At 34.3% G+C, this 129217-nt stretch overlaps 1 pseudogene across 1 annotated transcript; it reads right to left on the bottom strand.

Annotated features, from left to right (window-relative positions):
- Positions 1-37257: 37257 nt before the first annotated feature.
- LOC143245287 (arrestin homolog) lies at positions 37258-107014 on the bottom strand (annotated as a pseudogene). The gene is made up of 4 exons (XR_013025557.1): positions 106833-107014; positions 71308-71542; positions 56743-56940; positions 37258-38393 (listed from the first exon to the last, which is right to left on the bottom strand). The product of XR_013025557.1 is annotated as an arrestin homolog (transcript).
- Positions 107015-129217: the final 22203 nt, after the last annotated feature.

The following is a 129217-nucleotide window of genomic DNA, read 5'->3' as shown; positions in this document are numbered from 1 at the left end:
TTATAAACTAAATAATAATTTGATCTAAGTAAGAGTTTTTGTTCTTGATTTGTAAAATATTTTTACGTAAGCGAAAGAAAAAAGAATATTATTTATGTATTTTACGTATTTGAATTACGGAAAATCTGTTATTAACACTAAAACAGCTTTTGTGAAGTTTAAATTCGCAGGCCTGTGCTAATACTAATTAGTTAATGTTATATTTTTACATCGTAAAATTCAGTGTTTAAGGCAGAAATAAATCCAAACTATACGTAAGCTACATGAACTGGTTGTTTGTATCACTTTAGAACAACAAGCAGGTTTAAAAAAATATTGCTAGTAAAATTTACACGACTCTAACGAAAACAAATATATCATTTATTAGTTATTCCTATCAATAGGATTTATACACTAAGTAATATTTAAGAATAGGCACGGCATGGCCAAGCGTGTTAAGGCGTGCGACTCGTAATCTGAGGGTCGCGGGTTCGCATCCCGGTCGCGCCAAACATGCTCGCCCTTTAAGCCGTGGGGCGTTATAATGTGACGGTCAATCCCACTACTCGTGGGTAAAAGAGTAGCCCAATAGTTGGCGGTGGGGGGTGATGAGTAGCTGCCTTCCCTCTAGCCTTACACTGCTAAGTTAGGGACGGCTAGCACAGATAGCCCTCGAGTAGCTTCGTGCGAAATTCCAAAACAAACAAACAAACAATATTTAAGAAAAACAAAAATACACTGAGTACAAATTATAAAGTAATACAATACGTTTGAACATATGAAAATACGAACAGTGATCTAAACTGGTTCTGAACTGAGCTAATGAACTGAAAACTGCGACAACAAATAAACGTCAAGATAGATCTTGGAATGTAATTAAAAACAAAGTAACTCTGATTCATTCTAGACATTGTTAGCTCATAAACTGTGCACATAATGGCTGTCTGAAAATTTGAACATGTCTTTCTATCAAGAACCGTTAGGATCTAGTCATTAGTTAATGGAGTGCTCCAGGAAACAATCTCTGAAGGGAATATTAACAGTATTCTAAAGTTCCGGTATCTAGTGCTTGTTATGTGAGGAGTCACGAAAATCTATTTTAAGAAACAAGTGGAAGCCAATGAGTGAGCTGTAACATACTTACATTATTGTGTTTATAACATCGATTAATTAAGATGTTGGCAAATCATTTAGCGTCTTCAACTTATATGACAAAGTAACACGTCGCTTCTCAACCAAAAAACGTATTAGTTTTATGGTGCTAATAATGACACTGCAATACGACAATACTTAACCGACTGGGAAATACGCTAGCCTTATATTGTTAATATGATAATACAATATATCTTTGCTCAACCAATGAAAGAACTTGTTGGTTTTAGTGTTAATAAGAGGAAGTAATACACCACTGTCCATTCAACTGGAAATATCATGGTGTTAATATGACAATACAATGTTGTCTACCGAACTAAAAATCCATATTATTTAATAACTACCAACAAAAAGAAACATTCTAATGGCGTTAAAATATCTAAGTTGAAAAAATAGGATACTCATAGACCATGTTTACTGCTTAGAACATGTAACTCAACAACACAAAACACTATTTACTGCTTAGAACATCACGATAACTTAACAACACAAAACACTATTTACTGCTTAGAACATCACGATAACTTAACAACACGAAACGCTATTTACTGCTTAGAACATCATGGTAACTTAACAACACGAAACGCTATTTACTGCTTAGAACATCACGGTAACTTAACAACACAAAACACTATTTACTGCTTAGAACATTACGATAACTTAATAACAAGAAACTATTTACTGCTTAGAATTTCACGATAACTTAACAACACGAAACGCTATTTACTGCTTAGAACATCACGATAACTTAACAACACAAAACACTATTTACTGCTTAGAACATCACGATAACTTAACAACACTAAACGCTATTTACTGCTTAGAACATCACGATAACTTAACAACACAAAACACTAGTTACTGCTTAGAACATCACGATAACTTAATAACAAGAAACTATTTACTGCTTAGAACATCACGGTAACTTAACAACACAAAACACTATTTACTGCTTAGAACATCACGATAACATAACAACACGAAACGCTATTTACTGCTTAGAACGTCACGATAACTTAATAACAAGAAACTATTTACTGCTTAGAACATCACGATAACTTAATAACAAGAAACTATTTACTGCTTAGAACATCACGATAACTTAACAACACGAAACGCTATTTACTGCTTAGAACATCAAGGTAACTTAACAACACGAAACGCTATTTACTGCTTAGAACATCACGGTAACTTAACAACACAAAACACTATTTACTGCTTAGAACATCACGGTAACTTAACAACACGAAACGCTATTTACTGCTTAGAACATCACGGTAACTTAACAACATGAAACGCTATTTACTGCTTAGAACATGTAACTTAACAACACAAAACACTATTTACTGCTTAGAACATCACGATAACTTAACAACACGAAACGCTATTTACTGCTTAGAACATCACGGTAACTTAACAACACAAAACACTATTTACTGCTTAGAACATTACGATAACTTAATAACAAGAAACTATTTACTGCTTACAACATCACGATAACTTAACAACACGAAACGCTATTTACTGCTTAGAACATCACGGTAACTTAACAACACGAAACGCTATTTACTGCTTAGAACATCACGGTAACTTAACAACACGAAACGCTATTTACTGCTTAGAACATGTAACTCAACAACACAAAACACTATTTACTGCTTAGAACATCACGATAACTTAACAACACGAAACGCTATTTACTGCTTAGAACATCACGATAACTTAACAACACTAAACGCTATTTACTGCTTAGAACATCACGATAACTTAACAACACAAAACACTAGTTACTGCTTAGAACATCACGATAACTTAACAACACAAAACACTATTTACTGCTTAGAACATCACGATAACTTAACAACACGAAACGCTATTTACTGCTTAGAACGTCACGATAACTTAATAACAAGGAACTATTTACTGCTTAGAACATCACGATAACTTAATAACAAGAAACTATTTACTGCTTAGAACATCACGATAACTTAACAACACGAAACGCTATTTACTGCTTAGAACATCAAGGTAACTTAACAACACGAAACGCTATTTACTGCTTAGAACATCACGGTAACTTAACAACACAAAACACTATTTACTGCTTAGAACATCACGGTAACTTAACAACACGAAACGCTATTTACTGCTTAGAACATCACGGTAACTTAACAACACGAAACGCTATTTACTGCTTAGAACATGTAACTCAACAACACAAAACACTATTTACTGCTTAGAACATCACGATAACTTAACAACACGAAACGCTATTTACTGCTTAGAACATCACGGTAACTTAACAACACAAAACACTATTTACTGCTTAGAACATTACGATAACTTAATAACAAGAAACTATTTACTGCTTAGAATTTCACGATAACTTAACAACACGAAACGCTATTTACTGCTTAGAACATCACGATAACTTAACAACACAAAACACTATTTACTGCTTAGAACATCACGATAACTTAACAACACTAAACGCTATTTACTGCTTAGAACATCACGATAACTTAACAACACAAAACACTAGTTACTGCTTAGAACATCACGATAACTTAATAACAAGAAACTATTTACTGCTTAGAACATCACGGTAACTTAACAACACAAAACACTATTTACTGCTTAGAACATCACGATAACATAACAACACGAAACGCTATTTACTGCTTAGAACGATCACGATAACTTAATAACAAGAAACTATTTACTGCTTAGAACATCACGATAACTTAATAACAAGAAACTATTTACTGCTTAGAACATCACGATAACTTAATAACAAAAAACTATTTACTGCTTAGAACATCACGATAACTTAATAACAAGAAACTATTTACTGCTTAGAACATCACGATAACTTAACAACACGAAACGCTATTTACTGCTTAGAACATCACGATAACTTAATAACAAGAAACTATTTACTGCTTAGAACATCACGATAACTTAATAACAAGAAACTATTTACTGCTTAGAATGTCACGATAACTTAACAACACAAAACGCTATTTACTGCTTAGAACATGTAAATCAACAACACAAAACACTATTTACTGCTTAGAACATCACGATAACTTAACAACACGAAACGCTATTTACTGCTTAGAACATCACGATAACTTAACAACACAAAACACTATTTACTGCTTAGAACATCACGATAACTTAACAACACTAAACGCTATTTATTGCTTAGAATATCACGGTAACTTAACAACACAAAACACTATTTGCTGCTTAGAACATCACGATAACTTAATAACAAGAAACTATTTACTGCTTAGAATATCACGATAACTTAACAACACGAAACGCTATTTACTGCTTAGAACATCACCGTTACTTAACAACACAAAACACTATTTACTGCTTAGAACATTACGATAACTTAATGACAAGAAACTATTTACTGCTTACAACATCACGATAACTTAATAACAAGAAACTATTTACTGCTTAGAACATCACGATAACTTAATAACAAGAAACTATTTACTGCTTAGAACGTCACGATAACTTAATAACAAGAAACTATTTACTGCTTAGAACATCACGATAACTTAATAACAAAAAACTATTTACTGCTTAGAACATCACGATAACTTAATAACAAGAAACTATTTACTGCTTAGAACATCACGATAACTTAACAACACGAAACGCTATTTACTGCTTAGAACATCACGATAACTTAATAACAAGAAACTATTTACTGCTTAGAACATCACGATAACTTAATAACAAGAAACTATTTACTGCTTAGAATGTCACGATAACTTAACAACACAAAACGCTATTTACTGCTTAGAACATGTAAATCAACAACACAAAACACTATTTACTGCTTAGAACATCACGATAACTTAACAACACGAAACGCTATTTACTGCTTAGAACATCACGATAACTTAACAACACAAAACACTATTTACTGCTTAGAACATCACGATAACTTAACAACACTAAACGCTATTTATTGCTTAGAATATCACGGTAACTTAACAACACAAAACACTATTTGCTGCTTAGAACATCACGATAACTTAATAACAAGAAACTATTTACTGCTTAGAATATCACGATAACTTAACAACACGAAACGCTATTTACTGCTTAGAACATCACCGTTACTTAACAACACAAAACACTATTTACTGCTTAGAACATTACGATAACTTAATGACAAGAAACTATTTACTGCTTACAACATCACGATAACTTAATAACAAGAAACTATTTACTGCTTAGAACATCACGATAACTTAATAACAAGAAACTATTTACTGCTTAGAACATCACGATAACTTAACAACACAAAACGCTATTTACTGCTTAGAACATGTAAATCAACAACACAAAACACTATTTACTGCTTAGAACATCACGATAACTTAATAACAAGAAACTATTTACTGCTTAGAACATCACGGTAACTTAACAACACAAAACACTATTTACTGCTTAGAACATCACGATAACTTAACAACACGAAACGCTATTTACTGCTTAGAACGTCACGATAACTTAATAACAAGAAACTATTTACTGCTTAGAACATCACGATAACTTAATAACAAGAAACTATTTGCCGCTTAGAACATCACGATAACTTAATAACAAGAAACTATTTACTGCTTAGAACATCACGACAACTTAACAACACGAAACGCTATTTACTGCTTAGAACATCACGATAACTTAATAACAAGAAACTATTTACTGCTTAGAACATCACGATAACTTAATAACAAGAAACTATTTACTGCTTAGAACATCCCGATAACTTAACAACACGAAACGCTATTTACTGCTTAGAACATCACGATAACTTAATAACAAGAAACTATTTACTGCTTAGAACATCACGATAACTTAATAACAAGAAACTATTTACTGCTTAGAATGTCACGATAACTTAACAACACAAAACGCTATTTACTGCTTAGAACATGTAAATCAACAACACAAAACACTATTTACTGCTTAGAACATCACGATAACTTAATAACAAGAAACTATTTACTGCTTAGAATGTCACGATAACTTAACAACACAAAACGCTATTTACTGCTTAGAACATGTAAATCAACAACACGAAACGCTATTTACTGCTTAGAACATCACGATAACTTAACAACACAAAACACTATTTACTGCTTAGAACATCACGATAACTTAACAACACTAAACGCTATTTATTGCTTAGAATATCACGGTAACTTAACAACACAAAACACTATTTACTGCTTAGAACATCACGATAACTTAATAACAAGAAACTATTTACTGCTTAGAACATCACGATAACTTAACAACACGAAACGCTATTTACTGCTTAGAACATCACGATAACTTAACAACACGAAACGCTATTTACTGCTTAGAACATCAGGATAACTTAATAACAAGAAACTATTTACTGCTTAGAACATCACGATAACTTAACATGAAACACTAATGGGCTAACTTCAAAATTATCGACAGGTATTTCTGCTTGTAATATTGTGGTTCTAAGAACTTACAGATTTCTAAGGCGTTTCGTTAGATACTAAAGCATATGGAACATTAAATCTAAGAGTATGTCTAATTGTTTATTACTGGAAACAATCATTTCTTAAGGGTAATTATTTACAGCTGTATAAAACACACTTAATCTGAAAGGTAGGAATTATTATGAACGGTGTTATATTTTTTAATTATGTGGTAATTAAATTCCTTAATATTTTCTACCATAGTTTCCGTATTCTAAAGTGCCCTAATCCAATCACAGTCTCATAAAAAGTTGAGACTCGAAATGGCTTAGTCTGAAAGATTATAACGCTTAAAACCCCTTATCAAACGAACTAACTAAAAGTCTATGTTCACTCAAAATTAAACCCCAGCTTAGGCTTAGATGAAGTAGTTTAATTTTTCAACCTGAAGAAAATACGCGCCAGCATCTTGAAGTATTGGCTGTCTATTGAGGCTTAACACAGTTGAGTATTCGCATGACCAAGTAGGCGGTTGTTAGAGGAACACTGTTGTTACTTGAAGTATGTCACGGAGGTAATAGTTTTCAAACCTGTATAAACTTATCACTTCTAGTATATTCACACGTATAGACAATATGCGATAGTTATAGAACATGGATTCTGCGCGGGCCTGGCATGGCCTAGTGCGTTAAGGCGTGCGCTTCGTAATCTGAGGGTCGCGGGTTCGCATCCCCGTCGCACCAAACAAGTTCAGCCGTGGAGGCGTTATGAAGTGACGGTCAATCCCACTATTCGTTGGTAAAAGAGTAACCCAAGAGTTAGCGGTGGATGGTGATGACTAGCTGCCTTCCCTCTAGTCTTACACTGCTAAATTAGGGACGGCTAGCACAGATAGCCCTCGAGTAGCTTTGTGCGAAATTCCAAAAACAACAAAAAAACAACAACAAAGGATTCTGCGCAGTAGTGTCAAAATGCACTGAAGAAAATAAAAGAGGTGTAGACATTAATAGAAAAATAAAACACCAAATAACAACAAATAAAATAGGGCATAGAGTGCTGTTATATAGTTCATTCAAGAGATTTTTAACTCTCTTTACCCATCAGTACTTGTCAGGTGGTTAGGGTGCTCGACTCGTGATCTGTAGGTCGCTGATTTGAATCGCCGTCACATGCTCGTCCTTTCACTCGTGAGGACGTTATAATATGACGGTTAATTCCCCTATTCGTCGGCAAAAGAGTAGCCCCAGAGTCTTCTGTGAGTGGTGATGACTAGCTGCCTTCCCTTTAGACTTACGTTGCTAAATCAGGAACGGCTGGCGCAGATAGCTTTCGTGTAGTTTTGTGCGAAATTCAAAAAAACAAACAAACCATCAGTAGTTTGAATGTGCAATTTTTTAAAGCAAATCCTGCACATTATTTTACATTAAGTGTTTCTAAAAGAAAAGTGAAAATTAAAGTTGTGATTTGATATAATTTTAGCAAATATACTGGGAAGGCAGAAGCAATTTTGTCATTTTTAACCTGCGTCTTTATCTGCTGATCTTCTTTCTATCATATCTAGCTAGTCACACTAGAAGCTTAAAAATAGTAAGAAAGTTATAAGAAAAATCTATCCACAGTTTCACTGGATAAATATCTTTATTACAGTGAAGAGTCTGTAGTTTACGTAGAGCTAAGAACAGACACAGTATATAATCTATAATTTACCTAGAAGTATGTACAGACACAGTATATAATCTATAGTTTACCTAGAAGTAAGTACAGACACAGTATATAATCTATAGTTTACCTAGAAGTAAGTACAGACACAGTAAAGAATCCGTAATTTACTTAGCGGTAAGAGCAGGCACAGTAGAAAATATATAGTTTACTTAGAGCTAAGAGCAGGCACAGTAGAGAATCTATAGTTTACTTTGAGCTAAGTGCAGACACAGTAAATAATCTACAGTTTACTTAGAGCTAAGTACAGACACAGTAAATAATATACAGTTTACTTAGAGCTAAGAGCATGCACAGTAAATAATCTATAGTTTACTTAGAGCTAAGTACAGACACAGTAAATAATCTACAGTTTACTTAGAGCTAAGTACAGACACAGTAAATAATCTACAGTTTACTTAGAGCTAAGTACAGACACAGTAAATAATCTACAGTTTACTTAGAGCTAAGTACAGATACAGTAAATAATCTACAGTTTACTTAGAGCTAAGTACATACACAGTAAATAATCTACAGTTTACTTAGAGCTAAGTACAGACACAGTAAATAATCAACAGTTTACTTAGAGCTAAGTACAGACACAGTAAATAATCTACAGTTTATTTAGAGCTGAGGACAGATTTCATGCTCTGAAAGGGCTACATGCTGCTTATAAGTATAAATGTTCTTGATGTGGAAGGTGTTAAGTAAGTTCAGCAGTCAGAACATTTATAAGGTTCTGGGTGAAACGTTAGTACACATCTGACATTAAGATAATGCGAAATAGATCAAGTGAGGTAATTAGTCGAATTGAAGAGTCTTTATATATTAAACTACTACAACCAAGTCTGAACACGTCTCAGTGGATTTCTCAGTTAACTCCCAACACGTGTCATCACCATGGTGAAACCAGGTTCTGTAAATTTTTCTTTTTTCTTCATTTTCACTTATCCGATTTTTTTGCATATTGACAAATTTTATGTTTAAACTCTTTTACCAGTTATCATATCACACTGATGATTTATTCAGTTCTTTTACCAGTTATTATATCACACTGATGATTTATTCAGTTCTTTTACCAGTTATCATATCACACTGATGATTTATTCAGTTCTTTTACCAGTTATCATATCACACTGATGAGTTATTCAGTTCTTTTACCAGTTATCATATTACACTGATGATTTATTCAGTTCTTTTACCAGTTATCATATCACACCGGTGATTTATTCAGTTATTTTACCAGTTATCATATCACACTGATGATTTATTCAGTTCGTTTACCAGTTATCATATCACACTGATGATTTATTCAGTTCTTTTACCAGTTATCATATCACACTGATGATTTATTCAGTTCGTTTACCAGTTATCATATCACACTGATGAGTTATTCAGTTATTTTACCAGTTATCATATCACACTGATGATTTATTCAGTTCGTTTACCAGTTATCATATCACACTGATGATTTATTCAGTTCTTTTACCAGTTATCATATCACACTGATGATTTATTCAGTTCGTTTACCAGTTATCATATCACACTGATGATTTATTCAGTTCGTTTACCAGTTATCATATCACACTGATGATTTATTCAGTTCTTTTACCAGTTATCATATCACACTGATGATTTATTCAGTTCTATTACCAGTTATCATATCACACTGATGATTTATTCAGTTCTTTTACCAGTTATCATATCACACTGATGATTTATTCAGTTCGTTTACCAGTTATCATATCACACTGATGATTTATTCAGTTCTTTTACCAGTTATCATATCACACTGATGATTTATTCAGTTCTTTTACCAGTTATCATATCACACTGATGATTTATTCAGTTCTTTTACCAGTTATCATATCACACTGATGATTTATTCAGTTCTTTTACCAGTTATCATATCACACTGATGATTTATTCTGTTCGTTTACCAGTTATCATATCACACTGATGATTTATTCAGTTCTTTTACCAGTTATCATATCACACTGATGATTTATTCAGTTCTTTTACCAGTTATCATATCACACTGATGATTTATTCAGTTCTTTTACCAGTTATCATATCACACTGATGATTTATTCAGTTCGTTTACCAGTTATCATATCACACTGATGATTTATTCTGTTCTTTTACCAGTTATCATATCACACTGATGATTTATTCTGTTCGTTTACCAGTTATCATATCACACTGATGATTTATTCAGTTCGTTTACCAGTTATCATATCACACTGATGATTTATTCAGTTCTATTACCAGTTATCATATCACACTGATGATTTATTCAGTTCGTTTACCAGTTATCATATCACACTGATGATTTATTCAGTTCTTTTACCAGTTATCATATCACACTGATGATTTATTCAGTTCGTTTACCAGTTATCATATCACACTGATGATTTATTCAGTTCTTTTACCAGTTATCATATCACACTGATGATTTATTCAGTTCGTTTACCAGTTATCATATCACACTGATGATTTATTCAGTTCTTTTACCAGTTATCATATCACACTGATGATTTATTCAGTTCGTTTACCAGTTATCATATCACACTGATGATTTATTCAGTTCTTTTACCAGTTATCATATCACACTGATGATTTATTCAGTTCGTTTACCAGTTATCATATCACACTGATGATTTATTCAGTTCTTTTACCAGTTATCATATCACACTGATGATTTATTCAGTTCGTTTACCAGTTATCATATCACACTGATGATTTATTCAGTTCTTTTACCAGTTATCATATCACACTGATGATTTATTCAGTTCTTTTACCAGTTATCATATCACACTGATGAGTTATTCAGTTCTATTACCAGTTATCATATCACACTGATGATTTATTCAGTTCGTTTACCAGTTATTATATCACACTGATGATTTATTCAGTTCGTTTACCAGTTATTATATCACACTGATGATTTATTCAGTTCTTTTACCAGTTATCATATCACACTGATGATTTATTCAGTTCTTTTACCAGTTATCATATCACACTGATGATTTATTCAGTTCGTTTTACCAGTTATCATATCACACTGATGATTTATTCAGTTCTATTACCAGTTATCATATCACACTGATGATTTATTCAGTTCGTTTACCAGTTATCATATCACACTGATGATTTATTCAGTTCTTTTACCAGTTATCATATCACACTGATGATTTATTCAGTTCTTTTACCAGTTATCATATCACACTGATGATTTATTCAGTTCTATTACCAGTTATCATATCACACTGATGATTTATTCAGTTCTTTTACCAGTTATCATATCACACTGATGATTTATTCAGTTCTTTTACCAGTTATCATATCACACTGATGATTTATTCTGTTCTTTTACCAGTTATCATATCACACTGATGATTTATTCAGTTCTTTTACCAGTTATCATATCACACTGATGATTTATTCAGTTCTTTTACCAGTTATCATATCACACTGATGATTTATTCAGTTCTTTTACCAGTTATCATATCACACTGATGATTTATTCAGTTAATTTACCAGTTATCATATCACACTGATGATTTATTCAGTTAATTTACCAGTTATCATATCACACTGATGATTTATTCAGTTTTTTACCAGTTATCATATTACACTGATGATTTATTCAGTTCTTTTACCAGTTATCATATCACACTGATGATTTATTCAGTTCTTTTACCAGTTATCATATCACACTGATGATTTATTCTGTTCGTTTACCAGTTATCATATCACACTGATGATTTATTCAGTTCGTTTACCAGTTATCATATCACACTGATGATTTATTCAGTTCTATTACCAGTTATCATATCACACTGATGATTTATTCAGTTCTTTTACCAGTTATCATATCACACTGATGATTTATTCAGTTCTTTTACCAGTTATCATATCACACTGATGATTTATTCTGTTCGTTTACCAGTTATCATATCACACTGATGATTTATTCAGTTCGTTTACCAGTTATCATATCACACTGATGATTTATTCAGTTCTATTACCAGTTATCATATCACACTGATGATTTATTCAGTTCGTTTACCAGTTATTATATCACACTGATGATTTATTCAGTTCGTTTACCAGTTATTATATCACACTGATGATTTATTCAGTTCTTTTACCAGTTATCATATCACACTGATGATTTATTCAGTTCTTTTACCAGTTATCATATCACACTGATGATTTATTCAGTTCTTTTACCAGTTATCATATCACACTGATGATTTATTCAGTTCTTTTACCAGTTATCACATCACACTGATGATTTATTCAGTTCTTTTACCAGTTATCATATCACACTGATGATTTATTCAGTTCTTTTACCAGTTATCATATCACACTGATGATTTATTCAGTTAATTTACCAGTTATCATATCACACTGATGATTTATTCAGTTCTTTTACCAGTTATCATATCACACTGATGATTTATTCAGTTCTTTTACCAGTTATCATATCACACTGATGATTTATTCAGTTCTTTTACCAGTTATCATATCACACTGATGATTTATTCAGTTCTTTTACCAGTTATCATATCACACTGATGATTTATTCTGTTCGTTTACCAGTTATCATATCACACTGATGATTTATTCAGTTCGTTTACCAGTTATCATATCACACTGATGATTTATTCAGTTCTATTACCAGTTATCATATCACACTGATGATTTATTCAGTTCGTTTACCAGTTATTATATCACACTGATGATTTATTCAGTTCGTTTACCAGTTATCATATCACACTGATGATTTATTCAGTTCTTTTACCAGTTATCATATCACACTGATGATTTATTCAGTTCGTTTACCAGTTATCATATCACACTGATGATTTATTCAGTTCTATTACCAGTTATCATATCACACTGATGATTTATTCAGTTCGTTTACCAGTTATCATATCACACTGATGATTTATTCAGTTAATTTACCAGTTATCATATCACACTGATGATTTATTCAGTTCTTTTACCAGTTATCATATCACACTGATGATTTATTCAGTTCTTTTACCAGTTATCATATCACACTGATGATTTATTCAGTTCTTTTACCAGTTATCATATCACACTGATGATTTATTCAGTTCTTTTACCAGTTATCATATCACACTGATGATTTATTCTGTTCGTTTACCAGTTATCATATCACACTGATGATTTATTCAGTTCGTTTACCAGTTATCATATCACACTGATGATTTATTCAGTTCTATTACCAGTTATCATATCACACTGATGATTTATTCAGTTCGTTTACCAGTTATCATATCACACTGATGATTTATTCAGTTCGTTTACCAGTTATTATATCACACTGATGATTTATTCAGTTCTTTTACCAGTTATCATATCACACTGATGATTTATTCAGTTCTTTTACCAGTTATCATATCACACTGATGATTTATTCAGTTCTTTTACCAGTTATCATATCACACTGATGATTTATTCAGTTCTTTTACCAGTTATCATATCACACTGATGATTTATTCTGTTCGTTTACCAGTTATCATATCACACTGATGATTTATTCAGTTCGTTTACCAGTTATCATATCACACTGATGATTTATTCAGTTCTTTTACCAGTTATCATATCACACTGATGATTTATTCAGTTAATTTACCAGTTATCATATCACACTGATGATTTATTCAGTTCTTTTACCAGTTATCATATCACACTGATGATTTATTCAGTTCGTTTACCAGTTATCATATCACACTGATGATTTATTCAGTTCTTTTACCAGTTATCATATCACACTGATGATTTATTCAGTTCTTTTACCAGTTATCATATCACACTGATGATTTATTCAGTTCTTTTACCAGTTATCATATCACACTGATGATTTATTCAGTTCGTTTACCAGTTATCATATCACACTGATGATTTATTCAGTTCTTTTACCAGTTATCATATCACACTGATGATTTATTCTGTTCGTTTACCAGTTATCATATCACACTGATGATTTATTCAGTTCGTTTACCAGTTATCATATCACACTGATGATTTATTCAGTTCTATTACCAGTTATCATATCACACTGATGATTTATTCAGTTCGTTTACCAGTTATCATATCACACTGATGATTTATTCAGTTCTTTTACCAGTTATCATATCACACTGATGATTTATTCAGTTCGTTTACCAGTTATCATATCACACTGATGATTTATTCAGTTCTTTTACCAGTTATCATATCACACTGATGATTTATTCAGTTCGTTTACCAGTTATCATATCACACTGATGATTTATTCAGTTCTTTTACCAGTTATCATATCACACTGATGATTTATTCAGTTCGTTTACCAGTTATCATATCACACTGATGATTTATTCAGTTCTTTTACCAGTTATCATATCACACTGATGATTTATTCAGTTCGTTTACCAGTTATCATATCACACTGATGATTTATTCAGTTCTTTTACCAGTTATCATATCACACTGATGATTTATTCAGTTCGTTTACCAGTTATCATATCACACTGATGATTTATTCAGTTCTTTTACCAGTTATCATATCACACTGATGATTTATTCAGTTCTTTTACCAGTTATCATATCACACTGATGATTTATTCAGTTCTATTACCAGTTATCATATCACACTGATGATTTATTCAGTTCTTTTACCAGTTATCATATCACACTGATGATTTATTCAGTTCTTTTACCAGTTATCATATCACACTGATGATTTATTCAGTTAATTTACCAGTTATCATATCACACTGATGATTTATTCAGTTAATTTACCAGTTATCATATCACACTGATGATTTATTCAGTTTTTTACCAGTTATCATATTACACTGATGATTTATTCAGTTCTTTTACCAGTTATCATATCACACTGATGATTTATTCAGTTCTTTTACCAGTTATCATATCACACTGATGATTTATTCAGTTCGTTTACCAGTTATCATATCACACTGATGATTTATTCAGTTCGTTTACCAGTTATCATATCACACTGATGATTTATTCAGTTCTATTACCAGTTATCATATCACACTGATGATTTATTCAGTTCTTTTACCAGTTATCATATCACACTGATGATTTATTCAGTTCTTTTACCAGTTATCATATCACACTGATGATTTATTCTGTTCGTTTACCAGTTATCATATCACACTGATGATTTATTCAGTTCGTTTACCAGTTATCATATCACACTGATGATTTATTCAGTTCTATTACCAGTTATCATATCACACTGATGATTTATTCAGTTCGTTTACCAGTTATCATATCACACTGATGATTTATTCAGTTCGTTTACCAGTTATCATATCACACTGATGATTTATTCAGTTCTTTTACCAGTTATCATATCACACTGATGATTTATTCAGTTTTTTACCAGTTATCATATTACAATGATGATTTATTCAGTTCGTTTACCAGTTATCATATCACACTGATGATTTATTCAGTTCTTTTACCAGTTATCATATCACACTGATGATTTATTCAGTTCTATTTCCAGTTATCATATCACACTGATGATTTATTCAGTTCTTTTACCAGTTATCATATCACACTGATGATTTATTCAGTTCGTTTACCAGTTATCATATCACACTGATGATTTATTCAGTTCTTTTACCAGTTATCATATCACACTGATGATTTATTCAGTTCTTTTACCAGTTATCATATCACACTGATGATTTATTCAGTTCGTTTACCAGTTATCATATCACACTGATGATTTATTCAGTTCTTTTACCAGTTATCATATCACACTGATGATTTATTCAGTTCTTTTACCAGTTATCATATCACACTGATGATTTATTCAGTTCGTTTACCAGTTATCATATCACACTGATGATTTATTCAGTTCTTTTACCAGTTATCATATCACACTGATGATTTATTCAGTTCTTTTACCAGTTATCATATCACACTGATGATTTATTCAGTTCTTTTACCAGTTATCATATCACACTGATGATTTATTCAGTTCTTTTACCAGTTATCATATCACACTGATGATTTATTCAGTTAATTTACCAGTTATCATATCACACTGATGATTTATTCAGTTCTTTTACCAGTTATCATATCACACTGATGATTTATTCAGTTCTTTTACCAGTTATCATATCACACTGATGATTTATTCAGTTAATTTACCAGTTATCATATCCCACTGATGATTTATTCAGTTAATTTACCAGTTATCATATCACACTGATGATTTATTCAGTTTTTTACCAGTTATCATATTACACTGATGATTTATTCAGTTCGTTTACCAGTTATCATATCACACTGATGATTTATTCAGTTCTTTTACCAGTTATCATATCACACTGATGATTTATTCAGTTCTATTTCCAGTTATCATATCACACTGATGATTTATTCAGTTCTTTTACCAGTTATCATATCACACTGATGATTTATTCAGTTCTTTTACCAGTTATCATATCACACTGATGATTTATTCAGTTCGTTTACCAGTTATCATATCACACTGATGATTTATTCAGTTCTTTTACCAGTTATCATATCACACTGATGATTTATTCAGTTCTTTTACCAGTTATCATATCACACTGATGATTTATTCAGTTCTTTTACCAGTTATCATATCACACTGATGATTTATTCTGTTCGTTTACCAGTTATCATATCACACTGATGATTTATTCAGTTCGTTTACCAGTTATCATATCACACTGATGATTTATTCAGTTCTATTACCAGTTATCATATCACACTGATGATTTATTCAGTTCGTTTACCAGTTATTATATCACACTGATGATTTATTCAGTTCGTTTACCAGTTATTATATCACACTGATGATTTATTCAGTTCTTTTACCAGTTATCATATCACACTGATGATTTATTCAGTTCTTTTACCAGTTATCATATCACACTGATGATTTATTCAGTTCTTTTACCAGTTATCATATCACACTGATGATTTATTCAGTTCTTTTACCAGTTATCATATCACACTGATGATTTATTCTGTTCGTTTACCAGTTATCATATCACACTGATGATTTATTCAGTTCGTTTACCAGTTATCATATCACACTGATGATTTATTCAGTTCTTTTACCAGTTATCATATCACACTGATGATTTATTCAGTTAATTTACCAGTTATCATATCAGAGTGATGATTTATTCAGTTCTTTTACCAGTTATCATATCACACTGATGATTTATTCAGTTCGTTTACCAGTTATCATATCACACTGATGATTTATTCAGTTCTTTTACCAGTTATTATATCACACTGATGATTTATTCAGTTCTTTTACCAGTTATCATATCACACTGATGATTTATTCAGTTCTTTTACCAGTTATCATATCACACTGATGATTTATTCAGTTCGTTTACCAGTTATCATATCACACTGATGATTTATTCTGTTCTTTTACCAGTTATCATATCACACTGATGATTTATTCTGTTCGTTTACCAGTTATCATATCACACTGATGATTTATTCAGTTCGTTTACCAGTTATCATATCACACTGATGATTTATTCAGTTCTATTACCAGTTATCATATCACACTGATGATTTATTCAGTTCGTTTACCAGTTATCATATCACACTGATGATTTATTCAGTTCTTTTACCAGTTATCATATCACACTGATGATTTATTCAGTTCGTTTACCAGTTATCATATCACACTGATGATTTATTCAGTTCTTTTACCAGTTATCATATCACACTGATGATTTATTCAGTTCGTTTACCAGTTATCATATCACACTGATGATTTATTCAGTTCTTTTACCAGTTATCATATCACACTGATGATTTATTCAGTTCGTTTACCAGTTATCATATCACACTGATGATTTATTCAGTTCTTTTACCAGTTATCATATCACACTGATGATTTATTCAGTTCGTTTACCAGTTATCATATCACACTGATGATTTATTCAGTTCTTTTACCAGTTATCATATCACACTGATGATTTATTCAGTTCGTTTACCAGTTATCATATCACACTGATGATTTATTCAGTTCTTTTACCAGTTATCATATCACACTGATGATTTATTCAGTTCTTTTACCAGTTATCATATCACACTGATGATTTATTCAGTTCTATTACCAGTTATCATATCACACTGATGATTTATTCAGTTCTTTTACCAGTTATCATATCACACTGATGATTTATTCAGTTCTTTTACCAGTTATCATATCACACTGATGATTTATTCAGTTAATTTACCAGTTATCATATCACACTGATGATTTATTCAGTTAATTTACCAGTTATCATATCACACTGATGATTTATTCAGTTTTTTTACCAGTTATCATATTACACTGATGATTTATTCAGTTCTTTTACCAGTTATCATATCACACTGATGATTTATTCAGTTCTTTTACCAGTTATCATATCACACTGATGATTTATTCTGTTCGTTTACCAGTTATCATATCACACTGATGATTTATTCAGTTCGTTTACCAGTTATCATATCACACTGATGATTTATTCAGTTCTATTACCAGTTATCATATCACACTGATGATTTATTCAGTTCTTTTACCAGTTATCATATCACACTGATGATTTATTCAGTTCTTTTACCAGTTATCATATCACACTGATGATTTATTCTGTTCGTTTACCAGTTATCATATCACACTGATGATTTATTCAGTTCGTTTACCAGTTATCATATCACACTGATGAGTTATTCAGTTCTATTACCAGTTATCATATCACACTGATGATTTATTCAGTTCGTTTACCAGTTATTATATCACACTGATGATTTATTCAGTTCGTTTACCAGTTATCATATCACACTGATGATTTATTCAGTTCTTTTACCAGTTATCATATCACACTGATGATTTATTCAGTTTTTTACCAGTTATCATATTACAATGATGATTTATTCAGTTCGTTTACCAGTTATCATATCACACTGATGATTTATTCAGTTCTTTTACCAGTTATCATATCACACTGATGATTTATTCAGTTCTATTTCCAGTTATCATATCACACTGATGATTTATTCAGTTCTTTTACCAGTTATCATATCACACTGATGATTTATTCAGTTCGTTTACCAGTTATCATATCACACTGATGATTTATTCAGTTCTTTTACCAGTTATCATATCACACTGATGATTTATTCAGTTCTTTTACCAGTTATCATATCACACTGATGATTTATTCAGTTCGTTTACCAGTTATCATATCACACTGATGATTTATTCAGTTCTTTTACCAGTTATCATATCACACTGATGATTTATTCAGTTCTTTTACCAGTTATCATATCACACTGATGATTTATTCAGTTCGTTTACCAGTTATCATATCACACTGATGATTTATTCAGTTCTTTTACCAGTTATCATATCACACTGATGATTTATTCAGTTCTTTTACCAGTTATCACATCACACTGATGATTTATTCAGTTCTTTTACCAGTTATCATATCACACTGATGATTTATTCAGTTCTTTTACCAGTTATCATATCACACTGATGATTTATTCAGTTAATTTACCAGTTATCATATCACACTGATGATTTATTCAGTTCTTTTACCAGTTATCATATCACACTGATGATTTATTCAGTTCTTTTACCAGTTATCATATCACACTGATGATTTATTCAGTTAATTTACCAGTTATCATATCCCACTGATGATTTATTCAGTTAATTTACCAGTTATCATATCACACTGATGATTTATTCAGTTTTTACCAGTTATCATATTACACTGATGATTTATTCAGTTCGTTTACCAGTTATCATATCACACTGATGATTTATTCAGTTCTTTTACCAGTTATCATATCACACTGATGATTTATTCAGTTCTATTTCCAGTTATCATATCACACTGATGATTTATTCAGTTCTTTTACCAGTTATCATATCACACTGATGATTTATTCAGTTCTTTTACCAGTTATCATATCACACTGATGATTTATTCAGTTCGTTTACCAGTTATCATATCACACTGATGATTTATTCAGTTCTTTTACCAGTTATCATATCACACTGATGATTTATTCAGTTCTTTTACCAGTTATCATATCACACTGATGATTTATTCAGTTCGTTTACCAGTTATCATATCACACTGATGATTTATTCAGTTCTTTTACCAGTTATCATATCACACTGATGATTTATTCAGTTCTTTTACCAGTTATCATATCACACTGATGATTTATTCAGTTAATTTACCAGTTATCATATCACACTGATGATTTATTCAGTTCTTTTACCAGTTATCATATCAGAGTGATGAGTTATTTTATTAATCTTCTGAAAGTGACACATTTTTCCATGTTTTCACACCTATAGGTTCCAAGACATATTTTTTACATTTATAAAACTTCATTTCCATGAAGAAAACAAATTTTTCTATCGTGATATTCAAAACATTGCTGCCAACAAACAACCCTGTTCGGATCAATCCAGTCTATGTTAGTAGCACACATGTTTTGGGAATGTTTTTGCTTCTACAAAACACTGTTTGACGAGCAGTTGAAGAAATTCCCAGGGGACACTTATATGATCTTATTGTGGGGAACAGTTAGACTCTTTTGAATAATGCACTTTAAATTCACGTCAAAATGGTTTTCTTTTTGCATTTTAGAAGACCTTATCTCACGAACGCTTGCTGGAAATAAATGATTGCAGTTATATGTATGTGGATTTATATACATACGCATGAATATATCATTAAACTAGGACTATAGTGTTCGTTTATATATATATTGCAAATTGTCTGTTTGTCTGCCGAGTTCTATTTAACTTGAACCGTTAATCGTAGAAAGAAAATCAAAACACTTCGAGTGTACATTACAGAAATTTTTGTTTTTGCAATTCCTGAAACTTAAAATCAGTATCAACATTCATCTGTCGGTTTTTATGTGCTGAATCTGAGGAAAAAACCTTATTCAGAACGAAACTGTTTCTTTCTGTGAGTGAATTCCGAGCATCAACAAAAGAGGTTTTTCTCAAACGACTGATTGAAAGAAATATTTGAAAAACAGAGTAGGAGAGAAAAACAGCATATAAAGCGAGAGCATGAGTGAGTGTATGTGTATTTTATGTTGTTATATTAGTTTGTTATAGCCAAAAACAAGCCGAAAAAAATACATTTAAAAATTAGTGTGGGATATAAAATGTATCCTAGGTTTAGGAGGTGACTGAAAATGTAGGACCCACATTGCGGTAGGGATACACCGTCTATCAGTCGTAAACTCCATTAGCTAGTCTTACATGAAGAAAAATCAAGTAAAGGATTTGTTTGTTTGTTTGTTTTGAATTTCGCGCAAAGCTACACAAGGACTATCTGCTAATTTAGCAGTGTAAGACTAGAGGGAAGGCTGCTAGTCCTCACTACCCACTGCAAACTCTTGGGCTACTCTTTTACCAACAAATAGTGGGATTGACCATCACTTTATAACGCCCCCACGGCTGAAAGGGCGAGCATGTTTGGCGCAACTGGGAGCGAAATATGTGACGTAAATAAGAACTAAACGTTCAGTGTTCTGAAAGAACCACACTGGTGTTTATCGATGAAACACCTAATCTTCTTCAGATCTTCTCGTTAGGATGACCAAGTTCATAAGCAGTCCGTTTTCTTTATCTTTTTATTTATTTAGTTCAATAGTCGATACTATGTTCGATTTTGTTTTCGCCAGAAATAAAATAGAAAATATAATTAATTACATAAATATAATGATTCATTGTTCCAACAAAAAATTACCACCGCATCCAAATAACATTTTATATCCCTTAAAAACACTAAACAAATTAAAAACAAACATGTTAACAACCATTAATCGCTGACCTGTTTGTTTGTTTTTAATTTCACGCAAAGCTACTAGATGGCTATTTGCGCTAGCCGTCCCTAATTTAGCAGTGTAAGACTAGAGGAAAGGTAGCTAGACATCACCACCCATCGCCAACTTTTGGGCTACTCTTTTACCAACGAAAAGTGGGATTGACCGCACATTATAACGTCCCCACGGCTGGGAGGGCGAGCATGTTTGGCGCGACTCGGGCGCGAACCCGCGACCCTCAGATTACGAAGCACACGCCTTAACGCGCTAGGCCATGCCAGGCCCTCCGAGTGAATAGATCTAATATGTTTGATTAGCTAATTTGTTCTGCTTTACATAGGTTAAAAAGTACAGTACAAAACGTTAAAAATAAATATGTGGAAAAGCTGTCGTATTTGAGCAAAATAAAACTTACAGAAAGACATAATAATAAAAAACAATCGATATGAATTGAAAAAAAACTTGTTTTATGTTTTTAAATTTCGCGAAGAAATACAAGAGATCTAGGCTAGCCATCCTTAATGTAAGACTAGAGGGAAGGCAGCTAGTCATCACCATCCACCGCCAACTCTTGGGCTACTCTTTTACCATCGAACCATGGGATTGACCGTAACATTATAACACCCCCACGGCTGAAAGGGCGAGCATTTTTGGTGCAACGAGGATTCGAACCCGCAACCCTCAGATTACGAGAGCCTTAACCACCTGGTTATGCAGTGTCTTTCACCCTGTGACTGGAACCAAGTTCTTAAACTGTAATTATTTTTATATTCATGTAACTTTGGATATTATAATGTTTACACTCAATAGAATAATGTTAATTAACAGATATTGTTAAATTTCAAATCAGTAGTGCCACAATGACAACGGTATCTGTTATTAACATGCAGTATGCGATTAAGTTATCAGATATATTAAATCATCGTCTCAAAATATCAGTCTTAAGTAGATATTTTAACATTAATATAATACCAGTAGTATCATTTAATAAAATCCTACACATTCTATACAACTGTTAGGGTCATTGCAATAATACCTTTATAAACTATCTCACCAGTCTTTTTAAGAATCTCAGAATGATGTTTATTTTTATAAACAGGTTTGTTTGTTTTTCAGTGCAAAGCTACACAATTGGCTGTCTGCGCTATGTCCTCTTTGGGAAATTGAACCTCGAATTTTAGGGTCGCAGATCAGCAAACCTATTGCTGCTTCACCGGGGAAAGTAACAAAAGGAAGACTGTCAAGGATTAAATATTCTTACATACCGTCGCCATGACAACAGAAGTCGACGAACTTGGAAACAGTAATTATTCATAGTGCAAACTAAACACTTTAGGCGGAGCCACTGTACATATTTGATTAAATTCACTCACCTTGGAGTTTTCAAAATTAAAAAAATAAGAAAAAGGACGTTAGTAAATTCTGTTTTTATTCGTTGTGTGTCTTTCAACAGCACGAGACTGATTATTTGTGTGCAACACGTGTCAGTGCGCTGGAAAATGTAAGGATCATTAAAAACTGTTCAGACTGCTTCCTGGCCTGGCATGGCCTAGCGCGTTAAGGCGTGCGCTTCGTAATCTGAGGGTCGCGGGTTCGCGCCCGAGTCGCGCCAAACATGCTCGCCCTCCCAGCCGTGGGGACGTTATAATGTGACGGTCAATCCCACTATTCGTTAGTAAAAGAGTAGCCCAAGAGTTGGCGGTGGGTGGTGATGACTAGCTGCCTTCCCTCTAGTCTTACACTGCTAAATTAGGGACGGCTAGCACAGATAGCCCTCGAGTAGCTTTGTGCGAAATTCCAAAAAACCAAACCAAACCAGACTGCTTCCATTGAGGGAAATCAACCCCCTGATTTCAGCGTTATCAATTCGTAGACTTACCGCTGTCTCAGCGGGGGACTTTAACGTGTTACATGTAAGAAAATATATTCTACAAAAGAAATTATTGTTATATTGTTATTATAAATGTAAAAAGTTAAAACACATTACTTCAGAGAAGGAGTTCCTAGCATTCTGGTGCGATTAATATAAACAGAATTTGGGTAAAGAATCATTTACGTCTGTATAAAATTAATACAAGAAATAATATATTAAAACACTAAAATCTTCATTATATTTTTTTCCTGAAGCTCAAAAATAGCCAATCGCTTTGAAGGTTTGTTTCTTCTTGGTGACTTAAGGACCATAATGGTTATTTTAGCGGGCTGCGTATCGTAAGGTTCAAGTTATTTATATTTATACACCGGCCACCCGCTAGTACAGCGGTATGTCTCCGGATTTACAACGATAAAATCAGGGTTTCGATTCCCCTCGTTGGGCTGAGCAGATAGCCCTTTGTGGCTTTGCTATACGAAAAACACACACATTTATATAGATCCTATAGATCGCAGTAGACACATTATAATAAGGACAGACAATCTTTAATCCTACTTTTATATTAAACGAAACTCAAAGCTGCTCACCAGCTACTCCATAACTCAAAATTAGAGGCGGCTATGCTTGAGCCTTGTGGGTCTCTATCCTGGCCGTTTAGTTCATGTGTCTCGTAAGTTGTTTTCTGGTTGTTCTGGTGATGGTACGTTAAGAGTTACATACGTTGTTTTTAAATAATATATTTTTCTATCCAATTTTAGCAGTTTTCTCACTTTTCAAAATTGGTTTTGAGGTTCAAAAATCATTGTCGTCTTATGTTTGTCATTATTTCAATAGTTACTTTGCTGGTAAATTTTCGGAGAAACTGTTACTATTTTAAGGGTGGTTAAGGCGGTCGACTCGAAATCCAAGGGACGCAGGTTCGAATCCCTCTCACACCAAACACGCTCTCCCTTTCAGCCGTGAGGGCGTTATAATGTGACGGTTAATCCCGCTATTCGATGGTAAAAGAGTTGGCGGCGTGTAGTGATGATTGGTTGCCTTCCTTCTGGTCTTACATTCTAAATTAGGGACGACTAGCACAGGTAGCCCTCGTGTAGCTTTGCGCGAAATTCAAAAACCAAACCAGATTTTAATAATGTGATTTATTTCATTTACGATATGCGCCCTATGTTTCTCTGGCATGGATTAATGTACGATTTATCATGGTGATAGATTCATAACAGAAGTACTTTGTTGCCATAGCAACACAGTGATTATTAAAGTCTCCTGTTGCTATGGAAAATCGTAAGTACACCGATCTTTTGTCAGAAAGATGAGCAAACCATCTTAACTTTGTATTCAAATAGCATTCCATTAGCATACGGCGTCCCTTGAACGAGTCGATGTTCGATCCAAACAGTCTGTGTTCATTATAGATATGGATTTCACGAATGAACAATATCCGTGTATGCCTACAGCAATAAACAATATATGGAAAGAATGGCCCAAAACATTAGCTGTGGACGATTGAGATTTCTGTACGAATGGATAGTGTTCAAACGAAGGTTAAATCTAACATATTGCCAGAATGAAATGTGAAGCTTGAACGCTAACAAAAGTGGTTGAATAAATAGCAAGAAAGACAAAACAAAATATTCAATGTATAACGAACTGGTAACATGTCGAGAAAAACAAACGTGTTATACATATAGAGCTTGACAGTGTATCGCAATACCCTGTCCGTTGGGTCAATGGTAAGTTTATTTACTTACTAAACTAAAATCCTGGATACAGCAGTGTAAGTATTGCAGACAGCCTATTGTGCCGATTTACGTCGAAACAAATTGAGGTTTAATGCGCATCAAGAAACTAGTTCCGTTTTCTAAGTACATTTTTGTACTATCATCAAAAACACATAGTAAATCCGTCTTTCATCTTTAACCCTAAACGGCGACCATCTTCAACTGATACTACTATCTACAACATTCTCACTGTTTGAGGGTTAAATGATTGTCTATTGCTTAAAAACAGATACAAAATCATATATTCTAACAATGGTTTAACAGTGACTTCATTCGACACAAATACATTTTATAACAATACTTTATATTTGTGTTTTGCATGTTCCATATTTTGTCAGAACTTTACAAGAAAGCCCTCCGCTAGTATAGCGGTAAGTTTACAGACTTACAACCCTACAGACTGGGGTTCGATTCCCCTCGGTGCCCTCGGTGGTCTCGGCAGATAGTCTGATGTGGCTTTGCTGTAAGAAAAACACACACTTTACAATATTTCGTGTTAGTTTGATGGCACGTGAAATTCTGAATTTTAACAATGTATAAAATCCGATAAATTCTAACAGTATTTACAACTTTAATGAGTTTTTATGACGTATAAAAGTGAAGAATTTTAATAATATATATAGTTCGAATAACTTCTAAAAATGTCTTCATATTTAATGAGTTTTCTGACATGTAAAAGTGATGTTTCATTAATTATAATAACCTCTAACAGTGCCTGCAGATCTGATAACTTTCATGACATGTAAACGTCTGACGAGTATATAAGTGAAATGTTTTATTTTCAACAGCTGAGTTTTAAGGAAAGACTTTTGTGTGCATATTATGAAAGCGCAACAGTACTATACATTTCTAACTACAGTCAACGAGGAAAAATGAATTTGATGACATGCAAAACCCGGATGAGTTTTAATCATGTACAGAAGTCTGATAGCTTCTCACAATTTTTATACATGTTTATGAGTTGATGAAATGTAAAAGGCTAATAAGGTTTAATAATATCCACAGGTTTGTTTGTTTCAGATTTTCGCAAAAAACAACAACATACAAGGAACTATCCACGTATATTAGTCCCTAATTTGGGTCAATAGAATAGAAGAAAAGCAGCAAATCAACATTCTAAGATAAATATTCTTTGATCGAATAGCGAAAATTGATTGTCACTCTTATAACGCACTCACTTTATGAAAATCTTATAATATATGATATGGATAACCTTTACAAGACATATTTAACCTTTAGAAGACATATTTAACCTTTACAAGACATATTCCTCTTGATTAACGCAACATGAGTTTTGTGGTTGAATTTTTAAGACAGAGTTTAATATAAAGAGAAGAAAATCGTGTAAATTATAGTGTCAGTAGTGAGAACCTTGTAGTGAGAACCTTGTAGTGAGAACCTTGCAGTGAGAACCTTGCAGTGAGAATCTTGTAGTGAGAACCTTGCAGTGAGAACCTTGTAGTGAAAACCTTGCAGTGAGAACCTTGTAAATTGATAGAAAATATTTAATAGCCTCATATAATCTGCATTTATGTCCAATTATGATTGGAGAGCATTAACATGAAAAATTTATTTCTTATGAGAGAAATATAGTAGTCCAGTGAAAGTTGAAATAACTTTGTTTATTTTCTACCTTCAAACTACGCACAACCAGAAAGTGGAATATTCCAAGCTGACATCCTTGGGTATTTTTAATTAATGACTGACTGCCGTGGTAACTTCTCCCCACTTCAGGGGTAATTCTATAGAGACAAAAGGTCATATCTCAGCGACTATAGTCCATAAGATGCCCATTTATATGTTTTTGAGTTCAAAATATCTAGTGATGGAATTCTGGAGTGGTGATTTGTACTCTGATGACAAGTCTGACGAAATAAAAAAAAACTGAACGACATTTATTACATGGATCTCTTAGAAAGCGCTCGATGCTTTGTCATAAAACGTTACATTTTTGTAACGTATGTGGTAAGTAAATTAAACTGTTATCAAACTCTAAGATTAACACTTCGACCATACTACTCCAAATGTGTAAAACTTCAATAGCAGTATACTCCACGTGGCGTATATACCGCCCACAAAAATAGGACATAATGTGCTTAGAAAAGTTTATAAAATTCCTTTAGTTCTCTTAATCGGAAGTATGTTGTAGATTTATTTGAGTAAGATCATTGGCACAGTCTTGTTGACCTTTACAAACAAAAAAAAATTGTACATGGCAGCAGATCTGAATAGCATAAACATTTTGATTAAGCACACTTTTCTGAAGCAGGAAGTATGTCAGGTTGCACAAGCACAGTATGCATTCTGGAGCAGGTAGTATGCCAGGTTGCACAAGTACAGTATGAATTTTGGAGCAGGTAGTATGTCAGGTTGCACAAGCACAGTATGAATTTTGGAGCAGGTAGTATGTCAGGTTGCACAAGCACAGTATGAATTCTGGAGTAGGTAGTATGCCAGGTTGCACAAGTACAGTATGAATTCTGGAGCAGGTAGTATGTCAGGTTGCACAAGTACAATATGAATTCTGAAGCAGGAAGTATTCCAGGTTGCACAAGTACAGTATGAATTTTGGAGCAGGTAGTATGTCAGGTTGCACAAGCACAGTATGCATTCTGGAGTAGGTAGTATGCCAGGTTGCACAAGTACAGTATAAATTCTGGAGCAGGTAGTATGTCAGGTTGCACAAATACAGTATGAATTCTGGAGCAAGTAGTATGTCAGGTTCCACAAGTACAGTATGAATTTTGGAGCAGGTAGTATGTCAGGTTGCACAAGCACAGTATGAATTCTGGAGCAGGTAGTATGCCAGGTTGCACAAGTACAGTATGAATTTTGGAGCAGGTAGTATGTCAGGTTGCACAAGCGCAGTATGCATTCTGGAGCAGGTAGTATGTCACGTTGCACAAGCGCAGTATGCATTCTGGAGCAGGTAGTATGTCAGATTGCACAAGCACAGTATGAATTCTGGAGCAGGTAGTATGCCAGGTTGCACAAGTACAGTATGAATTTTGGAGCAGGTAGTATGTCAGGTTGCACAAGCACAGTATGCATTCTGGAGCAAGTAGTATGCCAGGTTGCACAAGCACAGTATGAATTCTGGAGCAGGTAGTATGTCAGGTTGCACAAGGACAGTATGAAATTTGGAGCAGGTAGTATGTCAGGTTGCACAAGCACAGTATGAATTCTGGAGCAGGTAGTATGCCAGGTTGCACAAGCTACAGTATGAATTCTGGAGCAGGTAGTATGTCAGGTTGCACAAGTACAGTATGAATTTTGGAGCAGGTAGTATGTCAGGTTGCACAAGCACAGTATGAATTCTGAAGCAGGAAGTATGCCAGGTTGCACAAGTACAGTATGAATTTTGGAGCAGGTAGTATGTCAGGTTGCACAAGCACAGTATGCATTCTGGAGCAAGTAGTATGCCAGGTTGCACAAGTACAGTATGAATTCTGGAGCAGGTAGTATGTCAGGTTGCACAAGTACACTATGGATTCTAAAGCAGGTGGTATGTTAGGTTGCACAAGTAAAGTATGGATTCTGGAGCAGGTAGTATGTCAGGTTGCACAAGCACAGTATGAATTCTGGAGCAGGTAGTATGTCAGGTTGCACAAGTACAGTATGAATTTTGGAGCAGGTAGTATGTCAGGTTGCACAAGCACAGTATGAATTTTGGAGCAGGTAGTATGTCAGGTCAGGTGCACAAGCACAGTATGAATTCTGGAGCAGGTAGTATGTCAGGTTGCACAAGCACAGTATGAATTCTGAAGCAGGAAGTATTCAGGTTGCACAAGTACAGTATGAATTTTGGGAGCAGGTAGTATGTCAGGTTGCACAAGCACAGTATGAATTCTGGAGTAGGTAGTATGCCAGGTTGCACAAGTACAGTATGAATTCTGGAGCAGGTAGTATGTCAGGTTGCACAAGTACAGTATGCATTCTGGAGCAGGTAGTATGTCAGGTTGCACAAGTACAGTATGAATTCTAGAGTAGGTAGTATGCCAGGTTGCACAAGTACAGTATGAATTCTGGAGCAGGTAGTATGTCAGGTTGCACAAGTACAGTATGAATTCTGGAGCAGGTAGTATGTCAGGTTGCACAAGTACAGTATGAATTTTGGAGCAGGTAGTATGTCAGGTTGCACAAGCACAGTATGCATTCTGGAGCAAGTAGTATGCCAGGTTGCACAAGCACAGTATGAATTCTGGAGTAGGTGGTATGTCAGGTTGCACAAGGACTGTATGAAATTTGGAGCAGGTAGTATGTCAGGTTGCACAAGCACAGTATGAATTCTGGAGCAGGTAGTATGCCAGGTTGCACAAGTACAGTATGAATTCTGGAGCAGGTAGTATGCCAGGTTGCACAAGTACATTATGAATTTTGGAGCAGGTAGTATGTAAGGTTGCACAAGCACAGTATGCATTCTGGAGAAGGTAGTATGCCAGGTTGCACAAGTACAGTATGAATTCTGGAGCAGGTAGTATGTCAGGTTGCACAAGTACAGTATGAATTTTGGAGCAGGTAGTATGTCAGGTTGCACAAGTACAGTATGAATTCTGGAGCAGGTAGTATGTCAGATAGAAACATTAAAGGATGTTTTGTCTTATTAACCAGATCTTTCAACCATCGGATTAATGTAGGTTCAGTTTGTGAAGTAGAGGCTTCCAATGTGTGTTTTCATGTATATAGAGCGCTGTCATTACCTTCATGTGAAATGTTCATTAGTGTGAACCAATTTCATGAGTTTCGGTGTCAAAACAGTTGTAGTCTTTCCGGTGTCATTCCTTCAAGGTTCAGAACGCATACTGGTAATTGGTATTGCACTAGTATGTCCATAACTTGTAGCCACGAGCCGTGTAAACTCACCAGTTCCACTGTTTCCTAGATTGTTCAGGGTGGGTCTTGCTTGCAGCATTATGACACATCTAACTTTATGAACACTCTAGAACGAGCCACAGAATCGCATCCAAACAATGCGTACACTGCCAAGAGTTCTCCCACGTTAATTTGGTGTAATTCAGCAGTTGTTCTAATATCAATGCATTGCTTCTCTTTTGTTATACTTCTATTTGCTATAGGCCATGTAAGATACCTCTCTTGACGAAAGTGGACCAGAAGAACAAACACATCTGTGTTATCTGAAATGACCTTAATGTTAGCTCCAATGGCACTCTGTTCCACAACAACAGATAATGGTCAGATCTGCTTTCTCTTGTGTGTTTCTCGTATCTTTTCGACCCACAGTAACATCGTGACATATTTAAATATAAATCAGATTTTTACCAGCTACGACCGGTTTGTGTTGAGTTATCTGTAGGTGTTCCTTCAGGTAAAAAAAAACAACTCTTGTTTTCCGTGTTTCACAAATGTTATTTTAACCATCATGTCTGTTCACATCTCGTTTCATGTTTCCGGAACATGTCGTGTAACAAGGTCTCCTTTCATGAAACACTCCAAGATGTCTGGGGTCCGCGATACTATCGACCGTAGATAGTAAAGGCCATGAGGAACATAGTTAGGTTGGTGTAGTAATAAAATGTAAAACTTCATAAGTTCTACAGCTCCTAAGACTCCTTTTTTACAGCTTCACAAAGTAACATCAGGAGTACTATTGATTTGATTATTATTAGAGCTTTGTGATTTCACTGTCTTCTGCTCTTCGGTTCACTTCAACCATTGCATCAATTGAATTGCCAATTTCGTGCACGATGTCACAAAGTAGTTCTTCCAGTTCCATTCTCAAAGCTCGAAAATTTTGTGGGAATTTCTTTCCAGTGAACAAGTGACTAACACAATCATATGCCCATTCTATAACATCTGACGGTCCAGCATTTTTCATTAAAGTTCCTGTGCACTCAGTGAAGTTCGTGATGAAATCTGTGCTTTCTTACGGATGTACAAAATGATTGAATCTATGTGGTGTTCACTGTCTCGCTTGCCAGATTTTAGTATCTCAGTATTTTGTTTGACATTATCTTACATTCGCATCTGCTTCGAACATAGCTGTAAACATCTTTAAACAGAGTGTTTGTTTTGGAATTTCGCACAAAGCTACTCGAGGGCTATCTGTGCTAGCCGTCCCTAATTTAGCAGTGTAAGACTAGAGGGAAGGCAGCTAGTCATCACCACCCACCGCCAACTCTTGGGCTACTATTTTACCAACGAATAGTGGGATTGACCGTCACATTATACACCCCCACGGCTGGGAGGGCGAGCATGCTTAGCGCGACGCGGGCACGAACCCGCGACTCTCGGATTACGAGTCGCACGCCTTACGCGCTTGGCCATGCCAGGCCCTTAAACAGAGTGTTTGGATTGAATGCTTCCATATCAGTCGGGCCCAGCACGGCCAGGTGGTCAGGGCGTTCGATTCGTAATCCAAGAGTCGCGGGTTCGAGTCCTCGTCACACCAAACATGCTCGTTCTTTCAGCCGCAGGGGCGTTATAATGTTTCGGTCAGTCGCATTCATTATTCATTGGTAAAAGAGTAGCCTAAGAGTTGGTGGTGAGTGGTGATGACTAGTTGCCTTCACTCTGGCCTTACAGTGCTAAATTAGGGACGGCTAGTGCAGATAGTCCTGGTGTAGCTATGAGCGAAATCCAGAAAGCAAACAAACAAATCATATCATTTAGCGGTGTGTGTGTATACTCATGAGGCTGTCTGTCTTGTGTGTTCTGAGTGTTTAATGACATTTTTGTTGACTTATCATGTATGCCGTGTAAAAACAACAGTTTGTAACTCCATATACCAAATGAAATTCAGTTGTTTTTTTATTATTTAGTATTTTGTTTCAGTGCGGAAAAAATCATAATAGTTTTGTCAGAGTTGCCATAAAGTATAAAACACGTCTTCAGTTAATAAAGGCCCAGTATGGCTAGGTGGTTAGGGCACACGACTAGTAATCCGAGGGTTGCGGGTTCTATTCCCTGTCACACCAAATATGCTCGCCTTTTCAGCCGTTGAGATGTTATAATGTAACGGTCAATCCTACTGTTCATTTTTCGAAGAGTAGCCCAAGAGTTGGCGGTAGGTGGTAATGACAAGCTGCTTTCCCCCTAGTCTTACACTGCTAAATTAGGGACGGCTATCGCAGATAACTCTCGCGTAGCTTTGCGAGAAATTCAAACCAAACCAGTCAGTACAACGATAGCACCAGTAGATTTGTTGTGCCCTCAAACCTGTAAATGAGCAGTTTATTTAAGAAGTTCAGTTATGCCGAATTATAAATTTATTTCGATATTGAAAATACATAAAATAGTAGATGTTTTTGTAATAATACTTTATTTCAGCTCACTAATAAGTTTAAATACATTCGCGTCAACAAACAACACTAAAAGAACAAACACTTGAACACAAACGTTCAGATACGTATACGTATACATATACGTAAGAGTACATCATTTTGAGTATTAAAGGTCACCATTCTTAACACATAATACCAGTTTAAGAACAACATACGAGCAAGAAGAGACTAAACGTTTTCGCTTTATTCAAGTATTTACGATGTGTATAGACGAGAATATAACACTCCACACAAACATATGATATGATTCTTCGAGAGTCGTACATAATCACAAGAGGATCGCGTCACATTCAACGGTAGGTGGAGTTATGTTACTTAAAAACTCCGACTCTAAGAAATTGAAGTGAGTTATTTGAAAGATTGAGAGCACAGAGGGGGCTGCTCCCCCATCAAGCTCAGAAGGGGGTTTCAGATGGCAATTATTGTGAGACATTTATTGTCAGGCCAGATAAACACATATACCTAAACAGCGTCATGGCATATAGTCTCTTCTAAGAGTACTGGGGGGTCCACGTAAGGTCAGTTTACCTTAATTCACTCCCCCTCATCGAGACGCCCTTTGTTAAATGACACTTCCGCAACGTCAGCTGTTTATCATATGAATTAATTTAACGTTGTATGACGTAGTTTTATGTCATCAAACTCGATGTCGGTGATTGGCTGATGAGGCAGATTTAAAGCGAATTTTCAAGAAACACTGAACGTCACGAAACTTCCTAGAATTCGGTAACTTTAAGACTGATCTCTAAAAATATGTTTCTTCAACAATGTGAATAATTCATGCTAGAAAAACGTTTTAGCAAAGTATGAGAGACGAACGAGCGACTTATCGGTTCAGATGACAGGCTTAAAACGGAAGAGAATTTGTAAGTATAGATGAATATAGTTCAGTTTGTTGATATAAATAAACAAATACATTCATACCTGTTATGTTCAGAAATAATTTAACGCTATGAGCAAGAGCGATGAAACTTATTCATGGCCACTAGATAGCGTAATTTTGTTGTTATTATGACCAGTCGTGGTCTTATAACTTGTGTAATGTTGAGAAGTAATACGATGCTCTGCTGAAAAGAGTGGAAACTTTCTTTTGACCATTTATGTGTGTGTTTGAGTGCTCAGATGCGGCCTAATATATTCTGATCTCATAAAAAAAAAAAAACAGCATCCGAACTTCCTTCTTAGAGAGAATTCTGGAAACAGAATTACGACAAATGGAAATAGATAAAAATTCTTTAAATTGACTGAATAATAAAACAGTCGGAAACTGATCCGATCTCTAAGTGTATTGCTTTGAAAAACACAATTCTATTATTAGGAGTAAACTTCAAAAGATACGGAGGTGGAGCCCTGCTTTGCTGCTGAGAAACTCGTTTTTGGATCTTTTGAAACCTGTCCTCTGCTGGTATAACAGTACACCTGCGGATTTACAACGCTAAAATCAGGGGTTCGATTCCCTTCGGTGGACACAGGAGATAGCCTGATGTGGCTTTGCCAGAATAAAAAAACAACAACAAACTTTTGAAACGTGTGTGTAACCTATTGACAAATTATTTCTTCATGGCTATTATTCTATAAAGATAATTATATATATGTTGAAATTGAAGAAACTTTAAAGTTATACCGGACATAGGGCCAAGCGTGCGACTCGTAATCTGAGGGTCACGGGTTCGCATCCCCCTCGCGCCAAACATACTCGCCCTTTCAGCCGTGGGGGCATTATAGCGTGACGGTCAATCCTATTACTCATTAGTAAAAGAGTAGCCCGAGAGTTGGCGTTGGGTGGTGATGACTAGCTGCGTTCCCTTTAGTTTTACACTACTAAATTAGGGACGGCTAGCGCAGATATCCCTCAAGTAGCTTTGCGCGAAATATAAAAAAACACTTCAATAACAAAAAATGACTTATTGTTCTTGAAAAGTCCGTATGTGTTTGTTTGTTTTAATTTTTTGTCTGGACAACATTGTAAAATGTTTTGATATTCAAGCATGTCTAATAAGTGTGCAAAATAGATCTGGTATAGCTACAATTTCTTTCTTACTGTCTTCTAGCTTGAGGTTTTCACTAATTATTTTAAACAATGTACAATGTAATTAAACGGAATGTTAAAACAGTTCAGTTTTAAGACTTTTTACTAAAACTTTGGTTTAAAAATTATGAAATATATGAACGAAATGCACAGTAGTAGTTATTACTGAACAGTTCAACTAATGCAGTTGAATTGATTTAAACAGAACTATCAGACTTTGAATGTGATAAGGAAGCATAGAAACAGTTGTGACTGCGCGAGTATATGGTGAACACGTAAACGAACGAAGTGAACATGCCATATGTGTCAGCTTTGTCGTCTTTGTGATCCATTGTCTTCGTGCACTGTGCTTGTGATGCATATCAACTGCGATATAAAGCGTAGAAGAAGTCAGTTTTTAAATCAGCAATAAAAATACAGACGCGGCCGTATTAGAGCAAACTTTTTTCGTGGCGCCAAGTCTAAAATTATCACTCAAGATAGTAGCAGACACAAACTATATACTTCTAAAGATTGAGTAGAGGAAAATGTTAAATCGTCTTGTGTTTAAGACACGAGTTATATACGAGTGTTTTTTTCTCAAGGTACAAGGAAACTATAATCGATAATATTGATACACAGATCAACCAACATTTACGGTGTACAACCAAGAAAACAGTGTCAAGTTAAGCCAGTTTTAATGTCTGATTTTAAAACTTAATATTCCAACGAATACCTCTTAAATAATAATCAATATACTCAATGAAACAATAGATTTTTTTTTAAAGTTTTGATCACATATTTTTGAGTGGAATGTTTTCATATTTCATAACAAAAATAGAAGAACAACTTCAGTAACCAAGAGATTGTTTAGATTACTTTCTTTAAAGTAAAAAAAAAACAACTCAAAAATTACTCATTTAAACTAAAGTTAAACTTCAGCAAACCAACAGAAATAATTTTATAAAAAAATCAGCCTTCATGGTGAACCTATAGAATTAAAACCAATAAATGTGATTTGAATCGCTGTACTCTTTGTCAATTATCTCTCACTTTTATTTTAAAAGAAATATAAAATAATACATATATACATTCTGACAGAAGAGTAAAAACTAAAGTCCCCTACTGGTACAGCGGTAAATCTACAGATTTACAACGCTAAAATCAGCGGTTCGATTCCAGTCGGTGAACTCAGCAGATAGCCCCGTGTGGTTTTGCTATAAGAAACACACAAAAACTTAAAGAAATAAAATTCACCACAATTCTTTTCTTGCGCAGCAAAATTAGTTGTGAACAAACATTTCGTATCCATCTAGATGGTTATTCTGTTTCATAAAATCAACATATTTATACAAACATCTCGTATTTCGAAACAGGTAACGTAATGTCAAGCCACGACTCCAGTGTTCTCAGACAATCTGAGTTACAGCCTAATTTAACTTGGGAACGCTCACAAAATTACTATCTTCTTGATATTTTTACATTTGAAATCTAGATTTTTAATTGAATCCCTTAACAAATTGTTTAAAGTGCTTTTCTCATGACTTGTGACCGTGAGTGAATCGCGTGGTAACAAAAACTGCAATTTTTAACTGTTGTGTTCGACTTTTATTTTGAGATAAAAACCTTAGATCATAACGTACCTGACAACAGTTATTTCATTAAAACACTTCGATAACAAAGCGGTTTCATTAACGTTTCGAATGTAACGGGAAAAAATTGGCATTTTTGAAATTGGACGTATATCTTGAACGAGATAATTTTGACTTTTGGAGCTTTAGTGGTTACAGAGAAGTATTTATAAATTACAAAATTAATTCATTGGTTTAAAAATATGATATATATATTTATGTACTTTGTGTATAAGCGGGTATAGTTTGGAATAAGAGAATGTAGGTATGGCTATACACGTGTATGTGGGTGTGTATTTATGTACTTGTTGGTGTCTTTCTTACGTCAGGACGTCTTCCGCTGCAGCCTGAACAGATTTTGAATATTATAGAAACTAAAAAAAACAAACCTTGTCGAATTTTTTATAACAATTTCAAAGCTAAATATGAAGGTTGGTTGGTTATCTGTATATGTATATATTGATGGAATATAAAGTAGTTTTTAATTTCAGTTTCTGAGAATGTACATTTGTAACCAAAATCTCTCATCAATTTCACATACTTGTTAAGCTGTTAGGCACAGCCTGTCTTTTGAGCTCTGCGACAGATATCTAGTTTCCCATCTAGATAGAATAAACATTGAAGGAACGACTTCGACACGTGGAGTCAAGAAGTGAAAAAACGAGATTCTGCGAAATTCAAAGCCCTGATTTCTGAAGAGAACGTGTAGGATACAACTGAGTCATCAGAACTAGAATCTTGCTAAGCCTCGTATTCGCTTCTAACTCATTATGGTATGCAACAAGGCAGCTGAACGTATCTTTTTTGGTTTTGGTTTTGTTTTCAATTTCAGCTTCGAAGGCTCGCGAATTTTGCGATTTGCTCTGCAATCATCGGGTCTGCTTCAATAATATCAATGCTCACTGTTTTTTGTTGGCTTGTCTGGGTCGCCTCATAACCATTTCTAGCCTGGTCATCCAGTGGTCGAGACTTAAGTATCTTAAAGGTAATCGCACAACGATGGATCGATCAATACATCCTAAAACGATCTTAGCCTTCACTTCGTATGAAACTACCACACCATAAGGGTTTTTTTCCCTTGGGCCAGTAGTACTGGTTGTTGAGGCCAAAATTGGGATGTCCTCTTGAAGGCCACTTTCCACCGCTAAAGCAACAGGATACTTGAGATAGCTCATTAATTTGATAGCAAAATCACGTGATATACTGGCACCAGCTGGTATTGGATGTTTCTTGTCGGTCTCTGCGTTTCCCACGAGGTTTTTGAAATGTCCGTTAGTAAACATGCAAACCAGAACATGCTGAACGACGTATAGTTTGATCTTCTGGACTGTCTTGATACTGTTGTTATTTAAGGTTACGTGAACTCGCAACGTGTCTCCATGCTGGTAAATTTCACGGTCCAACTTCACTTCGACATCAAGCCTCCCAGGACTGAAAGCAAAATTTTTTCTCACCGAAGCTGTTGGATGTGTCATTGGATTAAACGCTTGAGTTGGAGTGTAGTGTATACAACGTAAACCCATTCTAATTGAACTTCTCTTGTGACTTCTGTCATCTAGTCGTTCACCTGGAAACACCAAGAACAGATAAGGATCATATTTATTAATCAAAAGAGCAGAAAACGAATTTAAAGTGAAGAACAAACAAACTGAACCAACCAAGACATTACGTGGTACATGCTAATGTATGTTTCCTTTCTTCTTACAAGACTCGTAAATCACACATGGTCTCTTTCTTTCGAAACGAACTAACAATGAGTCTTAATAAATATTTCATTTACTAATATACTGACTTAAAATAATTCTTCAAGATAAACTTGCGTTGCAGAAGATATCTTTAACGGTTTGTTTGTTTTTGTTTTTAAATTTCGCGCAAAGCTACTCGAGGGCTATCTGCGCTAGCCGTCTCTAATTTAGCAGTGTAAGACTAGAGGGAAGGCAGCTAGTCATCATCACCCACCGCCAACTCTTGAGCTACTTTTTTTTTTACCAACAAATAGTGGGATTGACCGTAACATTATAATGTCCCCACGACTGATAGGGCGAGCATGTTTGGTATGACGGGGATTCGAACCCGCGACCCTCGAATTACGAGTCGAGTGCCTTTCCAACTGGCCATGCCAAGGCATCTTTAACGAACGGACAATTAACAACCAACTTTTATATTTTTTTTCAGAAGTAACATTCATGAAAACGGATGGGATTCCAATAAGAATTTTGTGTTATAGAAATGATACACAAGCACCATATACATCATAAAAAAAGTAGTTTTTCTATACATTATTAGAAAACTAAACCAGTTCTTTTCTAATAAGTTTTATATCAACAGTTTAAAATATGAGAGGAGATATTTCTTCCGTGAAACTATAGTTTTTTGTTTAAATCTTTCAAACATTTTCTGTGTTAGTTCGTAAATTTTGATAATGGTAGCCATGGATAACGCAGAATTATAACCCAATAGCTATGACAGTAAAACAAGAATAAACACTTGTCAGTGGATGTCACATCAGCCAGCATAAGTAGGTCTGTATTATTAACTCCACTTTTCAGCGACTAATACGATGTGGCATTTTAAAAATTCATGTCTCCAATTTAAACACTGAATCGAGAAGTCAAAGCTACACAAGCATCAGAATGTTATAAAGTGAAACATTTTCTGTTTTTAGGTCAACTGAAGAAAACTCAAGATGTGGATGAATTTCTATCCATTCCAAACTTCAATAAATAACCTCAAAATAGACTGAATTCATGATGTTCTAATGAAAGGAAATGGAAGAAGGAAATTCCAAAGAATTCGTAATATCTGTTGTCACAAAACTGATAAAACTTTGTAAACTGAAACCATAGTCAGAAGAACTGATGAATACTTTTAAAGGATTGATGGATGTTTCCTTCTCTTTGTATCGACTGTCAGTCAGATGTAAAGGAAGAGACCCCGAATGGCAACAGAAATCACGTAATTTCAATTGACGAAGACTTAATAATGTAATTATTAAGAAAGGAGATTCGTTTTTGCCCGTTGAATAAAGACGTTATTAGAATCAACTGAGCAAAATGCAGCAAGTGATTGAGTTTGATATTAAGTGAAATACGAATATTAATAATAATATTCAGTTTACCCTATGACAGCCTTGAAACTCGGAGTGTATATATATATATATATATACAAGTTGTTTAAGAAAATCACTTCATAAATACGTCAGATTTATTGTACTTGGGTTTATATTAAAGATGAAAGATATCAAATTAATTTAGTTTGAATAATCATATCTACATTACAAAAACGATATTAGGAAATCCGACCGAACGTTGGTAAAATACAGTCAAATTAATGATGATAATAATAATCCACTTCCCGACTAAAATTGTAGAGTTTTGAAAATGCTTTTAGTGTTGTTGACAAAATAATTAATTGAAAGGTAAAACAAAATTACAAAGAATTAATCGCTCTGTTTTTTTTGTAAAAACTGTTTTATAAAAAAAAACAATTTCCCTATCTTTACAATTGTTATTTTAAAAGCTAAGCGGATTTCTAAAGCATTGATGCTATGAAGGCTTGTCATAGTTTAGCTAATTGGAAGAACTTGAGTAAGCTTTACAGAACTCTAACAGCGAATACACAAATGTATGCATTCCTCTCGTTTACATGAGGTTTAGTACAGGATACTAAAAGCTTTAGCTTTTCATCATAGAAGGAGTCATTCATTAACTGCTAGGCTTAGCATGGTAAGGTGGTTAGAGTGCTCGCCTCGTAATCTGAGTGTCGTGGGCTTGAATCCCTGTCATACCAAACATGCTCGCCCTTTTAGTCGTGAGACATTATAATGTGACGGTCAATCCCACTATTCCTTGGTATAAGAGTATTCCAAGAATTGGCGGTGGGTGGTGATGATTAGCTGCCTTCCCTCTTGTCTTATACTACTAGGGACGACTAGCGCAGATAACTTTCGTGTAGCCTTGCGTGAAACAAAAACAAAAAAAACAACAAACAAACATTAACTGCTTCGCTTCCCATCAAACATCTCGAAATCTGCTCGTGTTCGACGTGTAGGCTTAAGACTGAAACTTACACAGGAAATTTCAAATTAGAACAGTGTAAATATTTGAGTATTTACTGTAAATTATTAGATTACTTTGTAATTTTTTACATTTTAGTTAATTATATTTTTTAGAAATGAATACAAACAGATTTTTGGATACTGTTGTCGAATAACATGTCTTAATGTAAACTTAATGGATTTGAAAACTGTTTATATTTTACTATGGAAAATGAAAACAAAGAAAATGGAAATACATAAAATTTTCAAGTCTTTCCCGTTCTTTAACCGAGAGTAACCTGGTGGTTAGCGTGTGCGGCTGCGGATCGGAGGGTCTAAACTTCAGCTGTGGTCGAGCTATAAAACTAGCAGACAATCAAGTTGCTTGTTTTAAAAAGTTGGTCAGAGCTCTTACGATAAACAAGTGCTACTGACTGGCTAACTTCTTTTTAGCTAGTAGTTCTAAAGTTTTGATGGCTATGTCAAAATCCTAGGGGCTTACTTAGCCCACGTGCCTCCTTCAAGTAGAAACCTTTAATTATTATTATTCAGTCATCGTTTGCATGTGTTCTTCTGAGAACAGTTACATCATCTTAATTTATTTTGTTTGTCGTGATTCGATTTTATGCCATGACGTCATTTTGTAAGCAGAACCAAATTTATTACGTTAAGAAAAACAATCAAAGAGCATGAATATTGTAGTTTAGTTCAGTCAAATATGTGTTATCTGTGCTTTTCTCGTCAAAGATATAGAAACTCGAATTTAATCAATAAATCTTATAGGGAAGGAGTAATTCTCACTAACTGATTCGTTACGTATTCTGAAACCAGTCGATGGTTTTAGCCCTAGTCTCGTAAATACTTCTAGACCAGAGAAAACTGTGATGTATGTGTTTTGTTACAGTAGAAGGAAACTGGTTATTAGTAGAATGGTAATATTGTTTGTTTGTAACCTTTCTAACCCATTTCACATCTTCTTGAACAAGTAATTTCCCTTGTAGTTGTCGGTTTCGCGTTCGTGATTTGAAACCTGTGTTTTTTCTTGTTTTTTTTAATTTTGTGCAAAGCTACTCGAGGGCTATCTGCGCTAGCACTTCCTAATTTAGCCGTGGGGGCATTACAATATGACGGTCAATCCCACTATTAGTTGGTAAAAGAGTAGCCCAAAGAGTTGGCGGTGAATGGTGATGACTAGCTGCCTTCCCTCTAGTCTTACACTGCTAAATTAAAGACGGCTAGCGTAGATAGCCCTCGTGTAGCTTTGCGAGAAATTAATTCAAAACCAACCAAACCAATCATTTACACACACATACATTAACATGTATTTGGAAATAAACCAACGCTGTTTTCCAAAAATGTCAATAAGTGGGGAAAGAAAATGTGTAAATATTTGTTCCCAAAACATTTTTGGACTCGGAACTGTAACTGAGTGAAGTATGAACAACATCTGAGCAAACCCAATATCTTTATTACCGGTATTAGGTAACAAATTAAAGCTGTTCCAAACTTCTAATGTACACAATACGAACGTTTCAACAAGTTATAGCTCGAGTCTTTTTGGGTAATTTCGTGTAACGTTTATTTCTTCTAGCAGAATCACGATTAATGAGATATATTTAACTACCTTTTCACCATATTAAAAATATTAATCCACAACGAATTCCAGTACTCCAGCTGGTTAATTACCCAAATAAAAAATAACTTAGTTGGACAAATTAAGCAGGGAGCATGCGGATGTCCAATTATCAAAGGTCATTGTAAGCTTACGTTACATAATATATGTAATATTTCATATCCGGAAGAAATTATTAATTTTTAGCAAAATATTCATTCGACGTGAATCGAAGTTCAACAATTGGCAACGTGTTTGTACAGTAAGAAACCAGTTAATTCTTGGACGGTTTCGGATTGTATATTTTCTAATTTAAGTAAGATCTACTGAACGTGGTAAAGCATTAGGTACAGAAGTTGTATAGTTCAAACATTTTATAAAGTAAATAAAAAACATAATTAAAGAATGAAATGAATTGAAAGACAAGAAAACAAATAATGTTTCGCTGTACCAGCGAAAGACTGATATAATGCATTAATTGTAACAATGTTATAGAACTTAATCGGAACAGACATAACTCTATACAAGCTGTGCTATTATCTAAAGATGGGACCTCATTTACAATAGGCCCAGCATGACCAAGCGTGTTAAGGCTAATCCGAGGGTCGCAGTTTCGAATCCCGGTCGCACCCAACATGCTCTTTTAACCGTAGAGGCGTTATAATGTGACGGTCAATCCCACTATTCGTTGGTAAAAGAGCAACCCAAGAGTTGGCGGTGAGTGGTGATAACTAGCTGCCTTCACTTTAGTCTTACACTGCTAAATTAGGGACGGCTAGCGCAGATAGCCCTCGAGTAGCTAGCTTTGCACGAAATTCAAAAACAAAACAAACAAAATCATTTACAAAAAATAAACTTCTATTGAGAGTTCAACATTGGATTATCCCGATGACATGATTTTGAAGTTCGTTATCAAGACAGGATGTTAGTGTTTTCAATATGTGAGCGAATTGTGGAACCTAGTGGGTTTGAGAGTTTTTTTTTACCAGTTTTACTTTATACATCCGTATGTTTGCAGATGTAATTGGTGTACAACTTTGTAAATGTAAATAGAATTACAGCGACCACATGTGTATTTATATACGATCCCGGAAAACACAGCTGTAGGTCTGAATATATTTTGTGTTTTGAAAGGTGATTTAAATATAATTTGTAGTTTATTTTCTGGATAAAAATGTTCAACTATTCTTAAACATTTTGACTTTACTTTGAAACTTTGCTTACCTTGAAAGGAGCATCAATAGTGATGGAGATTCAAATTTGTGAGGAAGGAACTTGTATGTTAGTGTATGGGATAGCTGTTATTTATTAGAATGTTATACGAGTTGGTGATTTTGATATGAAGAAAGAGAGGTAGTTAGAACAGATGTTATGTGCTCTATTTTGAGAAGATTGAATTTAAGATTAGGCTTAATGGAATTCGGAATAAAGCTGTCGAGTCGAGTATGTAAGCCTGTATATATATATATTTTTTGCGATAAACAGATTTTAGTGAATGGCTTATATAATATGTTTGTTTGAATATCAAGAAAAGACAAATGTTCAGCTTTTTTCTTCATTTGAGAAGTAAAATTAATTTTATAGTGTTTTGAATTTAAATAGTCCAATAATTGTTTGATGTAATTAAAACTTTGAGAAAATGTAAGCATGTTATCAACATATCTTCTATATGGCTCCCGGTATGGCCAGGTGGTCAAGTCGCTCCACTCGTAATCTGCGTGTCGCGAGTTCGAATCCCTGTCACACCAAAAATGCTCGCCCTCCCAGCCGTGGGGGCGTTATAAAGCACGATCAATCCCACTATTCATTGGTAAAAGAGTAACCCAAGAGTTGGCGGTAGGTGGTGATGACTAGCTGCCTTCACTCTAATCTTACACTGCTAAATTAGGGACGGCTAGCGCAGATAGCCCTCGTGTGGCTTTGCGCGAAACTCAAAACAAATCATATCAAAATTCTATATAGAGTCGACTTAAATTCACCAGGATAGGTGTCTAACCAGACACGCTTATAGCAACAAAGGAGTGGGTTAGCGAGACTCGGTCTTAAAGGTGATCCCGTTACTACATCAAATAATTAAACATATAGCAGACTGTTCATGACAAAGTGGTTATCCAGGAGGACAAGTTTGAGTAATACTTCAAACTGCTGGTGATTTAAGCTTGTGTATGTTTCATATTAGTCAGAGAAAAGATTATTTAAGATTGTATTCTCAAGACGGCTGGTATAGGTATTAACACTTTAATTAAAACAAAGTACAGACCAACATTTCAACCTGAAGATTTATACTTCAAGGGGGTTTGGCCCGGCATGGCGAGGTGGGTTAAAGCTTTCGACTCGTAATCCGAGGGTCGCGGGTTTGAATCCCCATCGCACCAAACGTGCTCGCCCTTTAAGCCGTGGGGGCGTTATAACGTGACGGTCAATCCCACTATTCGTCGGTAAAAGAGTAGCCCAAGAGTTGGAGGTGGGTGGTGATGACTAGTTGCCTTCCCTCTAGACTTACACTGCTAAATTAGGGACGGCTAGCGCAGATGGTCCTTGAGTAGCTTTGTGCGAAATTCAAAACAAACAAACTATCAAGTGGGTATTGCCCCAACGCTAGTACAGCGGTATATCCACGGTTATCCAAGGCTAAAATCAGGGGTTCGATTCCTCTCGGTGGGCTCAGCAGATAGTCCGATGTGGTTTTTCTATAAGAAAACACACACTCAAGTGGGTTTCTCGTCATCCCGAATTTATTTAAGATTAGTTAAATTGTTTCCATACGTATTCCTGGATTGTATATAAATACACATGTTGTGGCTGTAATGCAACTTTCTCTCACAAAACTATGCGCCAATTACACCTGCGAACATGTGGAAGTATCAAGTAGAACTGGTAAAAACTGTGAAATCCACCAGACTCCACGATTCGCACACATGGTGAAAACACTAACTACCCCATCTTGATTATGAATTTCAAACTCATCTCATCTGAATCATCAAACATTGAACTTTTAATTAAAGTATCATTTAGTATTAGCTCAGGTAATTAGCGTAAGTAATGATGCTTTCAGCAGCTGTACTGATTGCGCTGCGGTGATTACAAGAAACGGTTAATCTGGATTCCATGGTGTTACTATAAAGAACACCGTTAACACAGAGTTAGATAGAAAAAATACCACCGTATATTTTAATAAACCCGGTTGGTTCTGTGAAGTACATGTTTGTCTCGAATAACATGATTGCTAACCTAAGGTTAATGCCACTTTCTTACTTGCAGTGGCTTGTTGGTATGTATCGACAAACATTCACAATATCTAATCAAAAACACCTTAGGTGTGTAAAAAGTGAGCTAGCTATAGCAATGATAATAATTTTATGGCAAATATTTATTCATTAATTAGCTAGGCCTTGTGTTTTGTTTTACCAATTATCATGCCCCACGTCAGCTAATTAATGAATGAATATTACTTCTAAAGATTATTATTAGTCCTACGTATAGCTACCAATTTGTCCGCCAACTTTGATTTCTTTCTCTTAAGTTGCACTCTAAACATTTTTTTTTGCAGTCGCATTTTTTTCACATTTAAATTGTTTTCGATTAGATGGATATATTCTGAACGGTTAAGTCGTTTTGAGAGCACAGAAGATACGAAAATAAAGGGATTATATAAAGACGTAATTATTTTGTTCAATCGTATTTACGGTCTGACTGACTGCCCTTTATTAACTGCTTTGAGAGGTTGGTATAAAATGGGAATGAAGAAATCGATACCATTGTCATGGTACTTAATAACGTACAGTAAATCATAGCAACAAAATTAACATAATAGTGCTATCCAGAACTGAAATCACTGAATGAATGGGGCCTAGGGGAATTCAAGGGTTAGAAATTGCCCTATCGGTTGTTCATTGTTAGTTTTATAGTCGTCCGACAGCGTATACGTAACAAATGACATATCAGATAACGTGAGGCAGTTTGTGGGAACAGTGCGTGTGTGTTTTTATATAGCAAAGCCAAATCTGGCAATTTGCTCAGTTTATCGAGCCCCTGATTGTAGTGTTGTAAATCCGTAGATTTACCGCTGTAGCGGCGGGGCACTTGTGGGAAGAAGTGTAAACAAACGTGCATTTAATAATGTGCAAATGTGTTGTGCAGAGTTCATGTAGCTCTGAGTGTTGTGCAGAGTTCATGTTGTCTCAGAGTGTTGTGCAAAGTTCATGTTGTCTCAGAGTGTTGTGCAAAGTTCATGTTGTTTCAGAATGTTGTGCAGAGTTCATGTTGTCTCAGAATGTTGTGCAGAGTTCATGTTGTCTCAGAATGTTGTGCAAAGTTCATGTTGTCTCAGAGTGTTGTGCAGAGTTCATGTTGTCTCAGAGTGTTGTGCAAAGTTCATGTTGTCTCAGAGTGTTGTGCAGAGTTCATGTTGTTTCAGAGTGTTGTGCAGAGTTCATGTTGTTTCAGAGTGTTGTGCAAAGTTCATGTTGTCTCAGAATGTTGTGCAGAGTTCATGTTGTTTCAGAGTGTTGTGCAAAGTTCATGTTGTCTCAGAATGTTGTGCAAAGTTCATGTTGTCTCAGAGTGTTGTGCAGAGTTCATGTTGTCTCAGAGTGTTGTGCAGAGTTTACGTTGTCTCAGAGTGTTGTGCAGAGTTTACGTTGTCTCAGAGTGTTGTGCAGAGTTTACGTTGTCTCAGAGTGTTGTGCAGAGTTTATGTTGTCTCAGAGTGTTGGGCAGAGCGTATGAAGTCATATTTATGTTAACTTGAGCATAAGAGAAATAAAATCTAAGAAAACTGTTTCACCAGCGTCAATAGTATCAGGGATTTTCTATTAGAGGCACTAATACAATATATATATCTATATATTGTTATAAATGTTATGGTAAATTACTATTTGCTTTTTTGCAGGAACTCCCAGTGGCACAACAGTATGTCAGCGGTCTTACAACGGTCTTAGAAACCTGGTTTCTATACCCCTTGTGGACAAAGAACAAATAGCCGTCGTATAGCTTTATGTTTAACTTCAAACATAACCTTCCTGCAGGAATTATAAGGCACGGGAAGAAATAGATCTTCTACAACAACTAGATTTCTACATACAACTTAAATTCGAGAAGTTACTTCCTATTCAATTCGAGCACCAGATGCTTCCTGACAAGATAAACTACTACTGTCGGTACATGTTAACAGCTAGGTGTTTGTTATCTGGGGAAGTGAGCACTATTTATTTCTTTATAAGATAAACTACTATTGTCGGTACATGCTAGGTGTTTCTTTGTGAGGTAACGTTACACTAAACAGTTACTTGCAAGACACTTCTGTTATTTTATAAAATTTATTCATGAGCAAAGTTTAATTTCCTTAACTTACCTTTCTTTTGTTACCATAAAAAGTACAGAAATCTTTTTGCGGTCGGTGTATAAAAGTTTACAAATGACATAATTATGCACTGTTTACGTAGCTAATCTTTGTATTGAGTTGTGTGAAATATTAGATTGTTATGACGCACACAGCTACACAACGAAATAACTGTGCTTTACTCACAACGGGTATGGAAACCCAACTTCTAACATTGTAAGCCCGCAAACATACCACTGTGTCACATGATTGGTATGTGGGGGAGATCTTAGACTGATATAATATATTTTGAAGTAATGAAATTGATCACTACATGGAGTTATATGAAACTGGGTGTAGAATAGCCTATCACTAGACACCACTGTATGGAGTCAGGTAAAATTATGAGGAGAATAGCCTGATGATAGACATCATTGTAGCCTGATAAATGAATATACAATACCAACGTATTCGTGAGCTAACGACTACAACTGGTCGTTCGTAGACGTTATCTGCATATTTAAAAGCACGTGCTTTGTACTGTCAGTTGTGTGCGCTTCGATCCACGTGCCTATGCGTGACACCGATCGACCTTCGTGAGCTTAAGCCTCGGGCACGAGGCTAGTGCTGAACCATTAAGTACGTGTTTAACGTTCTCAGTTATTTGACTCTCAACATGTTAATAGAACTACAAAACGTTTATAAACCTTGATGAGTTAATTCGTTAAATGTCTCATAATTCTTTTCCAGTCATGCGCCCGAGGCTTTAATAATCATTTTGTAAAGGGGCGTCAGTACTTTTTCACATTCAATTTGATACTGATTTGGTTAACATGTTCACCACTTTAACTTAATTCTACAATTCATATATTATAAACAAGTACCACTCTATTTTGCTATAATAAGAGTACTTAGTCGAGAATTCAACATTTAACTCGAAATACGAAATAGATTTCAGAAACATATGGCAGTTCGATAGCGCTGTGCATAATGAATAAACTGGTATGTTATTTCTTATAAAATTTTAGCGATTGTGAACCTACAGATAGCGTGACAAGGATAAAAACATGCTTTTAAATATCTAACTTACAGCATATCATTTGCTTATTTTGTTGAAGTGCGTGATAGGCAATTCGAGGAATACCTTTGTCACTTGTCTCTAATTTAGAGGTGATCGACTGGAGGGAAGGCGGATAGTCAACAGTGCATGCCGCCAACTGTTGAAAAGTGATGACATCGTTGCGTTATAACGCCCCCATACCTAAGAAAAGCAAACTTATTTGGTAAACGGCTTTTAAGGCTCGACCCACAGATTGCAAATCCAACATTCTAACCGTTAAGTATTGCCAAGCTCGTACGATAAAGATAATATATATTTAAATATTTGAGCCATTTCTCTTTGAAAATCGCTACTGCTAACAAATGAACTCAGATTGTGTTCGAATAACGTAAAAGGAAAATTGCTACACTGACGAGTTGAGTAGATGAAAATTGCTACACTGACGAGTTGAGTAGATGAAAATTGCTACACTGACGAGTTGAGTAGATGAAAATTGCTACACTGACGAGTTGAGTAGATGAAAATTGCTACACTGACGAGTTGAGTAGATGAAAATTGCTACACTGACGAGTTGAGTAGATGAAAATTGCTACACTGACGAGTTGAGTAGATGGTAGAAATCAAATCAGATATAAAATCCAATGTTTGTTAGTTCTACGCGTAGCTATCTTGGGCTATTTGCTATGTCCACCGCGAGGAATCGAACCCCAGACTTTAGCGTTATAAGTTCGTAGACTGACCATTATCCCACTAGGGGTCAAAATACGAATGACCTTCTTTTTAATTAAAGTGCGACAGTTTTACTGTCTGTTACTGTTTTACATGTAAACTTATATTCATGGAAAACATCACGATTTCAACGAGTTATGTTCAATTTAGTTTTTCATATTTGTATTTTTATCCTTTTGTTGTCTTTTTAAAATATAATTACAGATAAATTATGATTAACATTGCTTAAAGTATCCGTAAAAAGAAAATATAGTAAAACTTCCTCTAATGATGCGAAAACATTCTTATGTTACTCACGCAACGATTCTGATGCTAATTTGTTTTTCTAATTAATTGGATGTTTTCATGTTCGTATAATTCCTCTGCGGACTTACAACGCTATAAACCGGGTTTCGATACCCGTGTTGGGCAGACCACAGCTAGCCCATTGTGTAGTGTATGCTTAACATCAAATAAACAAACTATGAGACAAAACTTAAGTACCTATTTTTTTTTAATTTGTTCTTTCTCTCTATATCCAGGCTTTAGTGTAAAATAATTCATTTGGATTATTGAGGCTCAGCATGGCCAAGTGGTTAAGGCACTCGACTCGTAATCCGAGGATCGCGGGTTCGAATCCCCATCACGCCAAACATGCTCGACCTTTCAGCTGTGGGGGCGTTACAACGTTACAGTCAAATCCCACTTTTCGATGGTAAAAGAGTAGCCCAAGAGTTGGCGATGGGTGGTGATGACTAGCTGCCTTCCCTCTCGTCTTATAATGCTAAATTAGGGATGGCTAGCGCAGATAGCGCTCGTGTAGTTTTGAGCGAAATTCAAAACAAACCAAACCAAACTGACTGTGTGTTTACACGTTTCATTGGCAGATAAAATAACTTCTGGATCTTCTTACCTGAAGATGACCTAAGAAGGTCTAAACGTTGTTATCTGCTTTATTAATGCCCATACCAGCTGTTTTGAGATACATTTTTATTTCAAATGGGTTTCCCGTCACAGACAAAAATATTTGCTTTATTTAAAGGAGACAAAACGGGGAGGTAGGGGGGGGGTAATTAGTCACATCAAGTTCTCCAATAGAGAGCTAAGATATTAAGGGTACTAGTTGTGTAGTATTTCATGTTTCTTTTCATTAGATGGACGCTCTGGACACGTGAAATGTTAGACCGTTTTAATACTCCAACCAATGTAATTTAACCATAAAGAATGGCTTGTTTTGTATGCTGTAGTCACGTCTTACCGCGTTGACTGTGTTTCTTTATAGTTACTTAATTACTTTATGAACACGATGGTCATAAAGTTCTCTCTATTGCAAGCTATTGAGGTACACGAATATATGCTGTTTCATCCGATAGGAAATGGTTGCCTGGGTATATAAACGAAATATTACACTATAAACATGCATCAAAGGATTTGTACTAGATTACGCCCAATAAGAATAAATAAAATAAATAATTGTTTTATAAGATCATTAATTTCTCTTGCTCTATATTGAACATTATTATTGTTACTATATTTAATGAGAAACCATAACAGTTCTTGTCTTCCTCCAGAAACCAATTATGGGTTGCTTTGTCATTTTTGCCCCTCCCTCATCAATTATTTGTTGGTTAGTTTAACTTTCTTGTCACCTCTCGGCAATTTATCATTTGTTGGTTGGTTCAACCTTCTTGTCCCCCTGAGCAACAATTTGTTGGTCCGATTCGTTTATTAGCATAAATTGCAATCACGTGAAATATATATTCAAATCATTAAACTGAGTTTCCATTTCTCGAAAAATAAGAAGTATTTTAAAAACTAATTATACAACGAGTCAGTCAGTCACGGTTAACTTTGTGTTTCTTATATTATTAGGGTAAACGAGACACTTTGTTATGAAACTTTGTGAGTTCCACTGAACACTTGATGGTGTTTTCTACATAAAGATAAGTTCTAACTTAAATAGAGCTGCTTCTGAAACATTACTCTAGTAACACAACTGAAACGTAAAGTTAAAAACAAAAGTAAACATACTGTTAAAATGAACTTATTTCAGAGGTCTTACGTTAAATTAATAAAATATAAGTTGTATTATTAAGTATAGTTGGTCCTGATGGTGCGAGGTTAAAGTAGAGAAATGTAGTGTTTGTTTTTTGTGAGGTCTCGGACCTTATCAGCATCAGTCAGGAGTTACGTGGAATGTTATTTGTACGTACAAGGAACATATCATTACTTTTCCAGGAATGCTAGTGACCTCACAGGTGAAAGGAGTACTCGTTATAACCGGAGGAATGGCAGGAAACTTTGTTTCATTTTATCGCATTGAAGAAAGCTTTGAGATGGCAGTGCGAGACAAATTAATATTTATTACACACACATACACACAAAATACCACTTTCTAAAGGTATGGATAACTATATATCAGTAGAGCATCTAGGTCAGAAGGAAGACTGACAGAGTTAGTCATCGTACTGAAAACATCTATCGTGAAGTGCACATACTATCTACAACACTGGTCATCCCATAATGGAATAATTCGGGAATATAAAAAAAGAAAATAACTTATAACTAGCTATAATAAGGCAATAGAAGTTATGCATATTCTATAATCAGTTTCTGTACATATAAACCTTGTCAGCACTACCATATCTATGAATTTTTTTAAATTGTTATTGAATAAACAAAAGTTCACCTGTCTAAATTAATTAATAGGAAAACAAACTTCGGGTGTACTTCACATATTGCTCTCTTTACGGCGACAGTTTGACTTTGTGAGATCGCAACGAATTTCACAAATTTCATTGAGGAAGACAAAGGCGAATTATATTATCTATTTTTCACGCATCTTTGGTTTAATTTACATAACACACCAAATAAAACTGTTGTGAGAAAACAAACATACAAATCTGCAAGTCGTAGATTTTGGCTGAGAAACGTTAACCTTTGTAATGCTAAACAATAGCACTTATACATATCGAACAATTGTTACAATATCTCAGCTATATATAGGTTTGACGTGTAATCTGCCTACACGGAAGTAAAATTATTGTTATAATAATGAAAAACATTTGTGTAATTATATTTAAACTGCCCACATGTTAATTATTATGCGATTATTAATTCCGGTTTGAGAATATAATTTGAACTTCGGAGATCATAAAAACGTAACACATTCTAACTTTGGTAAAGGATATATAATCTTATATGAGGTTTGATAGCATACTAACACCGATCTCTTAGTTAAGAATATCTGATTGCTGTTTCTTTCCCCGTCGCGCCAAACATGCTCGACCTTTCAGCCGTGGGGACGTTATAATAATACACTCAATCACATTCTTCGTTGGTAAAAGAGTAACCCAAGAATTGGCGGTGGGTGGTGATGACTAGCTGTTTTCCCTCTAGTCTTACACTGCTAAATTAGGGACGGCTAGCACAGATAGCCCTCGAGTAGCTTTGCGCGAAATTCAAAAAAACAAACAAACAAACAAAGCAGTTTGTTTCAGCTATTCATAATGTGTATGCTAATATGATTACGCTGACTGTAGTTGCGGGGTGTGACGCCATGATAAGTAAAACTATACCTATTTGTTTTATGATCAATCAACAAAGCAGAGTTCCACGGACAGACCTGCGATTGGATGAATATTTACCAATCATTTTTAAAGACAAATATTCATACAGCTGACTCCTAAAGAAGTAGCGGAAGTGCACAGTAGTCTAAAAAAAATAACCTTCAGCGTTCTATGCAAAAGTAGAGAGCTCATTGGTGAACGGGCTCAGAAACCACGCCCCAATCCACACGAATACGCCCACTCATAAAGTGATGGCTATTGTTGTGAAAAATAACCTTCCAATCACAAAACACGATCGGAAATATTTCGTGGCAATACCATTGATAAGAATGCGACCGGATGTGACGTATAACGATCTTTAAGATTCACGAAGTTAAAAAAACCAACAAAAACACGTGCCTAATTTAACAACTACTTTCGTGAAACACACGTCAGAAGAAAGCAATATTACCATACTCTCATATACTGTACCACAGTTAAGTCTCTAGATGCAACATCAGAGGACACTTTAGTCTTTATTGAGCTCAAACACGAGCTTAGGGGTCCACGTGCATTGGAGAGTCTATAGACAGTTTGTTAAGATGTATGGACAAAACTATCGTCTTTGATGTTTTCTTATTACAACAAGAACTGTTGTGTTTAACAATGAAACACGATATTCAGCTCCATCAGTTAAGGTTAGGAGTTGTTGACTACTGAACACATAGCGTGATTTATTTTGTACAATGAAACACGATACTCAGCTCCATCAGTTAAGGTTAGAAGATGTTGACTACTGAACACATAGCGTGATTTATTTTGTACAATGAAACACGATACTCAGCTCCATCAGTTAAGGTTAGAGAGTTGTTGACTACTGAACACATAGCGTGATTTATTTTGTACAATGAAACACGATACTCAGCTCCATCAGTTAAGGTTAGGAGTTGTTGACTACTGAACACATAGCGTGATTTATTTTGTACAATGAAACACGATACTCAGCTCCATCAGTTAAGGTTAGGAGTTGTTGACTACTGAACACATAGCGTGATTTATTTTGTACAATTAAACACGATACTCAGCTCCATCAGTTAAGGTTAGGAGGTGTTGACTACTGAACACATAGCGTGATTTATTTTGTACAATAAAACACGATACTCAGCTCCATCAGTTAAGGTTAGAAGTTGTTGACTACTGAACACATAGCGTGATTTATTTTGTACAATGAAACACGATACTCAGCTCCATCAGTTAAGGTTAGGAGTTGTTGACTACTGAACACATAGCGTGATTTATTTTGTATTTATTGTTCTCTAGATCTGTTTACTTACTATATACGGTAATATTCTCATCCAATCACTTTGATCCTTAACAAACACGTGACTTGTGACTATATACATCGAAATTTCCAATCTCAATGCTGTAATTTAGTTAAAGAGTGTAATTTTTGACGTAAATAGCGTCTGAAAGTGATCCTATTGGACGTTTTTTCAGTATGAATTCACTTTTGTTTTTTATTGCTTTTTTAGTATTTTCGTGTGGAAAGGACAGGTTAAAGTCAACACCATTCACTCACTGTCTACTTTTGGGCTACTATTTTACCAACGAAAAGTGGGATTGACTATCACATTATAATGCTCTCACGGTTTTAAAGAACAAACACATTATTTGAATGGTTTGTTTGTTTTTGAATTTTTCGTAAAGTTACACGAGGGCTATCTGCCGTAGCTGTCCCTAATTTAGCAGCGTAAGACCAGAGGGAAGGCAGCTAGTCATCACCAACTACCGCCAACTCTTGGGCTGCTCTTTTGTCAACGAATAGTGGGATTGACCGTACCATTACAAAAGGGCGAGCATGTTTGGTGTGACGGGGATTCGAAGAGACGGTTTACTTGTTGTCACTCAAGTGCTTTAACTGCCTTGATATGCAACGCTAGAAGAAATAAAATGGAAATAACTTAGCTATAAAAAAGTGCTATATAAACATTTATACTCCAGTTACAAAAACCACGTGACATTATTCAACGTCCACTTAATACACGTTTCGTTTGTTTGTTTTTTTTTAATTTCGCACAAAGCTACTCGAGGGCTATCTGTGCTAGTCGTCCCTAATTCAGCAGTGTAAGACAAGAGGGAAGGCAGCTAGTCATCACCACCCACTGCCAACTCTTGGGCTACTCTTTTACCAACGAATAGTGGGATTGACCGTCACATTATAACGCACTCACGGCTGAAAGGGCGAGCATGTTTGGCGCGACGGGGTTGCGAATTCGCGACCCTCAGATTACGAGTCGCACGCCTTAACGCGCTTGGCCATGCCGGGCCTCGATACACATTTGGATCAGGCCTAACAAACTACTAAGGTGTATTGGTTCATGTTCCAAATTGTTTAGAATATCTATCGCTTTAAAAGATGAGAAAACGAAGATTAGAAATGATAGAGTTTCTTCTTGAAACTCTCACGTAAGAATATTGTTTTTCTTCACTCTTATGCTTGCTGAACAGTTTTTATAATTTATTTTTAAAATTAACACACCGCTGAATTTTCAAGATGAAAAACGAATAAATTTTCCACACTGCAGCTAAGCCACGTGTTACTTTAATTATTCCATTACGCATGGTTACTAGATTGGTGTGAATTAATGTGTTTGCATTGGGCTCTGTAATTACCATGATAAATAAAGCAGAAACAGAACGTAATAGAAGTCTAATCTTAGGAAATGAGTTACTTAGTTGTGAATTGAAAAAAAAGTGATTATTACATGTCTTATTTGGTCAAATTTTGAAACTATATTAGTGGTTTCCATGAAAAACAAAATCTACTCATAAAAGTATAATTTAGTTTTTTGCATATATTTTGCTATAAATATTCACTTTAAAATAACTCGCTTGTTTCGTAGACAATTTGGGTTTGTTCTTATCTAGTGGTTAGTTTGCTGAGTTGTGAAATGGAACGAACAAGGTTTAAGCCACGATGTGTCACGAGGCAAGTTCCACACTTTCAATTTAGATTACTTTATGTAAACGACTGTTAAGCCTGCTTTTGGGTCAAGAGCAATCGTGTACGTTCCTACGTAAATTATTAAAAAAACGCTTATGTCTGACCCGTAACATAAGGTTTGTGACCAGACTGTTTAGCCCATAGGTCGTTATTTGATTTGCAAACATTAAATGAAAAATATAATAAACTGTTTCTAGTTTGATAAAATTACTTGCTACACTTTACATTCTACGTTACTTAAGAACCTGAAGATATAAAAACTAACAACTTTAAAAAATATTCTATCATTAATAAAAGATTAGCCTTATTCTATTGCTCCCGAGTGGCACAGCAGTATGTCTGCGCACTTATACTGCTAGAAACAGGGTTTCGTTCCCCCTTGTGGGCAGAGCACAGCTAGACCACTGTGAAGCTTTGTGCTTAATAAAAAAACAACAAAACAATGACTTATTTCTATTGAAACGTCTCGTAGACAAACTGATATTTATATTATTTTTTATCATAACATCTATTACCTATGATTTTGATTTTACATAATTCATGTCCTACATGTTCACTAAAGAAAAAATAAGGAGAATGTCTTTTAAATATTCTGGTGCCATACGAAAGACAGAGGTCTGTCACATACCAACAAATACTTTGAGATCGTAAGAGACCCTAGCGGACTTCCACTATAAGCTCGTGCAGGCTGAAGTCGAACCGAGGCTGGAGCTTGACTAGAGACTTCCATAGTCAGAGGGTAGGCGTTGTTTCCTAGTCTCCGGAGGAGATTCTGTTGAAGTGGACTGAGGTCATCGTGGTCAAATGGTTCAGGTGGTGGATAGATCTAGAAATAAACGTTGTTGTTAGACGTAGAGAAAAGATGTTTAACCTCATTGCCAGGTAAACATTTTTATACGAAGTAAATTATTATTTATCTGTAGAAAAATACACATTGTGAAGACTAGAAGCAGGTGCGGTGTGTGTTTTTCATTGGACGTAAAATTTCCTAGACAGTTTTATAGATGGTTCGTACGGAGCAACATGACGAAATTATCGAACAGAGTTACGCCCTACGTTCAAAGTAAAAAAGACCTATAAAACATAAATAAACATATGTTATAATATTGTCCAAAATTTATGGCCAGTCTTGCTAGGCTCGGCACGGCCAGGTGTTTGTCAGAAAACGTTGGTATTTTATAATGTGAGTATAGCTACAGTAGTTTCTACTTAGGAAGAATATTTGTTAAGACCTGACATGGCCAGGTGTGTTAAGAGCGTTCGACTCGTAATCTGAGGGTCGCAGGTTCGAATCCCCGTCACACCAAACATGTTCGTTCTTTCAGCCGTGGGGGCGTTATAATGTTAATCTCACTATTCGTTGGTAAAAGAGTAGTCCAAGAGTTAGAAGTGGGTGGTGATGACCAGCTGCTTCCCTATAGTCTTACACTACTAAACTAGGGACGGTTAGCGCAGATTGTCCTCGTGTAGCTTTGCGCGAAATTCAGAAACAAAATAATTCTGCTAAACAATTGAGAGAAGAACAAGTTCTTCAGCCCTCTTCCCATACCTACTGACTCAGTGATAAGTCTAGGGACTTATGGCCTTAAAACCGGACTTCCATATCTGTTGTGGGCACAAAGCAGATTTCTCATTGTGTAGCTTTGCGCTTAACAACAAACAAACAACCAAACCATAAACCATTTTAAAACACTACTATACAACTAATGTTGAACGGGAAGACCAAAACTGCAATCTGAAGGCCTATAACTCTAGAAACTGGGGTTCGATACTAGTGGGGTCAGAGAACAGATACTCTACTGTGTGGCTTTGTGTTTAACCACAAACAGATAAATTATGAATTTTATTATATGTCACAATACGTAAAACAAGAGAACTTCATATTAATTTTGGGCATGTTTCTGTTTATTTTTAAGTTGGTTTTGTTTCTCAGTGAAAGACGAGAGCCGTCACGTTTTGTCATTAATTCATGATACAGAACTGTCTGTTTCTGTGTTTTCTTATAGCTGAGCCCACCGGCGGGAATCGAGCCCCTGATTTATATTATTTACTTTCAAGGGATTAGCAGAACAGTAAGTTGTCCCTATAACATTTTACTGATGTCATTCATGTGTGAAATTATCTTGGCACAGTTACGTTTAACATCGTCAATGATCCTGATGACGTAAAGCTCTCGTAACCCTACGTACAATATATTTCTCACAGGTCTTCATGTGATTTGAAAGAAACTATGTTTTGAGTCTCACACCATTGGAAAAAAGAAGACATCTAATCAATCGTGATAACTAAGATACTCGTTCCGGTGTTGTTCAATGGAACGTGTCAAGAGGTCTCTTATCCAATCAGTTGTTTGTCTTGTCGTCCACAGCCTCGAAAATACACTCTGTGCCACTCCGAGGTCAGTAGCAACCGACGCTTGAGTGTCATCTCAACTTTTTGTTGTTTCGTTATAAGTGACAAGGATGAGCCATACATCTCGACGCGAGGTGTAATTTTGTTTCTTAAATGAACACAAATTGAGGTTCAGCTGCGAAGAGAAGCTTTTAGAAATTGTGTGTTTTGTGTTACAAGCACGAAAACTAGAACGAAAACTAGCTACGTAGTGGGGTTTAAACTGCTAAGTATTTCTGGATAAGGTGGCGTTTGAAATATAATTAACGTCGCTGCCATAAAACTGAAACTCTGGTAATAGTAAAGTATGAATCTGTAGAGTTTGATACATACGACGTTCTTAAGATGCTAACAATATAAATAAAATAATATTTATAACAATATCAACATTTGTTCTTTTACGACGTTCTTAAAATGCTAACAATATAAATAAAATAATATTTATAACAATATCACCATCTGTTCTTTTACGACGTTCTTAAGATGCTAACAATATAAATAAAATCATATTAATAACAATATCACCATCTGTTCTTTTACGACGTTCGTAAGATGCTAACAATATAAATAAAATAATATTTATAACAATATCACCATCTGTTCTTTTACGACGTTCTTAAGATTCTAACAATATGAATAAAATAATATTTATAACAATATCACCATCTGTTCTTTTACGACGTTCTTAAGATGCTAACAATATAAATAAAATAATATTTATAACAATATCACCATCTGTTCTTTTACGACGTTCTTAAGATGCTAACAATATAAATAAAATAATATTTATAACAATATCACCATCTGTTCTTTTACGACGTTCTTAAGATGCTAACAATATAAATAAAATAATATTTATAACAATATCACCATCTGTTCTTTTACGACGTTCTTAAGATGCTAACAATATAAATAAAATAATATTTATAACAATATCACCACGACGTTCTTAAGATGCTAACAATATAAATAAAATAATATTTATAACAATATCACCATTTGTTCTTTTACGACGTTCGTAAGATGCTAACAATATAAATAAAATAATATTTATAACAATATCACCATCTGTTCTTTTACGACGTTCTTAAGATGCTAACAATATAAATAAAATAATATTTATAACAATATCACCGTCTGTTCTTTTACGACGTTCTTACGACGTTCTTAAGATGCTAACAATATAAATAAAATAATATTTATAACAATATCACCATCTGTTCTTTTACGACGTTCTTAAGATGCTAACAATATAAATAAAATAATATTTATAACAATATCACCATCTGTTCTTTTACGACGTTCTTAAGATGCTAACAATATAAATAAAATAATATTTATAACAATATCACCATCTGTTCTTTTACGACGTTCTTAAGATGCTAACAATATAAATAAAATAATATTTATAACAATATCACCATCTGTTCTTTTACGACGTTCTTAAGATAAAATAATATTTATAACAATATCATATTCTTAAGATGAACAATAAAATAAAATAATATTTATAACAATATCACCATCTGTTCTTTTACGACGTTCTTAAGATGCTAACAATATAAATAAAATAATATTTATAACAATATCACCATCTGTTCTTTTACGACGTTCTTAAGATGCTAACAATATAAATAAAATAATATTTATAACAATATCACCATCTGTTCTTTTACGACGTTCTTAAGATGCTAACAATATAAATAAAATAATATTTATAACAATATCACCATCTGTTCTTTTACGACGTTCTTAAGATGCTAACAATATAAATAAAATAATATTTATAACAATATCACCATCTGTTCTTTTACGACGTTCTTAAGATGCTAACAATATAAATAAAATAATATTTATAACAATATCACCATCTGTTCTTTTACGACGTTCTTAAGATGCTAACAATATAAATAAAATAATATTTATAACAATATCACCATCTGTTCTTTTACGACGTTCTTAAGATGCTAACAATATAAATAAAATAATATTTATAACAATATCACCATCTGTTCTTTTACGACGTTCTTAAGATGCTAACAATATAAATAAAATAATATTTATAACAATATCACCATCTGTTCTTTTACGACGTTCTTAAGATGCTAACAATATAAATAAAATAATATTTATAACAATATCACCATCTGTTCTTTTACGACGTTCTTAAGATGCTAACAATATAAATAAAATAATATTTATAACAATATCACCATCTGTTCTTTTACGACGTTCTTAAGATGCTAACAATATAAATAAAATAATATTTATAACAATATCACCATCTGTTCTTTTACGACGTTCTTAAGATGCTAACAATATAAATAAAATAATATTTATAACAATATCACCACGTTCTGTTCTTTTACGACGTTCTTAAGATGCTAACAATATAAATAAAATAATATTTATAACAATATCACCATCTGTTCTTTTACGACGTTCTTAAGATGCTAACAATATAAATAAAATAATATTTATAACAATATCACCATCTGTTCTTTTACGACGTTCTTAAGATGCTAACAATATAAATAAAATAATATTTATAACAATATCACCATCTGTTCTTTGCTAACAATATAAATAAAATAATATTTATAACAATATCACCATCTGTTCTTTTACGACGTTCTTAAGATGCTAACAATATAAATAAAATAATATTTATAACAATATCACCATCTGTTCTTTTACGACGTTCTTAAGATGCTAACAATATAAATAAAATAATATTTATAACAATATCACCATCTGTTCTTTTACGACGTTCTTAAGATGCTAACAATATAAATAAAATAATATTTATAACAATATCACCATCTGTTCTTTTACGACGTTCTTAAGATGCTAACAATATAAATAAAATAATATTTATAACAATATCACCATCTGTTCTTTTACGACGTTCTTAAGATGCTAACAATATAAATAAAATAATATTTATAACAATATCACCATCTGTTCTTTTACGACGTTCTTAAGATGCTAACAATATAAATAAAATAATATTTATAACAATATCACCATCTGTTCTTTTACGACGTTCTTAAGATGCTAACAATATAAATAAAATAATATTTATAACAATATCACCTTTTATCTGATGCTAACAATATAAATAAAATAATATTTATAACAATATCACCATCTGTTCTTTTACGTTCTTAAGATGCTAACAATATAAATAAAATAATATTTATAACAATATCACCATCTGTTCTTTTACGACGTTCTTAAGATGCTAACAATATAAATAAAATAATATTTATAACAATATCACCATCTGTTCTTTTACGACGTTCTTAAGATGCTAACAATATAAATAAAATAATATTTATAACAATATCACCATCTGTTCTTTTACGACGTTCTTAAGATGCTAACAATATAAATAAAATAATATTTAACAATATCAATATCTAACAATATAAATAAAATAATATTTATAACAATATCACCATCTGTTCTTTTACGACGTTCTTAAGATGCTAACAATATAAATAAAATAATATTTATAACAATATCACCATCTGTTCTTTTACGACGTTCTTAAGATGCTAACAATATAAATAAAATAATATTTATAACAATATCACCATCTGTTCTTTTACGACGTTCTTAAGATGCTAAAATAATATTTATAACAATATAAATAAAAACAATATAATAAAATAATATTATAACAATATCACCATCTGTTCTTTTACGACGTTCTTAAGATGCTAACAATATAAATAAAATAATATTTATAACAATATCACCATCTGTTCTTTTACGACGTTCTTAAGATGCTAACGTTCTTAAGATGCTAACAATATAAATAAAATAATATTTATAACAATATCACCATCTGTTCTTTTACGACGTTCTTAAGATGCTAACAATATAAATAAAATAATATTTATAACAATATCACCATCTGTTCTTTTACGACGTTCTTAAGATGCTAACAATATAAATAAAATAATATTTATAACAATATCACCATCTGTTCTTTTACGACGTTCTTAAGATGCTAACAATATAAATAAAATAATATTTATAACAATATCACCATCTGTTCTTTTACGACGTTCTTAAGATGCTAACAATATAAATAAAATAATATTTATAACAATATCACCATCTGTTCTTTTACGACGTTCTTAAGATGCTAACAATATAAATAAAATAATATTTATAACAATATCACCATCTGTTCTTTTACGACGTTCTTAAGATGCTAACAATATAAATAAAATAATATTTATAACAATATCACCATCTGTTCTTTTACGACGTTCTTAAGATGCTAACAATATAAATAAAATAATATTTATAACAATATCACCATCTGTTCTTTTACGACGTTCTTAACGATGCTAACAATATAAATAAAATAATATTTATAACAATATCACCATCTGTTCTTTTACGACGTTCTTAAGATGCTAACAATATAAATAAAATAATATTTATAACAATATCACCATCTGTTCTTTTACGACGTTCTTAAGATGCTAACAATATAAATAAAATAATATTTATAACAATATCACCATCTGTTCTTTTACGACGTTCTTAAGATGCTAACAATATAAATAAAATAATATTTATAACAATATCACCATCTGTTCTTTTACGACGTTCTTAAGATGCTAACAATATAAATAAAATAATATTTATAACAATATCACCATCTGTTCTTTTACGACGTTCTTAAGATGCTAACAATATAAATAAAATAATATTTATAACAATATCACCATCTGTTCTTTTACGACGTTCTTAAGATGCTAACAATATAAATAAAATAATATTTATAACAATATCACCATCTGTTCTTTTACGACGTTCTTATAAATAATGCTAACAATATAAATAAAATAATATTTATAACAATATCACCATCTGTTCTTTTACGACGTTCTTAAGATGCTAACAATATAAATAAAATAATATTTATAACAATATCACCATCTGTTCTTTTACGACGTTCTTAAGATGCTAACAATATAAATAAAATAATATTTATAACAATATCACCATCTGTTCTTTTACGACGTTCTTAAGATGCTAACAATATAAATAAAATAATATTTATAACAATATCACCATCTGTTCTTTTACGACGTTCTTAAGATGCTAACAATATAAATAAAATAATATTTATAACAATATCACCATCTGTTCTTTTACGACGTTCTTAAGATGCTAACAATATAAATAAAATAATATTTATAACAATATCACCATCTGTTCTTTTACGACGTTCTTAAGATGCTAACAATATAAATAAAATAATATTTATAACAATATCACCATCTGTTCTTTTACGACGTTCTTAAGATGCTAACAATATAAATAAAATAATATTTATAACAATATCACCATCTGTTCTTTTACGACGTTCTTAAGATGCTAACAATATAAATAAAATAATATTTATAACAATATCACCATCTGTTCTTTTACGACGTTCTTAAGATGCTAACAATATAAACGTTCTTAAGAAATAATATTTTTATAACAATATCACCATCTGTTCTTTTACGACGTTCTTAAGATGCTAACAATATAAATAAAATAATATTTATAACAATATCACCATCTGTTCTTTTACGACGTTCTTAAGATGCTAACAATATAAATAAAATAATATTTATAACAATATCACCATCTGTTCTTTTACGACGTTCTTAAGATGCTAACAATATAAATAAAATAATATTTATAACAATATCACCATCTGTTCTTTTACGACGTTCTTAAGATGCTAACAATATAAATAAAATAATATTTATAACAATATCACCATCTGTTCTTTTACGACGTTCTTAAGATGCTAACAATATAAATAAAATAATATTTATAACAATATCACCATCTGTTCTTTTACGACGTTCTTAAGATGCTAACAATATAAATAAAATAATATTTATAACAATATCACCATCTGTTCTTTTACGACGTTCTTAAGATGCTAACAATATAAATAAAATAATATTTATAACAATATCACCATCTGTTCTTTTACGACGTTCTTAAGATGCTAACAATATAAATAAAATAATATTTATAACAATATCACCATCTGTTCTTTTACGACGTTCTTAAGATGCTAACAATATAAATAAAATAATATTTATAACAATATCACCATCTGTTCTTTTACGACGTTCTTAAGATGCTAACAATATAAATAAAATAATATTTATAACAATATCACCATCTGTTCTTTTACGACGTTCTTAAGATGCTAACAATATAAATAAAATAATATTTATAACAATATCACCATCTGTTCTTTTACGACGTTCTTAAGATGCTAACAATATAAATAAAATAATATTTATAACAATATCACCATCTGTTCTTATAAATAAAATAATATTTATAACAATATCACCATCTGTTCGACGTTCTTAAGATGCTAACAATATAAATAAAATAATATTTATAACAATATCACCATCTGTTCTTTTACGACGTTCTTAAGATGCTAACAATATAAATAAAATAATATTTATAACAATATCACCATCTGTTCTTTTACGACGTTCTTAAGATGCTAACAATATAAATAAAATAATATTTATAACAATATCACCATCTGTTCTTTTACGACGTTCTTAAGATGCTAACAATATAAATAAAATAATATTTATAACAATATCACCATCTGTTCTTTTACGACGTTCTTAAGATGCTAACAATATAAATAAAATAATATTTATAACAATATCAACCATTCTGTTCTTTTACGACGTTCTTAAGATGCTAACAATATAAATAAAATAATATTTATAACAATATCACCATCTGTTCTTTTACGACGTTCTTAAGATGCTAACAATATAAATAAAATAATATTTATAACAATATCACCATCTGTTCTTTTACGACGTTCTTAAGATGCTAACAATATAAATAAAATAATATTTATAACAATATCACCATCTGTTCTTTTACGACGTTCTTAAGATGCTAACAATATAAATAAAATAATATTTATAACAATATCACCATCTGTTCTTTTACGACGTTCTTAAGATGCTAACAATATAAATAAAATAATATTTATAACAATATCACCATCTGTTCTTTTACGACGTTCTTAAGATGCTAACAATATAAATAAAATAATATCACCATTGTTCTTTTACGACGTTCTTAAGATGCTAACAATATAAATAAAATAATATTTATAACTATCACCATCTGTTTTTTACGACGTTCTTAAGATGCTAACAATATAAATAAAATAATATTTATAACAATATCAACATTTGTTCTTTTATGACGTTCTTACGACGTTCTTATGCTAACAATATAAATAAAATAATATTTATAACAATATCACCATCTGTTCTTTTACGACGTTCTTAAGATGCTAACAATATAAATAAAATAATATTTATAACAATATCAACATTTGTTCTTTTACGACGTTCTTAAGATGCTAACAATATAAATAAAATAATATTTATAACAATATCACCATCTGTTCTTTTACGACGTTCTTAAGATGCTAACAATATAAATAAAATAATATTTATAACAATATCAACATTTGTTCTTTTACGACGTTCTTAAGATGCTAACAATATAAAGAAAATAATATTTATAACAATATCACCATCTGCTCTTTTACAATGTTCTTAAGAAGCTAACAGTATAAACACAATAATATTTATAACAATATCACCATCTGCTCTTTTACAATGTTCTTAAGAAGCTAACAGTATAATCACAATAATATTTATAACATGTAGTATACACTTATGAACAGCGTTATATGGAAATAAAGTCTGTTATAAACCTTGTTATTCTCATAATATTTTGGAATTGAAAGCAAAAATTTGTGTATGATTGTCAATATTTAGTGAGTATATCTCAGATTAGACATACTAGCACTTAGAAATAATATATTGACGTAAAGAGTTAGTTCACATACCTTTGTGTAATTACAGTATTGCAGAAGATGCTAAGGACTGGTGTCACTTACGATCACCTACTTTAACATACTCCTTAGTGAATTGTACGAAACGCCATTCACGACAAACTTGCAATGTCCTTCTCTGTCCACTTGGCATCGACATGTCAGAGATTTTGATATGATTGGAAAATTTCAAGCTGGACCAGAAAGGTTCCCATACTTTTGAGTTCCCTTTCATCTATCGTCACCTTTCTGAGTATAGTTCTTCATGAATTGGTACAAATGATTCTCTTATCAATGGTCCAGTTTGGTAAGCTATTATTTTGTACGATGCAGTAGCACTGATGAGGAGGATAGGATGATAGTACTTTATTTTCTCTTCTTCAGTGACTTTGCAACACTCTTTCCAAGTCCAAAGAAGAAAGATTTCTGGTTGTATCTAGTAAAAGCTTGAAACAATAGTAGTGTCTTAAATTTCTTCTGGTCCTTAGGAGTGTAGTATGTCCTGAAGTGGTATATGAGAATAGTACTTTTCAATCCAAAGTGCTTTCTAGAGCTTCTGTATTTCCATCAGATGAAGCACAGAGATAACAAGAAACACACCATCCGCATCTGCACTTTGATATATGACTTTTCTGGAACCTTGTTTAAATGCATCGGTTGCGTATATCATTAATATTCTGTCCGCCTCTTCATACGTACAAGGACTTAAGGAGCTGACATCTCTTGATGTACTTCGTATGAGGACTTAAAGAGCTGACATCTCTTGATGTACTTCGTATGAGGATTTAAAGAGCTGACACCTCTTGATGCACTTCGTATGAGGACGTAAGAAGCTGACATCTCTTGATGTACTTCATGTCAATCGTTTTTAATCTCTTGAACTTACCTTTTATTAAATTGTAATGGAAACTACTTGTTCCACTAGAAAAACCAAAGTTCTACCTCACTAAAAATATATATGAAACCCAGTCTGTCATTAGACTAATTGAAGTGTTTATGATTGAAGAAGAAATTGATAATGTTGATGCATCAACATTTGTAGGAAAACTAAGTGGACAAAAGAAAGATTCACTTCTTATGTCAAACCACTTTCTGTTTAAAAATGTTCGATATCGTCCTTTTACAATTTTCTCGAAATATTGACAGGGGTTCTGACCTGTCAGAATTGACCTGATTATCTACAATATCTGATGTATTTAGAACGAGTATATCATTGTTTTAACCTAAGAACTGGCTGCTCATAATCATTATTTGGATCTAAGAATTGGCTGCTAATAATTATTATTCGGATCTAAGAATTTGCTGCTCATAACCTTTATTCGTATCTAAGAATTGGTTGCTCATAATTATTATTTGGATCTAAGAATTGGTTGCTCATAATCATTATTCGGATCAATGAACGACTTACCCATAATCATCACTTGAATCTAGTCACAAGTTAACCATATTTATCATTTTGATCGAGGAATGGGTTACCAATAATTTAAAACACAGTAAGTTGTGTCTTCACCTGCTTGATAAAGGTAATGTGCAGCGCTTTACTAATTTTGTGGTGGAAAGCATCAGTCTCTAACTATTAGTACTGTTTAAGCAGATCTTATAATGTGTGAAATTCAGTGATCACTGAAGCCAGTTCTTGTCACAGACCATCTAGTGCATGTTCAGTTAACTCTAAATCTCCTTCATCATCTTTTACACATCCACTGATTTGTTCACGTGCCTGAATTAGGAAGAAGGAATTAAGTGTCTCGATAGGAAATCTTCAAACATACAACGTTGGATAATCAGGTTTTTAAGGTGGTAATTTTAAAGCTTACTTTCAGTTGCTAGGTGCAATTCATCTGGTTTAATTGGTGTGTTCACGTAGAGAATGAACGAACAACAAGAGTTTTGATTAAAAATTAACTGTGATAGACCACCAGTGGAACCTAGCACTCGTAAGTACTCTTTGTGTTCTTTATCTTTTATATTCTTCAAGTGCAGTCTTCATCTCAGTATAGTTACAACAGATTTATATGGTTAACGTTAGATAATAACATGATTATATGTATCTTATTTATATATAAAACTCTTCGCGAGTAATCAATGAAATATGAGTGAAATAACTTGACAGTTTGTCATCTACAAGGATGAGTGGGTTATTACAAGATTTGAAACATTTAAATCATCAAATAAAGTGACAAACTCGAAAAATATAAAGTTAAGGTGGAACGGACTTACCAGCACTACATTTTGAGTGAAGTGTTACTAAAAATGGACCATTTTGTAACAGTACAAAAGAGCCCTATCCAACTCAAAATATTCGTACACTCAGATCATATAGGTATCTTAAGATCGGGCATTATGATTTCCAACATGTGATTATCTTTTGTGGAAAACAATGAATTTGGAAAACAAGAACACATATGTAATATAATAAATCTGGAAAGTAACACAAGTCTCACTTACTCAAGTTGCTTTCCAAGTCCGTTCGTTCAACTATCACATATCTTAAATGTCTAAAGAATGAAAAAAAATATTTGTGTTGTTTCATATGAGGACATTGGTCAAGGCACTAGATGCATCGGTTATGGATTTCTGCGCAATAGGATAGATGAAACAGACACTGGGAAACCTTTGAATACTAGATGGATTATAGTAAAAATGCATCGAAGGGTTAATGCTTTCGACATGAAAGACTTATAACAGACTAAATATACATTGAAAGCTACACTGTTGGATTAACGTCAAGGTTCGTGGTAGTCAGACAGAGCATAATGATATGGACAGTAACGCCATGTTGAGACTTCAGACTTGTTTCAATACAATGCCCTAAACCTCTGTTTTAATCAACAAGTTACATCACTGTTATAATATTCTTGAAGTCATCTTTAACTTGGGAGCAATATTGAAAAATAATCAGTGATGACGAGAAAACCCACTTGTAGAGTGGTTGTGAACCTGACGATGACCGAAGAAGGTCGAAAGATAAAAAAACATTTCTCAACCCAAACCAGCCGTTTTTACATATATATTTAAAAATGTTGAGCAGTCCTATACAAATATATGGTCGCGTTCTATGATTGTAAAAAGAAACCTTCTCTCACACTAACTTTGGACAGCAATGATGCATTACGAATATTTGGTTAGATTCAATTCTTCTGGTAAACAGCGTGAAAGTAAAGACCGTGAGGAAATTAAAACAATATAAATGAACTTAGAAAAGTTTGAAATGAAATATATATGTATGTGTGTGTGTTTGCTTGGATACGTGGTTGTGTACGATGTAAGTTGTTACATCATGTGCTGAAACATTACTCACATACATACTTATGTGGCCCGGCATAGCCAAGCGTGTTAAGGCGTGCGACTCGTAATCTTAGGGTCGCGGGTTCGCATCCCCGTCGGGCCAAACATGCTCGTCCTTTCAGCCGTGAGGGCGTTATAATGTTACGGTCAATCCAACTATTTGTTGATAAAAGAGTAGCCCAAGGGTTGGCGGTGGGTGGTGATGCCTAGCTGCCTTCTCTCTAGTCTTACACTGCTAAATTAGGAACGGCTAGCACAGATAGCCCTCGAGTAGCTTTGTGCGAAATTCAAAACAAACAAACAAAACATACCTGTGTTTAAAATTCAACCAATGAATACTAGTATCAGAAACATGTTTCAGTCTTCTTAATCACGATGACCCCGCATAATAAGGTTTGGTTTGTTTTGAATTTTGCGCAAAGCTACAAGAGGGCGATCTGCGGTAGCCGCCCCTAATTTAACAGTGTAAGACTGGAAGGAAGGCAGCTAGTCATCACTACCCACTCTTGGGCTACTCTTTCATCAACGATTAATGGGATTGACTGTCACATTATAACGTTTCCACGGCTGAAAGGGCAAGCATATTTGGTGCGACGGGGATTCAAATCCGCGACTCTTAGATTACGAGTCGAACGCCTTAACCCATCTGGCCATGCCGGGATAAAGAACAAAGTAAAATAGTAAAGCAGCATAGCATGCACCATATCTAGACATGTTATTTCTTACTGGTCCTCGTGTAAAGCCAAACAAATGGCACTGAGCAGACAGCTTTGCAACACAAACCGTATCCCACATTACTGAGTTTGTAGATGTGACGTCCAATGCTTTCTATCAATCTATTTTGTTCAAGGTGTCACATATATATACTTTTAGACGGTGAGGCACATTTTGCATCTGAAGTAACTCTCTTTCAAATGAGGCTGTTGCACAGTATTGCACCTTCCTCATTATTACGCTTGAGAATCATCGCATGAACCTCCTGTATATAAACTGAGTACTGTTTATTACGTTCTTATCAAATTACGTTTTACTTTAAGCATGCAATGTCTTTATTCTATAGTTTCGTGTTATTATTCACTTTATTTTCTTTACTGCGAATCTGAGTAACAGTTTTTACAGTTTCACTACTTTAACTGGGTGAACCTTGAACAATTGTATTTATTTTTGAGCAATTTTAAATGTAATGGATTCACAAATGGAGTCTATTTTGTGTTTGCACACTTGGAAATTGCATGTTTTTAACGTAGTTGCAAAACGGTATTCGAATGGTTTTGTGATACGTTCTCGCTAAAATTATATCCCAAAGTGTAACCTTTGAAGTCACGCAACCGGTTGAGAAAATCAATGGAAGAGAGTTAGAAATAAAACAGTCCAGTGCTTTATTATTTCATGGCATAAAAAAAATGACCAGTCAGCTGAGAAGTAGTCATTTATATTAAAATAGAATAAAAGTATGCTATTATTTCATTATTATAAGTTTCTATAACTTTATAGAAGGTTAGCTTGACAAAAATGATCCAATTCCATAGATGAAATACAAACCATTTAAAAACCTATTGTAAAAAACACAAAACAAACACAGACATTAACCTGTTTGAAATCCAAGACAGCTTCGGTGTAAAACTTCAATCCCATAACCTCTTCGTCTTCTCTTCCATACCGGAATGTAAGAATCACTAAAGCAAATACTTTTCTTTCCTTCACATAACTGGGATCTATAAGGATCGCTCCATCTATAGGCGAAGCTTCCCCATTGTCAACTATCAGTTCTCGTGTTCCGAGATAAAGCGTGAGTTTGGCGTTTGGAGACTGCTTCTTGTACACGCTATAATAAAAAACAGACAAAGAGATGTTGGCCTAAGAGTTATAATGAAAAATTGCCAGAATAACGAGTAGCAATTAGCACGTTATATCAAAACGATTTTGAATATGCAAGTCAGGAGGTCACGCGACCACAACAGCCAGTACAAAGTCGTGATGAAACGGAATTTACCTAAACTGTATTTTGACATTGGCGCTTTACGTGGAGGGTGATATCTTTCGAGAAGGATATTCAACACCTCTTTACGACACCCAATATTTATACATTCAATTCATCAATTTGTTCTAGTGTGAATTTAGAAATTTCAAAGAAAAGGATATTTTATACATACTGTTTTGAAGAAAAAAAAGGAATATGTATCGTTTTAGGTACCCGGAGCTATCCAAAAAAGACCTGCAAGAAGTCGTGATCCATCGATATTAAACAAAGTACGGTTTATTTTAACAGTTGGAACTCCATGTACAAACACAAAGGTAAGTAATAAACACGTTTTCCACATGCCCAAATCAACAGTACCGCAAAATATTCTAATAGGATCTTCTTTTGGAAAGTAATGTAAATGGGATAGAGATTTACCCAGATTATAATTACAGTTATACCTCCCTTTGAAACACTGCATACTCCAAGAAGCTGAAGAAATGAACAGATATTAATGATACTCAATACGAAGAAATGCCATTCAAGGTAGCAGCGTCTGTGAATTTCTGTGCAACCTGTGATAAATTGCGCATTGGGAAACTACCGTTCTCTTAACACTAGGTGATTATGGAAAGAAGACATGATGGAGTGGCGTGCTTTAGTCGTGATAGCTGTCAGTTATATTATGACCGGGCGTGACGACATGAACGTGTTGTTCAACGAAGTCCTGAAGATCCACAATCGTTTTAATATAACGTATTAAACTTTGGTAATTCAAACCAAAATCAACACAGATAATCATAGAGAAATAATTACTTTTAAATAGGTACACATTTAAGATCTTTGTAGAATTAAACCGTATAGAACGTTTTGTCCACAGTTAAGTTGGAGAGTCACATATTCGAGACAAAGTGACTCTAAACTCGCTCTGTACTTTGCACTGTGGGTACACTCTAACAGTTGCACAGCGGAATGTCTGCGAACTTAAAGAGCTAGAAACAAGGATTCGATACCTGAGATGAGCAGAACACACGCAGCCCATTATGTGGTTTTGTGCTTACGTTCTAACACGTTAATAGTAATCAAATTAGGTGACAAATGTTGTTATTAATTGTCTTCCATTTGACAGCTGTAGCAGAACGAAACGGAGTTTTACCCTGGAAAGTTAACTTATTGTTTTCTGTGTTTAGCTGAACAAACTAACTTATTGTTTTCTGTGTTTAGCTGAACAAACTAACTTATTGTTTTCTGTGTTTAGCTGAACAAACTAACCTTTATCGTTGACTGTAATATTTTTTGAGAAAAATAAGGTAATAAATAAAAAAAAAAAAATATGAGACCCAAATAGAATTAGTTTTAAAAACTAGTTAGTTGTTAGTTTTTACACTATAATATTAAACTACGTTGGAAAAAGAAAAGTATACTAAGTTGTAACTAAAAATAACGAAGCTTATGTTAGTTTTATCTTAATAACACAGTAGCTACTTCGGTGAGTGTGTGTTAGTTTTATCTTAATAGCACAGTAGCTTGCATTATATACGGTGAATGTGTGTTAGTTTTATCTTAATAACACAGTAGCTTGCATTATATTCGGTGAGTGTGTGTTAGTTTTATCTTAATAACACAGTAGCTTGCATTATAATCGGTGAGTGTGTGTTAGTTTTATCTTAATAACACAGTAGCTTGCATTATATTCGGTGAGTGTGTGTCAGTTTTATCTTAATAACACAGTAGCTTGCATTATATTCGGTGAGTGTGTGTTAGTTTTATTTTAATAACACAGTAGTTTGCATTATATTCGGTGAGTGTGTGTTAGTTTTATCTTAATAACACAGTAGCTTGCATTATATTCGGTGAGTGTGTGTTAGTTTTATTTTAATAACACAGTAGCTTGCATTATATTCGGTGAGTGTTTGTTAGTTTTATCTTAATAACACAGTAGCTTGCATTATATTCGGTGAGTGTGTGTTAGTTTTATCTTAATAACACAGTAGCTTGCATTATATTCGGTGAGTGTGTGTTAGTTTTATCTTAATAACACATTAGCTTGCATTATAATCGGTGAGTGTGTGTTAGTTTTATCTTAATAACACATTAGCTTGCATTATATTCGGTGAGTGTGTGTTAGTTTTATCTTAATAACACAGTAGCTTGCATTATATTCGGTGAGTGTGTGTTAGTTTTATCTTAATAACACACTAGCTACTGTCATGTTCGGTGAGTGTGTGTTAGTTTTATCTTAATAACACAGTAGCTTGCATTATATTTGGTGAGTGTGTGTTAGTTTTATCTTAATAACACAGTAGCTTGCATTATATTCGGTGAGTGTGTGTTAGTTTTATCTTAATAACACGGTAGCTTGCTTTATATTCGGTGAGTGTGTGTTAGTTTTATTTTAATAACACAGTAGCTTGCATTATATTCGGTGAGTGTTTGTTAGTTTTATCTTAATAACACAGTAGCTTGCATTATATTCGGTGAGTGTGTGTTAGTTTTATCTTAATAACACAGTAGCTTGCATTATATTCGGTGAGTGTGTGTTAGTTTTATCTTAATAACACAGTAGCTTGCATTATATTCGGTGAGTGTGTGTTAGTTTTATCTTAATAACACAGTAGCTTGCATTATATTCGGTGAGTGTGTGTTAGTTTTATCTTAATAACACAGTAGCTACTGTCATGTTCGGTGAATGTGTATTAGTTTTAACTGAATAACACAGTAGCTACTGTCATGTTCGGTGAGTGTGTGTTAGTTTTAACTGAATAACACAATAGCTACTGTCATGTTCGGTGAGTGTGTGTTAGTTTTAACTGAATAACACAGTAGCTACTGTCATGTTCGGTGAATGTGTGTTAATTTTAACTGAATAACACAGTAGCTACTGTCATGTTCGGTGAGTGTGTGTTAGTTTTAACTGAATAACACAGTAGCTACTGTCGTGTTCGGTGAATGTGTGTTAGTTTTAACTGAATAACACAGTAGCTTGTGTTAAGTTACGTTCGTTTAGAATACTAATATTTCTTCATTAAAGTACATGACAACTATGATACGTAACACTTATATCCCAGAGATGGAGCTAGTGATAAATTAAACACAGCTTTTATAGCAATGTGTAACTTGCATTCTTAACAGACGGGTCCCATGCTAGTACACCGGTAAGTCTACTGACTTAGAACGCTAAAATCAGGGGCTCGATTCCCCTCGGTGAACTCAGTGGATACACGACGTGGCTTTGCTATAATAAACCTCACACACACTGAACAGACGTCCAGTTTTCCTTTACCCAGTTTGACAGCAACTGAAAAACAGCATAAAATCAAATGTTGGTTTTGCATTCTAACAGCAGACAGAGAACTAAATCCCCAGAACAGAAAATCTCGACCAATAGGATTAGTTATTTATTTCTATTTCAGTCTTTATTTAAAATACGAACATTTTCCGTATTTTGTGTGTGTTTCATTAAATAGGCTTAGTTTATAAACGAATTTGAAACTACACGGTGAAATAATAACCCTATAAGTAATAAAATAATAAACATACAGGGGTGGACAAAAAACGTGGCCTTCTTAAAAATGTTGTTAATTTGTTATATCTTTTATTAGATAATAGAAAAAAATGTGCAAAATTATATGTTTTTTAAAACACACTTGACGAAATATCTTCAAATATGACGTAAGCAGTTGCGAATTGTTTGTTTGCTTTTTGAATTTCGCGCAAAGCTACTCGAGGGCTATCTGCGCTAGCCGTCCTTCATTTAGCAGTGTAAGACTAGAGGGAAGGCAGCTAGTCATCACCACCCACCGCCAAATCTTGGGCTACTCTTTTACCAACGAATAGTGGAATTGACCGTCACATTTTAATACTCTCACGGCTGGAAGGGCGAGCATATTTGGTGCGACGGGGATTCGAACCCGTGACCCTCGGATTACGAGTCGAACGCCTTAACACGCTTGGCCATGCCGGGCCCTAAGCAGTTGCAAAAGTCAGTGTTAAAATTATGATTTTCTTATTGTGAATTATGAATGATTAAACACGAACGTATTTTTGCACAGTTGACATTTCATACTCACATCTTTAACCTCGCCCTAGAAAAATAATGTTAGGCAAAACGTGCAGGTTGATGGCGCCGAAAGTTGGGTTTCGATACCCATGGTGGACACAGCACAGATAAGCGATTGTGTAACGTAACGCTTTTAGATTGTATTTAAAATATCATAAACTCTTGAATGTGCGATTTCTTGGAATATAAAAAAAATCTATCGATAAGCATTCCATCGATCTTCAAATGGAGTTGCCTATAGGTATTTAGTTCTTACATGATTTCGAATTATTGATTAATACGAAGTGATACCGACGTGATTGGCTGCTGAAAAACAAACAAACTATAGTGTTTAAATAAAATGAGATAACAACTCAGCTACTGATATTTGTTCGCTAAAAAAATCCATCTTTTCTCAAAGAGCAACAATCTCAGAATATGTCAAAAACAAACATATACGAATGTAGCTCTACCAGATAACGTTGGTATCGACCTGGTTTGGTTGTGTACACGACGGTCGAAGACGAGTCTGCGCAGTATATGTATTGGTTATCGAGAGTGACGTCAGCGAACGAGGGCTTATAGTTTCGATGGAGATATAGAGGATAAATTAAATTTTGCCAACAGTTATTTCGTAAAACATATCTCACGATTTACTTGAAATTTGTTTAGAAATATAAACTTGTCCCAGTAAGCGATTAACGGCACTGAAGTATGTGTAATCCAGGTGCAGTCCATCCCATGTACGAACGACACACAGGGGCCCGGCATGGCCAAGTGGGTTAAGACGTTTAACTCGTTATTTTAAGCTCGCGGGTTCCAATCCCGGTCGTACCAAACATGTTCGCCCTTTAAGCCGTGGGGGCGTTATAATGTGACGTTCAATCCCACTATTCGTTTGTAAAAGAGTAGCCCAAGAGTTTAGCGGTGGGTGGTGATGGCTAGCTATCTTTCCTCTGGTCTTAAACTGCTAAATTAGGGACGGCTAGCGCAGATAGCCCTTGTGTAGTTTTGCGCAAAATTAAAAAGAACAAACAAATCAAACAAACGAACAATAACGACACATAGAAGCCTGTGATAAACTCCAGTTTGAATTACATAAGAGAATGTAAGTAGGATCCCACTGTCAATTTATAATGCAAATGTACTATAACAGAAACGCAAGACCTGACAAAACAATTGGAAAAAATAATGATTTTCTTTCAATATAAAACTTAAGATATCTGTCTATCTATAGATATATATACACACGACTACATGACACGAACACAAGTGAAAAACATGTGCAATTAACGTATGATAAACTGGATATATTAGGGAAAAATTTATTTCCAATACATTTTTTTTAAAGTGAGACATTATTTTAATACGTACATCGCCACCAGGGGAAGTACCGTGTTGTATCAGGCTGTTGGTACTAAAATAAAATTACCCATACCTGAAAACCGCTTTTATGAATTATTTCGACCTATGAGATTGAAAGAAAATTCCGTATAATTTTTGTTGACGGGTCTTGGTTAAACTGAGAACGATGTAAGGTCAAAACGATGACCTGAACTTTATTATTTTACGTTTTCAGTACCCACACCAGCTGCTTTAGAATATATTTGTACTGTAAGTGGGTGTCTCTTCATCATGAAAGTAAATAGTATCTATTCGTTGTTGGATAAATAAATGATATAAAACAGGCATTCTCTGATCATCCCCCTAAATGAAAAAGGAATTTTTTATAGCTGTAGTGTAGAGCGTCGTGGAATTGTTGAGACAACAGACCACAACAGCTGACATTTATTACCACGTGCTAGCTGATAACTCTCGTTCGTGATATTGTCCAGAGAAAGACATAATGATCAACAATTGTTTCTTTGTGTACTGCTCTCTATTGTTCTATTGGGCCCAGCATGGCCAGGTGGTTAAGGCACTCAACTTGTAATCTGAGGGTGGCGAGCTCAAATCCTCGTCACACCAAACATGCTCGCCCTTTCACCCGTGGGGGCGTTATAATGTTCGGTCAATCTCACTATTGGTTGGTAAAAGAGTAGCCCAAGAGTTGGCGGTGGGTGGTGATGACTACCTACCTTCCCTCTTGTCTTACACTACTAAATTAAGGACGGCTAGCGCAGATAGCCTTTGTGTAGCTTTGCTCGAAATTCAAAACAAACCAAACCTTTTTCTACCTAAATATTGCCTCTGTGCTGTGTCACTGGACAGTATTTGTTTGCTTGTTTGTGTTTGAATTTCGCGCAAAGCTACAGGAGGGCTGTCTGCGCTAGCCGTCCCTAACTTAGCAATGTAAGACTAGAGAAAAGGCAGCTAGTCATCACCACTCACAGCCAACTCTTGGGCTACTCTTTTACCAACGAATAGTGAGAATAATCGTGACAATATAACGCCCCCACGGCTGAAAAGACGTGCATCTCTGGCGTGATGGGGATTCGAAGCTGCGACCTTCGGTTTACGAGTCGAGTGCTTTAACTACCTGGCCATGCCAGGCCTATTACTAGCTAATTCTAATACGTATGAATAGTGTATAGTTAACTTGTACACATTCGGGTCTCTTCTGTGGATCTGCGCTAAGCTTACGGACTTAAAGGCTAACTAACATACGAGTTTCGATGGGGTTTTGCTTCAAGAAAACACATACAATTTGACTCGAGTAGAAAAACCCGATACACAATTTTCTGGTGTTAAACTAGGTTTATACAAATAACATTAAAAACTGTGTAAAACAAAAGTGAGTTTACTTGTCAGTTCTGGCAAAAAAGCACGAGGAAAAAATAATCCCATATTGAAAAAACATCTGTTTAAAGTTTATTGAAGATAGAGAGAAAACGAACTTATTTTATCAATGTTAATACATCTTATTGCGTAACGTCGTAATTCGATGTAGTAGTGAAATAGAGTTTTTTTTTTTTTTTGTTGATTTAATTTGAAAGTAAATTCAATAAAATATTATCTTATTTCTTGGTTAAAATTGGAGGGGGACAGCGCATCACGTATGTGACTGATGCAATATAAAAACTAATGTTAAAGTTACGTAAAGTTCAATATATAATCGATTACTTGACCCATTATTATGTCCCTAATGCAAATTTCGCGTGCACAGCCTCACTACGAAAAGTCTGAGAAGGTTTATGGTTGTAAAATTCCAATCTTTCCAGTTTTTCGTTATTCCAGTAATATGTATTTCAATAAGTCCTTGAATTTCTCCATGTGCGTCACACTTCAACTCAACAATTTCAAGCACAGCGAATTTGGTTCCCACGGCAGGAATTGATCCTTGAATTTTAAGGTTTTATGTCGTTAATGTTATTACTATATCAGAGGAGGCATGGACGTAGCAAGAAATGCTTGTTGCAGAAACAAGGAAAGTAAAACTAAGAGACATTTTATATTGTTAACTGAAAAACGTAAACTTCAAATACATTTCATTCATTCGATTAATGGAATATATAATGACTTTTAAGTTCTGAGAATTTGTAAATTACATGGAAAGTATAACAACTTACTTTTTACTTTGTTTTTTGTTTGTTTTTGAATTTCGCACAAAGCTACTCGAGGTCTATCTGCGCTAGCCGTCCCTAATTTAGTAGTGTAAGACTAGAGGGAAGGCAGCTAGTAATCACCACCCACCGTCAACTCTTGGGCGACTCTTTTAGCAATGAATAGTGGGATTGACCGTCACATTATAACGCCCTCACGGTTGGGAGGGCGAACATGTTCTTTTTATTTTGAAAAGTTGATGTATTTATTAACCAATGCCCGACATGGCCAGATTGTTAGGGCCCTCGACCTGTAATCTGAGGGTTGCGGGTTCGAATCACTGTCACACCAAACATGGTGAAAGAGTAGCCCAAGATTTGGCGGTGGATGGTGATGACTAGCTTACTTTCTCTCTAGTTTTACACTGCTAAATTAGGGACGACTAGCAGCGATAGACATCGTCTAGTATTTCGCGAAATTAAAAACAACAACAAATAATTTACCAAAATGTGACGTATAGAAAGGTTATGACTTCGCCCTTCAATGTGTTTTATTCGCTGTAGCAAACTGTTTGAACTCGCAGACACGAGGAAATGAGTGCTCGAATAATCTGGTTATCTTTAAGTACATATCCCATAACACAGCGAACAACATAATCTGCCATAACTCTTATTAATCCAATTGGCATGGCTATACGATAAGGCTTTGGTTTTTGGAGCTGGCTATCTTAGCACTAAGCGCTTTTAAGTTGTGAGTGTATTGTGAGAGTGACAGTCAGTACCTTAGTGTAGATTATGCGTGATAGGGTGCGTGTTGCACTCCTTCTGGTCAGTAATTCATAATTAGCAACTGCCCAGATATCCGAAGCAGCTTCGGAATAAATGCAGAGTGGAAATACAATAATCCAACTAGATAAATAAAATTCATTAAGCCTCCCCATACGTTTATAGACAAGGATGTGTAAAAACAAACCAAAACCTAATTATTCTCGATTACGCATTTTTAAATATGGCTCACACTAGAATTTCCGTCTGTTTTTGTAGCTTCTATGACAACGATATTGCGAAAGAATGATTCAGCATGTATCGATTTATTTTTCTAAAGTTACCCAATAGAATACTTGTACTGGACTCACGATAGGAATCAAACAGCAACTTTTACCGTTATAAATCCTAAAAGCTGCTGTTTTGAATTTCGCACAAAGCTACTCGAGGGCTATCTCCTCTAGCCATCCCTAATTTAGCAGTGTAAAACTAGAGGGAAGGCAGCTAGTCATCACCACCCACCGCCAACTCTTGGGCTACTCTTTTATCAACGAATAGTGGGATTGACCGTCACATTATAACGCCTCCACGACTGAAAGGGCGAGCATGTTTGGTGTGACGGAGATTTGACCCGGCGACCCTCAGATTACGAGTCGAGTGCCTCAACCACCTGGCCATACAGGATCGGTGTTCTTGCAAGCGATAGGCCTACAGGCTGTCTAACTCATTGTAACTGATTAAGAATAATATAAATGTGTATGTTTTAAACCTTTTTTGAGTCAAAGTTTATAAGAAATCTTTTAAGAACTACCAAATTTTAAATGCCATACTTTTAAGGGTTCATTAGCACACACGTGTTAAATGAAAAGTAAAGATAATAATAATTATTCATACGCCTTTAAATTACCCAATTTATAAAATATTTTAATTGAATGTTTTCTATGCGAACTATTCTTATTTTGTTATTCAGTAACGATGTGATACAAAAATCGTATCCTTTTTGAGAACCGTAACTAAAATTCTTGCACAATAAAACATTCGTTAACGAAGCAAATTTATGTCAGTTTTGAAAATCTGAGTTTTGTGTTATTTTTTACGGCATTGTTTCTGTAAAGCTCTCTTAATCATGAAAATATCTTGCTACATAAATATCATGAACTGTTTTACAAACAAAGAACTGGTTTGTCTCAAACGTCAATTTCTTTTGCAAGAGATTGGGAAATAATCCCGAACTCTCGAATTTCATTTCTTGTATGGGAAGCTTCGTTTCTTAAACACTTTCGTCTGTTTACATACATAATACAGAATTCGGTTACATAAACGCTTTGTTAAGTATTCACTGGGCTCACAGAATTCTGTACTATAGCATTCTTCGTTGGTTCAGCTGTTTATCGACCATTCAGCGTGTCTGGAGTAACTCCAGACGGTACAGGTACGGGGTTGAATCAATAAGTCACATTTATTTATTCTCTGCCTACCTTAGGTTTTAAAAAAAAAACTCAGTGTATTTTATTCTTTAAATTATGTAATTATGCTGATAAACGTTTTTTTAGATGGATTTTAGAACAGAATAAAAGAATGTGGGAATTTCTAACACACGTAAAACTGAGAAATCAGTAGCCTTGCTTTACCCACACCTCGAACATCGGTTCACTGTTTTAAAAGCACTGAAATGAAAGGTCAAAAGTCAATGTTATGAACTAACTAGATTCCGTTTCACAGTTATGAAACTTCCTTGACTTGAAGGTCGACAAACGTTATGTTTTCCCAGCATAAAGAGTAAAGAGTTAGAAGTCAACAAACATTAAAGTTAACTTGCAAGCAAAGCAAGAATCGGTCAGTTTAAAATATGCATAGAAAATTGTGTATATTTTAGATTGAGATGGAGTATTGATTTATTAAGAACAAGAGCAAGCTATAGTAACATATTATTTTGATATATCTTGATATTATAGCAATAAATCGACTCGTGATATCCGAGAAGATATTTTAGTTAAGTGAGGACAGAAACGTTCATATAAAGTACAGCTTACTCGTGTCAACGTGGTGGAAAACAACAACAACAGATTTGTATTTACATCCTATATCTACGAATGGATGGTCACTGTAATCTTAACGAAAGCAGAGCAAACGCTCCAGCTAAGTTTTTTTCCATTAGAATCAAACTGGGTGTATTATTATTATTATTTTAGTTTAATTTCAAGTGCATCTCCTCTCCAGGCAGTCGTTCTTAACTTAGCACTGAAATAATATAGAGGAGGCAACTATTCATCATTGTCCACCGCCAACTGTTGGACTACTCTTTTGGTAACGATTATTAGGATTGATCGTCACACTTTAACACCCCAGGGATGAAAAGACGAACATGTTCTGCGTGGGAGATTCGAACCTATGACCCGTAGATTGAAAGACGAGCGTTCTAACTATTAGACCGCTATTATTATAGTACACGCTTCTTTATTTTTTAAATTGTCAAGAAACTAGCTATAGAAAGTAGTGTTAAAAATATAATAGGCCTAATACTAATGTTTAAAATAAATTAAGTATAGTCACCTTACACCAAAGAAACTAGCTATAGAAAGTAGTGTTAAAAATATAATAGGCCTAATACTAATGTTTAAAATAAATTAAGTATAGTCACCTCACACCAAAGAAACTAGCTATAGAAAGTAGTGTTAAAAATATAATAGGCCTAATACTAATGTTCAAAATAAATTAAGTATAGTCACCTTACACCAAAGAAACTAGCTATAGAAAGTAGTGTTAAAAATATAATAGGCCTAATACTAATGTTTAAAATAAATTAAGTATAGTCACCTTACACCAAAGAAACTAGCTATAGAAAGTAGTGTTAAAAATATAATAGGCCTAATACTAATGTTTAAAATAAATTAAGTATAGTCACCTTACACCAAAGAAACTAGCTATAGAAAGTAGTGTTAAAAATATAATAGGCCTAATACTAATGTTTAAAATAAATTAAGTATAGTCACCTTACACCAAATAAACTAGCTATAGAAAGTAGTGTTAAAAATATAATAGGCCTAATACTAATGTATAAAATAAATTAAGTATAGTCACCTTACACCAAATAGACGTTTGCACCACAACAACATAATATTCACAATTGAAACTGGACCATAGTATTACAATAACTTATCGCATTTGACACACTGAGTCACAGAATCGGTTTTTCATAACTGCTCTGGGCAATTCCTAATTTCACAAGCTACAAATCGAACACATTTCACGGATCGTTTATTCCGGGAGTTCTACACTCTGAGCATTCGAACCATGTGTAATAACGTTGCCAGACATGCTGAATATCCTTTCCATGTAGCTAGGGTTTCCAAATAATATCATCGTCTTCCAGTGAATTTAAGTTCATGTAATAAGTATAAACTATTCGCTTTTCTCTCACTAGGTTCTTGGTTGTTACGTACAATAAATGTCATTGATTTTGGTTGTTACGTACAATAAGTGTCCTTGTTTTTTTTGGTTGTTACATATTATGATAGTCCTTGTGTTTTTGGCTGTTATGTACAAAAAATGTCTTTTGTTACGTACAATAAATGTTCTTGTATTTTTGTCCCTGTTGTTATGTATAATAAGTGTCCTTGTATTTTTGGTTGTTACATACAATAAGTGTCCTTGTATTTTCGGTTGTTACGTATAATAAGTGTCCTTGGAATTTTGGCTGTTATGAATAATAAATGTCATTGTTTTTGTCACGTACAATAAGTGTTAGTGTTTTGGGTTGTTATGTACAATACGTGCCGTTGTTTTTTGTCATGTACAATAAGTGTTAGTGTTTTGGGTTGTTATGTACAATAAGTGCCGTTGTCTTGGGTTATGTACAATAAGTGTCACTGTTTTGGGTAGTTATGTACAATAAGTGTCACTGTTTTGGGTTGTTATGTACAATAAGTGTCGTTGTTTTGGTTATGTACAATAAGTGTCGTTGTTTTTGGTTATGTACAATAAGTGTCACCGTTTTGGGTTGTTATGTACAATAAGTGTCGTTGTTTTTGGTTATGTACAATATGTTTCCTTCTTTTTATAACGGATACCGTTACACTTGGCTGCTTTGCTACCACCAAAAATTCCATCTCAAACCTTGACAAGTATGTTCTTCCAAGAAATACCAATACCACCTTGTTTTCTGTACGTCAAATATGTCCGTGCTAAAACTAGATACCACCTTCTTTACCATAAGCCAAAATGTCCTTATTAAAAAAAAACAAAATTGGCATATTTCCATCGGCTGATATGTCCTTATAAAGAAGACAGATATTAGCTAATATGTCCTTTAAAATAATTAAATACCAATATTAACTCGTTTCCTTAGGCCGAAATAAAACTTTGTAGAACGTTTTAGCTCATGTCCTAATATTTTCAAAGTGTTAAATCTAGGATAAGTCTTCTATTGAAATGTTACTCGATATTGTTCAAGGAATATAAAATATATTCATTTGACAATGGTAAAATAATACTAGAAAAGTTAACCACACATTTATTTGATTTTAAGTAGGAATTTGAGTCACTGAGTTTCCACTGTTATTGTCAAAATAAATATTACTCAATATATATACAGGCTTGGAATGTAAGGCATTCTTAACACGTGCAATAAAGAAAATACCCAAACGGAATCACCGGTAGAGAAGACTTGATCTAACGTACATAATAGAACAGAACGTAGCCTATAACTTGCCGAATAACTGGAATAGTTATGAAACAGAAAGTTGCTTGTAACTTAGGAAAGAGTTGATAAAGTCATAGCACAGAACGCAACCAATAACTGGTCACTAGTTAGTTACTACCGAACACTTTGAAAAGTTATAGAACAGAAAGCTAACTATGATTCACGTAACAGTTGATAAAGTTATAGAAAAGAGAACTACCCATAACTTACGTGAAAGATATAGAAAGATATAGGACACAAAGCTGCATATAACTGACGGAATAGTGTGTGAAGATATAGAACAGAAAGCTACATATAATTGACGGAACTGTGTGTGAAGGTATAAAACAGAAAACTACATATGAGTGAGGGAACAACTTGTAAAGCTATAGAACAGAAAGCTACATATGACTGACGGAAGAGCTTGTAAAGTTATAGAACAGAAAGCTTCATATGACTGACGGAAGAGCTTGTAAAGTTATAGAACAGAAAGCTTCATATATATGTGTAAAAACGGCTGGTATGGGTAGAGAAAACTCTAAGTAGAGGAGCAAACAACGCTTCGACCTTCTTCAAAACGAGACCTATAACTGATGAAAAAGTTTGTAAAGTTATAGAACAGAAAGCTACATGTAACTAACGAAACAGTTCGGAACTAACAGTTCGTTAAGTTATATAACAAAGAGCTACATATAACTGTTTGTTTGTTTTTTGAATTTCACGCAAAGCTACACGAGGGCTATTTGCGCTAGCCGTCCCTAATTTTGCAATGTAAGACTATAGGGAAGACAGCTAGTCATCACCACCCACCGCCAACTCTTTTACCAAAGATTAGTGGGATTGACCGTCACATTATAACGCCCCCCCGGCTGAAAGGGCGAGCATTTTTGACGCGATGAGGATGCGAACCCGCGACCCTCAGATTGCATATAACTGACGGAACAGTTTGTAAAGTTATAAAACAGAAAGGTACATATTACTGAGGAAACAGTTTCTAAAGCTATAGAACGGAAAATTACCTGTAATTGACGGAACAGTTTGCAAAGTTATTGAACAGAAAGGTACATATAACTAACGGATCAGTTTGTAAAGTTACAGAACAGAAAGCTACATATAACTCGCGTAACATTTGATAAAGTTATGGAGAAGAAAGTTACCTATAACTAACGTAACAGTTACTAAAGTTATAGAACAGAAAGCTAACTCTAACTGATTACTAGTTAGTTACTAACAAATAGCTTTTAATGTTACAGGATGGAAAGCTACTTGTAACTTAAGGATATGTGGAACAGAAAGCTGTGTACTAATTACAAGAATAGTTCTAGAAAAACATACCTATGTTAAAGCACGGCTGCCTATCAAATGATGAATCTGGTTTTCACACAAAAAAAGATATTTATTGGTCATGTATGTTTATTTGTTAAATACTGGTGTCATATTTAGTTTATTTTTTAAAACTTTTTCTTCCAAGTTTTGTTTTATTCAATTCGCTTATTCGCATACTATATCTTTTGCGCGAGGCTTGTCTATTAGCTTATTCCCGATTTTGACCTGACAGGCTGGAGAGAAGGTAGCTAATTAGCAGAACCTGCCGCCAACGTTTGGGGTATTGCTGTTTAATCGAATATTGGTATTTAAACGTCTCTCTCTTATGGCAAATCCACTGCCACAAAGTGCTGAGCACGTTTTTGTAGTAGCGGGACACGAATAGTAAATTCACGGATTTACAATCCATATATCTTTACGCTGTTGACCATGCATGGAAAACTTTTGGTAGTTGACGATATAACAACGCACTGCGTGATTTTTACGTTGTTGTCATAGACGGATTCGAGGTTTCATTATTAAATGTGCTGAAGTTATTTAAATGTATTATTTGATTGCTTGGCGATTTCAGCACGAATTTGATATTTTCACTCATTCTATTTACTGTATCAGAGTGGTTTGGTGACGTGGAGAACAATTAGTGGCTACAAACTACAAGATCGCGTTCGATATTTTTATTAAAACCAATCATTTTCTCCACAGTTTCGCCGATAATTGTTTTTTGTTTTGTTTTTTAATTTCGCGCAAAGCTACTCAAAAGCTATCTGCGCTAGCCGTCCCTAATTTAGCAGTGTAAGACTAAAGGGACAGCAACTGGTCATCACCAGTCACTGCCAACTACAATATTCAAGAAACAAACAAATAATCTCAACATCACCACCCACAGCTAACTATTAGGCTACCCTTTTATCAACGAATAGTGGGATTGACCGACACATTATATCTCCCCACGGCTAAAAGGGCGAGCACGTTTGGTGCGACCGGGATTCGAACCTACGACCCTCAGATTATCAGTCGATATTTCGTAATTGGTGTTTCTCTTTTACAAGATTTGTCATTTTGCACTACACTTTTATAAAGAAATATTTTCACCGTTGTTTTTCTTTATTATTATTATTTTACTTTGAATCCTGTGGATTGACAATATGTAAATATTGAAACATCTGCAATGCAGTTAGGGCAGCCAATCTATCGGATATCTTACCAACAACATGATAGTTCTGTGTACTCGCCAGTAGAGCGTTTAGCTACGCGTTAATCAATAGGGTCAGTTTCTATTATTTACTATCAAAGTTCGCGAGCTCTATTGTTCTATTAGCAACACTAAACCAACTGAATACGCATGGCAATTTTGAAAAACAAAAATCCCGGATCAAATTAACTAGGAACGCTGGAAGTGCACTGTCAGTACACTGTCAACATGGTGTCGATAACTTCGCACGTTCTTGATGTTTTAACTTTTCCTCACAATTTCCAAATATCGATGAGGCCCGGCATGAGCCAGGTGGGTTAAGGCGTTCGACTCGTATTCTGAGGGTCGCGGGTTCGAATCCTTCCCAATCCAAACATGCTCGCCCTTTCAGCCGTGGGGGCGTTATAATGTGTCGGTCAATCCCACTATTCGTCGGTAAAAGAGTAGCCCAAGAGTTGGCTCTGGGTGGTGATGACTAGCTGCCTTCCCTCTGGTCTTACACTGCTAAATTAGGGACGGCTAGCGCAGATAGCCCTCGTGTAGCTTTATGCGAAATTCAAGAAACAAACAAATAATCTCAACATATTTCAAGTAGTGAAAGAAGGACCAGAAGAGTAATTTTGTTTTCTTGGTAAAGAGTTTCAATCAAGTATCACTAGGAATTTTTACAACAAACCTTTTAACCTATGACCTGAAAAAGGTTATGTTATAGGCCTACGTAACAAGATACTTTCCATATAAGTGGCCACACCTATAACTCGTACATACTGACATTTCAATTGGAGCTGACTTTCGTTTTTTAACTGATTTCTCTCGATGGTTTAGAAGGTAGGGAGAATATTGATTTAGATTAATGATTTTTAAGAATGGCTATGATTACCCAAAACGTTCAATAAACGTTATTTTTTTATTTTTAATAATTTGGTATTTGAATTAACGTTCATTGTATTTTTTATCTTCTTATGATAAAGCCTATTTTTATTTCAGCGGTCCAGTGAGCGATAACAACGTAGACTCGATATCCAAAGCGAATAGAACATAGATAATCACTCACTGTGCAGCTGTGCGTTTTACAAATAAACAAACAAAAATCTTAAGACGAAAACGTTGCATCATAGTTTACAATTTTAAACCTATTTTTATTTTAAAAAACACCTATAAAACATAAGTAATTGCAGTTAGTATAATAGAACAAGTCCTGTTTTGTTTACTTTACATAAAGTAGGTAGAGCCACTGTTGTGGGACGTTTGTTTTGTTGTTTTGAATTTCGCTCAAAGCTACACAAGGTATATCTGCGCTAGCTGTCTCTAATTTAGCAGAGTAAGACTACAGGGAAGGCAGCTAATCATCACCACCCACCGTCAACTCTTGTGCTACTCTTTTACAAACGAATAGTGGGATTGTCCGTTACATTATAACGCCCTCCCCCACTCGGCTAAAAGGACGAGCATGTTTGGTGCGACGGGGATTCCATCCCGCGACCCTCAGATTACGAGTCGAACGCCTTAACCCACCTGGCCAGTAAAGACACATTTTACTTTATCCTGGATACTTTATCCTGGAATTACTTCATGGATAAGTCTAAGCTGTTTTATTTCTCACAATGCGTTTTAGTTGTAAAACTTAGCAATCAACAGACGTCTGTTCTTCTATCAGAGACTAACATCAGATAAAGGTTGTTGACTCGCCTGCAGCGCCACTGTTAGGGACTTTTTATTATAAAATCAGTTAAGACACTGTAGCAAGGATACAATTATATTCCTTGTTTCGGTTTAGAGCAAATGCCTTCAGATATATTACAGTTATTGCTGTCTATCATATAATGAAATGTTTATACTTATAGAAAATAATTATTTCTTCTCGTTAACAGGTTATTAATGTAAACAGTGTTATATAACTAAACACAATAGGTAATACTTTACTTGTTAATAACTATAATACACACACACATGACCCCTATGGCACAGCTATATATCTACAAACTTACACCGCAAGAAACCGAGTTTAGATAACCGTGTTGAGCAGAGCACAGACAGCCCTTTGTGTAACTTTGTGTTTAATTAAATAACACACACATATAAAAACACAGATGAGCCAGTCTTGTTGCAGCTACGTTATGTGTAATGCAAATAAATAGCTAAACACAAAGATAGTAAATACATTTCAAAACTATTTTTCCTGGTGATGAAACGTGGCCCTTACTAGAAGTGAAAAGGATTTCAAATAAAATGTCTTTTAAATCGTTCTGCATACTTCCACACATATCTGAGCTTTAAACTTATTTGATGTAACAACAAATGGCTTATTTGATTTCAGGTTAAATAAATCCTTCTGTAGTGTTAGTAGATCCATTCGCATCATTAAAAATACACAACACGAGCCAAAATAACCTTTTGCTTGAACTCTTCCTAAGTTACTTCAAATCTTCATTACATTTCACAGTGTGCATGTTGTTCTTATAGTATAGCCACGCCAGGCTATCTGTTATGTCCACCGAAGGGAATCGAACCACTGAGTTTAACATTGTAAATCAGCGACTCAGCGGTAAGTTTGTAGATTTACGACCCTAAAATTCGGTTGTCGACACTCGTGGTGTGCAGAACTTAGACAGTCGGCAAAAAAACAACAACCAAAAAGAATCAGAGTTCTAAGTGCACTACTCTGAAATCCATTTTACTTACGTAACTACCAATCATTATCACAGACCACCAGTGTAACTCTAAAAGTGAACATCAACATGACACAACATTCGACTTAAAGAAACAAAAATCTATTATAGCAGTAACTTTGTCAACAAACAGCGGTGAGTGTTAACTGGTACTTCATCATACATAGTTTATGAATAGATACGGAAGATATATCACATTTGGTATATGTTTCTGTCTTGATATGCCTTTGGTATTCGATTTCTAAAGAAACAAAATAATTATTTATTTAAAACGAATGGTGCAGCTACTAGAGACAGCCCTGACATCGGCAGGTTCTACTTGTGAGATTTGAGGATAGAGAATATTTAGTTTCATTTTTTATTCTATTAGTTTTGAGGTTAACCTAAAACTAGGTCGTGATCCTGAAAAAAAGACATTATTAAAACTAGGTCCTGATCCTAAAAAAGACATTATTAAAACTAGGTCTTGATCCTAAAAAAAACATTATTAAAACTAGGTCCTAATTCTAAAAAAAGACATTATTAAAACTAAATCCTGATCCTAAAAAAAGACATTATTAAAACTAGGTCCTGATCCTAAAAAAAGACATTATTAAAACTAGGTCCTGCTCTAAAAACAGACATTATTAAAACTAGGTCCTGATCCTAAAAAAAGACATTATTAAAACTAGGTCCTGATCCTAAAAAGACATTATTAAAACTAGATCCTGATCCTAAAAAAGACATTATTAAAACTAGGTCCTGACCCTAAAAAAAGACATTATTAAAACTAGGTCCTGATCCTAAAAAATAACTAAAACTAGGTCCTGATCCTAAAAAAAGACATTATTAAAATTAGGTCCTGATCCTAAAAAAAGACATTATTAAAACTAGGTCCTAAACCCAAAAAGACATTATTAAAACTAGGTCCTGATCCTAAAAAAGACATTATTAAAACTAGGTCTTGATCCTAAGAAAAAACATTATTAAAACTAGGTCCTAATTCTAAAAAAAGACATTATTAAAACTAAATCCTGATCCTAAAAAAAGACATTATTAAAACTAGGTCCTGATCCTAAAAAAGACATTATTAAAACTAGGTCCTGCTCTAAAAACAGACATTATTAAAACTAGGTCCTGATCCTAAAAAAAGACATTATTAAAACTAGGTCCTGATCCTAAAAAGACATTATTAAAACTAGATCCTGATCCTAAAAAAGACATTATTAAAACTAGGTCCTGACCATTATTAAAACTAGGTCCTGATCCTAAAAAATAACTAAAACTAGGTCCTGATCCTAAAAAAAGACATTATTAAAATTAGGTCCTGATCCTAAAAAAAGACATTATTAAAACTAGGTCCTAAACCCAAAAAGACATTATTAAAACTAGATCCTGATCCTAAAAAAGACATTATTAAAACTAGGTCCTGACCCTAAAAAAGACATTATTAAAACTAGGTCCTGATCCTAAAAAAAGACATTATTAAAACTAGGTCCTGATCCTAAAAAAGACATTATTAAAACTAGGTCCTGACCCTAAAAAAGACATTATTAAAACTAGGTCCTGATCCTAAAAAAAGACATTATTAAAACTAGGTCCTGCTCCTAAAAAGACATTATTAAAACTAGATCCTGATCCTAAAAAAGACATTATTAAAACTAGGTCCTGACCCTAAAAAAAACATTATCAAAACTAGGTCCTGATTCTAAAAAAATTACTAAAACTAGGTCCTGATCCTAAAAAAAGACATTATTATTTTTATTGTTTCACTGATGTACCCGTCTGAAAGATGACGTTTGGTGTATTAGATTTTCCAATATCTTGAACATTTTCTTACGGAGAAAGGACAACAACGAAATTTGGCTTTTGGTTTTGAATTTCGCGCAAAACTACGAGAGAGCTATCTGCGCTAACCGTCACTAATTTAGCAGTGTAAGGCTGGAGGAAAAGCAGCTAGTCATCAACAACCACCGCCAACTCTTGGGCTACTCTTTTACAACGAGTATTGTAATTGACGGTATCATTATAACACCTCTAAGTTTGAAAGAGCGATGCATGTTTGGTGAGACGGGGACTCGAGCCCGTGACCCTCAGACTGCGGGTCAAGCGTCCTAATCACCTGGTCATGTCGGGTCTATATGAGACATGTGTTTGAATGTTGACTCAGGATAGAACCATAGGATATTTTTATTCATAGTTCAATATTTATCAAAGTGTTATATAGGAGTTTTTGTTCTTATTTTGAGAACTATTAATATATTAGAGAATCGATTCATAATATATTAGAGAATGGATTCACTCTTATTTCGATCTTTGCTCAAACTTCGAGTTTTATTAAAAGCTGCATTGGATCTTAGCTCATGAGATCTGAGAGTCCAGTAAAAGTGTCTGGAAACTGGAAAGAAGGACTCAGTATACATCAAATCCATTGTAATATGTGTAAGCGACATCTACAATAAAAGTATGTGTGTGTGTATATATGTATATGAATATTATATTGCGTCGTTTGTTCATTTTAGGAAGAGGTAAACCTGTGTACCTTAGTGTCTAACTAGAAACAAACAATACTACATAGCCTGAAGATTCTATTATTAAAGTTAATGCTGAAAGTGTGAGTAATAACAAATGGACCCAACTGTTGAATTAATGCATTCTAATCAGTTTAATTCTCTACAGTAGGCCTGAGGGTCCCGGATTCGAATCCCCGTCGCATAAACATGCTCGCCCTTTCAGCCGTGGGGGCATTATAATATGACGGTCAATCCCACTATTCGTTAGTAAAATAGTAGCTCAAGTGTTCGCGGTGGGTGGTGATGACTAGCTGCCTTCTCTCTAGTCTTACTCTGCTAAATTAGGGACGGCTAGCGCAGATGGTCTTCGTGTAGCTTTGCCCGAAATTCAAAAATATACAAACAAACTACAATCCTGATCTGTGTAGTTCACCTTAGCTACTTATAAACATAAACCTGCAGAATGAATTTTTACTAGCAAAATATTCCAAAATCAAGATAGAACAACGCCTCTCTTCATTTATGCAGTTCTATCTAATTTGTTAACGGTCGTTGTTTTAAGAATTACTTCATTATGTAAATAACTCTTTTCAGTTTGTTCTATAGGATAAAAATTCACGCTAGAAACATACGTTTGGAAATACTTTTACTTCACGCGATATATTTATAAATATTTCATTAAAGTTTCTTACACATTTTACAGATTGTCATGAGAAGTAAAGTTTACTCTGAAATCATTGGAGAGATAAGAGAGACACACGTAATTTTTTTAAATAAGTCTCAGTAGCCTAACTTATGTTTTTTACAAGATTACTATAAAATGGCTGCATCATATTCAACTTACTTTTAATGGTTGCGTTATTTAATTATTATTATTATTATATATATATATATATATACTTTCAAACTAAATTTATTATAATGATTTAAACTTAGTGAATTTGACTTTAATGTATAATGAAGTTATAATATGGAAATAGTTCCATCTCATATGTCCCCTGCTGGTACAGCTGTAATATAGGGATTTACAACGCTAAAATTAGGGGTTCGATTCCCCTTGGTGGGCATAGCATATAGCCCGATATATGCACACACTCCATACCATATTCATATAACAACCTAAAGTTACAGGTATTTGATTGTGATGCTTAACGAAGATTTTCTACAGAAATAATTACAAATCATATAGCCATAGTAACCTGAATCTACTTGACTGTGATCTAAAATGACGTATTAGTAAAGAAACAATTCCAAAGTATTTTACTTATAACCTGAAGTTACGTGTATTTCACTCAAATGTTTAACAACGGTTTTGTTATATGCTTTTCAAAACAGGTTATTACAGTGGCTTTGGTGGGTCGTTATTGTTTTAATCCAACATGGATTAATCTTTTTTTGTTTTGTAGTAATTTGCTTAAGTTACATTGTTTCTAGATAATGTTATCAAAATTTAATAAAGTAGTGTATGTTCACCGTATGTTTAGTTGTGAAATAATGAATTATTTTCCTCTTTCGTTCGTTTCTTAAGAGCACTTGATTCTCTCCTGCACATCAATCTGATCTTTTCTGGTAGAAATGTTTCATCGCCACTCGTTCACTGTCTCCTAGCAACAGCGCGTGTTATTAATTACGAGACAATGCGAGAAGTTAAACCAAAGAACAGCAGATACGATTTTCTACAATGAGGTCAATATGAGTGCGCGAGAGCTATTTCAACGGGCACGTAGCGTGGAAGTGCTGATTGTGCTTTTTTAATGGTAAAACTCACGTATTATATTCTCGTGCCATATATCCGTGTGATTGTTCTAACTCTTTACAGAAAACCTGCAAAACATGTAGTTAACTATTATTAAATATGTGAATCTAAGTACATAAGGGTAGAAGATAAATACAAATACAGAACTAGTGTTCATGTATATGAATGTATTTTTTAAATAATAAGAAACTGATGAAAATATAATGTATTATAAAATGTGTTAAAAAATTAAATTTCGAACAATGAGGAAAAAATGAGATATTTATCTCCAACTCACCAAACACCAACAAACCGTATTTCATGAACCGAGAATCAGGATTACGGTTTTGCCTTTCTGTATTTATTTAATAAGCTGATAATTATTTTGTGAATCAATGTTCATTTGTACTTATAGAACATTTACAGACTGTATTTAATAAGCTAATAATTATTTTGTGAATCAATGTTCATTTGTACTTATCAAATATATACACAACGTATTTAATGAACTAAATGGTTACTTTGAGAATCAATGTTCGTTTGTACTTTCCAAACATCTACATATTGTATTTAATAAGCTAATATTTATCTTGTGAATCAATGTTCTTTTGATTCCACGCTACGTGCCCGTTGAAATAGCTCTCGCGCACTTATATTGGCCTCGTTGTAGAAAATCGTATCTGCTGTTCTCATGATATATATACAAGCCGTATTTGATGAATTTAATGACTTCTTTGTGAATCAACTTTCATTTCTACTCAGCCTGAGATGAATAGTTGAATCCAGGTAACTTAACTGTAAACTAATTCTAATATTGAAAACAGCATACTGTGTGTAAAACAGTAACTTATGTATAGAACAAACGCACTTATAAATCCAAAACTGCATCGAAATATTGAAAACATTAACAATCGTGGAACGGTTTTAAGCAGAAGGTTAGGCCCGGCATGGCCAGGTGGTTAAGGCATTCGGCTCGTAATCCGAGGATCGTGGGTTCGAATCCCCATCACACCAAACATGCTCGCCCTGTCAGCCGTGGGGGCGTTATAATGTGAAGGTCAATCCCGCTGTTCGTTGGTAAAAGAGTAGCCCAAGAGTTGGAGGTAGGTGGTGATGACTAGTTACCTTCCGTCTATTCTTACATTGCTAAATTAGGGACGGCTAGCGAAGATAGCCCTCGTGTAGCTTTGCGCGAAATTCAAAACAAAACATAGCAGAAGGTTCACCAAATTAGTCAGAAAATATAGAAATATTACGTTTATCAAAGTTTTTGTAAATAAAAAAAATTGTGATGATATTCAACTTTTTATGGATTACAATTTCACGTGTGAAAATACATGGATCATTGATTATTTCCTTAGGAAGAATTATTGCTTGAGAAATTTGGCGCAGCGTTATCCAAGGAGTGGAAAACGGGAAGCTGACTTCGTGATAAATAGGTCCTTAGAGTACAAATCAGAACATCAGAACATGCTTAGACTACAGATTTTGATCAACAATAATTTAATAAAAACCCACCTACGGCGAAACGGTAGAGCGTGAGGTAATTTTTATATAGGCTTAGAGACATAGTTGGAGAACCAGTGAGTGTCTGTGTATGTGTGTGATCTATCTGTTTTATCTCAGTTTTATTTTACCATAATTAGATATAGCGTTCAATACACATAACTTACAAAGCCAAACTCTTATTTTACTGTTTCGGTACAAATACACATAAAACTTTAAAATAGTTCTTTTGTTTCTCTTTGGTTGCTCAGGGTTATGTTTTAGGGCTTACGATACAAAGTTCAGGTGATTTGTTTTGAATTTCGCGCAAAGCTACACGAGGGCTATCTGCGTTAGCCGTCCCTAATTTAGCAGTGTAAGACTAGAGGGAAGGCAGCTAGTCATCACCACACACCGCCAACTCTTGGGATACAATTTTACCAACGAATAGTGGGATTGACCGTCAAATTATAACGCCCCCACCGCTGAAAGGGCGAGCATGTTTGGCGCGACTGGAATGCGAACCCGCGACCCTCAGATTACGAGTCGCACGCCTTAACCCACCCGGCCATGCCGGGGCCTTTATCGTTTGTAATTCTCATTTTGAATAAATACGACAATAGAAACATTTTGTTCTACAGTTTCGTTAGGTTTTCTGGACTTTTGAAATCCAAATCTCAATTAAAAACTGAAACTTTATACGCCAGTTACGTAACTACTGAGAAAAGTAGTTCAATGATATCCAAGATATTTGAACAACTTTAACGGTTAACAAACTAATCTTTACAATAAGTTAGATTAACACCAATAGAACGAAACGGAAACAATGATTACTGTTGTTTGGTGTTGTTTATAAATAAACAGATAATTCCTTTTATTCGTTATATTACCTAGATTTACAGAAAACAAATATAAAATTAAGTTCAGTTTAAATATTTCATATTTCTTATCAACATGAATTATTATTCCTACGCCTTAGTTTACATATTTTCCTACTTCTGGTAATATAAAGAAACTCATATTAAGATACAAATAACAACATTATCTTTCATGAGTTATTATATATTTTAAAGAAAGACCTTTAATAGTCATAGAAACATGACTACCGCTTAAAATAAGTTTTCTGTAGATGATACTAGCGTAGGTGACCGGAAAAAAGACGCGTGGATGAAAAAGGCCAGCATAGAAGTCCCTAATTTAGAACTACTGATAAAGGTAGTGGGTGACCAATTAGCAGTTCTCATCGGTTTTACTGCTACCCTTAACCGGGATTAGTTGCCGCAGATATAGCGTCCTTACAGCTAAAATTTGCAGAACCAGTTCGGTGTAATATCGTAATTGAAACTTTGAATTCTTTACCACTGCGTAACACGTTAACTATCACGTTCTACTCTTTATAAGTCCACTATAATTTTAAGATTTTTAACAGTAGTGTATAAAATAAAAGAATATCTCTTTTTGTTTCACCCTCGAAAATACAGTGTGTGGGAACCACTATTTTGTAGCTCATTATTTGCATATTTTGGGGTTTTTATTTAGTCTGTTTGCTCTTTAATTTCGCGCAAGGCTAATCAAGGGCTATCTGCGCTAGTCGTCCCTAATTTAACAATGTAAGACTAAAAGGAAGGCAGCTAGTCATCACCAACCACCGCCAATTCTTGGGCTATTCTTTTACTAACGAATAGTGGGATTGACCGTCATATTATAATGTCCCCACGGCTGAAAGGGCGAGCATGTTTGTGCGACGGGGATTCGAATCCGGGACCCTCAGGCCTACTGTAGAGAATTAAACTGATTAGAATGCATTGATTCAACAGTTGGGTCCATTTGTTATTACTCACACTTTCAGCATTAACTTTAATAATAGAATCTTCAGGCTATGTAGTACTGTTTGTTTCTAGTTAGACACTAAGGTACACAGGTTTACCTCTTCCTAAAATGAACAAACGACGCAATATAATATTCATATACATATATACACACACATATACTTTTATTGTAGATGTCGCTTACACATATTACAATGGATTTGATGTATACTGAGTCCTTCTTTCCAGTTTCCAGACACTTTTACTGGACTCTCAGATCTCATGAGCTAAGATCCAATGCAACTTTTAATAAAACTCGAAGTTTGAGCAAAGATCGAAATAAGAGTGAATCCATTCTCTAATATATTAATAGTTCTCAAAATAAGAACAAAAACTCCTATATAACACTGATAAATATTGAACTATGAATAAAAATATCCTATGGTTCTATCCTGAGTCAACATTCAAACACATGTCTCATATAGACTCGACATGACCAGGTGATTAGGACGCTTGACCCGCAGTCTGAGGGTCACGAGCTCGAGTCCCCGTCTCACCAAACATGCATCGCTCTTTCACCTTAGAGGTGTTATAATGTACGGTCAATCACAATACTCGTTGTAAAAGAGTAGCCCAAGAGTTGGCGGTGGTTGTTGATGACTAGCTGCTTTTTCTTCAGCCTTACACTGCTAAATTAGTGACGGTTAGCGCAGATAGCTCTCTCGTAGTTTTGCGCGAAATTCAAAACCAGAAGCCAAATTTCGTTGTTGTCCTTTCTCCGTAAGAAAATGTTCAAGATATTGGAAAATCTAATACACCAAACGTCACCTCAAGGGCTATCTGCGCTAGTCGTCCCTAATTTAACAATGTAAGACTAAAAGGAAGGCAGCTAGTCATCACCACCCACCGCCAATTCTTGGGCTACTCTTTTACTAACGAATAGTGGGATTGACAGTCACATTATAATGCCCCCACGACTGAAAGGGCGCTCATGTTTGGTGCTACGGGGATTCGAACCCGCGCCCCTCAGATTACGAGTCGAACGCCTTTACCCACCTGACCATTCCAGGCCTTTTTTTATTTAGAATCGCAATAATTAATTTCATTGTAAGAAAAGAATGGTATTAGTCTTACAATTACGTATATATATATATAATTGTATTAATAATGTTTGTTCATTTAATTACGGTGTAAATAGAGCTTCAAGAAAATTAATATAAAAGTTCACTAGGCTCATGCGGGGTCACATCCAAATTTTGAATCTTGCGTTTTGCATTTTTACGGGCGTTTCTTACCACTACTTCGCCCCTGTTTATGAATCTTCACGAAATTTAGCATAAAGGTTTCTTAGATCTATGCAGGCATTGCAAATTTACGATTTCCCATTTTGTATTTTGCAGTTTTTATAGGCGTTTCTTTTTATAATTACATATAAGGAAAGCAACTTTTCATGTCGTAAGATAACCTTTTACTAAACATGAATTTACGTAACTTCCGACAAGAACACGAGAAGTCGAGCTAGTTTCATATGCACTCACTTAAATGCTTAGTATATTTAACTTTGAGAACGAAATATTTGACCCCCAGTGACTCAGCGGTATGTATTCGGACTTACAACGCTAAAAACCGGCTTTCGACACCCGTAGTGGGCAGAGCACAGATAGCTCATTGTGTAGCTTTGTGCTCGATTCAAAACAACCGTATATTTTTATTTCAGTATAATTATTGTTTACCATAAGTAATACGTCAGTGCAGAGACGGTTGACCTTTAATAAACAGCAGATAAAATAAAACACAAACAAAAACAATCAGAGTATTAAGCTTTTCTATTCTAGCATCCATAAATCTTCCAGAGCTAAAAAAAACCCACATTCTATTTGTCAAATCCATCGGGCTTGTCCAATCATCTCTTTCGTCTCATTTACAATTTATTTGATTATATTATTTTTTCCTAGTTTTTTTGAGGGGATACAAAACATAGCTGCAATTTAAAAAAAAACCCTCATCTCTTATATTTATAATAATTTCTGTCATAACAGGTCATTTTTTTGTTCTGGTATGTAGGTAATAATTTCTTGTTTTCTTTCTGGTAATAACGCCATTAATTTAGGTGTGGCTCCTTTTATCAAACGTCTCGACTCGGGCTCACGCACACACACACACACACAAAAGTATTTAAGCCAAGTGCGCATGAGTCATTAACCGTTTACCCAGTCAAGGGTATCTAATCAATTACAGTAAATTTTAAAAATCAATTCGCCAGCCGCAGGGTACTCCATCCTCGAGCCAAGGTCTGGCTCACTTCACTTTCGCTGCTTTCGTCCAGTTCTCCCGTCCTTCCTCTCACTCACAAATACACAACTCTATTTTTTGAAATGTTAAAAATAAAGTAAAAATTCCACGGATATTTTAAAACATTTCTCATGTAAGGGGACGAAGAGGAACTACAAAGTTCCTGAACACCCCGGTTGGAGAGAGAACTCTTCTGATTTCTCTCTCTCTAAACTGAACCCCTGCCACGTTAGTTTAGTTTAGTTTAGTTCATTCTACCTTTCGTGTAATTAAATCGTACGCTCTGCATGCACTGCTGTCGGTGACGAAAGTCTTTATTTCGAGTTATACGTGTTAAAAAATTTCGTATAAACAAGACGAAAGGCAGGAGGCTCTTTGAACTGTGCCCAAACTACTTGGGCTGTCTTTATTGGCCTTAAGTACTCCATAGTTATTTTCAAAATTGTCGCCCATCTAACCTTCGTTTTGCTTGCTTCGAGTTAATTAATTAATACAACGTTTAATTTAGAATGTTCATTTGAACTTATCAAACATTTACAGACTGTATTGAATAAGCTAATAATTATTTTGTGAATCAATGTTCATTTGTATTTATCGAACATTTATAGACTGTATTTAATAATCTAATAATTATTTTGTGAATCAATGTTCATTTGTACTTATCAAATATATACACAACGTATTTAATGAACTAAATGGTTACTTTGAGAATCAATGTTCGTTTGAGCTTATCAGATATATACACAACGCATTTAATGAACTAAATGGTTACTTTGAGAATCAATGTTCGTTTGTACTTATCAGATATATACACAACGTATTTAATGAACTAAATGGTTACTTTGAGAATCAATGTTCGTTTGTACTTATCAGATATATACACAACGTATTTAATGAACTAAATGGTTACTTTGAGAATCAATGTTCGTTTGTACTTATCAGATATATACACAACGTATTTAATGAACTAAATGGTTACTTTGAGAATCAATGTTCGTTTGTACTTATCAGATATATACACAACGTATTTAATGAACTAAATGGTTACTTTGAAAGTCTTTATTTCAAGTTATACGTGTTAAAAAAATTCGTATAAACAAGACGAAAGGCAGGAGGCTCTTTGAACTGTGCCCAAACTACTTGGGCTGTCTTTATTGGCCTTTTGCTTGCTTCGAGTTAATTAATTAATACAACGTTTAATTTAGAAAGTAAAGTTCGTTATCATTATTACAAATGACCGATGTTGGGATCATCCTTGTATAGCTTGATCAGTGTACGAAATAACAGTCTCACAATATATATATAATTTAATTATCTTCCTCGTATGTGTAAAATAAAACAAATCTGCTTCCTCTGATTGCAAAATATGTATCTATATATTATGGTGTTAGTTTTCGTATAAACGATTCATTATATCTTCTACATTTTTAGATTTTTAGATCGATTTTATTACCAGATTGTTTGTTTGCTTTTTAATTTCGCGCAAAGCTACACGAGGGCTATCTGCATTAGCCGTCCCTAATTTAGGAGCGTAAGACTAAAAGGAAGGTAGCTAGTCATCACCACCCACCGCCAACTATTTGGCTACTCTTTTACCAACGAATAGTTGGATTGACCGTAACATTATAACGCTCCCGCGACTGAAAGGGCGAGCATGTTTGGGGTGATGGGGATTCGAACCCGCGACCCTCGGATTACGAGTCGAGTGCCTTAACCACCTAGCCATGCCAGGCCTTTTATTGCCTGTAAAATCACTCTTCACAAATCTGTAACTCCATCAAAACGCAGAATGTACGTCAACTTTCTATTGTATTGGATGAGTTAGGCCTAAAAATGTATCTCAAGGCGGCTAGTAAGAGTATTAAAACTTTTATTAATATAAAGTAGAGAACAACGTTTCGACCTTCTTAGGTTTTAATACCCATACCAGTCTCCTTGAGATACATTTTTACTTCAAGTGTTTTTTCTCTTTATCATCAGTTAGGCCTAATTTAATGCAAATGCAAATATTCAATTGTTTTTTTTTTGTAACATGTATTTGCTGTAAATATTATCTCTTTCATGTTGGTGTGAGAAACGTGAATTTCACTTACAGTAGCTCTTAGTATATTGAAAAGGGGGGAAAATTAATTTATAATCGATAAGTTAAAATTGATCAAGCAAATGTCTCACACATGCTCAATGTTTGAATTAAAGTACGTTATATGCATACAATAACTCACAAGCAGCCATATTATATGAACCCAATGTCTCACAAGCAGCCATGTTATATATAAATGAATCCAATGGCTCGAAACAGACATGTTATGTGGACCCAGAAACTCACAAACAGTCATGTTATATGAACCCAAAGACTCACAACACAACCATGCTGTGTGAACTCAATGACGTATAGACAACACAAGTTATGACTGCGGTAAAAACAGATGTCATCAGATTAACTGTTCTGCAACAAAGGCTCGTGGTATAACTGTTCGCTACATTTTTGTTCCTTATTAATGTGTGTTTTGCCAGGTATAAAAAAACTTACACTCCTTAATAGCATAGAGTGTAGAAACCAGAGTTCTATAGAAATTTGTAGTAGAGTGTTAGAACCAGAGTTCTACAGTCCTTGGTAGTAGAGTGTAAGAACCAGAGTTCTACAGTCCTTGGTAGTAGAGTGTAAGAACCAGAGTTCGACAGTCCTTGGTAGTAGAGTGTAAGAACCAGAGTTCTACAGTCCTTGGTAGTAGAGTGAAATAACCATAGTTCTACAGTCCTTGGTAGTAGAGTGAAATAACCATAGGTCTACAGTCCTTGGTAGTAGAGTGAAATAACCATAGGTCTACAGTCCTTGGTTGTAGAGTGAAATAACCATAGGTCTACAGTCCTTGGTAGTAGAGTGAAAGAATCAAAGTTCTTTGAGTCTACTAGTTTATTTATTATATTTTAGTAACTCTTGGTTATTTCTTCCACCAACTGACGAGGTAAAATTATGACGCTACACGTGTCGCGTATGAAGGTCAAGAAATAATTTAGTGATAACAACACACGAGCCTGCGGGCCATCATGATAACAACACACGAGCCTACGGGTCGTCAGATCAAGAAATAATTAACGTGGAATGTTACTGTGCTTCATCTTTCCTTACGTTGGACAGAATATTATTGAATACTTATACACAAATGTATTTACTACACACATAAAGCAGCTGTCCGTATTCTGGAGAGACAAGTTGTGAGAGGAGCTGTCTTGATAAATTGTGATAAACTGTGGCAGAGGAACACAGGCAGACTCTCTTATTCCCCGAAAACAGAGATGAAAGATTAAAAATGTATCAGATATTCCACACGTGGTAATCTCTTCAAGTTACCTGAATTAGGGCTCAACTCAGAGAGAAAGGCAAAGTAAGCGAAACCGGCGCTTAGCGAAAGTGACGTTTAACGCCATTTATAGTGCTGTCATCTCTTTATCGGATGAACGGACCATGTGTTACGGCTCAAAGGAGCGTAAATGGACCGCACACACCCTCATTTATGGATTTGCTCTTGAACCTGTTACTGACGTGTACCTCTGCTAGTTCACTGACATAAACGTCTAGCGCTAAACGCACGTATTATTGCGCGCGGTTATTATTAAAGACGCGTCCCAGTAGCTCAACTGTACCTTTTACATGCCATTGTGGACAGAGCGCGGACAGCCCACTGTGTAGATGCGCGCTTAACAGCAACCAAACCATATGCTAAATACATTTATTTTTGTACACACGTATGGCTACCATTATCAATAAATTATCATTTAGAACACTCTTAACAGCACAATAACTATATTTTTTTCAGAGAAGATGGGTTACTAATAACTTGTGATATATGTCCACTGAGTTTAACACTACTGGCTTTTACTGTGAATTATATGTTTTTCTTACAAATAAATAATGCGTTTTAATTATAAAAAAAAATTAATATTAAATCTCTGCGTAATAAGAAAACCCTCTTATTACGCATGCGTAGTGTTTCTCGGTGATAGAGCGGTACGTTTATACACTTACAATACTAAAATTAAAACGAGTTTGTAACACCAAAGTGTTGTTTCTTTTTAACATGATAATCAACGTTTCGCCGAACAACTTCTTCAAGGTTTGTATTTTAGTGAAAAGCTTCTGAAGACGGTATAAGGCGAAACGTTGAGTGTCCAGTTAAAGAGAAACGTCTTGGTGTTATGAGGTCATTTATTTCTAGTATCAACATGTTTTCAACGTACTACTGAAATTAATAACGAGTTTACGGACTTAAAAATGTAACATCTGAGGTTCGATTCCTCGAGTTAGACTTAGCAGATAACACAGCGTGCCTTTGCTTTGAAACATACAACCAAACTATCTAAACACGTCTGCATACAGTTATCTGAAATTTCTTCCGAAACACGTGTGTATGCGAAATTGATGTTAAATAAGTAAACAAACAAGATATGTGCTCTTTTACCATTCGATCGTGTTTTAGTTACATTTTAATTCAGCCAGGAATTAGAGAGAAGTAAGTACTAGAATTGTGAGAAGCATATAAGCCTCTTGCTAAATCTGACATCAGCCATGACATCAGTGGCTTCATTGGTTCTCATGAAGTCACACACGCGTCAATTCGAATATTTAAAAAACGATGTTCCGTTGTCATGCCAGTGCATTTAATATTCGAGACTTCTGTTGGCCAAACATGTTTCATAATAAAGGGCTGATTAAATCTAGTCTCGTTCGTTTGTTTGCTATAAACATTCGTGCAAAGCTTCACAGAGGCTTTTAGGGTGAACGTCTCTAATTTTGTACGAAAGATTAAGGGCAGTTAGAGTTGAACAATACTTTCCGCCAACAGTTTGAGTAATTTCAATTGCGACCAATAATTCTATAAGGTATTACTTGATATGTAACTAATGTAGTTATACTGGACTTATATCGCTAGAAATCGGGCTTCGATACCCGTCATGAACAAAGAACATATATCCTTTTGTGTATCTTCTTGCTTACTAACCAACAACAATAATTATCGATGGTTGTATTTAATGTTTGTTATAATAAAGTAACTCTTTGATCTTAAACGTTTTTGAACGGTTTGGGTTTGGTTTTTATATTCGCGCAAAGCTACACGAGGGCTATCTGCGCTAGCCATCCCTAATTTAGCAATGTAACACTAAAAGGAAGGCAGTTAGTCACAACCTCCCACCGTCAAGTCTTGGGCTACTCTTTTACCAACGAATAGTGAAATTGACCGTCACATTATAATGCTCCCACGGCTAAAAGGGCAAGGTTGTTTGGTGTAACGGGTATTCGAACCCGCAACCCCGAGATTATGAGTAATTATACGATACGTCAGGATTAAATTCGTTTTTTTGTGTGTAGGCTTAGTTAAAGACTAAATGTAATGAATCTTCAAAGAAACGTCGCCCATTTTCACGATTCAAGATATTAAATTACGGTTTATTACGTGAAATAAACATGAGGTAATTAAGAAATCGTATTTAAAAACAGCTAATAAAACAAACTACTGTATAGTTGTATTTTTATCATGAATGACACACGAACTCAACGACCAAAATGGAGATTTAAAAATTTAGATGTTCCTCATGAAGAACCGTAGACGAGGTGAAGGGCAGCGAATTAGCAGCACCCGCCGTCTACGCGGCTACATTTTTCCCATTATCAAAATTAAATGCTAGTTTTGAAAACTCGCCTACAGCTGAAAGTACGGAGTGTGCTAAATGCTCGAACCTTGGACTTTCGTGGCAAGCTAACCACTAGTCCACACCTAGTTCACGTTTAATAGAATGCTAGAAAGTTTGTTTCTTACTATTAATGTTCGGACTAAACATTTCGCGTTATGACCGCTTTGATAATCGTAAGTTTCGCGCACATCATAAGAAAACAGTAAAATGCTCGTATGGCCATTAGCTAAAGAAACGCATTACTACTAAGAAATGAACTGGATAATGCTTTGAAGATTTAAATAATGAATCAAAGAAATGCTAACTTCATTATTTTTCAGACGCGTTTAATGAACTAAGATACAAGTTATTAGTAAGCAGTTAAATGTATATAAACAATATCATCATTATATGTTAATTAATTAGGCAAGTCTTGTTTCCTTTTTCAAAATTCCTTTATTTACATACATTATAACGTTAAGAGTTAGGGTTCGGTACTCGCACTGAACAACCCATTGTGTAACTACGCTGTTAGCAACGAATACTGTGAAAACCTGCTTCTGTAAACTGTGTTGGATAACTCTTACGGTTTCTATACGACGTCTAATCTAATAAACTTTTTATTTTATACGAACAAGATCTGGTAACCTTTTCAGGTTTTTCATCTGACGTCAATATCGTAAAACTGAGCTCAGTTTATTTATTTAGTAACCTGGATAGCTCTGCTCATTTGGATTTAATTTGTTTAGATTCCTTCCTCAGCTCGTTTACTAAGTTTGACTTAATTACAGGTTTTTATTCGATATTAAAATGGTAAAAATATAAGGGAATCAAAGTCATAAGTCATGTCAATATAGCGATGTCAGTGTCAAACAAATTTAAATTAATCTTCTTAAGAAACTGCTACGAAAGCAGGACAGTTGCTCAGCAAATAATTTTCAAAGAAAATGAATAAACAGGGACCCAGATAAAATAATCCTGTTGTGAACAAACTTTAGTTATTCACTACTTTAGGCCTAAATAGATCTATTCATAGAAGGTATTTTGACTTACAATTCACAAGTATATAAAGATATGATTTACTGTCGACAAACTGTGACGTATATCAACTGTTTGATATTGGACTTTAGCCTACGTAATGTCTTGTCTTATTTGGTAGCAATGTGTATACAAAACAGCTTATGACTTAATTATCGGTGCCTATTATTAATGTCGTGATGCAAAACGAACCAATGTGAAAAATAGAAAGGACAAGTACAAACGTACCTTAAAAACCGGTTAAACTGAACCATTTATTGAGAGATCGCTGATTGTTTAATACTTAAGCCAAAAATAGAAAATATTCAGTTAAGTAGGACGTAAGCTGTGTTAATTGTTTTTCTAAGCAGCAGTTAAGAGCTTAGAAAATAACTTTCAACTATATATATTTTGAGTTAGTTATTTTGACATCGTCTTTGGAAATTTTAAACGTCGAACGAATGATATAACGCGCAGAAAATTTCTATAAAACTATACTTACGTAGAAGGCATGTTCAGACAAGTTTCTTGTGTTGCTTCAAACTGTTGTAGTTCAGGCTATTTCGGTGTAACGAAATCCTGAAGAGCGCGTGAGCGCGCACACGCACGCGAGTCACAAGACCACAGCTTCGCAGCGGCTGATTATATCTGCTGAGTGTAGTCGGTCCCGAGCTTTGCAATAAGCCTGTGAGGTAGCGCGCGCAGATTTGATAGAGTTGGTTGTAGCGAAGCTTTCGTTTACAGCGCCTCTACACGTATTCACGTGAACACTACGTGCAGGCATATCAAGAATTCTTGGTTTCATTTCGACTTTTGATCTTTCCAAAAGTTTTAAAGAAGAGAGACGAATAGCGGGTATTTTGTAAAACACTTTCAAATATTTATTTTATGAAAAGGAACATTATCAATCTCAAGTTTTGTCTGAAATCTGTGGCTTCTATCTTCAATTTCAAGGCGGAATTCGTTACGTTTGGTATTTCAGGATAAACTGAATAAAAATCGTTTTATTATTTGTGCTATTCTACTTAAAAACAAAAGTCCAATTCTCACATATATTTTACTTGTTTATGAAGGACAGTGTCTTCTAACGTGTATTGTTCTACTTGTTTATGAAGGACAGAGTCTTCTAACGTGTATTGTTTTACTTGTTTATGAAGGACAGTGTCTTCTAACGTGTATTGCTTTACTTGTTTATGAAGGACAGAGTCTTCTAACGTGTATTGTTTTACTTGTTTATGAAGGACAGAGTCTTCTAACGTGTATTGTTTTACTTGTTTATGAAGGACAGAGTCTTCTAACGTGTATTGTTTTACTTGTTTATGAAGGACAGTGTCTTATAACGTGTATTGTTCTACTTGTTTATGAAGGACAGTGTCTTATAACGTGTATTGTTCTACTTGTTTATGAAGGACAAAGTCTTCTAACGTGTATTGTTTTACTTGTTTATGAAGAACAGAGTCTTCTAACGCGTATTGTTCTACTTGTTTATGAAGGACAGTGTCTTATAACGTGTATTGTTCTACTTGTTTATGAAGGACAGAGTCTTCTAACGTGTATTGTTCTACTTGTTTATGAAGGACAGAGTCTTCTAACGTGTATTGTTTTACTTGTTTATGAAGAACAGAGTCTTTTAACGTGTATTGTTTTACTTGTTTATGAAGAACAGAGTCTTCTAACGTGTATTGTTTTACTTGTTTATGAAGGACAGAGTCTTCTAACGTGTATTGTTTTACTTGTTTATGAAGGACAGAGTCTTCTAACGTGTATTGTTTTACTTGTTTATGAAGGACAGTGTCTTCTAACGTGTATTGTTCTACTTGTTTATGAAGGACAGAGTCTTCTAACGTGTATTGTTCTACTTGGTTATGAAGGACAGAGTCTTCTAACGTGTATTGTTTTACTTGTTTATGAAGAACAGAGTCTTCTAACGTGTATTGTTTTACTTGTTTATGAAGGACAAAGTCTTCTAACGTGTATTGTTTTACTTGTTTATGAAGGACAGAGTCTTCTAACGTGTATTGTTTTACTTGTTTATGAAGGACAGAGTCTTCTAACGCGTATTGTTTTACTTGTTTATGAAGGACAGTGTCTTATAACGTGTATTGTTCTACTTGTTTATGAAGGACAGTGTCTTATAACGTGTATTGTTCTACTTGTTTATGAAGGACAGAGTCTTCTAACGTGTATTGTTTTACTTGTTTATGAAGAACAGAGTCTTCTAACGCGTATTGTTCTACTTGTTTATGAAGGACAGTGTCTTATAACGTGTATTGTTCTACTTGTTTATGAAGGACAGAGTCTTCTAACGTGTATTGTTTTACTTGTTTATGAAGAACAGAGTCTTCTAACGTGTATTGTTTTACTTGTTTATGAAGGACAGAGTCTTCTAACGTGTATTGTTTTACTTGTTTATGAAGGACAGAGTCTTCTAACGTGTATTGTTTTACTTGTTTATGAAGGACAGTGCCTTATAACGTGTATTGTTCTACTTGTTTATGAAGGACAGAGTCTTCTAACGTGTATTGTTCTACTTGTTTATGAAGGACAGAGTCTTCTAACGTGTATTGTTTTACTTGTTTATGAAGAACAGAGTCTTCTAACGTGTATTGTTTTACTTGTTTATGAAGGACAGAGTCTTCTAACGTGTATTGTTTTACTTGTTTATGAAGGACAGTGTCTTCTAACGTGTATTGTTTTATTTGTTTATAAAGGACAGTGTCTTCTAACGTGTATTGTTTTACTTGTTTATGAAGGACAGTGACTTCTAACGTGTATTGTTCTACTTGTTTATGAAGGACAGTGTCTTCTAACGTGTATTGTTTTACTTGTTTATGAAGGACAGTGTCTTCTAACGTGTATTGTTCTACTTGTTTATGAAGGACAGTGTCTTCTAACGTGTATTGTTTTACTTGTTTATGAAGGACAGTGTCTTCTAACGTGTATTGTTTTACTTGTTTATGAAGGACAGTGTCTTCTAACGTGTATTGTTTTACTTGTTTATGAAGAACAGAGTCTTCTAACGTGTATTGTTTTACTTGTTTATGAAGGACAGAGTCTTCTAACGTGTATTGTTTTACTTGTTTATGAAGGACAGAGTCTTCTAACGTGTATTGTTTTACTTGTTTATGAAGGACAGTGTCTTATAACGTGTATTGTTCTACTTGTTTATGAAGGACAGAGTCTTCTAACGTGTATTGTTTTACTTGTTTATGAAGAACAGAGTCTTCTAACGTGTATTGTTTTACTTGTTTATGAAGGACAGTGTCTTATAACGTGTATTGTTCTACTTGTTTATGAAGGACAGAGTCTTCTAACGTGTATTGTTTTACTTGTTTATGAAGAACAGAGCCTTCTAACGTGTATTGTTTTACTTGTTTATGAAGGACAGAGTCTTTTAACGTGTATTGTTTTACTTGTTTAAGAAGGACAGTGTCTTATAACGTGTATTGTTCTACTTGTTTATGAAGGACAGAGTCTTCTAACGTGTATTGTTTTACTTGTTTATGAAGAACAGAGTCTTCTAACGTGTATTGTTTTACTTGTTTATGAAGGACAGTGTCTTATAACGTGTATTGTTCTACTTGTTTATGAAGGACAGAGTCTTCTAACGTGTATTGTTTTACTTGTTTATGAAGAACAGAGCCTTCTAACGTGTATTGTTTTACTTGTTTATGAAGGACAGAGTCTTTTAACGTGTATTGTTTTACTTGTTTATGAAGGACAGAGTCTTTTAACGTGTATTGTTTTGCTTCTTTATGAAGAACAGAGTCTTCTAACGTGTATTGTTTTACTTGTTTATGAAGGACAGAGTCTTCTAACGTGTATTGTTTTACTTGTTTATGAAGGACAGAGTCTTCTAACGTGTATTGTTTTACTTGTTTATGAAGGACAGTGTCTTATAACGTGTATTGTTCTACTTGTTTATGAAGAACAGAGTCTTCTAACGCGTATTGTTCTACTTGTTTATGAAGGACAGTGTCTTATAACGTGTATTGTTCTTCTTGTTTATGAAGGACAGAGTCTTCTAACGTGTATTGTTTTACTTGTTTATGAAGAACAGAGTCTTCTAACGTGTATTGTTTTACTTGTTTATGAAGGACAGAGTCTTCTAACGTGTATTGTTTTACTTGTTTATGAAGGACAGAGTCTTCTTACGTGTATTGTTTTACTTGTTTATGAAGGACAGTGCCTTATAACGTGTATTGTTCTACTTGTTTATGAAGGACAGAGTCTTCTAACGTGTATTGTTCTACTTGTTTATGAAGGACAGAGTCTTCTAACGTGTATTGTTTTACTTGTTTATGAAGAACAGAGTCTTCTAACGTGTATTGTTTTACTTGTTTATGAAGGACAGAGTCTTCTAACGTGTATTGTTTTACTTGTTTATGAAGAACAGAGTCTTCTAACGTGTATTGTTTTACTTGTTTATGAAGGACAGAGTCTTCTAACGTGTATTGTTTTACTTGTTTATGAAGGACAGAGTCTTCTAACGTGTATTGTTTTACTTGTTTATGAAGGACAGAGTCTTCTAACGCGTATTGTTTTACTTGTTTATGAAGGACAGTGTCTTATAACGTGTATTGTTCTACTTGTTTATGAAGGACAGTGTCTTATAACGTGTATTGTTCTACTTGTTTATGAAGGACAGAGTCTTCTAACGTGTATTGTTTTACTTGTTTATGAAGAACAGAGTCTTCTAACGCGTATTGTTCTACTTGTTTATGAAGGACAGTGTCTTATAACGTGTATTGTTCTACTTGTTTATGAAGGACAGAGTCTTCTTACGTGTATTGTTTTACTTGTTTATGAAGGACAGTGCCTTATAACGTGTATTGTTCTACTTGTTTATGAAGGACAGAGTCTTCTAACGTGTATTGTTCTACTTGTTTATGAAGGACAGAGTCTTCTAACGTGTATTGTTTTACTTGTTTATGAAGAACAGAGTCTTCTAACGTGTATTGTTTTACTTGTTTATGAAGGACAGAGTCTTCTAACGTGTATTGTTTTACTTGTTTATGAAGAACAGAGTCTTCTAACGTGTATTGTTTTACTTGTTTATGAAGGACAGAGTCTTCTAACGTGTATTGTTTTACTTGTTTATGAAGGACAGAGTCTTCTAACGTGTATTGTTTTACTTGTTTATGAAGGACAGAGTCTTCTAACGTGTATTGTTTTACTTGTTTATGAAGGACAGTGTCTTATAACGTGTATTGTTCTACTTGTTTATGAAGGACAGTGTCTTATAACGTGTATTGTTCTACTTGTTTATGAAGGACAGAGTCTTCTAACGTGTATTGTTTTACTTGTTTATGAAGAACAGAGTCTTCTAAAGCGTATTGTTCTACTTGTTTATGAAGGACAGTGTCTTATAACGTGTATTGTTCTACTTGTTTATGAAGGACAGAGTCTTCTAACGTGTATTGTTTTACTTGTTTATGAAGAACAGAGTCTTCTAACGTGTATTGTTTTACTTGTTTATGAAGGACAGAGTCTTCTAACGTGTATTGTTTTACTTGTTTATGAAGGACAGAGTCTTCTAACGTGTATTGTTTTACTTGTTTATGAAGGACAGTGTCTTATAACGTGTATTGTTCTACTTGTTTATGAAGGACAGAGTCTTCTAACGTGTATTGTTCTACTTGTTTATGAAGGACAGAGTCTTCTAACGTGTATTGTTTTACTTGTTTATGAAGAACAGAGTCTTCTAACGTGTATTGTTTTACTTGTTTATGAAGGACAGAGTCTTCTAACGTGTATTGTTTTACTTGTTTATGAAGGACAGTGTCTTCTAACGTGTATTGTTTTATTTGTTTATAAAGGACAGTGTCTTCTAACGTGTATTGTTTTACTTGTTTATGAAGGACAGTGTCTTCTAACGTGTATTGTTCTACTTGTTTATGAAGGACAGTGTCTTCTAACGTGTATTGTTTTACTTGTTTATGAAGGACAGTGTCTTCTAACGTGTATTGTTCTACTTGTTTATGGAGGACAGTGTCTTCTAACGTGTATTGTTTTACTTGTTTATGAAGGACAGTGTCTTCTAACGTGTATTGTTTTACTTGTTTATGAAGGACAGTGTCTTCTAACGTGTATTGTTTTACTTGTTTATGAAGAACAGAGTCTTCTAACGTGTATTGTTTTACTTGTTTATGAAGGACAGAGTCTTCTAACGTGTATTGTTTTACTTGTTTATGAAGGACAGAGTCTTCTAACGTGTATTGTTTTACTTGTTTATGAAGGACAGTGTCTTATAACGTGTATTGTTCTACTTGTTTATGAAGGACAGAGTCTTCTAACGTGTATTGTTTTACTTGTTTATGAAGAACAGAGTCTTCTAAAGTGTATTGTTTTACTTGTTTATGAAGGACAGTGTCTTATAACGTGTATTGTTCTACTTGTTTATGAAGGACAGAGTCTTCTAACGTGTATTGTTTTACTTGTTTATGAAGAACAGAGCCTTCTAACGTGTATTGTTTTACTTGTTTATGAAGGACAGAGTCTTTTAACGTGTATTGTTTTACTTGTTTAAGAAGGACAGTGTCTTATAACGTGTATTGTTCTACTTGTTTATGAAGGACAGAGTCTTCTAACGTGTATTGTTTTACTTGTTTATGAAGAACAGAGTCTTCTAACGTGTATTGTTTTACTTGTTTATGAAGGACAGTGTCTTATAACGTGTATTGTTCTACTTGTTTATGAAGGACAGAGTCTTCTAACTTGTATTGTTTTACTTGTTTATGAAGAACAGAGCCTTCTAACGTGTATTGTTTTACTTGTTTATGAAGGACAGAGTCTTTTAACGTGTATTGTTTTACTTGTTTATGAAGGACAGAGTCTTTTAACGTGTATTGTTTTGCTTGTTTATGAAGAACAGAGTCTTCTAACGTGTATTGTTTTACTTGTTTATGAAGGACAGAGTCTTCTAACGTGTATTGTTTTACTTGTTTATGAAGGACAGAGTCTTCTAACGTGTATTGTTTTACTTGTTTATGAAGGACAGAGTCTTCTAACGTGTATTGTTTTACTTGTTTATGAAGGACAGTGTCTTATAACGTGTATTGTTCTACTTGTTTATGAAGGACAGTGTCTTATAACGTGTATTGTTCTACTTGTTTATGAAGGACAGAGTCTTCTAACGTGTATTGTTTTACTTGTTTAAGAAGAACAGAGTCTTCTAACGCGTATTGTTCTACTTGTTTATGAAGGACAGTGTCTTATAACGTGTATTGTTCTTCTTGTTTATGAAGGACAGAGTCTTCTAACGTGTATTGTTTTACTTGTTTATGAAGAACAGAGTCTTCTAACGTGTATTGTTTTACTTGTTTATGAAGGACAGAGTCTTCTAACGTGTATTGTTTTACTTGTTTATGAAGGACAGAGTCTTCTTACGTGTATTGTTTTACTTGTTTATGAAGGACAGTGCCTTATAACGTGTATTGTTCTACTTGTTTATGAAGGACAGAGTCTTCTAACGTGTATTGTTCTACTTGTTTATGAAGGACAGAGTCTTCTAACGTGTATTGTTTTACTTGTTTATGAAGAACAGAGTCTTCTAACGTGTATTGTTTTACTTGTTTATGAAGGACAGAGTCTTCTAACGTGTATTGTTTTACTTGTTTATGAAGGACAGTGTCTTCTAACGTGTATTGTTTTATTTGTTTATAAAGGACAGTGTCTTCTAACGTGTATTGTTTTACTTGTTTATGAAGGACAGTGTCTTCTAACGTGTATTGTTCTACTTGTTTATGAAGGACAGTGTCTTCTAACGTGTATTGTTTTACTTGTTTATTGTTTAAGGACAGTGTCTTCTAACGTGTATTGTTTTACTTGTTTATGAAGGACAGTGTCTTCTAACGTGTATTGTTTTACTTGTTTATGAAGGACAGTGTCTTCTAACGTGTATTGTTTTACTTGTTTATGAAGAACAGAGTCTTCTAACGTGTATTGTTTTACTTGTTTATGAAGGACAGAGTCTTCTAACGTGTATTGTTTTACTTGTTTATGAAGGACAGAGTCTTCTAACGTGTATTGTTTTACTTGTTTATGAAGGACAGTGCCTTCTAACGTGTATTGTTTTACTTGTTTATGAAGAACAGAGTCTTCTAACGTGTATTGTTTTACTTGTTTATGAAGGACAGTGTCTTATAACGTGTATTGTTCTACTTGTTTATGAAGGACAGAGTCTTCTAACGTGTATTGTTTTACTTGTTTATGAAGAACAGAGCCTTCTAACGTGTATTGTTTTACTTGTTTATGAAGGACAGAGTCTTTTAACGTGTATTGTTTTACTTGTTTATGAAGGACAGAGTCTTTTAACGTGTATTGTTCTACTTGTTTATGAAGGACAGTGTCTTCTAACGTGTATTGTTCTACTTGTTTATGAAGGACAGTGTCTTCTAACGTGTATTGTTTTACTTGTTTATGAAGGACAGTGTCTTCTAACGTGTATTGTTCTACTTGTTTATGAAGGACAGTGTCTTCTAACGTGTATTGTTTTACTTGTTTATGAAGGACAGTGTCTTCTAACGTGTATTGTTTTACTTGTTTATGAAGGACAGTGTCTTCTAACGTGTATTGTTTTACTTGTTTATGAAGAACAGAGTCTTCTAACGTGTATTGTTTTACTTGTTTATGAAGGACAGAGTCTTCTAACGTGTATTGTTTTACTTGTTTATGAAGGACAGAGTCTTCTAACGTGTATTGTTTTACTTGTTTATGAAGGACAGTGTCTTATAACGTGTATTGTTCTACTTGGTTATGAAGGACAGAGTCTTCTAACGTGTATTGTTTTACTTGTTTATGAAGAACAGAGTCTTCTAACGTGTATTGTTTTACTTGTTTATGAAGGACAGTGTCTTATAACGTGTATTGTTCTACTTGTTTATGAAGGACAGAGTCTTCTAACGTGTATTGTTTTACTTGTTTATGAAGAACAGAGCCTTCTAACGTGTATTGTTTTACTTGTTTATGAAGGACAGAGTCTTTTAACGTGTATTGTTTTACTTGTTTATGAAGGACAGAGTCTTTTAACGTGTATTTTTCTACTTGTTTATGAAGGACAGTGTCTTCTAACGTGTATTGTTCTACTTGTTTATGAAGGACAGTGTCTTCTAACGTGTATTGTTTTACTTGTTTATGAAGGACAGTGTCTTCTAACGTGTATTGTTTTACTTGTTTATAAAGGACAGTGTCTTCTAACGTGTATTGTTTTACTTGTTTATGAAGGACAGAGTCTTCTAACATATATTGTTTTCCTTTTTATGGATGAAAGTCAGTTTTTTGACATGTATTATTTTACTTGTTTATGGAGGACAGTCAGTCATCTGACATGTATTGATTTACTTGTTTATGGAGAACAGTCAGTCTTCTGACATGTATTGTTTTAATTGTTTATGGAGAACAGTCAGTCTTCTGACATGTATTGTTTTAATTGTTGACTGAGGACAGTCATTCCTCTGACATATGTTGTTTTTCAAAGTGTTGTCATGTTCGTACACGTGTTTTATTTATTTTTAAATGGAAGATCTTCATACATGTGATGTTCTTGTGTTTGGATGGTAGAGTTTATTGGATATTGATTGTTTTATGAACTTTCATTTCACAAACTTGTTTACATACCTTTCACTGTCTGTTGCTCCGTACGTTACTTCATAATTTCTGTGAGAAGAGATAAGGAAAATAAATAAAATAATGAAACAGTAAAGATGAAGTCCTAGCCACAACAGAGACTGTGTTAACTACAACAGTATTGTTATTAACAGTTTGTGTTACGACGTATGTATTATTAAGGAACCTATAACCAACATAGTGTGGACTCATATGCTACTAGAAAGTATATAACTAAGAAACTAATGACACGTATATTACTATAGATTCCGTAACCAACAAACCAGTGACTCAAGTGTAATTATTAACCCTGTAACCAACAAACCAGCGAAGTATATATCAATAGTAACCATATAACCATGAGGCTGGTGACACATATATTATTATAAATCCCGTAACCAGCAAGCCGGTGACTTGTATATTACTAGGAACCATATAACCATGAGGCTGGTGACACATATATTATTATAGATCCCGTAACCAGCAAGCCGGTGACTTGTATATTACTAGGAACCATATAACCATGAAACTGGTGACATGTATTATTAGGGATCTCGTAATCAAGGAATTAACGACTCATACAATATTAGTAACCAATAAACCATGAAACTGGTGACTCATATGTTATGACGGACAATGTAATCAACAGACCGTTAATTCATAAGTGATTTTATGCATAAATTGTTTAGAGAAACGTATTTCGAAATCCGATGACGTCAGAGTATTGCTAATCCCAGGGTTCATACGCCTGCAGTGAAATATATTAATATTTTTTTTATTAAAATATTTCATACGCTGAAACGTCTAAGCCTTCAGTAAAAGCCTTCACAAGAACATATGAATTGAAGCTTTCGTTTGTACCCAGTATTTGCATTAATTAAATACGTTACGAACAATAGACTAAATTAGTACGAACTTCAACATGGACAGTCACAGAGAAAGCTACTTAATAATGTTTCTTATTTCATGTCGCGTTACTAATTAGTCTTTTCAAATTATCTTTGAAACGAATGACATACGTCTATCATGGAAACATACGTTCATCGTATTTCATCATAACAAATGAGATAGAATGAAAGTAAAAAAAAAAAAAAGGGAACAAATACACATTAACGTTTCGTTAAGATTAAACACCGCATTTTGTCTGCACGCAGTATTTAATACCAGCGTGTTATGTCGGTCAGTGCTTTAAGAATACTTGTGTATTGACTGAGTAATTCAGACAGTACAGTATTCCTGATTTAGTGATAAGGAAAGCCTAAAACCAAATTGACCCGATTTGCTTAGGCCGTTCCACACGTAGGATGTGGAGGTGTAATACAGTTATCTCTTATCCGTCTATCTATTTAAAGTAGCGAGTTGATGACTGTCTCCCATTTTATAGCAGGAATTCAACTTGGTTTGAAATATAACTCCAATTCTGCTCAGCTGCTGTACAAAATAAGTTGACTGTAATACAGTTCACACAAGTTACCACAACTAATAATAATAATAAATAAGGCCTAAGTTAGTTACTAAACCCAAAATGGTGATGCGTGTCTCTGTAGTGTTACTTATTTCTACTTCTGGCAGCTTTAGTCATGTTTTATATGTTACCCCTGTTTACCTATGCTCTAATTCAGTTTGAGTGTCAGGATGACTGGTTTGTTAGTGACCGACTACATGTCTCTGCTGTGTAAAAGTATTGTTCCGATATTTTACACTGCCTCGTTATCGATGGGTTATAGACAATGGAACTTACATGATCTCAATTTCAAGAAGCTAGTTGTACGTAACATTCGCAAAAATCTCCTCGCTATGTAAGTATTCCTTTTGTTTGCTTACGTTTCTTACGTAACATACGCAAAAATCTTCTCACTATTTAAGTATTCCTTTTGTTTGCTTACGTTTCTAATACGACCTGCTTTGTTTTCTTGCAACTATGAGATTATTTTGTTCAATGAAGATTCAGTTCTATTTTAAAAGCATTTTATTGTAGTACAATATTATGTGATCCAGTAGCTTTGCACCCCCCAGTGGCTCAGCGGTATGTCTGGGGACACAACGCTAAAATCGGGTTTCGATACTCATGGTGGGCAGAGCACAGATAGCCCATTGTGTAGCTTTGTGCTTAATTCTAAACAACAACATCCAGTACATTTTAGCTGTCTTTATTTATCGTAATTTTTTGCAACGCATATTCCGCACTTAAAGGATAAAACATGTTTAAAATCAGGAGGTGAATAGAAGCGACTCATCATATGTTAATAAAAACAAAAAGGCTCAGTAAAAATAAACGAATATCTACTGTCTAGATCATAATTGTCGAATGTGTGTTAAGGACAAGATAAAACAGTTTATTCTACGACAAAATGCTTGGCATGGCCAAGTGGGTTAAGGCGCTCTACCCGTAATCCGAGGGTTGTCGGTTCGAAACCCCGTAGCGCCAAATATGCTCGCTCTTTCTAAGCCGTGATGGCATTATAATGTGACGTTCACTCCTACTATTCGTTGGTAAAAGAGTAGCCCAAGAGTTGGCAGTGTGTAGTGATGACTAGCTGCCTTCCTTCTAGTCTTACACTGTAAAATTAGGGACGGCTAGCGCAGATAGCCCTCGTGTAGCTTTGTGCGAAATTAAAAAAAAAGTAATCTACACAAAAAATTTATAAGGAATAATACTTCGTTTGAGCTACTTGTGCTCTGTCTAACATGAGTTTATGACCAAGTGTTTAGCAGTATAAGCTATCAGAGATACTGCTGAGCCAATGAAAAGTCATAGTAAAACGAGTTTGATAATTGCGGTACAATAAGTACTTTTTAAAATATTAACTTAAATTATTTTTATAAATTACGGTGATATTTTTATCTTCGGTCATTCTAACACAGAAAGCTATATTTATTCGTGCAAAGTAAACGGGATGTCCGAATATAAAAAACAACAGCACTGAATACACTTAAATGAAAAGAAATCTCTGAAACTGAAATAACTGGGCATCTACCGTTGTAGGCTGAATAGTTCACAAAAATACATTAGCAGTGATAATATTGCATATTTGTGAAATCCAATAAAATCCAATAGGGCGCTCTACTCGCAATCCTAGGATCGCAAGTCCTAATCATTAAAACTGAACATCCGTTTTTAAAAGAGTAGCCCAAGAGTTGGGGGCGGGTGGTGTTGAATAGCTGCATTCCCTGTATTCTATCACCGTTAACAAAGATAACCCTTATTTAGCTTTTTCCGAAACTCATAACAAACCATTTCCAACAACCAACCCATTTTCATCTGTTAGTAGAGAATCGTAAAACTGCTTGTTGTTTATCCCCAAAAGCAACATGTACACACTCGCTGATTGTCCGTAATTTTGAAGCGATAGACGAAAGGGAAGGCAATTAGTCAATATCCTACGGTTAACTCTTGGACTAATATTGCCCCAAGGAATTGTGGGACTCGACAGTCACACTTACAATCCACCAGCGGTCAAGCGTGCTGAGCGCATTTTTTTTTCCTCTGTATAATCGAGATCGTGTAACTTAAAAACACACAGTTATATACTCTAACCAATAGTTCTGGGCTCGATTCCAATCCAAATCTAAATGACAATTTGACAAATAAATGAAATACTAAACAACAAAATAATTAAGAATAAGTCTATTGCAATTTTGATTCTTACAAAAACTTGTTTATGAGTGAATTTAAATTTAAACATCACAAGGACGAAACATATAAGTAAATAGTTGAATTAGAGATTAGAGACAAAAAACAGGAAAGTGTTTGAGTCGTTTTGTTTTGGAAGAGAATGAAATAGAACTCAAAAGAAACATGATAAACGCGTCTCACCAAAATTGAACTAATATCACACCATTATTTTGTATAATTCACTAGCAACATGATATGTTTCTTTGTGAAATAAAAAAAACAACATAATTTTTTAAATTTGATCTGTTGTGAGCTGAAAGTATACAGCATGCTCCTGTAAAACTGGTTTTTGTACGTAACAAAATTGCTCTGCGGTAGAAACGCCTTTACACAAAGATTCTCTATATTTCGAAGTTAGCACAGAGGTGTTTCGTTACAGTTATTTTGTTCCACTTGTAACATTAAACCAAAAGATTATGATAGTAGTCCCATAATAACTTGTCATTTTCTAACTACAAAGATATGTTTTTGTACAGAAAAAGGCATATAGAAAGAAAGTGTTCGTTGTTACATTACTCCAGGCACAAAGTTACACAATTGGGTCACAGCGAGGATGCCTTCCCCACTTTTTAGCATTATAAGCCCTCAGGCTTAGCGATTACCTATTAAAGAGCCTAAAATGTGAGCGTGACTGATACAGGGCAATTATTAATTTTTGGTGCATCAAAGTTTTAGTGGAACGTAAACGGAAGTTTTACCTGCGTCTCAAATTATTTAAATATATACAGGTTCAATGGAATGAATTAAAACAATAACAACTAAACACCTCATGACATCAGCGAGAAAAGCAGAGCAAATAGAACTTAGGAATCCTCTGACGTAATCATTTAAAAATCTTCCTATGATTACTATTTTGAGAATTAAAATATCTTCATATTCATCTATAAAATGTCATAAGATTCTATTTCTTCAATAGAATAAAATAAACAAGTGAAACAGAACATATCGTTCGTGTAGTCGAGGCTTCTTTGTTTGGAATCTAGTATTATCAGAAAGTGATCGTGTTTGTAATGTGTACGGGAAGAGAAACGGGACGTCATTAAAAAGAGCACCGGCATGGCCAGGTGGGTAAAGGGGTGCGACTCGTAATCTGAGGGTCGCAGGTTCGCATCCCCGTCGCGCCGAACATGCTCGCCCTCCCAGCCGTGGGGGCGTTATAATGTGACGGTCAATCCCACTATTCGTTGGTAAAAGAGTAATCAAAGAGTTGGCGGTGGGTGGTGATGACTAGCTGCCTTCCCTCTAGTCTTACAATGCTAAAGTATTCTGTTTCGAGCCCTTTTCGAGGTCCTCTCGTGACACCGAAACACCATTTAAGAAGAAAGGAAAATAAAGCTAAATTCGTTTATAGTGAAAGTCGGTTTCATAAATTTTCATTTTTTTTAAAGAGAAAATATATCACAGCTGTTTATTAGAAGCATGAATCAATAGTAACAACGTAAGTTTACCTCTGCCATTATTACTAGTAATGGTTGATATATGTTAATCTCCCATTCAACCATACCACTTGTATTTCACTATTATCAACAAGGTTGAGTTCTCTGCCTGGAAAATATTACTCATAATCTAAGCCTGAAGTAAGTATAGAACGTCCTGCTTCAAGCAAAAATCAGAATTTGTATTATTCGTTACCTCGAGGAGTTGTTGCTGGAATTATTCAAACTGTGAAAGTGGTAAAGGCACATGTTTGTTAATGGGTCTTTTCAGTGTACTGTATTTATATCCGAGCAAATTAATAAGGCGAATTTTCTTTGTGCAATGGGTAAAAACCACAAATAATTCAGAGCAATATTGCAATTAGAAATGCGAAAACATTAAGTTCAAAACGCTATAAAGTGTAACCCTAATTGATTTGTGTTTTATTTCTACTGAATACTGTGTCAAACGTCAGTCAAAAGTTCAGACAGTGTTATTCAGAAAACGTTACTTAGAATATTTTTTCAAAACGAAAGATAAATTTCATTCTTTTTAAAATAATCCGATTATTTATTTAGGTTTAAAGACTACATCAACGCGTAAAATGTGGACTCACGATTTCACCTCGAATAATGTGATTGTTGCAATTCTACTATATAGGAAGAAAGAATTGTGAACCTATCTTTAAACCTAAGATTATTGTTACATCTAACTCTTTACTTATACGTATAATATATGGGTTTCTTTGGCACGGTAAAGTTTGGCTTCAGCCATAGTTAATATGGTAATAAATAGTCTTGCTGTTTTTTATTAACTATTTACTATTTCATATTTTCGTCTGTTGGAAAGAGAGCAAATCTATCAGTGAGGAAGAATCAGATAACCAGAAAAAATGTTATTTAGATTCCTCTACTATTACACAACGACCATATTTTGAACATGCGAATTTGGCAGTTCCAGAATATTGGACAAGAATAAAGATATCCAACAAAATGAGGTTTCACTTTTCCTTCAACAGAATGAAATAAAGTTCAACAACAAGAGTGGATCCTTACCATTAATGTAACAACAGTGGATCCTTACCATTAATGCAACAACAGTGGATCCTTACCATTAATGTAACAACAGTGGATCCTTACCATTAATGTAACAACAGTGGATCCTTACCATTAATGCAACAACAGTGGATCCTTACCATTAATGTAACAACAGTGGATCCTTACCATTAATGCAACAAGAGTGGATCCTTACCATTAATGTAACAACAGTGGATCCTTACCATTAATGCAACAAGAGTGGATCCTTACCATTAATGTAACAACAGTGGATCCTTACCATTAATGCAACAACAGTGGATCCTTACCATTAATGTAACAACAGTGGATCCTTACCATTAATGTAACAACAGTGGATCCTTACCATTAATGCAACAACAGTGGATCCTTACCATTAATGTAACAACAGTGGATCCTTACCATTAATGCAACAACAGTGGATCCTTACCATTAATGTAACAACAGTGGATCCTTACCATTAATGTAACAACAGTAAATCCTTACCATTAATGTAACAACAGTGGATCCTTACCATTAATGTAACAACAGTGGATCCTTACCATTAATGTAACAACAGTGGATCTTTACCATTAAAGTAAGTATACAGAACAAAACTAAACAAGAGTTTGTTTCTTAAGAAGATTTGTTTGTTTGTTTTTGAATTTCGCACAAAGCTACTCGAGGGCTATCTGTGCTAGCTGTCCATAATTTAGCAGTGTAAGACTAGAGGGAAGGTAGCTAATCATCACCACCCACCGCTAACTCTTGGGCTACTCTTTTACCAACGAATAGTGGGATTGACCGTCACATTATAACGCCCCCACGGCTGAAAGGGCGAGCATGTTTGGCGCGACGGGGGTGCGAACCCGCGACCCTCAGATTACGAGTCGCACGCCTTAACACGCTTGGCCATGCCGAGCCCTTCTTAAAAAGAACGAAACCGTGTAATTCGTGTTGTGTGTGTTAATAACATCCCACTCTGTTTTGGTTACTAATGATTTGATTATCACGATATTGATATGATATCTGATAAGGTTCTCTATGTTTTACCAAATTTAAATGGGCCAAATGTATTTACACGGATTTTTATTTCTTACTTAAGTGATAAAGAAAATATAATAATTAGATTAAATAAATTCCTATTAATTTATACAATGAACAAATGTGGAGCATTTGAAATCAGCAATCTTAGCTAATCTCATAATTTTTGTAACATGTTGAATCATGACTAATTTGCTTGGTTACATGTGAAATCTGAATTGATGAGAGTGAACACATTTATTGTTCAATCTATGCTTAATTAAAGAGTAACACAGTTAATTATATCAGGTCCTATTAATTAAGATGTTAAGAGGATGCAAAATCTGTTAAATAACTGGAATAACAATATAACACAATATTCCAGTTGTTGTTTATTATGATAAAAGATACTGGCTATTGACTTATAAAACTAAACACGAAAATAAGCGTCCTTTTCAGGACTGTTAGATGTTAATTACAGAAATTAAAAATGTAAGGAAATGTAAAACGTATAAATAGATATAGAAGCGAAAACTAACGAATTACTGAAGTGATTTCTATACGGATAATAGTTTAAATAAATGGATAATTTGTGTGAATAATATGGTGTTATAACTGTCCCATTTAAACATTGGTTTTACTTTTACTTACATCTATACATTGATGGCATATTAAAAACTGATTTGCCTCTTAGTAATACATTGCATATATAGAACTTTAATAACAGCATCCATCTGTAAATCTTGACGACACTATTTGTCTATAGTTTCAGTTCCTCAGGCATTGAAGTATGATATTACCTCTCCCTTAGGTAGTCACGCCATCTCGTGTCATTTCGTGGCTCTATCAACGCGCCAACTGAACAACTGTTTCATAGCGGCATTACCCGACTATGTGTCATGGCACTCTAGAAATGCACTCTCTGATTCCACATCATGGAACTATGATGTCATAGTTTTTGGTTCATGTCATTATGATATCATCGTCTCTGCCCCTCCCTTCCCTATTGCCTAGTGATCCCCTCACACGACTGATGCAGCATTTTATAAACAGAGGAGTTTATATTTATGCGTTTGTGTTTGTATATACACAAACACACACATAATATACATATATGGCTGAAAAATAAAGATGTCCAGATACGGGCGGCCCGGCATGGCTAGGTGGATTAAGACGTTGGCCTCGTAATCCAAGGGTCGCGGGTTCGAATCCCGGTCGCACCAAACATACTCGCTCTTTTAGCCGTGGGGGCGTTATAATGTGACGGTGAATTCCACTATTCGTTGGTAAAAAGAGTAGCCCAAGAGTTGGCGGTGGGTGGTGATGACTAGCAGCCTTTCCTCTAGTCTTACACTGTTAAATCAGGGACGGCTAGCGCAGATACCCCCTCGTGTTGCTTTGCGCAAAATTAAAAAAACAAAACAAAAAACAATACGCAGATACGGATATGTTGTTATAACAACATGGATTACGTGAAGTGAATACAAAGTAAACAATGACTCAAAATGTTGATTAATGCTATAAATTATTTCAAACGAAAAAATCCTTGGACTAACACTAGGCACGAAATAACAACAAAGGTAACATTCAGAGTAAACATTATGTGTTTTTATCTAACGAAGGCAACGTTCAAACTAAACTCTTTGTATTTAAATCAATTTGCTAGTCAAGAGGACACTATTCAAGAGATACATGCACGAGTTATAGTTCAAACCCACTCATAAATTTTTAAACAGTCCTGCGCTATAAACATTTAATAGTAAATAACAGCAAAAAGTCTGAGAATTTCACAGAAAATAACTGTTTTACTGAAATCTATATTGTTTTGTATACCAGTAAAACCACCAAAATCTGATAGTAATCGAATTCTGATATTAAAACCCATATGGTTCGATACTTTAAATCTCAACTATTCTTTAAATATTCACAGAGTTTGTTGCTGAATACGTTTCATTTCAGTACATTAAAGAAACTCATTCCTTGTCGTGACATGGCTGATGCATATGAAAGATTAAATTTATTTGAAATTAACCTAGTTACGTAGTTTTTACCTTTTTACTTTAAGTATTTCCAAAGCAAACACCAAACAAAAACATTTCGGAATGCTATAGACATTTTAAAAACAGAGACATCTGACGGATCTGTTTACCTGTTGTGTAGATAACAAATATTTACAAATAATATCTTAAAGGAATAACCAAGTTGAATGAAAATGGCTTACTTAATGGATCCTAATAAATTATTCGTATTTTTTTATGAATTGACAATAATATACTTCTAAGGACGAAACATGGCATGTTGTCTTTTCATGATAATGTGAACAGATAAATATTTCAGTTTTCCTATACACTGAGAGTGTAATTCTTGACTGAGTCTACTTTTTTGCAGAGTTGTCCTGTTTTGTCGATCAGAGTTGTCCTGTTTTGTTGACCAGAGTTATCCTGATTTGTTGATCAGGGTTGTCCTGATTTGTTGATCAGAGTTGTCCTGTTTTGTTGACCAGAGTTGTCCTGATTTGTTGACCAGGGTTGTCCTGTTCTGTTGACCAGAGTTGTCCTGATTTGTTGACCAGGGTTGTCCTGTTCTGTTGACCAGAGTTGTCCTGATTTGTTGATTAGAGTTGTACTGTATTGTTGATCAGAGTTGTCCTGTTTTAACGAGCGAAAGGAAACTAATTTTATTGTTATTTTAAGCTTAAAATATTGAATTATTAAAGCAATAACCAATTTATCAACTAATATGTTAATCAAAGTAATAACCAATTAATTAATCGACTAATGTGTTAACCAAAGCAGTAGTCAATTAATTGACTAATTTATTAACCAAAACAACAACAATTAATCGACTAATGTATTAACCAAAGAAATAGGCAATTAATCATAATATATTTTCAAATGATATATAGCCAATTAATAACATTTTGGTATAAAATAATATTGTAGAAAAATGTTTGAATTACTGAAATTTTTGTTGTGTGTATTTATGTCATTGGCTTAAACTTACAGTGATAAAACTCACATTTTTGTCTTTATAAATTCCATACATTAATAACGTCTTCTTGTTACTGTTATACGCAGTTATCTATATACGTTCACTTTCCAGATAAAATACATTTTATTAGAGTTTAATAATTGAGAATCAGAGAATACAAGGGCTGTTAACAACAGCGAATTAAGATTCACAGAGATCCCTGTTGAGAGCTAGAGAAGTCACTCGTACACTATTTTCAATCACAGAAAAAAAAGCCACATTCAGTATTCAGTATTTTCGATACATAATTATGATAGAAGACACTTTTACAGAACTAGTACTCATATAAATAAAAGTCACAATAGATTTAACTGGAAGCAGTCACTAAACATAGAGTAATATTACTGTTAAATAATCGGAGTACGCAATCAAAGTAACTTGGATGAGGAATATCAAACTCAGATAAACAGGGGACGTAACGAGAGTAAATAGGATGAGGAATACCAATCTTAGTTAAAGGGGGACGTATCAAGAGTGAATAGGGTGAGGAATACCAGTCTTAGTTAAAGTGGGACATAACAAGAGTTAATAGGATGAGGAATACCAATCTTAGTTAAAGGGGGACGTATCAAGAGTGAATAGGGTGAGGAATACCAGTCTCAGTTAAAGTGGGACATAACAAGAGTTAATAGGATGAGGAATACCAATCTTAGTTAAAGGGGGACGTATCAAGAGTGAATAGGGTGAGGAATACCAGTCTTAGTTAAAGTGGGACATAACAAGAGTTAATAGGATGAGAATACCAATCTTAGTTAAAGGGGGACGTATCAAGAGTGAATAGGGTGAGGAATACCAGTCTTAGTTAAAGTGGGACATAACAAGAGTGAATAGGATGAGGAATGCCAATCTTAGTTAAAGTGGGACATAACAAGAGGGAATAGGATGAGGAATACCAATCTTAGTTAAAGGGGGGACGTAACAAGAGGGAATAGGATAAGGAATACCAATCTTAGTTAAAGAGGGACGTAACAAGAGTTAATAGGATGAGGAATACCAATCTTAGTTAAAGGGGGCGTAACAAGAGGGAATAGGATGAGGAATACCAATCTTAGTTAAACGGGGGACGTAACAAGAGTTAATGGGATGAGGTGTAACAATATTAGTTAAACGGGGGACGTAACAAGAGTTAATGGGATGAGGTATAACAATATTAGTTAAATGGTTGAAGAGGGAAGTTTCTTTGCTTTTGTTGTTGGTATATATATGTCTAAACAACGTATAGCATTCAGTAAAATACATTACCGAACATCTTTCTTCCAAAAATGTGTCGAGATGTGTCACATTAGCCAACTGTTGAGTTAGGATGAAAATACCACAAAACACCCTCTATTTATTTCTACCCATGTTACCCTCTGTTATCCACAAATATCGTGGATAGGGAAACTAAAAATGCGTATGCAGTGCAAATGTACTACGTAGTTAAGAAGCCTGATGAATATCACTACGCAATCGTCATAACTTGTACATGAATGTTAATAAATGCTATAGAGAAAGTGGACCAGTTCAAAGAATTCTTCACGTTCAATCAACCATTTGCTTCTGCTAAAAATTACTTGAATGAATACGTTTATGAAGCAAAACCAAGTCTTAGAATAGTTAATGTAGTTGAATTTACTTTGTACTCACAGTGTCTGGTTCGAGAGTTACTCACATAATCACGAGATTATGCAAAGTTAAAATAACAGACGTTTTTATTGGACATACGAATTACGTTTGTATAATTTATATTTATATTATATTTATATTATAAATATTATTATATTTAAAGCTGCAACAATCATAAATGAATAATAACAACAGATTAAGTCTAATAGGTCTTACATTTAGTATTTATATTTAAAAAGAAAGACATATTAATCACAAGAGTGTCGTAAACTTGAACGGAGTACTAATAATCCGTATTTTCAACCTTACATTAAGGACGGACAACGTTCATTCATCACTAGTATATAGCCAAGTAAAAACACAAACAAGGGTTTGAACGTTACCCTAAGGATTGTAGACATCTTATCATCAGAAGCAAGAACGAACAATGGAAAGAATTGAACTTTGGCCTTTAACCATCACGTATATTTATCTACAAGTTAGGCAAACAGTGACTCACGTATAAAAACATTGGATAAATTCACCGGAAGACATTTGATTGGACGTCTCCTATTATCAAGAAAGTAATGAAGCTAACCCTAAATGTTTTCTTTCCCACAATAGCCTATCAGTCATCTTATCATGGAAATCAGCAAGGAATTTACATGGAAAAAAACTGCAGTAAAGAAAAGTTTTAGCTTAAAATTCGAAACATTCAGTTACTCTTGTTTGAGTACAAAACTAATTTTGTAAATTTGTGTTTACATTTTGATTGTATTACTCATTATTATTGTGGATAAGAATACACACCAAATCTCATAAATTTGTTTCCATCTAAAAAGACCAGTATCAGAACGAAAGTTGTGTGATAGAATGTATCATTGTTTATAGAGCGACAGGAATAATCCAGGGATTTTGAGTGAAGAACGAAATACTTTCAGGGGATCGATGTTATACTTTTAGGAAAGACACGTGTTCGTTGCTTCTAGGAGAGCACAATGAATCAGCATTGAAAACGTGTGTCTACACTTTATACGTTCTAAAAGCAATTTGGCTAGAGTGCTCAAACTTGAGTAGCACTTGGGTGGTGCACTCTGTGAGATTCAGAGTCGTTTAGACGTTTTTCTTTGTTCCTGCTAAAAGAGCTGGCACTCTGAGATTTCTAGTCATCTCTACTGCAGTTAGTCTGTGACTTCGTATCAGTGAATAACCCTTATTAAAACAAAAATCATCGTTTCTATGAAATGTTCTTTCTAACAAATTAGATTGCAACACAGTTCCAGTCAAAAAGCTCTAGAGTACTGAAGGTCCATAACCTTTGGTCTGGAAAAAGCGTACGAACTCTTCACATAACTTACATTACACCTTTATCCTTATTTGTTGACCGCTGAGAACTACACGTTCAAAATCTGACAAGTTTATCGCGTCGTGTCTTACTGCAGTAAATAATGCGGGGTTGCTAAAAATAAGTCATCTTATTGGTTTAAAACTGATACTCTT

Source organism: Tachypleus tridentatus, chromosome 2 (assembly GCF_004210375.1).
Source record: "Tachypleus tridentatus isolate NWPU-2018 chromosome 2, ASM421037v1, whole genome shotgun sequence".
Taxonomy (NCBI): domain Eukaryota; kingdom Metazoa; phylum Arthropoda; class Merostomata; order Xiphosura; family Limulidae; genus Tachypleus; species Tachypleus tridentatus.
Note: the sequence above shows the minus strand (reverse complement) of the source record. Positions and strands in the feature narration are given on the sequence as shown.